We start from the raw sequence: 137548 nt of genomic DNA, 5'->3' as shown, positions 1-137548 counted from the left end.
TACTGCACCACCATGGCAGGGCAGTTCGTGTCAAAGTCAAATGTATTATCAAAGTACCTATATGTTACCATGTATGAGATTCATTTTCTTGCAGGTATTTACAGGAAAACAGAACCTGTGAAAACAACGTACACAAACCAACAAACAACCGAGGAACAAAAGAAGACAAATTGTGTAAATAAAACGAAGGACTGGTGTTGTAGGGTCTTTAAAGTGAGTCTGTAAGTCGTGGTATTCATCTTAGGTGGATGGTGTTCAGGGATCCTGTTGCAGGACTCAGCTTTGATCCCCCTTGTTGGTAGGGATAGCTCAGGGCAAAGGTTCGGGGTAATTTATTTCACATCTGTAGTGGTATGCCTAGCTCACAGTCACAGACAGGACATAACTTACAAACAAGGACCTCACAGGCTTTGTGCATCCGTAGGCTGGTCCTGCCCTTTGATTGCCCAGCCTCTGGTGCCTTCTGAGCCCAGAACCGTCTGTCAGTTCAACTCCATTGAGCACCTCTTCCAGATCCATGCGTACCCGGCAATGGATACCGCACAGTACTACCAACCTCAGAGAGCCTCCTAAAGTCAGCCTCCTCTGCTGATGCCATGGGTGCATTCCTTGGGCCAGTTGGAGACTTCGACAATTTAACCTGTGGGCCTCCCTGCCAGATGAAAGGATGGCTGGTTGGCCATCACAGCCCCAATAATGGAAAGGGTAACATCGACCATGTCAACATTGCCCAGGGATATCCAAAGACAAAGAAATAGCTTCATCTGGTAGATGCCCCTACTGGTTGTCACATAAAGAGTGGGTTGATGCAATTGATGTTGATAGTCTGGGGCTTATTGTCCTCCAAGTGACATGTGGACTCAAAGAGTGAAAAATCTCCTTCAATGCTGAAACATTTTGTGATTCTCTAATATGTCCAGCAGTCTGAGAGGAGCAAGATGTCTCTGACATATTTGCGAACCTGGAAGGAGAAACGATATTCCTGAAGACGATTTCATCCAGGTCCTGAGGAAGATCAGAGAGCACAGCAGAGAGAAGAAGATGTGGCTGGAGGGGAGAAATGGAGCTACAGTTTGTTGCTTGTTCTACTGAACATTATGGGAATGTTATGTTGACAACAGAATGTGTGGCGACACTTGTGGGCTGTCCCAGCACATTTTTGGGTGTATTGATTGTTAACACACATTTCCCCAAAGACCATAAGATCCAGGAGCAGAATTAGGCCATTTGGCCCATCGAGTCTGCTCCACCATTTCATCATGACTAACCCATTTTCCACAATCTCCAGCATCTCCCCATATCCCTTCATGCGGCCAATGACTCGATCTCCACAGCTGCCTGTGGCAAAGAATTCCACAGATTCACACTCTCTGGCTTAAGAAATTCTTCCTCATCATTCTAAAAGGACATCACTCTATTCTGAGGCTGTGTCCTCTGGCCTTAGACTCCCACACCATAGGGAGCATCCTCTCCGCATCCACTCTATCAATGCCTTTCACCATTCGATAGGTTTCAATGAGGTCACCCCTCATTCCAGCGAGTAGGTGCCCAGAGCCACCATGCAAACCTCGTATGACAAAGCTTTCAATCCCAGAATCATTTTCGTGAATCTCCTTTGAACCCTCTCCAATGTCAATACATCCAAGTCCCTTTGCACCTCAGATTTTTGAGTTTTCTCTCCATTCAGAAAATATTCTGCACTATTATTTCTTCTACCTGTGCATACCTGTACACTTCCCGACATTGTATTCCATCTGCCACTTGTCTGCCCATTCTGCCCTTCTGCAGCCACTCTGCTGCTGCAGCACTATCTTCATATCATCTGCAAACTTGGCCACAAAGCCATCAATTCCATTATTCAAATCCTTGAATATAAAGTAAACAGAATCGTCCCAACACAGATCCCTGTGCAACACCACTAGTCACCAATAGCCAACCAGAAAAAGCTTCAGTTATTTCCACTCTTTGCCTCATGCTGTTCAGCCAATGCTCTATCCATGCTAGAATCCTTTCTATAATTCCACGCGCTCTTAACTTGTTGAGCAGTTGTCCAGCAGAAGCCTTCTGAAAATCCAAGTACACAATATCTACTGATTCCCTTTTGTCTTTTCTGTTTGTTACTTTTCCAAAGATTTTCAACAGGTTTGTCAGGCAAGATTTTCTCTAAAGGTAACCATGTTGCCAAGAGCCTATTTTACCATAAGCTTCCAGGTACTGTATCCTTAAACCACATCCTTAACAATCAACTCCAACGTTTGCCCAACCACTGAGGACAGACTAACTGGCCTATAATTTCCTTTTTACTGCCTCTCTCCTTGCTTGAGGAGTGGAGTGACATTTGCAATTTTACAGTCCTCCAGAACCATGCCAGAATTGATTGATTCTTGAAAGATCATTACTAATGCCACCATAATTTCTTTGGCTGCTTCTTTCAGAGGCCTGAGGCATAGACCATCTGGTCCAAGTGACTTATCTACCTTCAGACTTTTCAGTTTCCCAAGAGTAATGGCAACTTCACACACTTCTGCCCCCTGACACTTGCAAACTTCCTACATACTGCTGGAGTTTTCCACAGTGAAGACCAGTGCAAACTACTTATTCAGTTCATCTGTCATTACTACCTCTCCAGCATCATTTTCCAACAGTTCAATATCTACTCTCGCCTCTCTTTTACACTTTATGTATCTGTAGAAACTTTGGGTATCCTCTTTAATATTATTGGCTAGCTTACCTTCATATTCCATCTTTTCCTTCTTTATGACTTCTGTTGGATTTTAAAAGCCTCCCAATCCTCTAATTTCCCACTAATTTTTGCTCTACTTCATGTCCTCTCTTTGGCTTTTATGTTGTCTTTGACTTCTCTTGTCAGCTACAGTTGTGTCAAACTGCCTTTAGAATACATCTTCTTCTTTGTGATGTATATATCATGTGCCTTCCAAATTGCTCCTAGAAATTCCAGCTGTTTCGAATCAATTTTGGCCAGTTCCTCTCTCATGCCACTGTAATTCCCTTTACTCCACTGTAATACTGATACATCTGACTTTAGCTTCTCCTTCTCAAACTGCAGTGTGAATTCAATCATGTTATGATCACTGGCTCCTGAGAGCTTCCTTATCTGAAGCTCTCAAATCAATTCCAATCCATTGCACATCACCCAATCCAGAATAGTCGATCTCCTACTGGACTCGGCCACGAGCTGCTCTAAAAAGCCTTCTTGGAGTTGTTCCAGAAATTCCCCTTCTTGGGATCCAGCACCAACCTGATTTTTCCACTTTACCTGCATATTGAAATCCCTCATGACTATCGTAACATCCCCCTTTTGACGAGCATTTTCTATCTCCTGTTGTAATTTAGAGACACATCTTTACTACTTTTGGGGGGCCATTTTACCTTTGCAGTTCCTTAGCTCTACCTACAAAGATTCATCACCTTCCGATCCTATTTCACCTGTTTCTGATGATTTCATTTCATTTTTACCAACAGAGCAACACCACCCTCGCTACCGACCTGCCTGTCTTTTTGATACAACGTGCATCCTTGGACCTTAAGCTCCCAGCTATCATCTTCTTTCAGCCACAATTCAGTGATGCCCATTATGTTATACATGCCAATCAGTAACTGTGCTACAAGCTGATCTGCCGTTTTCCACATACTGCATGCATTCAAACGTAACAACTTCAATCGTGCATTCACCCTTTTTTGATTTTGTCCCTCTTTTACATTGTAACTCATCTTGTTGACTGCAATTTTGCCCCATCATCAGCCTGTCCTCACTATCAGTCTCACTAGACAGTGCCTCTGTTTGTAAACCAACTGCTCCAATCTCAGTCCCATCACTCCGGTTCCCATCACCCTGCCAGATCAGTTTAAAGCCTCCCAAACAGCTCTAGCAAACCTGCCCACAACGATATTGGTCCCTGTCAGGTTCAGGTATAACCCCTCCCTTTTGTACAATAATAAACTTGACTCTTGACAGATTTGGATGTTGGAGTGTGTGTACATGGATAATAATATTGTGTATGTGAAACTGTATGGGTCAAAGTGGGGGCACCATGTCACATTGTCCCCTCATTGAGAATCCCACCAGCAACATGAACCAGGTCCTCACAGCTCAAGGTCCCACTTTCAACATATCAGCTTCTGATCTCTTTCATACCCACAAGGCAAGGGTCTGATGTTTAAAATGTTATCTCAAGACCAATGTCACCATGAAGTGGCAAAAGTGAACACAAGTTCAAAGGTTACACTGGAGATCCTTATTCAAAATGCTGAAATACTTTTGATTCATTGGACAATGGTACAGATTCAGAGACTGTGACACGCGGGGAGCTGTAGTTTAATATATACAGTAAAACCCCATTGTTTTACGGAGGCTCCCTTATAATTATAACCATCTGTGGATAAACTTCATCAAAGGCTCAAAGGTCCAATTAAATGTCAGAGCAATGTATACAATATACATCCTGAAATGCTTTTCCTTCGCAAACATCCACAAAAACAGAAGTGCCCCAAAGAATGAATGACAGTTAAACATGAGAACCCCGAAGTCCCCCCCAGCTCCCCCCACATCTAAGCATCAGTGAGCAATGATCCCCCCCACCAGCAGAAAAAAAAGCGCACCCACTATCGAGCACAAGCGTCAGCTAAGCGATAGCAAAGACACAGACCTTGCAGTTACCCCAAAGACTGTCGCAATTCATCCGGCATTCAACAACCCACAGGTTCTCTCCCTCCCGAATAAGGGAGAGCGAGATGTCCCCCATTTTCACAGCGAGCGGGAGACATGACAACAACCCACTGATTCACGATGTTAAAAAGTCAATTTTGTCGCTTTTTACGAGCTCTGGGTCCAAAGATTGCAAAGATCTCGGGTCTCCGGGCCCACAGCGTAAGATTTTTCAGCCTCCCTGATGACACACAAGTCTCCTGCCGTGACACCGACCCTCGATCTGCCCATCTACAGAGCCCCGACACCTTAGGCGTCCAAACACTAGGCCGACTCTCAGGCCGAACCCTTGGCGTGCCGAGCGACGGCTGGTCCTGAAACCCCGAGAGCGGGTCCCACTTCCGCAAAGAACCGAAGTCAGCGTGTAACTCCAGGTCAGGGTCCAAAGAAACCCTGAAAGGGAAAAATAAAGATATTAAAGGTGGAAATGGAGCTGTTTCCAAAGATGCAAAGCAAAGGAGTTGCCATTTTAACTCTGCCTCTAACTCCAACTTCATCAGGTCAAAGCTCAATGTTTAGTCATATCACTATGCCTCTCTGCATTTCAAAGACCCTAAATCACTGAGTTACTCAGCCTTCAGTATCATTGAGAGAGAGACAGAGAGATGTGGAATGTTGTCTCAGCTTTCTGAGTCAGATTATCCACTCACTCTCACTCTGTGCTGCTTTCAGGAAACCCTACCTAATCTCTGTCCCTTTCTTCGTTGCAAATTCACCATGCTTTTCCGCATGTGATTTACCTCACAAGTAACCGCGTTTACAGCATGGGGCATCCAGCCTGGCTCAGGCTGTACACCAGTTTCCCCGTATCCTGTCTCTGCTCCTGATATGCTATGGGTGGGCTTGATACCCAACCTGATTCTCTTAAAATAAATTAAGTTCATGGACTAGGGCACAGCATTCTCAAGAGGAAACTGTGGAATAACTTTTCTTAATTACACTTCCCTGTCCTCCCTTAGAATGCATTGTGTTTGCCAGATAATCATCCTGGAACATAGTTGTTTATTTGATTTTCCAGCCTCTATTTTAAAATGTCTATAAATACTTTACCAGGAGGGCAGGAAATTTTCACTATCCAATGCCATACCTTAATACTCATGTTTCAATAGGTATATTTAATGTCAGAGAAATGTATACAATATACATCCTGAGATTCTTTTTCTTCGCAAACATCCACGAAAACAGCGGAGTGCCCCAAAGAGCGAATGACCGTTAAATGTTAGAACCACAAAGACCCCCCCCCCCACATAATCAGCAGCAAAGCAATGACCCCCCCAGCAAAAAAAACATCAGCACACTCTGCTCCCCCACCCTCGCCACCGAGCACTCGAGTGTGCAGCAAACCATCATAAAGAGAGCAATAAACAGAGCCTGCTTCCTTAATCCGCTTCATGAATACCCCACCTGTATGCTCCCGTTCCATTTCCTTAGTCTCCTGCATCGAACACTTCCCATTCCAGGGGTGTCAGATTGTGGTCAGATCCCTTACAGCCCTCCAGTTTCACAATTGGACAGAACTATGTGCAAAAGGGTGAGTGTGGTTTGAATGTGTAAAAAGTGTGAATTCGGAACTGCGTGGATCCCAGTAGAAGGGCTGCCAACTGCCTACACACAGCTGCCCAGCATCAGAGAGGGTATCAACCCTGAAGCATAATCCCATCCTTCACACACAGATACACTCACACAGATACACTCACACACATGCATGCACATACTCACATGTATACACACACACACACTCTCTCTCTCTCACACACACACACACTCACTCTCTCTTTCTCACTCACACACACACACACTCCCTCTCTCACTCACACACACACTCACTCTCTCTCTCACTCACATACACACACACACTCACTCTCTCTCTCTCACTCACACACACACACTCACTCTCTCTCTCACTCAGACACACACACTCACTCACTCACTCTCTCTCTCACACACACGCTCTCTCTCTCTCACACACACACACTCTCTCTCTCTCACTCACACACACACTCACTCTCGCTCACTCACACACACACACTCACTCTTTCTCTCACTCACTCACACACACACACACACTCTCACTCTCTCACTCACACACACACATACTCACTCTCTCTCTCACACACACACACTCTCTCTCTCTCACACACACACACTCACTCTCTCTCTCACTCACACACACACTCTCTCTCACTCACACACACTCTCTCTCACTCACTCACATACACACACACACACTCACTCTCTCTCTCTCTCACTCACACACACACTCTCTCTCTCTCTCTCTCACTCACACACACACTCACTCTCTCTCACACACACACACACACACTCACTCTCTCACTCACACACACACACACTCACTCTCTCTCTCACTCACACACACACACACACAGAATGGAGACTAAGATGGTCACAGTTTTGCCGACAGGCTGAGGACAGCGGGCGAAGAGCTAGCGAACGGGGTTAGGCATGGATAGGATGGTCAGCGTAGGCACGGTGGGCTGTAGGGCCTGTTTCTCTGCTGTATGGCTCTGCTCATAGAGGTCAGAACTCCGTACATCACTTCCACTGACAGACTTGAACCTCCTTTGTTCCATAATGTATTATTAAATCAACAAAGATTCGACCCTTTATCTGACGTCCAGTTTGACCGAAGGATCTGCTCCAGGTCCCGCCCACAACCCATCTCTGGAGGGGGTGGTGTACTGAACAATGGAGCTGTGGGCACAGTACCAGAACAGTGTGAGTGCACATGTTGGGGGTGAAGTGCTATTGGGGATAAAAAGTTATTCAGGCAGCCCACAGGAAGACACTTGCGTCACTGCTGCCCCCAGTTACTCCAGCTTTCTCCATGATTCCTGCAGCCTTGCAAATCTTTTCACTAATGATTTTATCTCACTCCCATGGTAACCAAAATAGACACTAGAATAATATTTATAGAGCATGACTAGCCTGGGCAGGGAAGTGACTAGATTGAACAAACCTGGCCTGCCCTCATCTCTGAACAGACCATCGGTCATGGAATGGCTGGAATGCATGGGAATTCTGCACCATCCCAACCGCTGCCGAGACCAATGATCTTTAGCTGTCGTGTGATTCGGTTGCAAAGTCACGGCGCCGAGGAAAGAGGCTGATGCTGAGGTTAGACAAAAACTCAGCTGCAGAACTGAAGATGTGCTGGGCCAAGTCCACTGCTTAAATACAGATTGGCCAGAGGGAGTCTGAATGACGTACTGAGGTGCGAGCAGGCTCTGGATCTGTTTCAATGAGTAACGCTCGGTTCCAAGAAGTTAGCTTCATGTTAGATTTCAACTGGCTCAATTTCTGCTGCTGAGCACAATCCGCAAAAGCATTTCGTGATCTGCAGCCGCCTCCCCGCTAATCTTTCACAGCTTAGTCTGTAAAATTAAGCGTGATAATTTCAAACAATCTTTCGCTTTTCTCTTTTGTATATCTCTGCTTTTTAATCCTCTTCTGTCTCCAGTTTCTACGGTCTTCATTGCCTTGTAATCTTTGGTCCAGCCCCTCCCCCATCCCCAACCACAGACAATACAGTTCGCCCTCCTTATCCATGGGGGATTGGTTCCGGGACACCCTGCGGATACCAAAATTCACGGATGCTCAAGTCCTTTATTTAACATGTATCAGTACAGTGGTCTTTAGGACCCAGCGGAACCCCGGACTTTATTTAACATGGCTCAGTGCGGTGGACATTAGGACCCAGCGGCGCAGCTCTGAATCCACAGTGTTTCTGTTCACGAAAATAATCATGATCACGATTGAAAATAAGGTGGAAGTAATAAAGCAATTGGAAAGAGGTGAAACGCCATCGGTCCTTGGAAAAGCATTAGGCTACAGTTGGTCAACGATCAGAACAATTTTAATGGAGACTGTGAAAGGCCCTGCCCCGATGAAAGCTACAATTATTACTAAGCAATGCAGTGGTTAAATTATTGAAATATGTACGTTTCTTAAGTGTCTTATATGCATAGAAAGGTAAAATATGTACTATATACTAAGAAAAATGTTTGACTAACTGACACTAAATAATACCGGATGTACCTGTTCCGACCTCAAATCCAACTTAAAGACGGACTCAGGAACGGAACTCATTCATAACCCAGGGACTGCCTGTACTTTTAAGTCATTTGTAGATTACTTATAATACCTAATACAATGTAAATGCTATGTAAATAGTTGTTATGCTGTATTGTTTAGGGAATAATGACAAGAAAAAATAGTCTGTACATGCTCAAACAATGAGTGCTGGAGAGAGAACTTCCGGGTTTTCCCGATCCGCGGTTGGTTGAATCCGTGCATACGGAATCCACGGATAAGGAGGGCCGACTGTACTCTCAATCTCTTCATCCTGCTCACACCTCTGCGATTTAAACACTTATTGTCTCACTTCTCCGCAGGGCAGGGTTCTTGACCAGAGCTCTGATTCTCTCTCCGCTGACGCTGCCTGACCTGCTAAACGCTTTCAGCTTTCCCCTTTTGTTTTCCTTTAAATTTCTGCTTCTGCATTTTTCTTCTCAGAATCAGGTTTATTATGTGTCATGAAATTTGTTAACTTAGCAGCAGCAGTACAATACATGATATTATAGAAAGGAAAAAAGATAAATAAGTAAATCATCTACAGTAAGTATATACAGTTATATTAAATAGATTAAAAATAGTGCAAAAACAGAAACAATATGTAATTTTTAAAAAGTGAGGTTGTGTTCATGGGTTCAATGTCCATTTGGGAATCAGATGGCAGAGGGGAAGAATCTGTTGCTGAATCGCTGAGTGTGTGCCTTCAGGCTTCCATATTTCCTTCCTGATGGGAACAATCAGAAGGCAGCATGCCCTGGGTGATGGGGGTCCTTAGTAATGAACGCCACCTTTCCCACGTTCTTTAACATATCACCTTGGCAGCTCCCTCTCTCAGTTGTCCCCACTATTGCAGTTGACGTTCACCTCTGGATCAGAAAAACGAGCTCTTGTTCAGATTATTCTGGTATACTCCAGGGTGCAAAGAAACTCCTTGTCTGCATGAAGTTCACAGAGTGAACAGTATACACTGTAACACATAAGTAAGAACAATACTACAGAATTGTTCGAGCTGCTATAGCTCCATCTACAAGTCTGCAGATGATACCATGGTCGTGGGCTGCATCTCAATAACAATGTCAGAGTTCAGGAAGGAGATCGAGAGAGCTTAGTGACATGGTGTCATGACAACAACCTTTCCCTCAATGTCAGCAAAACAAAAGAGCTGGTCATTGACTTCAGGAAGAAAGGGAGGTGTTCTTGGTCCGGTGTTGGGGTTGAGAGGGTTAAATTCTTCAGATTCCTTGGTGTGAAAATCAACAATAGCAAGTCAAGGTAAGAATCTGATAGGAGAGGACAGTGGGCCATGGAAGAAAGGGAAGGAGGAGGGGCAACAGAGGGAGTTGATGGGCTGGTGAGGAGAAGGGAAAGGATGAGAGGGTATCCAGAACGGGGAATGGAAACAGGGAGAAGGGGAAAGGGGCAGGAGAAATTACCAGAAGTTAGAAAAATTGATGTTCATGATATCAGGTTGGAAGTTACCCAGACACAATATGAGGTGTTGCTCCTCCAACCTGAGTGTGGCCTCACCGTGGCAGGAGAGGAGACCATGGACGGAAACGTTGGAATGGGAATGGGAAGTCAAGTTGAAATGGACACCGCGATATCCCATCTTTTGTGGCGGACAAAGTAAAGGTACTTGACGAAGCGGTCCCCCATCTGCAGCCAATCCTGTCATTTGGAGGTAATTGTCAGCGCGATCTGAAGTTACAGCAGCATCTACTGCAATGAGTGTAAAAAGCTGTCGACCATCCTGGAGCTGAAAATAACACTGCATAAGTAACCCTTCCCACAGGCGCTGCCTGACGTGCCGAGTATTTTCAGTATTTTCTGTTTTTATTTCATCAGGAGCTTTTAACAGGAAGTAGAAGTGGGAGAACTCCGCCATGGGTGGTCCCAAACCTGGCTGTGAAAGGAGGAGGGTTGAGCATGGGACTGACAACCCCAACCCCAACAACATCCCAGAGCTACTGAAATGCCAACAGAAGCTCCGAAGACCTCATCCCTGGGTGAGGAAGGATCTTGTATGATGGTGAACGTGGAAGCCATAGGGCCGATCAACCTTCGGCCCAGGTCAGATGACTCTGGCGAGCTGCTGTTGGTGACGTATGCCCCAGTCGGGGTGATATCCTCAAGGAGAAGAGGAAGGACGAAGATCGGAAATCTAACAATAAGGAGAAATTGCGATGCAGAACTAATTTGTCTCTTTCTGGTTGTGGTCCTTTGCAGAGAAACACTGAGCCAGAACTAATGTGTTTCTTTGTGGTTCCAGAGCCGTTTGCAACTGATATGGCCGTGTGAGAGCCTCCAACTCTCCTCACCATACTGAATGATTCAGAAACACTGCTGGTTGTTCAACACAGTGCTGGCATTATTTTAATTTGAGATCATCAAAAACACATCAGGTTCCAATTACAGACAGACTTTGATAAGCTTGGATCCCATCTGCCAAAAAATAGCTTGGCTCAGAATTAAAATCCATCATGATTACTGTACAAAGTTGCAGGCACTTTTAAAATCCATCGTGATTACTGCGTGAAGTTAAAGCCGCTTTTACTGCATTCTTTCAAACCACAGAATGTTAAATCAAACGTTAAGTCAACACATCAGATATTGAGCAAACACGACGAAATCTGCAGATGCTGGAAATTCAAACAACAACACACACAAAACGCTGGTGGAACACAGCAGGCCAGGCAGCATCTATAGGGAGAAGCGCTGTCGACGTTTTGGGCCGAGACCCTTCATCAAGACATCAGACATCAGATATTGAACAGATTTCTTCACACAGAGGCTCTCACTAATCAGGTTCACTTTACAGACCATCAATGTTGAGCCTGACAAACATAGAATACAAAGCAGGTGGAGAACAGAGACACAGGTTGCTCCGCAGAGATTCACAATTAACTCATCAAGCTGTAAGCACAAGAGAATCTGCAGACACTGGAAATTCAGAGCAACACACACAAAATGCTGGAGGAACTCAGCAGGCCAGGCAGCATCCTCGGAGGGGAATAAGCAGTCGATGTTTTGCACCAAAACCCTCCATGAGGATAGGAAAGGAAGGGACAGGAAGGTTTGGGGAAGGGAAGGAGTACAAGCTGGCAGCTGCTAGGTGAGGCTAGGAGGGTGGACGAGGGGGGATGAAGTGTGAAGCTGGGAGTTACTTTGTGTACAGTACTTTCAATTGATTTTGTTGAAAGCTCAAGATCTAAGAGCAAGGACAGGGAAACGCTCCACTGTACAATGCCCGTGCTGCTGAATCAGTGCTCCTCCCTGTTGAACACTATCCAGTAGGAGCACTGAACAAGGGTAAAGAGTGTCCTCTGGGGAAGGGCAACAGTGCACTAGGGTGTTTGGTGTGGGGTAACAGCAAGAGGGATTGTCACAATGGCACATCCACGTCAGCCAATGCGCAATTCTTGTGAATACCAAGTTCTCCTTCACACTGAGGACGTCGTCAGCTACATTGTTCGAAATCAGGTCTATTATCACTGACATATGTCATGAACAAATTACAGGAGGGTATCAGCAGGTAAGGCTGTATCTATGCAGAGGGATAAACAGTCAACTTTTCAGGCAGAGACCTTTCATCAGGACATCATATTGAAACTGTGGTGAACTACATATACCTGTCTGGACACGCCCCCCCTGCTGACTGCTCCTGTGGCTCCTCCCACAGACCCCGGTATAAAGGCGATTGGAGACACAGCCCTGGCCTCAGTCTCCAGGATGTAGCATGGTGGTCAATTGCTGCTTGTTCTTTCTTCCAGCCAATAAAAGCCTATATCTCGTCTCACGTCTCCGAGAGTTATTGATGGTGCATCAGAAATGTATCTGATTCAGATTTAGTATCACGACATCTGTCATGAAACAGCAGTACATAAAATACACTCAAAGTTACAATAAGAAATATTTAAAGAGTGGTGCAAAAAGAGAGTAAAACAGTGAGTTTGTGTTCATAGGTTCATGGACCCTTCCAACATCTGATATGTGAGGGGAAGAAGCTGTTCCTGAAATGCTGAGTGTGTATCTTCATGGTTTCTGTACCTCTTATCCGATGGTAGCAATGGGAAGAGTGCAAGCCTTGAGTGGTGGGGGTCCTTAATGATGGATGCCGCCTTTTGGAGATGTCCTCTATGGTAGGGATGCTAGTGCCCATGATGGAGTTGGCTGAGTTTACAACCATCTTCAGCTTGTTCCAATTCTGTGCAGTAGCCCCTCCATACCAGACGGTGATGCAACCAGTTAGAACGCTCTCCACAGTAAATCTGTGGAAATTTGCTAGTCTTCTTCATGCCAAGTCTCCACAAGCTCCTAATGAAGTATTGCCACTGGCGTGCCGCCTTTGTAATTGTATCAATATGTTGGCCCCAGGATATGTCTTCAGAGATGTTGACACCCAGGAACTTGAAACTGCTCACCCTTTCCACTGTTGACCTCTTGATGAGGACTGGTGTGTGTTCCCTCGACTTCTCCTTCCTGAAGACCACAGTTGACTGCTGACATTGAGTGCAAAGTTGTCTCACTGCCACCCTCCTGAGGCAGTGGATCAGACAGATATAGCAGCTCAGAACTAGGCATCAATAAGACATTACAGGTTTCAGTATTCTTGCACACGTTTATAATCACAAAGCCGACATATTCCTCATTCTACTATTACGTACGAGGCAGGGAATTCACCTAGGGTCAATGAGTTCCAAAGTACTGGAATGGAGTCAAAAGACTGATAAGAATAAATAATTACCAAAAGTTGAAAGGGGAAGTAACTAGTTCTGCTGTTTTAGGAACCAGTATATGTACGTACAACATCAGATTTTTGAATTTGTAATAAGCATTTTATGGGAGTTCGTTCACATGTAGGGGTTCCCATAAACTGGGCGTTCATTACCTGGGGGTAACCTCTACTTTGTTACCATCTGTCTACCGAAACTTGCAAGATATTATTGTGTCTTCAAGTTCATTAGACAGAAGCCTGAGCTTTCACAGTTTGAAAAGGTGAAATGTCCACAAGGTAAAAGAGTCCAACGCCCCCTCAACAACACCCATGCTGGAAAAAATCAGCAGATCAAGCAGCGTCTGTGGGAGGAAAGGAGTCATCGATGTTTCAGGTTGAAACTCTGCCTCAGGACCAATTTCCTTCTGTGGGATTCTGACTAGGCAGGCTGGTCAGAAATGGTCAGTACCTACGGGATCCCTGGGAGAATGGCCGATCTCTGTAAGCAGGAAGCAGACAGCAATGATTGAGTTGCCTCAGGACAGGACGCCAGTTCTAAGTTTGGCTCAATTCATTGCTCCTTTGTTCTTTGTGTGTGCTTAATGATTTATAAATAAATGTAAGGGTCGTGTTAAAGAGGCCTCACTGAAACATACTTATTTTGTATAGACCTTCACAGGCTATCTGCGAATTCAGTGTTTCCCCTGGATGAGTCTGGAACCAGGGAGAGGCTCTTCAGGACAGTGTTGAGAGGAAAATTCTTGACCTAGAGAACAATAAATCTTTAGAATTTCTCTACCATAAGGTATGGGTCTCAACAAGTGAGAAGTATAACTAACATTTTAGATTATAAGAGAACTGAGGAATTATGGACATAGTGTCTAAGGTGAAGTGTCAGAAGTTTAATATGTGCTGGTGCAGCAGGTACAATGGACTATATGACCTCCTCCTTCCATTGCTCCTTGGGTCCTTACGAGGTCTGGGCAGAGTCAGTTCTACTAACTGCCCTGTCAGTTCTACTAGCCCAAGCCTCCAATCCCAGGGCTTTGATACTAAAACCACCCTCGGGTTTTGACTCACCTGCCAGTGCCCACGTTAGCTGTTGGTATACAAAGCAAGAACAGGGAAAGTGACTGGGGAGGGGTGGAGTGAGGGCGCAGAAGCAAAGCCATGCCAGAAATGTTCATCTAGTCAAATGCAGGAGGATGCTGCAGCAATGTGAGGCAGAGGCCGACGTTGGACACTACCACACAGACTCAGTGAACAGATGGGTTAAAGAAAGCGGTTCAGGTACAGGGGGAACGTTGTCCTCATTTCCTGGCAAAGCTGAAATCCACCTCCCATCACCAGGAGCTTGTAGATGGAGTGATTATAATCACCACATTCAACATCTGGATGTAATTGGCTTATTTTGAAATATAAATGTCCGCTCTGCTGAATTATCTGGAATCAAAAATGCACTCCAACTGAATCAGACTACTTGATACCTTGGCAGAACCAAGGACCACCAAAAAGCAGCACTGGCCAATACTAAGTACGGTAATCGCAAGTGAGCTGATGTGAAGGAATAATGTGATTGTCTGGGTTGAAAACAGGGAATTCAGGGGTATTTAGCATCTGTGAGGAGAGAAGCAGAGACTATGTTTCGGGTCAATAGCTCTTCATCTGTCATGGGGGGAGTGGTGGTATCGGCTGTCACCTGACGCAGAGGTTGAGGAGTAATTTCAGTCAGCTCAGGAAACAAGTTCGCATTCTTTCAAACCTGTTAGTGTAGGGAAAGCATGCACAGGGTTTTCATTTGAGCTTTCAGTGTCCTTGAGCTCGCATTAGGGAAGTAACAAGCATAAAGCTCCCAACAAAACATCCCTGATTAAAGGCAGCCAACACTCTACTAACAGCTCTGGCTGACACAACAGTGTATCAAAAGTTTTACCGCACTGAAGCTACAACCACACACAGTTGGTAAATTTACAACCACATTCAGTTAGTGAAGTTGCGACCACACATAGTTTGTGTGGAACGAGCTTCCAGTAGAAGTGGTAGAGGCAGGTTCAATTTTGTCATTTAAAAAAAATTGGATAGGTATATGGACAGGAAAGGAATGGAGGGTTATGGGCTGAGTGCAGGTTGGTGGGACTAGGTGAGAATAAGCGTTCGGCATGGACTAGAAGGGCCGAGATGGCCTGTTTCCGTGCTGTAACTATTATATGGCTATAGTTGGTAAAGTTACAACCACATTCAGTTAGTGAGGTTACAGCTACAAACAGCTGGTAAAGTTACAACTACACACAGTCAGTGAAGTTACAAACACACTCATAAATATGACAAGTAAGCCAGAAATAGCAAAAGTGAGCTTTTCATTGCATTTAGCCCACACCATATCAGCCATTGGTGGAAATGCAGAGGAAAATTTCATCTATATTTAAACCACACTGTGCTTATTCCCTCCAAAGGCACTGGATAGAGAAAACATTTTATTGCATCTACTCTGTGCCATAATGTTGATCTTACAGTAACTTGTATAGTTCCATGTAACTTCTCTAGGGATGTTTGAAAGGATTGTCTTGTACCTATGTTTTGCCCCCTTTCTACCCTGGGGGTGCTTGATTCAACAATACAGAGGAAACTTCAATCTGCATTTAATCACACTCTCTCCTCCCCAGCAAGTGATTGGAAGGCCTATTCTGTACCAGATCGATACTGTATTTACTCCTGAAGTATGTGATTGCACAGTGAAAAGGTGGGGTGGGGTTACCCTACTTTAAACAAGCTGACCTACATTGTGAGTTTTAAGACCTTAAGTCCCTAAGGCAAAGGAGAAAAATGAGGCCACTCAGCCCATCGAGTCTCTCCACCACTCCATCATGGCTGATTTATTATCCCTCTCAACCCCATTCTTCTGTCTTCTCCTTGTAACCTTTGACTAACTGAGAATCTATCAAACTCAGCTTTAAGTTTACACAATGACTTGACCTCTACAGCTGTCCATGGCAATAAATTGCACAGATTCACCACCCTCTGGCTAAAGAAATTCTTTTTCATCTCTGTTCTAAATGGACATCTCTCTATTCTGAACACAAAGTACACTGCAGATGCTGTGGTCAAATCAACACATACAAACAAGCTGGATGAACTCAGCAGGTCGGGCAGCATCCATTGAAACGAGCAGTCAACGGAGACGTTGACTGCTCATTTCAACGGACGCTGCCCGACCTGCTGAGTTCATCCAGCTTGTTTGTATGTCTCTATTCTGAGGCTGTGCCCACTCACCCACTGCAGGAAACATCCTCTCCACATTCTCTCTGCCTGGGCCTTTCAATATTCAAGACTTTCAGTGAGATCCCCCCCACCCTACCCCAGCTCTTTCTTCTAAACTCCAGTGAGTACAGGCCCAGAACCATCAAACATTCTTCATTCATTAACTCTTTCATTCCCAAAATCATTCTCATGGACCTCCTCAGGACCCTCTCCAATGGCAACACATCTTTTCTTAGATAAAGGGCCCTAAACTGCTCACAAAGCTCCAAGTGCAGTCTGATCAATGCCTTATAAAGCCTCAGCATCGCATCCTTGCTCTTATATTCTAGACAATAGACAATAGGTGCAGAAGTAGACCATTCGGCCCTTCGAGCCTGCACCGCCATTTTGAGATCATGGCTGATCAATTCCTATCAATACCCGGTTCCTGCCTTGTCCCCATATCCCTTGTTTCCCCTATCCATAAGATACCTATCTAGCTCCTTCTTGAAAGCATCCAGAGAATTGGCCTCCACTACCTTCCGAGGCAGTGCATTCCAGACCCCCATAACTCTCTGGGAGAAGAAGTTTTTCCTTAACTCTGTCCTAAATGACCTACCCCTTATTCTCAAACCATGCCCTCTGGTACTGGACTCTCCCAGCATCTGGAACATATTTCCTGCCTCTATCTTGTCCAATCCCTTAATAATCATATATGTTTCAATCAGATCCCCTCTCAATCTCCTTAATTCCAGCGTGTACAAGCCCAGTCTCTCTAACCTCTCTGCGTAAGACAGTCCAGACATCCCAGGAATTAACCTCGTGAACCTACGCTGCACTTCCTCTACAGCCAGGATGTCCTTCCTTAACCCTGGAGACCAAAACTGTACACAATACTCCAGGTGTGGTCTCACCAGGGCTCTGTACAAATGCAAGAGGATTTCCTTGCTCTTGTACTCAATTCCCTTTGTAATAAAGGCCAACATTCCATTAGCCTTCTTCACTGCCTGCTGCACTTGCTCATTCACCTTCAGTGACTGATGAACAAGGACTCCGAGATCTCTTTGTATTTCTCCCTTACCCAACTCTACACCGTTCAGATAATAATCTGCCTTCCTGTTCTTACTCCCAAAGTGGATAACCTCACACTTATTCACATTAAATGCCATCTGCCAAGTATCTGCCCACTCACCCAGCCTATCCAAGTCACCCTGAATTCTCCTAACATCCTCATCACATGTCACACTGCCACCCAGCTTAGTATCATCAGCAAATTTGCTGATGTTATTTTCTATGCCTTCATCCAAATCGTTAACGTAAATGGTAAACAGCTGTGGTCCCAATACCGAGCCCTGTGGCACCCCACTAGTCACCACCTGCCATTCCGAGAAACACCCATTCACCGCTACCCTTTGCTTTCTATCTGCCAACCAGTTTTCTATCCATGTCAATGCCTTCCCCCCCGATTCCCTGAGCTTTGATTATACCCACCAATCTTCTATGTGGGACCTTATCAAATGCCTTCTGAAAATCAAGGTAAACTACATCCACTGGATCTCCCCCGTCTAACTTCCTGGTTACATCCTCGAAAAACTCCAACAGATTAGTCAAGCATGATTTACCCTTGGTAAATCCATGCTGGCTCGGCCCAATCCTATCACTGCTATCTAGATTTGCCACTATTTCATCCTTAATAATGGACTCTAGCATCTTTCCCACCACCGATGTCAGGCTGACAGGTCGATAGTTCTCTGTTTTCTCCCTCCCTCCTTTCTTAAAAAGTGGGATAACATTAGCCATTCTCCAATCCTCAGGAACTGATCCTGAATCTAAAGAACATTGGAAAATGATTACCAATGCATCCGCAATTTCCAGGGCCATCTCCTTTAGTACCCCAGGGTGCAGACCATCTGGACCTGGGGATTTGTCAGCCTTCAGTCCCATCAGTCTTCTCATCACCATTTCCTTCCGAATGTCAATCTGTTTCATTTCCTCTGTTACCCTATGTCCTTGGCCCATCCATACATCTGGGAGATTGCTTGTGTCTTCCTTAGTGAAAACAGATCTAAAGTACTCATTAAATTCTTCTGCCATTTCTCTGTTTCCCATAACAATTTCACCCAATTCATTCTTCAAGGGCCCAACATTGTTCTTAACTATCTTCTTTCTCTTCACATACCTAAAAAAGCTTTTGCTATCTTCCTTTATATTCCTGGCTAGCTTGCGTTCGTACCTCATTTTTTCTCCCCGTATTGTCTTTTTAGTTAAGTTCTGTTGTTCCTTAAAAACTTCCCAATCATCTGTCCTCCCACTCACCTTAGCTCTGTCAAATTTGCTTTTTTTTAATGCTATGCAATCTCTGACTTCCTTTGTCAACCACTGTGGCCCCTTTCCCCCCTTTGAATCCTTCCTTCTCTAGAGGATGAACTGATTTTGCACCTTGTGCATTATTCCCAAGAATACCTGCCATTGCTGTTCCACTGTCTTTTCTGCTAGGCTATCCATCCAGTCAACTTTGGCCAGCTCCTCCCTCATGGCTCCATAGTCTCCCCTGTTCATCTGCAACACTGACACCTCCGATCTGCCCTTATCCTTCTCAAATTGCAGATAAAAGCTTATCATATTATGATCACTACCTCCTAATGGCTCCTTTACTGCAAGATCGCTTATCAAATCCTGTTCATTACATAACACTAGATCCAGAATAGTCTTGTCCCTGGTCGGCTCTTGTACAAGCTGTTCCAAGAATGCATCCCGTAGGCACTCTACAAACTCCCTATCCTGTGGTCCAGCACCAACCTGATTCTCCCAGTTCACCTGCATGTTGAAATCCCCCATAACGACTGCAACATTACCTTTGCCACATGCCAATGTTAACTCCCTATTCAACTTGCACCCAATATCCGTGCCACTGTTTGGTGGCCTGTAGACAACACCCATTTGGGTCCTTTTGCCCTTACTGTTCCTCAGTTCTATCCACACAGACTCTACTTCTCCTGGCCCTATGTCCCCCCTTGCAAAGGACTGAATCTCATTCCTCACCAACAGGGCCACCCCACCCCCTCTGCCCACATTTCTGTCCCTACGATAGCACATATACCCTTGTACATTCATTTTCCAGGTCTGATCTCCCTGCAGCCATGTCTCCGTTATCCCAACAACATCATAGTTACCCATTCGCACCTGGGCTTCAAGCTCATCCGCCTTATTTCTGACACTTCGTGCATTCAGATATAGAATTTTTAACCCATTTCTCCTCTCTCTGTTTGAATCGCTGCTGATTGTGCTTAACCCAGCTCCCCGAACTCCCATCGGGCTATACGCCCCTAGAATTTTGTTGTCCTTCCTAAATTTACTTATTCTTTCAACACATTTAACTCCATGTTCCGTCAGACCATCCCTCTGTACATGAGTCCTCCTTATCACTTGTTCCGCCCCACCTTCCTCTACTACACACTTAATATTCCTCTCGAAATGAATGTTAACCTTGCATTTGCCTTCCTTACCACCATCTCAACCTGCAAGTTGTCCTGCTTTGCACTTCTGATTTTTGAATTTCCTTCCCATTTAGAAAATAGTTTATGCTTTTATTCTGATGGGACATTGTAAAGGGTGTTTTATTTTAAACAGCAGAAAATAGAAACATTAAATACTAGCAAGTCAGGCTGCACCGTTGGGAAGTGAAACAACTTTATGTTCTACAAAATGATTAAAGTTCAAGTCCTTTTCTCAGAACTTCATCACTGAGAAGGACAGCTACTTTATTTCCAGCCTCATAGCTATCCAGGGAGAGTCTGACTGATCAATACAGTAAGAGATTTCCCCGCTATATAATCTGTGTTTTACATTTCCATTGGGATTGATATGTTCAGCTGGGTCTTTCCAGTCGATGACTTGAAGAAAGAATTGTTTTAGACTGTTTTGAGTTTGGAAGGCTCTGTTTGGCTGCAGTAGACCAGAAAAATGGAAAAAAATCTGTAGAAAATGACACATTACAGGCAAAGCCCTACCCAAAACTGAGCCCATTTACAAGGAGTGCTGCCAGAAGAAATCAGTGTTCATCATCAAGGACCCCACCTTCCAACCCATGCTCTCTTCTCATTGCTACCATCAGGCAGAAGGTACAGGAGCCTTCGGTCCCACACCACCAGATTCATGACAGTTATCACTACACAACCATCTGGCTCTTGCACTAGCATAGGTAACTTCACTCACTTCAACTCTGAACTGTTTGCACACCCCACAGGTTCACTTGCAAGGACTCTATTCATGTCATTGTCATTACTGAGGAGAAGGACCTTGGGAAGCTGGAAGGCCCGAAGGTAGATGGGTCATCTGGATGGATGGACCACATACCCCAGTTCTGAAAGTGGTAGCTAAAGAGATTGTGGAGGCACTAGTACTAGTACTTCAATAATTACTAGGTTCTGGAATGGGCCTGGATGGCTGGAAAATTGCAAATGTCACTCCGCTGTAAGAAGGGGGAAAGGCAGAAGGAAGACAATTATAGACCAGTTAGTCTGACTTTGGTGGTTGGAAAGTTGGTGGAGTCCATTATTAAGGACAGGGTATGAGGCACATGATTAAAGAGGCCAAAGAGAGTATGGTTTCCTTCAGGCAAATATTGCCTGACAAATCCATTGGAATTCCTTGAGGAAATAACAGGCAGGATAGACAAAGGAGAGTCAGTGGGTGTTGTTTATTGCATTTTCAGAAAGCCTTTGACAGGGTTCCACTCATGAGGCTGTTTAACAAGATAAGATAAGAGATAAGTATTACAGGAAAGATTCTAGCAAGGACAGAAGATTGACTGACTGGCAGGAGGTAAAGTACGGGAATAAAGGAGGCCCTTTATGGTTGACTGCAGGGGCCGGTGTTGGCACCACTTCTTTTCACATCGAATGTCAATGATTTGGATGATGGGATTGATAGCTTTGTGGCCAAGTTTACGCATGATATGAAGGTAGGTGGACGGGTAGGTAATGTTGAGGAAGTAGGACAGACAGATTGGGAGAATGGACAACCTAGGGAAGTGCACAGTCATACACTTTGATAGAATGAATAAAGGCATGGACTATTTTCTAAATGGGAAGAAAATTCAAAAATTAAAAGTGCAAAAGGACTTGGGATTCCATTTGCAGGATTCCCTAAAGATTAGCTTGCAGGCCTAGTTGGTGGCGAGGAAGGCAAATGTTATGTTAGCATTCATTTCTAGAGGACTAGAATTCAAAAGCACAGATGTAATGCTGAGGCTTTATAAGGCATTGGACAGACCACACTTGGAGTATTGTGAGCAGATTTGGGCCTCTTAACTAAGAAAAGATGTGCTGGCATTGAAGAGGTTCCAGAGGAGGTTCACAATAATGATCGCAAGAAAGAAAGAGTTAATGTATGAGGAGTGTTTGATGGCTATGTGCCTGTACTCACTGGAGTTTAAAAGAATGAGGGGAGATCTCAACGAGACATATCAAATATTGAAAGCCCTAGATAGAGGGGATGTGGAAAGGATGTTTCCTATTGAGGGTGAGTCTAGGACCAGAGGGCACAGCCTCAGAATAGAAGGAAATCCATTTAGTACAGAGATGAGGAGAAATTTCTTTAGCCAGAGCATGGTGAATCTGTGGAATCCATTGCCACAGATGGCTGTGCAGGCCAAGTCTTTGGATATACTAAGGAGGTTGATAGGTCCTTGATTAATCATGGTGTCAATGGTTATGGGGAGAAGGCAGGAGACTGGGGTTGAGAGCAGTAATAAATCAGCCATGATGGAATTGCAGAGCAGACTCGATGGGCTCAATGGCCTAATTCTTCTCCATGTCTCAAGTGGTTAGGGCTTTGGGTTGGTGACCTGAAGGTTGTTAGTTCGAGCCTCAGCTAAGGCAGTGTGTGTCCTTGAGCAAGGCACTTAACCTACACACTGCTCCTGCACATTTATAGCCCAGTGGGGGCAGTTGGTGTGGTATGGACAAAACAAGACAGTATTATTTTCTATTTCCACAATTTGCCTTCTTTTGCATTTTAATTGTTTGACCGTCTTTATTCAGGTAGAGTTTTTCATAAATTTTATTGTATATCTTTATTTTACTGTAAATACCTGCAAGGAAATGAATCACAAGGTGGTATATGGTGACATGCTTTGCTAATAAATTGACTTTGACTTTGGATCGTCAAGCTGAGGGAAAAGCCACCAACTGGTTGTGTGCCACATTGAAACAATCAGAGGCTGCTGTAAATTCAACTGTAGGAATTACAAACTCAGACTGGGCCAGCTCATATGCAGTCAACATGTAAGGAGTTTGTACGTTCTCCTCATGGTCACGTGGGTCTCCCTTGGGTGCTGCAGTTTTCTCCCACATTCCAAAGATATACAGGTTAGTAAGTTAATCGGTCACATGGGTGTAATTGAGAGTCGCTGGCGCATTGGGCTGGAAAGGGCGGTTACCATGTCATATCTCCATATTTTTTAAAAATTAACCTTCTGGCTTTTGAACTCTGAGAAGGATATACCAACCTCAGAAACAGAGCTGCAGAGATTTACTAAACTGACTGCAAAAATGGGAGGGTTGACCTTCTATTTGAGAGTAGGGTCTTCACTCATCAGAACTTAGGGTGCAACTCTTTGAATCTACATTCTGAGAGAGACTGATAGGACAGGTACTGAGCAATCAATTCCCTAGCAACAGTGGTGAGTTTTCACGTGTGAAATATTTAGAAACTGAATGAATTAGCAAAAGAGCAAAGTACATAACCACAAATAGCACTCCTGGCTGAGTGCTTAATGGATCTAATCGTCAGAGTCAAATTCCTGATACGCACTCCAGTCACCTGAATCTTCACACCTGGAGGCTGGTTCAGATCTGTAGCCCCAGATTTATTACACAGCAGTGAAACTGTTGGAAGCCAGTGTCAGGAGCACGACAGAATTGCCCGAAAGCTCTGATTGTTCATTGTCTGAAATGTGTGTGACAAGTGTGTGGGATAAGAAGCTGTTTAGTTGCAATCATTCAGTCTGCTCCTTCAACACTAATGGAGGTGAACAATACATTATTTGGATCACTTGGTCACATCTGTTTCTGTCAAGCAGTATGTATTCAGTCACAGTAGTAACCAAACCACAGTCCCACATGGCAACAAACAGCAGGTTGCTCTGAATCAGTGGTCTGATCGTTATTAGGTCAGCATTCATTCCTTCATATTTGTCATCTCCTTCTTCCCAATTAGTTGGGGGCGACTTACTACTGCTCTGGCTTTGTGGTTTCTGAGGAGACTGATGAGGGATCTCCAACAAAGAGAGCAGGAAGAATCTGATGGAGTGGTAGGATAACAAAGTTGTAGGGAGGACTGCTCCACATACGCACTTGAGGTTCTCAATACCATGCTGAATGCTCCTTCTACGCTCTCAGAGATTGTGCGACGCAGAATCCCAGCAATCAGTGGGGAGGATCAGAGGTGTGAATCAAGTGGAGAGTGGGTTGATGTCTTTTCTTTCAATGACCACCATGATATTTCTTTGTTTCGTGGCTATCTGGAGAAGACAAAACTCAGAGTTGTATTCTGCATACATACTTTGATAATAAAACGAACATTTCAACCTTTGAACCTCTGAAAAACGGCAGATGCTGGGAGCACTCAGAACTGGTCCTGATGAAGAGCCCCAGAGCTGCAGGTCTAAAACCTAAACTGGTTCTCTCCCCCCAGGCACTGCCTGACCTGCTGGATGTTCCCAGCACTGTCTAGCTTTACTTCGGATTTCCAGCACCGGCTGGGTTTTTTTAATCTGCTTAAAGGAAAATAGTTAACTTTTTAGGTCAGAGGCACTTCTTCAGCTGCATTCTTATTTGGTTAGATAAGCAATAAGAGGAAGGAGACGATGCTGAATCTGATGAGGTCATGGCTTGGGTCCAGCTAAGGCTGGAACATTGCATCTAACTCAGGCTGCTTTTTTTTGTTTGAGAGGCAGAAATGACATGGATTAAATTCTGAGGAGGCCGAAAGGAATAAATAAGAATGACCTATTTCCCTTAGCTGATGGGTTAAAAACAAACGGTTACATGGATTAGAGGCCCGGTAACCTATCAGTTGGTGCCAGCTTTAAGATCAAGGTTGAATCCCTGCCACTGTCTTTAAGGAGTTTGTACGTTCTCCCCAGGTGGGTTCCCTCTGTAATCTCTGGTGACACATTTCACTTCATGTTTCACTGCTTGGTACATTCAGCAAGTAAAGCTAATCTGAATAAGAGGGGAGATGAGGAAAAATCATCTCCACCCTGAGGTTAGCAAGGGTTGGGAACTCACTGCCTGAGAGGGTGAGAGAGCTGGAGAAACCTCTTCATATTTAAACAGTGCTGGAACGTTCACAGGAAAACTGTACGGGCCCCTGGCAGGCAGCGTTAGAATGGGTAATAATGGGCCAGGTATCACGGTGATACACTAGACTGTCCTCCATTTATGAAATATGAACAAGTACAAACCAGCCTCTAGTTATATACATAAAATTATGCACTCAGTTAACTATTTATAAAAATGCAATTGTACAATCGACTAATAATTTACAGAGTTCTACATAGAGTGCTATTAACATGAACTACAATTCTCTTATCTAACTAAAGTCTTTGCAGTGATCTATAGCTAACACCTCTGTTATCCAGTCCGACACAGACAGCTGAATGAATCAGATAACTTTACACATCACTGGTCTCACATCTTGTTTGCAAATGTGACCATAACCTAATTCTGTAAATGTCAATACTTAACTATGAATAGATTGTATCATAAAAGCAATTAATATAACACAGGCCAATAACTCTTATCAACTGATTAAACTGTATATGCTACTTGACTGGTTACCATGAGTTCAATTAAAACAAGTTTGGAAAACCAAACTGCTGGAAGAATTCAAAGGGTCAGACAGCAGCTGTCAATGGATGGTCAATGTTTCCAGCCGAGACTCTACATCTGGACTGAAAGGGTAGGGGAGAGCCAGCCGGTATAATGAACTAAAAGGGAAGGAGTGGGGCAAGAGCTGGCAGATGAATGGTGGATCCAGGTGAGGAAGGGTAATAGGTGGAATGGGGAGGGAAGAGGGGAAATAGTGACGGGGAGGGTTGCCGAGAGTGGATTTGTGGGGAGGGTGCAGGAGCGCCTGGGTAGATCAAGAGAGAGAAATTTCAGGTAATCAGCTGTCCTTCTGAGCCCCTCTCTCACCTTCTGATCTACCCTGTTCTTCCTACACCCACCCAAAGCCCTGTAGCTATGAAAGGTGCCTGATCCTTTGTCTCCACTGGCAACACAACATAAACTCAGAGGATGCTTCATGCACGGCTGCATAACAACCCTCTCAGTGAAAAATAAATCCTAAGACCATAAAACATAGGGGCAGATTTAGGCCATTTGGCCCATCGAGTCTGCTCCGCCATCCCATACCGGCTGATTTATTATCCCTCTCAACCCAATTCTCCTGCCTTCTCCCCACAAGCACTTATCAAGAACATACCAAACTCCATTTTAAACATACCCAATGACGACCTCCGCAGCCTCTTGTGGTAATGAATTCCACAAATTCACTGCTCTCTGGCTAAAGAAATTCCTTCTCATCTCTGTTCTAAAGGGACGTCCCTCTATTCTGAGGCTGTGCCCTCCATTTCCAGATACAGATGGGGTGCCTGTTGAACCATTTTAGATTCACTATGCGTACGTGGTTAGTGTGTATACGGGTGTTTGCTCACACGGTGAATCACTGGGCCTCCTGTGCTCGGGAGGCCCTCTCTCTTTTGAGTGCAGGTTTCCATCTCAATGGGCCCAGCCCATTGTGACTAACATAACTTCACTGTTCCCTCTAGACTGCGTGGGGACGTGGATACACAGAGCCTTTGTTGACATGTAGCTGGACTTTCCTTCTATATAATGTTAATACAATTTTGAAATTGTTGATATATTTCTCAAATTATGCTAATATAATTTTGAAATCTATGTTCATATAATTGTGAAACACCCTGTAATTATGTGTTAATGAATATAATTCATACATTTTCTAATAATAAATGTATCCCAAACTTTACTTTGAAACATTTTAAAGTTTCAATGTATTTACATCGTCAGTGTTTTAAATTACAGCACTGTTACAAATTGTAACACTAAACACAGGATGGAAGTCGGTAGCTCATTGTCAATAAACCACCAGCCCGCTGAACGCCGACATCATTTTCATTCTAAGTATTCATAGTACGCATATTACAGAAAAAAAAGAACATTTAAAGTGCCATCCAGTTTTCAGGCTGTGTAAATATTTCTTACTCAGAGTGATGGCTGATTCGTGCAGCCGTAAAACAAAATTAGAGGGAACCTTGCATGACTCAGTAAAAAAATTTCAATCCTGCTATTCCATTGTCAGTCTTGCTCTGCGCGCATACATGACACCTACCAAGAGAATGCTATATCCTGTGTGGTGGTGTGCTTTTTCAGTGATCAATGATTCAAAGTACTTATTCAGGATTACACACATAGCACCTGCTTTGTCCATTCGGGTCCCACCTCACCCTTTACCGCCCTGCACACCCACCACCTATTGGTGGAAGATATTTACCGCCCTGCACACCCACCACCTATTGGTGGAAGATATTTACCGCCCTGCACACCCACCACCTATTGATGGAAGGTATTTACAGCCCTGCACACCCACCACCTATTGGTGGAAGATATTTACCGCCCTGCACACCCACCACCTATTGGTGGAAGGTATTTACCGCCCTGCACACCCACCACCTATTGGTGGAAGATATTTACCGCCCTGCACACCCACCACCTATTGGTGGAAGGTATTTACAGCCCTGCACACCCACCACCTATTGGTGGAAGATATTTACCGCCCTGCACACCCACCACCTATTGGTGGAAGGTATTTACCGCCCTGCACACCCACCACCTATTGGTGGAAGGTATTTACCGCCCTGCACACCCACCACCTATTGGTGGAAGGTATTTACCGCCCTGCACACCCACCACCTATTGGTGGAAGGTATTTACCGCCCTGCACACCCACCACCTATTGGTGGAAGATATTTACCGCCCTGCACACCCACCACCTATTGATGGAAGATATTTACAGCCCTGCACACCCACCACCTATTGATGGAAGATATTTACCGCCCTGCACACCCACCACCTATTGGTGGAAGGTATTTACCGCCCTGCACACCCACCACCTATTGGTGGAAGATATTTACAGCCCTGCACACTCACCACCTATTGGTGGAAGATATTTACCGCCCTGCACACCCACCACCTATTGATGGAAGATATTTACCGCCCTGCACACCCACCACCTATTGGTGGAAGATATTTACAGCCCTGCACACTCACCACCTATTGGTGGAAGATATTTACCACCCTGCACACCCACCACCTATTGGTGGAAGATATTTACCGCCCTGCACACCCACCACCTATTGATGGAAGGTATTTACCACCCTGCACACCCACCACCTATTGGTGGAAGATATTTCAGTTCCTTTCCATGTTTGCTGCCAGTTTCTTCACCTTTCTCTCTCCAATAGCCTTATATTGTTCTTATTATTACCCCTTTCATCTTTATGCATGTACTTTGCCTGATTCTCCTTTCAAGAATTCACCTTGTATGAATCATATAGCACTTTTCTGTTTTCATCATATTCACTGTATTCCCCTTTTAGGTTCCTTCTGTCATGGTCCGGTCTGAAGTCCACATTCCGGTTCACGGTCCGGTCCGCGGACTCCGGACTCTGGGTCCTCCAGCTGTCCCTTGTTTCAGTGGGACTTAACCATAAGCACCTGATGCTCATCTTGGGGCTGGGAATATGTGGCCCTGGGATTGAGTGTGGTTGGGGGTTGGGGCTGGGAATATGTGGCCCTGGGATTGAGTGTGGTTTGTCGGGGGGGGGGGAGGGGGTTCATCTTGTCAAGATTTCCTGGGAGCAAACGGCTGATGGAAGGCTAGAACGGCCACTTGCCATCTTTAGGCCGCGTTGGAGAACCATGGCTTCTGGGAGCCTTGCTGTCAGTAGTCGGAGCTGTCATTGCAGTATGGATTTGGCCATTTCCCGGGCCAGCTGGGAGGCCATCAGCCACTCTGAGCTAGGTAGGGATCCGGTTGTTTCCGTAGCCGGCCGAGGTTTCTGGCTGTGACTGTGACTTGGAGCAAACCTGATGCAGAGATGGAACTGTCTGTTGTTCTTTGATGTTTGTCTCTTCTCGTCCTTGCCCCGTGGGGTAAGTCAGGCTGTTCTGCCATTGCCCCGTGGGGTAAGTCAGGCTGTTCTGCTGTTCTGCCGTTGCCCTGTGGGGGGAATCTGTCTTGTTTTGTCTTTGCCTCCATCGGGTAAGTCAGGCTGTTCTGCCGTTACCCGACGGACGGTCCTGCCCCACCTTGGTGTGGAGTGAAAGTTGAGTCCTGGCTTGTCGAAGGATAAGTCCCGGCTCTATGTCTATGTTCTGTCCAGTCTCATGTTAGTGTCTTGTTAAAGGTGAGTCCCGGCTTGTCGAAGGATAGGTCCCGGCTCTACGTTGATGTACAGTTCCTAGTCTGCCTCCAAGTTCCAGCCTCCGAGTTATGCGAGCCTCAAAGACCCCAGCCTCAAGCCTCAAAGACCCCAGCCTCAAGCTCCAAGAACCCAGGCCTCGTCACATCTTCGCCTGGTTTGGGGTCCGAGCTCGAGTCAAGACTCAGGTTCTGGGTCCTTGTCCAGTCTTGGGCTCGGAGTCCATGCCCAGGCTCCTGGTTCCCTGTCCCTCATCCTGGTCCTGTTTCTCCAGCCTAGTCTGTGACCTGTCCCGTCCTTTAGTTTTGTCCCGTCCTGTTCCTAGTACTTCAGTGTCTGTGTCCTGCATTTGGGTCCATTCCCAACGCCCCCCATATGACCCCCTCACCCTTTCTTAGTGCAGGAGAGTGCCTAGCCAGAACCTGAAACATCTCCCAGCACCACAGCTGCTAACATAATGCTTTCCAATGCTCGGGACTCGGATTCGATTTCACCACCGTCTCTGTAAGGAGTTTGCAAGTCTTCCCCGTGGCCACGTGGGTTTCTTCTGGGTATTATGATTTCCTCCCATGTTCTAACGGCATACAGGTTAGGGTTAGTGAGTTGCGAGCATGTTATATTGGCACTGGAAGAATGACAACACTTCCAGACTGCCCCTTGTTGATTGTTGATGCAAACCATGCATTTCACTGTACGTACGCGTGACAAATAAAGCTAATTTGTCTCTTTTTAAAAATACTATTTTTAAATAGGTGCAGACTCGATGGGCTGAATGGCCTAATTCTGCTACCATTTCTGATGCTCTTACGGTCTTGCTAGTCTATTGCTGGTTCCCCTGTTCTCACTGAAACCAGCCCTCTGAGAAGTTCCACCTTAGATTTTCCTTTTGTGATACATTTGTGGCTCTTCACCCACAAACAACTCTTGCCCCTCTTACTCCAACACCCGTTCTATCAATACCTCCTGTCTAGTTGAGCCAAAATGGTAGTAGTGAAGAAAATATGCCTGAACGTATTCAAGGATTTCTTCTTCCTTCTTTCTCTTGACCCTAACATTGGTTCAATCAATATCTGAGACATTAAAGTCACCAGGTATCACCGTTCAGAAGTCGATGCACCGTGGTTTTCTCTGATGTACTCCCCACTTTCTTTCTCATGTAGTTTGGAGGTCGACAGAATACCTTTACCCAGTGTCTACCCCAGAATACCTACATCAGGCTGTGTTTTTTTTATTACAACTCCATCATCTCCTCAGTGCTAATCAACAAGTTTCAAAGTCTGGGCCTCTGCAAGTGGATCCTTGACTTCCTCTTCGGGGGACCTCAGTCAGCGTGGATTAGAAATAATGTCTCCTCCTCACTGACAATCAACACCTCAAGGATGCGATCTCAGCCCACTGCTCTACTCACTCTACACTCTCGATTATGTGGCTAAGCGCAGCTCAGACGGCATCTATAAACTGGCTGATGGCACAACTGTTGGGAGAATCTCGGACGAGGATGAGGAGGCATACCGGAGTGAGGTAGATCAGCTGGTTGAGTGGTGTCACAACAACAACCTTGCACTCCGTTTCAGTAAGACCAAGGAATTGATTGTGAGCTTCAGGTAAGGGAAGTCAAGGGAACACACACCAGTCCTCATCGAGGGATCAGAAGTGGAAAGGGTGAGCAGTTTCAACTCCCGGTGTCAACATCTCTGAAGATCTATCCTGGGCCCAACATATGATGGGGATTTATTTCATTAAGAGTTTGAGGAGGTTTGGTATGTCATCAAAGACTCTAACAAATTTCTACAGTGGTACCATGGAGAGCATTGTAACTGGTTAGAATAATTTCTGTAGTGCTTAATTGGTAAACAATGAGCCCTAATGCCTTCCAGAATGCTTGCTTAGGTGAATGTGATCTGACATTCAATGAACGGAAGGAGCTGCATTTTGTGAATGCCAGTAAACCATTGAAAAATGCCCTGGAAATGTGAATTGTGTACTAAGTGCCAGTGTAACTTAACGGAAACTCCAGCTGGCTCTGTCATCAGGGTGAGTGTGTGCTTAGCCCACTGCTCTACTTTCTATATACACATAATTGTGTGGCTCGGCACAGCTCAAATACCATCTATAAATTTGCTGATGATACAACCATTGTTGGTAGAATCTCAGGTGGTGACGAGAGGGCGTACAGGAGTGAGATATGCCAACTAGTGGAGTGGTGCCGCAGCAACAACCTGGCACTCAACGTCAGTAAGACGAAAGAGCTGATTGTGGACTACAGGAAGGGTTAGACGAAGGAACACATACCAATCCTCATAAAGGGATAAGAAGTGGAGAGAGTGAGCAGCTTCAAGTTACTGGGCACCAAGATCTCTGAGGATCGAACCTGGTCCCAATATATCGATGCAGTTACAAAGAAGGCAAGGCAGCAACTATACTTTATTAGGAATTTTAAGAGATTTGGCATGTCAACAAATACATTCACTTCTATAATTGTACTGTGGAGAGCATTCTGACAGAGTGCATCACTGTCTGGTATGGAGGGGCTACTGCACAGGACTGAAAGAAGCTGCAGAAGGTTGTAAATCTAGTCAGCTCCATCTTGGGCACTAGCCTACAAAGTACCCAGGACATCTTTAGGGAGCGGTGTCTCAGAAAGGCAGTGTCCATTATTAAAGTCCTTCAGCACCCAGGGCATGCCCTTTTCTCACTGTTACCATCAGGGAGGAGGTACAGAAGCCTGAAGGCACACACTCAGCGATTCAGGAACAGCTTCTTCCCCTCTGCCTTCCAAGTCCTAAATGGACATTGAACCCTTGGACACCACCTCATTTTTTAAAATATACAGTATTTCTGTTTTATGCATTTTTAATCTATTCAATATACATATACAGTAATTGATTTATTAATATTATATTTATTTTTTCTCTTCTATATTATGTACTGCATTGAACTGCTGCTGCTAAATTAACAAATTTCAGGTCACAGGCCGGTGATAATAAACTCAATTCTGATTCTGAGTTCACCCATTTTGAGTGAAGCGGCAGAGATCTGACACATCCTACGTGTGACTTACACTGCTGACCCACTACCCCACTGTCCATCACCCTTTCACCCACTCACAGTGAGTGCAATGGCTCCGTCGCATTCACTCAGAAATATGACAGAAATAGATTCAGACCGTGGCTGTAACAATTACGGCAGTCAGCCAGTCAATGTCAGGGTCATCTCTCCCCAGCGTAGGAATGCTCCACTCCCTGGCCATCAGCTGTACCTCTCGGTCACTGACTAACGGGGCAGGTACAATGGGACCATTTCTTCGCTCGCTTTCATTTCCTCTGTTTCCCTGAATTTACTCACCAGTACCCAGCCTCTGAGTCCTGAAATAAATGAATCACTTGACTGAGTAATGTGGTCTGCACAAGTGTAAAGGAGTAAGGAGTCAGTATAATCCAGCAGACTGACTTCTGACCTTTCAGTAACCACAAACGGCTTTGTTTTCAGGCAGCTGCCAAGCGGGCATTATGTGAGCAATTTTCATTTCATACATTAGGTCACTGGCTGGTGAATCACAGTGACTGTGCTGGCTCAATCCACTCCCACTGCTGGTAATGATAACAGCACTGAAGGCTGCCAGATGTCACTGTTGGATGCTAGTTCCGGCGAGCGGAGCTGGAGGAGCTGCAGGTAACTCACGGCTGCTGGACAAACATTCTCACCGGATCCGTTATGAATGATGCTCAGCTCCCTTTGCCTCCCTGTAGCAAATGAAGCAGCCTGCCGGACCTGGATGACCTTGTCTCAGGCTTGGCTGATCGGCGGCGAGTACTATTCATGCCGAAAGCTCGTCAGGGGATGGCCATTCCGAACAGAAGCCGCAGGGTAGTGCGGTGGCTAGCGCAACGCTTTACAGTAGCAGCGACCCACGTTCATTGCCCTCTGTCTGTTCGGAGTTTGTACTTCCTCCCCATGACCGCGTGGGCATTCGAGCTGCTCCGGTTTCCTCCCACAGTCCAAAAAATGTACCGGTTTATAAGGTTAATTGTGCCGTGACTAGACTAGGGATTGCTGGTCAGTGTGACTCAACAGGCTGGAAGATCCTATTTCACACTGTATTTCAATAAATAAAAGGGACTCCAATCGCTTCCCTTTGACATTCAACAACACTACCACTGCCGTGTCCTCCACCGACTGCGTCTGAGGGTCACAGCTGGCCAGCTAGGCTAGCCACAAACGTGGGGCAGAGGTGGGGGCAGGCGTCCTTCGTTCTGTGCTAGGCCGGCAAGCTGACAGGTACAAGGATTCAAGTTCAGATCGATTTGTCACACGTGCATTGAAACATACAGTGAAACGTGATGTTTGTGTCAGCAACCAATGCACCCAAGGATGTGCTGGGGCAGCCCACAACAACTTACAGTCATAGAAAAGTACAGCGCAGGAGCAGGCCCTTCGGCCCTTCCAGTCTGTGCTGAGCCACTTAAACTCCCATAGCCCTCCATGCCCCTGCCATCCACGTAGCTATGCAGACTTCTCTTCAACGTTAAAATCAATCTCACATGCACCGCTCACTCCACACTCTGAGTGAGGAAGTTTCCCCCATGTTCCCCTTAAACTTTTCACCTTTCACCCAACCTCAGTGGGAAAAGCCTGCTTGCATTTACCCTATCTATACCCTCATAATTTTGTATACTGTACCTCTATTAAATCTCCCCTGCTATGTCCAAGGAATAAAGGGCTAACCTATTCAAACTTTCCTTATAACTCAGGTTTTCCAGTCCCAGCAAAATCCTTGTTAATTTGCTCTGTACTTTTTCAACCTTATTTACATTTTTCCTGTGGGTAGGTGACCAAAACTGCACACAATACTCCAAAGCAGGCCTCGATACAACTTCGACAACAATCTCCTGTACTCACTACTTTTATTTATGAAGCCCAATATGCCAAAGCTTTCTTTACAACCGTATCTACCTGTGACACCACTTTCAATGAATTATAGACCTGTATTTCCAGATCCCTTTGTTCCACCCCTTTGAACTACTCCTCAGAGCCCTATCCTTCACTGTGCAAAGCCTACCCTGTGCTCCTACAAAAGTGTAACACCTGCACTTGTCTGCATCAAATTCCATCAGCCATTTTTCAGCCCATTTTTCCAGCTGTTCCAGATCCCACTGCAAGCTATGAAAGTCTCCCTCGCTGTCCATTACCCCACCAATCTTGGTGTCATCTGCAAATTTGCTGATCCAGTTAACCACATATCGCTCAGATCATTGATGTAGATGACAAACAACGGACCCAGCACCAGTCCCTGTGGCACTCCCTAGTCACAGGCCTCTGGTCAGACAGCCAACCCTCAACTACCACTCTCTGCTGAGAGACTGAATCTTCTTGACCAACCTCCGGTGTGGGACCTTGACAAACACCTTGCTAAAGTCCATATAGATAACATCCATTATCTACCCTCAATTTTCCTGGTAACTTCCTGGAAAATCTCTGTCAGATTGGTTAGACATAACCTACCACGCATGAAGCCAAGCTGACTATCCTTAATCAGTTCCTGTCTCTCCAAATACTCATATATCCAGTCCCTCAGAATACCTTCCAGTAACCTTTCCACTACTGATATCAGGTTTGTCAATTTCCTGGTTTATTTTTGGAGCCTTTCTTAAACAGCGGAACAACATTGGCTATGCTCCAATACTCCAGTATGCCACCTGTTGCTGGGATGACTTAAATATCTCTGCTAGGGCCCTGACAATTTCTGCACTTGGCTCCTGCAGGGTCCAAAAGAACACCTTGTCAGGCCCGAGGGATTTATTCACCCTAGTTTGCCTCAGTACAGCAAACACCTTGTCCTCTGTAACTTCTAGTGAAGTTGATGCCATTTTGCCTTACTTCTATAGACTGTGTCCGTCTCTTGAGTAAGCACAGATGTATAATATGTTTTTAAGACCACCCCCGTGTCTTTTGGCTCAACACATGGATTGTCATTCTGATCTTCTGGAGGACTGATTTTGCCCCTTGCAATCCTTTTGCTTTTGATATATCCTTAGGATTCTCCTTCACCTTGTCTGCTAGAGCAACCTCATGCCTTCTTTTAGCCATTCTGGTTTCTCAGGTGTTCTCTTGCATTTCTTATACTTCATAAGCACTTCATTTGTTCCCACCGGCCCGGACCAGCTATGCACCTCTTTTTTTTCTTAAGCAGGGCCTCAATATCTCTTGAAACCCAAGGTTCACTAATTCTGTCATCTTTACCTTTTATTCTGGAAGACACATACAAGCTTTGTCCCCTCAAATTTTCACTTTTAAAGGTGTTTCACTTACCAATACACCTTTGCCAGAAAACGGGCCGCCCAATCCACACTCGCCAGATCCCTTCTGATACCATCAAAACTGGCCAACTTAGAGTCTCAAAATGAGGACCAGACCAATCTCCTTTCACAGTTCCTTTGAAGCTAATGACATTATGATCACTAGATCATGTTTCCCTACTCAATCTCCTGCACTTGCTGTGCCTCATTCCCTATCAAGTATCACACACCTTCTTGTTGGGACTTCTATGTATTGATTAAGGAAACTGACCTGAACACATTTGGGAAACTCTATTGCATCTAGTCCTTTTACAGTAAGGGAGTGCCAGTGAAAAGCTAAAAATCACCTACAAAACAACTTGTAACAGTCTGCAATCTCTTACAAATTTGTTCCTCTAAATCCCTCGGACTGTTGGGTGGTCTGTAATATAGTCTCATTAACGTGGTGATACCTTTCTTATTTCTCAGTTACACCCATAACGCCTCACTAGACGAGTTCTCCAGTCTGTCCTGACTGAGCACTGCCATGACATTTTACCTGGCTGGTAACACCATCTCTCCTCCTTTAATCCCTCCCACTCTGTCACATCTAAAACAACAGAAACCTGGAATACTGAGCTGCCAGTCTTACCCCTCCTACAACCAAGTCTCACTAATAGCTACAACATCATAATTCCACGTGTTGATCTATGCCCTGAGCTCATCTGCCTTTCCAATGATACTTTTTGCATTGAATTATATGCAGCTCAGGACATTAACTTCTGTTTCCTAACTTTGTCTGAGGTCGTAACAACATCAAACACCACAACCTCTCCACTATCTGTTCTGGCATTCCGATTCCCATCCACCTGTAACTCTAGTTTAAACCCCCAAATGCAGCACCAGCAAACATTCCTGCTAGCATATTCACCCCCTTCCAGTTTAGGCACAAACCACCCCTTCTGTATGGGTCACTTTCACTGGAAACAGCAAACTGATACAAAAATCTGATACCCTCCCTACTACATCAACTCCTTAGCCACGTATTAAACTGTATAATCTTCCTAGTTCTAGCCTCTCTAGCACATGGCATGGGTAGCAATCCTGAGATCACAACCCTGGAGCTCTTGCCCTTGAAATTATCATCTAATCCCTAAATTTACTTTGCAGAACCTTGTCACTCTTCCTACTGTTGTCATTGGTACTTTCATGGACACCCCTCGTGTAAGAATGCAGAGTACTCAATCCGAGATGAACTGGACCCTGGCACACAGGAAGCAACATACCACCTGGGAATCTTGTTCTCATCCATAGAACTTCCTTTCTGCTCCCCTAACTAACAAGTCCCATACCACCACAGCTCGCCTCTTCACCCGCTTCCCTTCTGAGACACACAGCAACCCAGTGCCAGAGGCCTGATCGCTGTGACATTTATCTGCTAGTCATTCCCCCACAACACTATCCAAAGTGTTGAGGGGGATGGCCACAGGGGTGCTCTGTATTAAAACTTTATCCTCTTTCCCCTTTGACACTCCAACGTCCATGAGAGGCAACTAAAATCCAAGGAAGAACAAAGAAGGAACATCCCAACGCCAAAAGAAACATCCTCTCATCTTTCAGAGAAATAGCCAAAATCCATAACTCACTAGGAACTATTTCACCTACAGAGAAACAGCACTGAAAAGAAGACATTGAAGGAACAGATCAGCCCTCAGCATCAAGACAATCCGAGCTGCAAACAACTGGACACATCAGTAGTCTCCATACGGATCTTCCGACAGTGTGACACTCTCTCCGTACCGAACCTCCCACAGTGTGACACTCTCTCCGTACCGACCCTCCGACAGAGTGACACTCTCTCTGTACCGACCCTCCGACAGTGTGACACTCTCTCCGTACCGAACCTCCCACAGTGTGACACTCTCCCCGTACCGACCCTCCGACAGTGTGACACTCTCTCCGTACCGACCCCCCCACAGTGTGACACTCTCTCCGTACCGACACTCCCACAGTGTGACACTCTCTCCGTACCGACCCTCCCACAGTGTGACACTCTCTCCGTACCGACACTCCGACAGTGTGACACTCTCTCCGTACCGACCCTCCCACAGTGTGACACTCTCTCCGTACCGACCCTCCGACAGTGTGACACTCTCTCCGTACCGACACTCCGACAGTGTGACACTCTCTCCGTACCGACCCTCCCACAGTGTGACACTCTCTCCGTACCGACCCTCCGACAGTTTGACACTCTCTCCGTACCGACCCTCCGACAGTGTGACACTCTCTCCGTACCGACTCTCTGACCGTGTGACACTCTCTCCGTACCGACCCTCTGACAGTGTGACACTCTCTCCATACCGACCCTCCGACAGTGTGACACTCTCTCCGTACCGACCTTCCGACAGTGTGACACTCTCTCCGTACCGACCCTCCGACAGTTTGACACTCTCTCCGTACCGACCTTCCGACAGTGTGACACTCTCTCCGTACCGACCCTCCGACAGTGTGACACTCTCCCCGTACCGACCTTCCGACAGTGTGACACTCTCTCCGTACCGACCCTCCCACAGTGTGACACTCTCCCCGTACCGACCTTCCGACAGTGTGACACTCTCTCCGTACCGACCCTCCCACAGTGTGACACTCTCTCCGTACTGACCCTCCGACAGTGTGACACTCTCCCCGTACCGACCCCCCCACAGTGTGACACTCTCTCCGTACCGACCCCCCCACAGTGTGACACTCTCTCGGTACCGACCCTCCGTCAGTGTGACACTCTCTCTGTACCGACCCCCCCACAGTGTGACACTCTCTCCGTACCGATCCTCCCACAGTGTGACACTCTCCCCGTACCGACCCTTCGACAGTGTGACACTCTCTCCGTACTTTCTTTTTATTGATTTTCAAACAATACTTGGTACTCCCCAATGCCATTAGGCTTTACAATTCAACCGCCAGGACTTAAGAACTTTTTAAAAGCTATTATTAATGCTTTTTGAGATAGTGATTTAGATGCATATCATATTTTTTACTGAGTTAAGTATTGTATGTAATTAGTTTTGCTACAACAAGTGTATGGGACATTGGAAAAAAGTTGAATTTCCCCATGGGGATGAATAAAGTATCTATCTATCTATCTATCTATCAATAGAATTACAGAGAGATTGGGAATACAGAGTTGCTAAAGCAGTATATACAAGTTTAAACTATTGATAACACAGATGTACTAAGCCTCCCAAACTCATCCTGTATTTGCATAGTAGAAAGAAAAACCCCCAATTTAAAAAATATATAAAAAGAACTAGCTAACTGCAAACTAAACTAACCAAGGCTGGGCTATTATATTATAATGGATATAAAACGTAGTGTCAATAACTCCATTCCTCTATCCAAATATTAAAGGGTAATAAAAAAGATTTGGGAAAGGTCGATTTAGCTCATATGAAAATGTTGAATAAATGGTCTCCAGGTTTCTTCAAATTTAATCAAAGGGTCAAAAATAACACTTCTGTTTTTTTCTAAATTTAAACAAGATAGAGTTTGGGAAAACCATTGGCATGTAGTTGGAGGATTAATCTCTTTCCAGTTCAATAGACTGGATCTTCTAGCCATTAATGTAGCAAATGCTATCATCCGATGAGCTGAAGGGGATAAATAACTATTTTCCACCATTGGTAAGCCAAAAATTGCAGTAATAGGGTGAGGTTGTAAATTAATGCGCAAAACTGCTGAAATAATATCAAAAATATCTTTCCAATATTTCTCCAAAAAAGGACAAGACCAGAACATATGAGTCAAAGAGGCTACTTTGGAATGGCATCTATCACAGATTGGATTAATGTGGGAGTAAAAACGAGCAAGTTTTTAGACATATGCACCACCTTAAATTGTATCAAGTGTGTTTAGCACTTATAGAGGAGGAGTTAACTAAATGTAAAATTTTCTCCCATTTCTCTGTAGGTAAGGAAAGTTGAAGTTCTTTTTCCCATTCATTCTTAATTTTATCTGATATACCTGGCTGTATTTTCATGATCATATCATAAATAGTTGCTATTAAACCCTCTGATAAGGGTTTAAACCTAAATTTTTTTCCATGATATCAGTTGGTTATGAATTCGGAAAAATCTGTAACATATTATTCAAAAAATTTCTAATTTGTAAGTATCTAAAAAAATGGGATCTGGGTAAATTATGTTTATTAGACAACTGTTAAAAAGACATGGAACAGTTATCGAAGAATAAGTCGCGAAAACATGTTATACCCTTTGTTTACCAGATCAAAAAGGCTTGGTCCACAACAGAGGGTTGGAAAAAGAAGTTAGGTATAATAGGGCTTGATAAGATAAACTTATTCAAACCAAAAAATTTACAAAATTGAAACCATATTCATAATGTCTATTTAATTACTTGATTAACCATTTGTTTATTCAATTTAGAAAGAACAAAGGGAAGCGAGGTCCCTAAAATAGAAACCAGTGAGAAGCCTTGTACAGATTTACATTCAAGAATTACCCATTGTGGACTTTGAATTACATCCAAGTCCTGTGTCCAAAATATTAAATATCGAATATTAATTGCCCAATAGTAAAATCTTAAATTCGGCAATGCCAAAGCACCTTCCTTTTTAGACTTCTGTAAATATCTTTTACTTAATCTAGGATATTTTTCTGCCATATATATGAAGAAATTTTAGAGACAACAATGTCAAAAAAAGAATTAGAAATAAAACTTGGTAATGCTTGAAATAACTATAAAAATTTAGGTAGAATAATCATCTTAATAGCATTGACTCGACCAATCAATGATAAAGACAATGGGGACCATTTAGTAAACAGTTGTTTAACCTGATCAATTAAAGGTAAAACATTAACCTTAAATAAGCCCTTATGTCTCTCAGTAATTTTAACACCCAAATAGGTAAAGTTGTCTGTGACCAATTTATATAACCATATAACCATATAACAATCACAGCACGGAAACAGGCCATTCCGGCCCTCCTAGTCCGTGCCGAACTCTTAATCTCACCTAGTCCCACCTACCCGCACTCAGCCCATAACCCTCCACTCCTTTCCTATCCATATACCTATCCAATTTTACCTTAAATGACACAACTGAACTGGCCTCTACTACTTCTACAGGAAGCTCATTCCACACAGCTATCACTCTCTGAGTAAAGAAATACCCCCTCGTGTTTCCCTTAAACTTTTGCCCCCTAACTCTCAAATCATGTCCTCTCGTTTGAATCTCCCCTACTCTCAATGGAAACAGCCTATTCACGTCAACTCTATCTATCCCTCTCAACATTTTAAATACCTCGATCAAATCCCCCCTCAACCTTCTACGCTCCAATGAATAGAGACCTAACTTGTTCAACCTTTCTCTGTAACTTAAGTGCTGAAACCCAGGTAACATCCTAGTAAATCGTCTCTGCACTCTCTCTAATTTATTGATATCTTTCCTATAATTCGGTGACCAGAACTGTACACAATATTCCAAATTTGGCCTTACCAATGCCTTGTACAATTTTAACATTACATCCCAACTTCTGTACTCAATGCTCTGATTTATAAAGGCCAGCGTTCCAAAAGCCTTCTTTACCACCCTATCTACATGAGACTCCACCTTCAGGGAACTATGCACTGTTATTCCTAGATCTCTCTGTTCCACTGCATTCCTCAATGCCCTACCATTTACCCTGTATGTTCTATTTGGATTATTCCTGCCAAAATGTAGAACCTCACACTTCTCAGCATTAAACTCCATCTGCCAACGTTCAGCCCATTCTTCTGACCGGCATAAATCTCCCTGCAAGCTTTGAAAACCCACCTCATTATCCACAACACCTCCTACCTTAGTATCATCAGCATACTTACTAATCCAATTTACCACCCCATCATCCAGATCATTTATGTATATTACAAACAACATTGGGCCCAAAACAGATCCCTGAGGCACCCCGATAGTCACCGGCCTCCATCCCGATAAACAATTATCCACCACATTTAAATAGTAAATGTTTGTAAATTGGAACTTGAATATTTAATGGGAATAGTTCACTCTTATTAAGATTCAGTTTATAGCCAGAAAAGCTACTAAACTGAGCAAGCAAAGATAAAACTGCAGGAATGCATCTCTCTGGATTGGAAATACATAGTAACAAATCATCTGCATATAATGATAGCTTATATGTCCCTTTTCCACGGGTAATACCAGAAATGTTAGATGAATCACGAATTGCAAAAGCTAAAGGTTCCAAAGCGATGTCAAACAGTAAAGGACTAAGAGGGCAGCCTTGCCTAGTACCATGAAACAATTGAGAAAAGGGAAATCTTGATTAATGGTAAATACAAAAACCAAAGAATTATGATATATTAATTTAATCCATGATATAAATTTTGGACTAAAATTAAAATTCTCAAGCGTACTAAATAAATATGGCCATTCAACTCTATCAAACGCTTTCTCAGTGTCTAGAGAGATAACACATTCCAGAGTTCTAGGTGAGGGAGTGTAAGCTATATTAATTAATTTCCTAATATTAAAAGATGAATAATGATTTTAATAAATCCAGTCTGGTCCTCAGAGATAATTTAAGGTAGTATGTTCTCCAATCTAGTGGCCAAAATTTTGGAAAAAATCTTAGAGTCCACATTCAGCAGAGATATAGGCCTATATGATGCACATTCAATAGGATCATGGTCTTTTTTAAGAATTAGGGAAATGGAGGCTTCGTAAAAAGATTACTATGGTTAATGCATCCTTAAAAATTTTACATAACCAAGGAGAAAGTATAGTGGAAGAAGATTTGAAAAATTCCACTGTGTATCTGGCTGGACCAGGAGCTTTACCTGAATTCATCGCAAAAATAGCATTTATTTCATTGATTTCATCTTCCGTAATAGGGGCATCTAATGTTAAACATTCATTAGCTGATAACTTTGTGATATTCAGTTTCCTTAAAAATTCATGCATTATGGTGGAGACATCAGGAAATTCTGATTCTTATAACGAATTGTAAAATTCTTCAAAAAACTTTGTTTATCTCATCATGATCAACTCTCTCCGTACCAACCCTCCGACAGTGTGACAATCTCTCCGTACTGACACTCCGACAGTGTGACACTCTCTCCATACCGACCCCCCCACAGTGTGACACTCTCTCCGTCCCGACCCTCCCACAGTGTGACACTCTCTCGGTACCGACCCTCTGACAGTGTGACACTCTCTCGGTACCGACCCTCCCACAGTGTGACACTCTCCCCGTACCGACACTCCGACAATGTGACACTCTCTCCGAACCGACCCTCCGACAGTGTGACACTCTCTCCGTACCGACCCTCCCACACTGTGACACTCTCTCCGTACCGACCCTCCGACAGAGTGACACTCTCTCCGTACCGACCCTCCCACACTGTGACACTCTCTCGGTACCGACCCTCCGACAGTGTGACACTCTCTCTGTACCGACCCTCCGACAGTGTGACACTCTCCCCGTACCGACCCTCCCACAGTGTGAAACTCTCTCCGTACCGACCCTCCCACAGTGTGAAACTCTCTCCGTACTGACCCTCCGACAGTGTGACACTCTCTCCGTACCGACCCTCCCACACTGTGACACTCTCTCCGTACCGACCCTCCGACAGTGTGACACTCTCTCCGTACCGACCCTCCGACAGTGTGACACTCTCCCCGTACCGACCCTCCCACAGTGTGAAACTCTCTCCGTACCGACCCTCCGACAGTGTGACACTCTCTCCGTACCGACCCTCCCACAGTGTGAAACTCTCTCCGTACCGACCCTCCGACAGTGTGACACTCTCTCCGTACCGACCCTCCCACAGTGTGACACTCTCTCCGTACCGACCCTCCGACAGTGTGACACTCTCCCCGTACCGACCCCCCCACAGTGTGACACTCTCTCCGTACCGACCCTCCGACAGTGTGACACTCTCTCCGTACCGACCCTCCCACAGTGTGACACTCTCTCGGTACCGACCCTCCCACAGTGTGACACTCTCTCCGTACCGACCCTCCGACAGTGTGACACTCTCTCGGTACCGACCCTCCCACAGTGTGACACTCTCTCGGTACCGACCCTCCGACAGAGTGACACTCTCTCCGTACCGACCCTCTCACAGTGTGACACTCTCTCCGTACCGACCCTCCGACAGTGTGACACTCTCTCCGTACCGACCCTCCCACAGTGTGACACTCTCTCCGTACCGACCCTCCGACAGTGTGACACTCTCTCCGTACCGACCCTCTCACAGTGTGACACTCTCTCCGTACCGACCCTCCGACAGAGTGACACTCTCTCCGTACCGACCCTCCCACAGTGTGACACTCTCTCCGTACCGACCCCCCCACAGTGTGACACTCTCTCCGTACCGACCCTCCCACAGTGTGACACTCTCTCCGTACCGACACTCCGACAGTGTGACACTCTCTCCGTACCGACCCTCCCACAGTGTGACACTCTCTCCGTACCGACCCTCCGACAGTGTGACACTCTCTCCGTACCGACCCTCCGACAGTGTGACACTCTCTCCGTACCGACACGCCGACAGTGTGACACTCTCTCCGTACCGACCCTCCCACAGTGTGACACTCTCTCCGTACCGACCCTCCGACAGTGTGACACTCTCTCCGTACCGACCCTCTCACAGTGTGACACTCTCTCCGTACCGACCCTCCGACAGTGTGACACTCTCTCCGTACCGACACGCCGACAGTGTGACACTCTCTCCGTACCGACCCTCCCACAGTGTGACACTCTCTCCGTACCGACCCTCTCACAGTGTGACACTCTCTCCGTACCGACCCTCCCACAGTGTGACACTCTCTCCGTACCGACACGCCGACAGTGTGACACTCTCCCCGTACCGACCCTCCCACAGTGTGACACTCTCTCCGTACCGACCCTCCGACAGTGTGACACTCTCCCCGTACCGACCCCCCCACAGTGTGACACTCTCCCCGTACCGACCCTCCCACAGTGTGACACTCTCCCCGTACCGACCCTCCCACAGTGTGACACTCTCTCCGTACCGAACCTCCCACAGTGTGACACTCTCTCCGTACCGACCCTCCGACAGTGTGACACTCTCTCCGTACCGACCCTCCCACAGTGTGACACTCTCTCGGTACCGACCCTCCCACAGTGTGACACTCTCTCCGTACCGACCCTCCGACAGTGTGACACTCTCTCGGTACCGACCCTCCCACAGTGTGACACTCTCTCGGTACCGACCCTCTCACAGTGTGACACTCTCTCCGTACCGACCCTCCCACAGTGTGACACTCTCTCGGTACCGACCCTCTCACAGTGTGACACTCTCTCCGTACCGACCCTCCGACAGTGTGACACTCTCTCGGTACCGACCCTCCGACAGTGTGACACTCTCTCCGTACCAACCCTCCGACAGTGTGACACTCTCTCGGTACCGACCCTCTCACAGTGTGACACTCTCTCCGTACCGACCCTCCCACAGTGTGACACTCTCTCCGTACCGAACCTCCGACAGTGTGACACTCTCTCCGTACCGACCCTCCGACAGTGTGACACTCTCTCGGTACCGACCCTCTCACAGTGTGACACTCTCTCCGTACCGACCCTCCCACAGTGTGACACTCTCTCCGTACCGACCCTCCCACAGTGTGACACTTTCTCCGTACCGACCCTCTCACAGTGTGACACTCTCTCCGTACCGACCCCCCCACAGTGTGACACTCTCTCCGTACCGACTGTCCGACAGTGTGACACTCTCTCCGTACCGACCCTCCGACAGTGTGACACTCTCTCCGTACCGACCCTCTCACAATGTGACACTCTCTCCATACCGACCCTCCCACAGTGTGACACTCTCTCCGTACCGACCCTCTGACAGTGTGACACTCTCCCCGTACCGACCCTCCGACAGTGTGACACTCTCTCCGTACCGACCCTCTCACAGTGTGACACTCTCTCCGTACCGACCCTCCCACAGTGTGACACTTTCTCCGTACCGACCCTCTCACAGTGTGACACTCTCTCCGTACCGACCCTCCCACAGTGTGACACTCTCTCCGTACCGACCGTCCGACAGTGTGACACTCTCTCCGTACCGACCCTCCGACAGTGTGACACTCTCCCCGTACCGACCCCCCCACAGTGTGACACTCTCTCCGTACTGACCCCCCCACAGTGTGACACTCTCTCCGTCCCGACCCTCCCACACTGTGACACTCTCTCCGTACCGACCCTCTCACAATGTGACACTCTCTCCATACCGACCCTCCGACAGTGTGACACTCTCTCCGTACCGACCCTCCGACAGTGTGACACTCTCTCCGTACCAACCCCCCCACAGTGTGACACTCTCTCCGTCCCGACCCTCCCACACTGTGACACTCTCTCCGTACCGACCCTCTCACAATGTGACACTCTCTCCATACCGACCCTCCGACAGTGTGACACTCTCTCCGTACCGACCCTCCGACAGTGTGACACTCTCTCCGTACCGACCCTCCCACACTGTGACACTCTCTCCGTACCGACCCTCCGACAGTGTGACACTCTCTCCGTACCGACACTCCGACAGTGTGACACTCTCCCCGTACCGACCCTCCAACAGTGTGACACTCTCTCCGTACCGACCCTCCGACAGTGTGAAACTCTCCCCGTACCGACCCTCTGACAGTGTGACACTCTCTCTGTACCGACCCTCCCACACTGTGACACTCTCTCCGTACCGACCCTCTCACAATGTGACACTCTCTCCATACCGACCCTCCGACAGTGTGACACTCTCTCCGTACCGACCCTCCGACAGTGTGACACTCTCCCCGTACCGACCCTCCGACAGTGTGAAACTCTCCCCGTACCGACCCTCCGACAGTGTGACACTCTCTCTGTACCGACCCTCCGACAGTGTGACACTCTCTCTGTACCGACCCTCTCACAATGTGACACTCTCTCCGTACCGACCCTCCGACAGTGTGACACTCTCTCCGTACCGACCCTCCGACAGTGTGACACTCTCTCTGTACCGACCCTCCCACAGTGTGACACTCTCTCCGTACCGACCCTCCGACAGTGTGAAACTCTCCCCGTACCGACCCTCCGACAGTGTGACACTCTCTCTGTACCGACCCTCCAACAGTGTGACACTCTCTCCGTACCGACCCTCCGACAGTGTGACACTCTCCCCGTACCGACCCTCCGACAGTGTGACACTCTCTCTGTACCGACCCTCCCACAGTGTGACACTCTCTCTGTACTCTTCCTCTCACAGTTCAGCCTCCATCAGCACTGTATCCACATGTAGACATAACCTGCAGTGAGTCTTACACCATCTGACACAAGATTGTGACTTGAAGCATCAGCAAGTTCTTTAAATTCCATCTATAAATCTGAGTCTATAAATTTGATGAGAATGTAAATATTGTTTGCAGAATTTGAGACCGTGGCGAAAGGCGCACTGGAGTAAGGTAGATCAGCTGGTGAGTGGTGCTGCTTTAACAACCTTGCACTCAACATCATTCTGACCAGGGAAATGCTTGTGGACTGCAGAAAGGAAAAGCCAAGGCAACACACAGTAATCCTCATGGAGGGACCAGCACTGAAACGGGTGAGCAGTTTCAGGTTCCTGGTAGTCAACATCTCTGAAGATCTCTCCCGGGCCCAACATATTGATGAAATTACAAAGAAGGCAAGACAGTGGCTATACTTCATTAGGAGTGTTACAACAATTGGTATGTCACCAATTATTTGAGATGCTCTCAAATTTTTACAAATGTACCATGTAGAGCTTTTTAACCAGTTGCATTAATGTCTGGTATGAAGGGACCACTGCACAAGGTCAGTAAAAGCTACAGAAATTTGTAAATTTAGCCAGCTCCATCATTGGCACTAGCATTCACAGCATCCCAAACACCTTCAAAAAGTGATGCCACAAGAAGGTCTCTTCAATCAGTCCCCCCCATCACCCAGGACATGTCCTGTTCTCTTTGCTACCATCAAGGAGGAGGTACAGGTGTGTTGCTCTAGATTTCCAGCATCTGCAGATTTTCTCCTGTTTATGATTTGCTGCTCCTCTGCAAGGTCTCTTTGAGTGATGTCTTTCCTGAAGATGTTTAAATCTTCTCTTCAACGGAGGTTCAGTGAGGCCCTCTCTCACTGCTCGCTTCTGTGACCTCTGCTGCCCTCCGATTCTTCAACCATGTACTTACCCTGACTCACTTCATCTATCACCTTCTTGCTATCCTTCTTCTCCTCTCCCCCACCCCACCACCTTATTATTCTGGCTTCGTTCCCCTTCCTTTCTGATCCTGAAGAAGGGTCTCGATATCCATTTCCATGGATGCTGCCTGACCTGCTGAGATCCTCCAGGATTTTTTCTATGTTACTTTGGAATGCCAGCGTGTGCAGAATTCCTTGTGTTTAGGAGCTACACGATACTGAAGACACATGTTCAACTTTTCAGGAACAGCTTCTTCCCCTCCGCCATCAGACTTCTGAATGGACAATGAACCCATGAACACTTTGTCAGTTTTTGCACTATTATTTGCACTACTTTGTGTTTCTATTTTACTGCATTCTATGTTTCTATTTTACTGTTCTGTGTTTCTATTTTACTGCGCCCTGTGTTTCTATTTTACTGTGGTCTGTGTTTCTATTTTACTGTTCTGTGTTTCTATTTTACTGTTCTGTGTTTCTATTTTACAGTTCTGTGTTTCTATTTTACTGCGCTCTGTGTTTCTATTTTACTGTGGTCTGTGTTTCTATTTTACTGTGGTCTGTGTTTCTATTTTACTGTTCTGTGTTTCTATTTTACTGTTCTGTGTTTCTATTTTACAGTTCTGTGTTTCTATTTTACTGCGCTCTGTGTTTCTATTTTACTGTGGTCTGTGTTTCTATTTTACTGTTCTGTGTTTCTATTTTACTGTTCTGTGTTTCTATTTTACTGTGGTCTGTGTTTCTATTTTACTGCGCTCTGTGTTTCTATTTTACTGTGTTCTGTGCTGTTCTGCTGAGCATTGTGGGCATGCTAAGTTGGTGCTGGGAAGTGTGGCAACTCTTGCAGGCTGCCACCAGCACATCCACAGGTTATGTTGCTTGTTGATGCAAATGTCATTGTTTTAGTGAAAAAGTACACTCTGAATCTAGCAGAAATGCAAGGCAGCAGGGAGGGGATGAATGGGTCAAATGACGTCTTGCCATGCAGGAGGAATTTGAAGAAATAAACGGTAATGCCAGAACTTTGCCCCGCAGTGTCCCGGAGTTCTGTGAAGGGAACATGGTAATGCATCTCTGCCTGGCTGGAATCCACAGATGACAATGAGATGACGGTGCTAATGCTGAGAGAGGTACACACACAAAATGCCGGAGGAACCTGGATGATAGAAAGATCGAGAGCTGAATTAGACTGAGCAGGTTAAAAGGTTAGCACAACATTGTGGGCCAAAGGGTCTGTACGGTGCTGTAATGTTCTGTGTTCTGTGTTTTTTTTTTGCACTAGATATTTAAATTATTTTAAATATTCTTCTTATTGGAATGTATTGACTTTATTACTGTGTACTACAATGTACAGCTGCCCAAAACAACAAATTTCACGACATATGCAGGTGATATTAATTCTGATTTTGATTCTAGTTCTGAAGATTGCTACAGATTCCAGATAACCCAAAATGACAGCTATCTGTTCCCCTCTACAGATGCTGCCTGGCCCACTGAGTTCCTCCAGCAGTGTGTTGTTTTTTTGGCAACTTAGACATCACATTCTGCTTTACCAGCACTTGACAACAAATTCCAGCATCACTTTTCTCAGGAGCGTTGAAGGCTGAGGAGAGACCCGATAGAAGCTTATAACATTGTAACTGCAATAGATAGTTAACACACACACACACAATGCTGGAGGAACTCAACAGGTCAGGAGCATCTACGGAGGGGGATAAACGGCTGACACTTTGGTCTGAGACCCTTCATCAGGATTGGAAAGGAAAGGTGAAGAAGCCAGAAGGCGGTGAGGGAAGGGAAGGAGTATAAGCTGTCAAGTGTATAGGGTAGACAATCACAGTCTGAAAATGAATACACCAAGTGATTAAAGCTATATGATATGCTTTCATTAGTTGGAGTGCTCAGTAGGGAAATCACACTTAGCTTTATAAAACTTTAGTCAGACTACACTTGGGGAGTTGTGTGCCGTTCCTGTCAACCCATTACAAAAAGGATGAGGTGACTGAAAAGGCTGCAGAAGAGGTTTGGACCTTAAGATATAGGAGTAGAATTAGGCTACTTGGCCCATCCATCGAGTCTGATCCATCTCCCTTTGAGACCCAACGTCCTGCCTTCGCCCTGTAACTCTTCTAGACTAATCAAGAATCAATCAACCTCTGTCTTAAATATACCCAATGTACTCCACAGCTGCCTCTAGCAATGAGTTCTACAGATTCTAACTGGACATCCCACCGTTCTGATGTTGTGTCCTCTGGTCCTAGACTCCCACACCATAGGAACCATCCCCTCCACATCCAGTTATCGAGGCATTTCAACATTTGATAGGTTTCAATAAGATCCCCCCTTATTTTTCTGAATTCCATTGAGTACAGCCTCAGACCTATCAAACGCTTCTCACATGGTAAGCCTTTCAATCCTGGAATCACTTTAGTGAACGTTCTTTGGACCCTCTCCAGTGTCAGAACATCCCTTCTTACATAGGGTGCCCACAACTGCTCACAACACTCCAAGTGAAAGCTCATCAGTGCTTAAAACCCTCAACCTATGACTGCGTACGTGTACATGGTTCTAACTCCATAATCAAGTTCGCAGACGACACCACGGTGGTTGGCCTGATCAGATGGCATGACGAGACGGCCTACAGGGACGAGGTCCAGCACCTGGCCGCGTGGTGTGCTGACAACAATCTTGCCCTTAACACCCAGAAGACCAAGGAGATCATTGTGGACTTCAGGCATGCTAGGAGCCACACTCAGGTTCCCATCTACATCAACGGCGCTGTAGTGGAGCGTGTATCAAGCTTCAGATTCCTTGGTGTCCACATTTCCGAGGATCTCACCTGGTCCCTGAACTCCTCCATCCTGATCAAAAAGGCGCAACAGCGCCTTTATTTCCTGCGGAGCATCAAGAAAGCTCACCTCTGTCCCAGGATACTGACGGACTTTTACCACTGTACCATTGAGAGCATACTCACCAACTGCATCTCAGTGTGGTATGGCAATTGTCTCGTATCGGACTGCAAAGCTGGGTGGTGAAAACTGCCCAGCGGATTATCAGCACCCAATTGCCCACCATTGAGAACATCTACCATAAACGCTGCCTGGACAGGGTGAAAAGCATTATCAAGGATGCATCTCACCCTAACCATGGACTTTTTATTCTCCTCCCATCTGGTAGGCACTACAGGAGCCTCCGCTCCCGCACCAGCAGGCACAGGAAGAGCTTCTTCCCTGAGGCTGTGACCCTGCTGAACCTCACATCACAGCGCTAAGCAGTATTGCCCCCATATTGTACTGTCTCAGTACTTTTATATTTGTGTGCTGTAGCACTTACTTTTTATTCGCAGTTATTTTGTAAATAACACTATTCTTTGCATTTCTGGTTAGATGCTAACTGCACTTCATTTGGCTTGGTATCTGTGCTCAGCACAATGACAATAAAGTTGAATCTAATCTAATCTAATCTAATTACGTTCTTGCTTTTATATTCTAGTTCTCTTGGAATAAATCCCAATATTGCATTTATCTTCCTCACCACAGACTCAATCTGCAAATTAACCTTCAGAGAATCCTACACAAGGACTACCAAGTCCCTTTGCACCTTAGATTTTTGAATTTTCTCTCCCTTTAGAAAATAGTCTACGCTTTTATTTCTTCTACCAAAGTGCATGACCATACACTTCCCAACACTGTATTCCACCTGCCACTTTTTTGTCCATTCTCCTATCTGTCTAAGTCCTTCTGCTGCCTCCCTGCTGCTACAACACTACCTGCCCCTCCACCTATCTTCATATCATCCACAACCTTGGCCACAATGCCACCAATTCTGTTATCCAATCAAATGTGAAACAAAATGGTCCCAGAACTGTGGAACACCACTAGTTACCATCCACCAACCAGAAAAGACAGTTTATTCCCACTCTTTGCCTCCAGTCAGTCTGCCAATGCTCTATCTATGCAAATATCTTTCCTGTAATACTACGGGCTCTTAACTTGTTAAGCAGCCTCATGTGTGGCACCTTGTCAAAGGCCTTCTGAAAACTCTAGTACACAACATCCACCGATTCTCTCTTGTCTAGCCTGCTTGTTCTTTCTTCAAAGAATTCCAACAGATTTGTCAGGCAAGATTTTCCCTTGCTGAAACCATGCTGACTTCAGCCTATTTTATCATATGCCTCCAAGTACCCTGAAACCACATTCTTAACAACTGACTCCAACATCTTTCCAACACTGAGCTCAAGCTAACTAGCTTATAATTTCCTTTTTTCTGCCTCCCTTCCTTCTTGAAGAGTGGTGTGTCATTTACAATTTTCCAGTCCTCCAGAACCATGTTAGAATCCATTGATTCTTGAAAGGTCATTACTAACGCCTCCACAATCCCTTCAACCTCCTTCTTCAAGATCCCTGGGGTGCACACCATCGGGTTCATGTGACCCATCTACCTACAGGTCTTTCAGTTTCCCAAGAACCATCTCCCTTGAAATGGCAACTTCCCTTCTGCCCCTGACAGTTCAAACGACCAGCACACTGCTGGTGTCTCTCACAGTGAAGACTGATGCATAATACTTATTCAATTTATCCACTATTTCCTTATCCCCCATTATCCCTCTCCAGCATCATTCTCCTGTGGTCCAATATCTACTCTCATCTCTCATTTACTGAAGAAACTTTTGGTATCCTCTACAATATTGTTTGCTAGCTTGCCTTTGTATTCAATCCTTTTTCCCTCTTTATAACTTTTTGGTTGTCTTCTTTCGGTTTTTAAAGGCCTCTCAATCCTCTAATTTCACATTCAATTTTGTTCCATTATATCCCCACTCTTTTGCTTTTATGTTGGCTTTGAGTTCCCTTACAGCCGTGGTTGCATCATCCTGCTTTTAGAATATATATTCTTCTTTGGGATGTAGCCATCCCACGCCTTCCAATTTGCTCCCAGAAACTCCAGGCATTGCTGCTTTGCCATCATCCCTGCTGGTCTCCTCTTCCAATCAACTTTGGCCTGCTTCCCTCTTATGCATCTGTAATTCCCTTTACTCCACTGTAATACTGATACATCTGATTTTAGCTTCTCCCTCTAAAATTGTAGGGTGAATTCTATCATATTACTAATTACTAGGGGTTCCTCTACCTCTCTAATCAATTCTGGTTCATTGCACCTCACCCAATCCAGAATACCTGATCCCCGAATGGGCTCAACCACGAGCCGTTCTATAAAACCATCTTCTACAAATTCCCCCTCTTGGGATCCAGCACCAACCTGATTTTCCCAGTCTATCTGCATATTGAAATGCCTTGTGACTAGTGTAACATTTCCCTTATGACATACATCTTCTATCTCCTGTTGTAATTTGTAGTCCACATCTTTGCTACAGTTCAGAGGTTTGTATATAATCCCTATCAGGGTCTTTTTACTCTTGCAGTTTCTTAAAGTTCAAATGTTCAAAGTAAATGTTATTATCAAGGTACATATCTATCAACATGTACGTTCCTGAGATTCATTTTCTTGTGGGCATACTCAACAAATCTATATAACTATAACCGAATCAATGAAAGATCGCTCAACGAGGGCCTTCAACCAGAATGCAGACTGGGCAAGGACAAAAAGAAGAAACAATAATAATTTAAAAATCTCTTAGCTCTACCCAACTTCTGATCCTATGTCTCCTCTTTCTAAGGATCGGATTTTTTATTGCCACAGGACCACCCCACCTCCTCTGCCTGTCCTTTCAATAAACGGCATTATTGAATGTTGAGCTCCCAGTTATAATCTTCTTTCATTCATGTTTCAGTTATACCTAACAGTGTCAAACATGGCAATCTGTGACTGTGCTACAAGTTCATCTACCTTGTTCCATAAACTGTGTGCTCAAATGTCACACCTTTAACCCTGTTCCATCTTGTCCTACCATTTACATCACAACTCATCCCCTACCATCAGCTTGCAGAATCACTGCACATTGCCTCTGTTTGTAAACCAACTACCCCAAGCATGGTGGGTTGAATGTCCTGCCCGGGGCTTTTGTTCTATCTGTGTTCCACATAATCTTTGCTCACTGGGTGGAAATGTCAGACATGGGGGAGAGAGGAAATGTTTAAATGAGAAAACATGGAACTAGGCTGATGATTGGATGTTTGATTAATCCACTTGTTGAACTAATGGAGAAGGTGGTCCCTACTCGGGCTGTACCTTCATACAGGAATGTCCTTACTACCCTGAGCAGTTAATTCTCATTCGGCTCCTAGCTGATCGGATCCCTCTCCCTCTCATTCAGCCTCTCCCAGTTGCGGTCTTCCATCAGCCCCTCATTCCCCTCCCCCGCCCCCCGTACATCTCCGCAGAGACTGTTATCAAGCCGTACGCTGCCTCATTGCCTCGTGGGCGGGCCGCCCTGTAAATAAGCAGGCGTGGCGCCGTGGCCGGACACTCGTTGCGGATGTGGGTCTGCCAAGGTGTGCAGCAGCGGAGCACAATCTCAGGCAGACAACCGGGTTAGACTTTGAACTTGGTGCTGCGGAAAGAACCGTCTGTGTGCAGACTTTACACTGAAACTCGGCAACAGGTTGGTGAGACCCGGGGGGGGGGGGGGGGGGTTCAAGTGATCTCCTGCGGGGCAGGAGAGGTGTTGTACTCCTCCCAAAACGACAAGGGGCTGGGAGCACGGGGTGCGGTTGGACTAGTCATTCTGTCGGGATGGGGGGTCCCGCGGGCCAGGTGATTTAAACACTCCGGGCACACATCGGGGACGGGCCGGGGTTGAGTGAGTTCGGGGAGCTAGAGTGAGAGTAGGAGAGGGGAGGGGTGAACTCGGGCAGGTGTGAGGAGAAGCGAGGTATGAGTTTGGATAGGCAGGTGTAGAGCTGGGGTTTCTCCGGGGCGCTGGCCACTCACACCCCTCCGCTTGCTGTGTTGCAGTGCCCGGGACTGGAAGCCGACCGCCGGCGATGACCCGAGCCGTTTGGTTGCTGGTGCTGCCGTGCCTACTGGGGGCAGGTCTGGGGGCAGCTGGCCGCCGCAGCCGCCGGGATCTGAGCCCCGGGCTGCACCGCGCCGGACTCCGGGATCCTCATGGGATGTACTGCCGGCGCCTGGGCTCCTGCTGCCCCGGCAGGGACGATGCCTGCACCGTGCCTTACATCGACACCATCTGCTATTGCGACTTGTTCTGTAACAGAACCGTGTCGGATTGCTGCCCCGACTTCTGGGCGTTCTGCCTCGGCACCCGGCCTCCTTTCCACAGCAGAGACGGTAAGCACTCATGAGGGAGAGGGTTGGGCCGGGGCCGGGGCCGGGGCTGATTTCACAGCTCATGTGGGATGTGCGGGGACGGTGGGTTAACGGCCCCTGGCGTGTGGGTGAGCGGTAACGCAGGCAACGGCAGGGGCATGGGGGTCAGAATCGACTGTTCGGGCTGAATGATCTCCCGCTACTGGGTGAAGCGTGGTTTTGTACAGGTTCTGCGGAGATTCGCTTCGGACGAACGGGGCGGGGACGCGCATGAGGGAACGTGGGATGGACTGGCCCAGGCGGTAGGTGCAGGTGAGGTCGGGGCGTAATATTCCTGCAATCCGACAGCCCGGTAACGGTGACTCCGTGTCCTGTAGATCGTCCAATAACACAGAATGAGGCCATTCGGGCCAGCTCCCGGGAGGACAGCCCCATCCCTCCTATTATCTTATCTCTTCGAAACCTTTCAACACACTCCCTCCACACTCTCATCAATTCCCCCCCCCCCCCCGGATTCCTGCAATCATCCAACACTGGTGACGGATTAACCCACAAACCCCACGAGAGTCTGGGATGTGGAGGAAACGGGAGCGCTCGGAGGAAACCCACGCAGTCACAGGGAGCAGGTGCAAACTCCACACCCCGCGGAGGCGAGGCTCGAAGCCGGGTCTCTGGCGCTGTTAGAAAAGCAGCTCCGCCGACTGGCACACCCTATACCCCGGCACGGCTAATTTCTGGACATGCGGTGTTAAGGACCGAAGTGGACCGTGGCCGGGTCCTCCTCAACCCTCCCCCATCCCCAAGTACCGGGCGTCCGGAGAGCAAGGTTCGGGTTTTGGTGTACTCCCCGGGCAGAGCAGCGTTTGGATTCTGAAGAATCCTCACTGTTCTGGAAAACTAGTGAAAGTACTTCATACAATCCTCACTACACTGGGAAAATCAGTGGACAGTATTTCTGACCCCATAGACAACAATTTCCGGAGATCCATGGTTGGGTAGGGAAACTCTCAGCAAGGCGCTGCGTGTTCCTAAGACCAGAGAGGGCGGTGTTCAGGGCCTGTGGTGGATAGAGTCCAGTGACCCAGGTTTTCAGGGATCTTCAACAGTGTTTGGGATCCTCCCGTGCTGTCACTACATCCTGGCAGGCGGATTTCATAGAACCATAGAACATTACAGCACAGAAACAGGCCCTTTGGCCCTTCTTGGCGGTGCTGAACCATTTTTCTGCCCAGTCCCACTGACCTGCACCTGGGCCATATCCCTCCATACACCTCTCATCCATGTACCTGTCCAAGTTTTTCTTAAATGCTAAAAGTGAGCCCACATTTACCACTTCATCTGGCAGCTCATTCCACACTCCCACCACTCTCTGTGTGAAGAAGCCCCCTCTTAATGTTACCTTTAAACTTTTCCCCCTTCACCTTCAGCCCATGTCCTCTGGTTTTTTTTCTCCCCTAACCTCAGTGGAAAAAGCCTTGTGTATAGTTGGAGCAACCCCTTACGGGTGTCCGGAGAGGCATCGTCTTTAGAGGATCGCAAGGGCCCCTGTCCTGGACAGAATCCTCTATTCAGCGACATTGATCAGAGTATTGGACAGAGTCCTTCTCTCGGCCATTGGCACTCGCCATCTACCCCATTCCTGCCCTTTCCTTTCCCGGTCTCATGCCGAGCAGTGAACTCCTCGGTCACGCTGTGTGTGGGCACGGTGTCCTCCCACCTCCGCCAAGCAGTGACCAAATCTTCACAAAGCGATTGATCCGTGACAGAACCAGGCCACCCCGGTCTGTGGGGTTGTACGCAGTGTGGATTTGCCGCCCTCCTGTTCTGAGACTGAGCCAGACTGTAAACTTCAGGCCACTGTCTAATAAACTGCCACCATCGGTGTAGACCCTTCCCAGTCAGTGATTGATGGCTGTGTCAATGAGACCTACACTTATTTGGCATATCAATTAGACCCCCTCACCACACAGTAACATCACCAGGTGTAACGATCGGCTGATGGCACTGGTCTCTGCGGTAGGTGACTTTGATCTGGTGACCATAGGCTGAACCACCTCAACAGTCTGTCACGTTGGACACTGCTACTGGAGACCACCTCGCCTAGTCTCCAGCTTTAATCCAATTTTAGATGGAGGCACGTGTTTGCCCTAATCCTACAATTTACTTTCTGATGGAGTTTGCTCTCCGGTCTCTGACGTCAATCCAGAGACCCTTCCCCCCTTACCATGTTCTATCAATCAGTTATCGGATCCTCCATGGTTCTGCCGATCTGTCTATTGATTGAACCCTCAGGCTCAAAGACCAGCTCTATCCTATAAGACCATTGAATGGTCTCCCGGTACGGTAAGATGATCTCCTGACCTCGCAGTCTACCTCCTTGTGACCCTGCACCTACTGTCTGCACTGTGCTATCTCTATAACTGTGATACTTTATACTGTACTGTTACTAGTTCTACCTTCTGCTAACTCAACGCACCGTTGTAATGAATCGTTCTGTATGGACAGAATCAGGTTTACTATCACTGGTGTAGGCAGTACAATGCAATGCAGAAGCATTCCGTTAAGTTATAATATAACCAGCGCAAAAGACCAATGATGAGGTAGCGTTCATTTAAAAGTGAGTTGGCAGAGGGGAAGTAGCTGTTCCAGTTATTGAGTGTGGGTCTTCAGGCCAGTGTACTTCATTCCCAGTGGCAAAGAGGGAAGGTCCCAGATGGAGAAGGTCTTTAATGATGGCCATCACCTCCTTGAGGTACTGCTTCTGGAAGATGCCCTCAGTGATGGGGTAGGTTTCCACCATGATGAAGCTGGCTGGGTGTACAAATCTCTGCAATCCTGGACACCATACCAGGCAGCGATGCGGTGAGTCAGAACGCTCTCCATCTGTACATCTACAGATTTGTCTCCAAAGGCTATCTCCTCGGACTCCCAGTGAAGAATAGGTGCACCAGTGGATCCAGGATAGATCCTCAAAGATGTTGAAGCCCAGAAACTTGAAGCTGCTTACCCCTCCTACCACAGACCCCTCAATGAGGACTGATGTGGGTTTTATTAACTACCTCTTCCTGCTGATGTGGGCTTTGTTGACTATCCCTTCCTGAAGTCCACAATGAATTCCTTGGTCTTATTAACGTTGAGTGCAATGTTGTTGTTGTGACACCACTCAGCCAGTCGATCTATCTCTCCTGTGCACTCCATTGTTGCCCCTCCCCCATCCCTGTTGCTAGTTTGATGTTTTTCTTTAAACTGGTTCGATGGTTTTCTGTTTCATGGCTGTCTGTGGGAAGACGAATCTCACAGTTGTATACTGGAGATATACTTCAAAAGTAAATGTACTTTGAATCTTCTCTTTGTTCCTCCAGAGTGTTTGAGGAATGGACTGCTTTATCCTGCTGGAGCGACCTACAGGGAGAACTGCAATCTGTGGTAAGGGTTTTTTGCTGCAAACTCTGCTTCAGACTATCCTGCAATCTTTCATTTAGTGAAAGTACTTACTGCCAGTTGTAGACATCTGATCCAAGGACGTCACTGGGGTCTAGAAGCATACACAGTCATTTTTTCCTCAGGGAATCACCAACTCAAAGCTGATATGAGAAGGATTCGAAAGGGACACGAGGGGCAACTTCTTCACACTGAGGGTGGGTGTGTGGAGTGAGCAGACGGGGGAAGCGGTAGAGCAGTGAGAGGGATAGGTTATCCTTGGAAGTGAGTAATCACCACTTCTAAATAGGCAGCTGTCCAGCCGCGGGTATCGAACATCGTTGGCCCGGTACTGCTGCTCTGCGCTGATGAACTGACGACACTTCGTTTCTGGCTCGGCTCTTGGTGCTACAGGAATGCAGTCGCTTCTCGACTGCGAACTGAGTCCATGCGTACAGAACACTGGAGGGGCTTAGCAGGTCAGGGAGCATCAACTCAGGAAAATGAACAGCTGAGACCCTTCATCAGCCCTTCCATGGATATTGCCTCTCCTACTGAGGTCCTCCAGTATTTTGTGTGCTTTTCTCCAGATCTGTCCCTTGTATCACAGGTTGTGAGGATCGTTTGAGGTACAAAGACCTCAGCTGTCAGCTTCACCGAGGGCGTTGTCTGATTTCACATGCAAAGCTGTACCTATATTCCTTTCTGATGTTCTCACAGCTGCCAGACCCTATAAGGCAGATGCAATCATTGCAGGTAGCTGGTTAAGGAACACGATAAGCTGTCTATCGTAGAAAATATGTCATTAAGCTGGAAAGATATAAAGAAGACTGCCGTAATTTCTCAAGGGCCTGAGTGATGGGGAGAGATTGGGCAGGGTAGGGTTTTACTCCCGGGGGTGGTAGACTACGAAATGTATTTATTGAGGTGAATCATGAATGGCATAGATGGGGTGAAATGTGAGGGACAAATTCTTCACACAGCATGGTTGATATCTGGAATGAGCTGCCAGAGGAAGTGGCTGAGGCAGGTATAATAAAATTATTTAAAGATACGCAGAGTGGCCATTTTATTAGGTACCTAATAAAGTGGCACTGAGTGTACAGTATGTTCATGGTCTTCTGCTGCTCGAGCCCATCCCCTTCAGGGTTCAATGTGCTGTGCATTAGAGATGCAGGTCTGTACACCACTGTCGTAACACATGGTTATTTGAGTTATCGTTGCCTTCCTGTTAGCTTGAACCAGTCTGGCCGTTCTTATTAATAAGGCATTTTCGGCCGCAGAACTGTTACTCACTGGACAATTTTTTTGTTTTTTCATACCATTCTCTGTAAACTCTAGAGACTACTGTGTGTGAAAATGCCACGGTCAGAGACACTTGGAACACTTCTTCCCCGCTGTGATGTTTGGTCTGAACACCGTCTGAGCATCTTGACCACGCCAGCATGCGTGGAGTTGCTGCTAGGTGATTGGCTGATTAGATATCTGCATTAATGAGTAGGTGTACCGAAAACAGAGAAGTTGTCAGCTAAGTGTATTTGAACAGATAGACGGATAGGAAAGGTTCGGACGATATGGGCCAAGCAGAGGCAAATTGGATTAGGTCACACGGGCAGATTAGTCAACATGGACAAGTTAGGCTGAGGGTCTGGCTACTGCGATTCTGCAACACGTTGCAATGGTAACAGCTCTCTTCTGGCACAGGGTACGTTGCTCAATCATTACTGTGGCAGTGAAGGAGGGAACTCTGCTTCCCGGGGTTAGCGGAATCTGAAGATCTGCCCAAGAGAAGCGGGTCCTCGGGGCGAAGGGGTCACAGAGACCCTCCAGAAGTTTGCAGTGATGTGTCTGGAAGGACAGCAGTTCTTTTATGAATGCCTGCGCCTTGCGGGCTCCCACCTTGCCTGCAGGTGGGGTCTTCCTCGACCACTGAGTTTCAGTGACCTCCCCTCCTGCAGCGGTGAGATGTGTCCGAGGTCGGAGATCGGCAGCACCCTGCAATGGTCCTGAGGCTGGGGAGCTAAGAGTAACAATGATGCCCGGCTCCACAGGGAAAGCAGTCAGAGCTTGTGTGTTAGGCTGAATTTGAAACCACAGGAGATGAGAGGGCTGAGTGAGGCTGAAGAAGGTAGTCTGAGTGATGGCCCTTTAAACAACTTGGCTTCAGAACAGTCGGGAAGGATTAAGTTGTTCTTGGAATGAATGAGAACACGTTTGCAAGAAATACAGACTGCTCGAGGACCTCAGTGGGCCAAGCAGCACTTGTGGTCAAAGGGTAATTGTTGACCTTTGGGATCGAAGCCCTGCAATAGGATAATTTTTCTTGGACAGCTGAAATTGTAAATCTTTCTGCAGATGAAGTTTAGGTGTTGTATTATATTGATGTGTGCTGGGGAAAGGAAAGATAGTACGGAGAAATGAGGAGGAAAAGCCTGAACTCTGTTAGACAGAGAAGCAGGGTAAGGCCATTTGCCTGCTTCGCCATTCCATCATGACTGATTCATCATCTCACTCAATCCCATCCTTCTGCCTTCTCCCCGTAACCTTTGACGTCGTTGCTAATCAAAAACCTATCAACGTGCGCCTTAAATATACCCAATGACTTGGCCTTCTCTGCCGTCTGTGGCAAAAGTTCCACAGATTCACCACCCTCTGGCTAAATAAATTCCTCCTCATCTCTGTTCTAAGTGGACATCCTTGTATTCTGAGGCTGTGCCATCTAGACCTAGACGCCCCACCATTGGAAACATCCTCTCCACATTCACTCTATTTAGGCCTTTCAATATTTGATAAGTTTCAGTGAGTTCTCCCCACTCATTCTCTAAACTCCAGGGAGTACAGGCCCAGACCCATTAACTCTTTCATTCCTGGGATCATTCTCATGACACTCCTCTGGACCCTCTCCAATGACAGCACATCCTTAGATAAGGGGCCCAAAAATGCTCACAATGAGCTCAGACATCAGAACCATTTGTTTCTCAGATTGTTGAATTTGTAAATCTCACCACAGACGAAATTTCGGTGTTGCTCTTTCTGTAAATGACCCTGGTGCTCTCTGAGACTGTGGTGTGGGCCGATCCCAGTAGTGGGGAAGACTCTGTGCAGTGGGGGTACCCAGGCTGACCACCGTGTTTCCCACCGGATGCCCGTTCTAGACCACAGCTCGGTCTTCATTCTCGTCAGCCGTCTGAGCTGGCATTCCAAGCTGAGGCCTCCTGACACACAGGCAGCGGACTGCCCACGTGTTCTCGCCTTGTTCACAAGTCTTCATCTTGTCACTCAATCGTTCTCCCTCGCTGAGTTTGATTGGACAGTGGCAGTCACGTGATTCCTGCTGCCAGTTACAGTTTGCTGTCACCCTGCAGTTTTGAGTTCATGTTGTCCAGTTCAAACCATCTTCAGTGTCGGGTAGCCAATGGTTTTGATTTCACTTTGTGCCTGGGATCTGGGTGTTTATTGCCCCTTTGTTAAGTCATCGAAGACGCATTCCACCGTATGTTTTGGTCTACGTGTGGCATCGTAATGATAACTGTAAGTACCCTGGCCGTGGCAGAGGGCAGCGAACAGTGCTACCTGGTGGCTCTGGAGTCAAATGCACCGGCGAATGCTGGTAAAGTTCTTCCCTGAAGGGAAGCAGAGCCCCAGATACATTTTTTCACAATGAACCGGGAGCAGCAGCATCACCACCCTGTCCCGAATTTCCGTGGCTGTATTGTTTCAGTCTGGAAGATCAGGAGCAGGGGTGGATGCCTGAGCGATGTGTGACTGAGCATGGTGCTCAGGGCAGTGCGTCTCCCAGCCCGGAGTGTGTGCAGCCTGCGTGGTGGTGGTAATGTAGGGCAAAGGTTGATAGTTCACACTGCACAGTACTTGCCCTGTCAGCTCATCGCATCGCCGGGGAATTGCTGAGGTTGCAGGATGTGAATCACACTTGTGCGATGTGATGCATCAGTCAATTAATAATGTTGTTGGTGCTGCTCCCAATGCAATCACCTCTCCGACCTGGGACAGACTGGAGTTTGAACTCTGTCCTGTGCCAGTGTCTGAGACTTCCTGAAACCGATGTACAGTATTTTCTCTGTGCAGCCTTCCCTACTCCTCCCTAAAGCCAAGTGTGCTTTTTCCTTAAAGTGATAAGTGAAATATGCTGTAGCCTCTGCTGAGAAACACCATTTAAGATGAGGTGAGAGATTGGCTTTGATTGTCACACGTGTGTACATCGAAACCTGCAGTGAAATGCATCAAATCAGCAAGAACTGTCCAGGGGGGCAGCCCACAAGTGTTGCCACACTTCTAGCACCAACATAGCATGCCCACAGTTTGCTAAGATCTTTGGACTGTGGGAGGAAACCAGAGCACCCGGAGGAAACCCACACAGAGACAGAGAATGTACAAACTCTTTACAAACAGCGGCAGGAATCAAAACACAGTCTAACAGCCAGTACTGTAAAGCATTGTGCTAACTGCTATGCTAATGTGCTACCATTTGCCGCTATTGTAAGACTATAACATACTGCATAGGAGCAGGATAGGGCTGTTCAAACCATTGAGACTGCTCCACCATTCAACCGGGCTGATACATTGTTCAATCCCATTCACCCTTAATCAAAAACATACCAATTTCCCAATGTCTGCTCCTGCACAGCCCTGAGGGAACTGTCATTAGTTTCAGATAGTTTTTGAGGTAGAGCAGAGGAGTGGGAGTGTTGTGTGTTGTCACTCTGTTCTTGATAAGCTGAATAGATTAGAGCTTGGTGCCTGTGGTTGGTTAGCCTGTAGGACCATCTCCAATGAAGTTGGTGCTGTGTGAAGAGGGGAGGCATGCCATCTCACTGAAGAAGCAGTCTAATCAGTCCCACTTCCCTGCCCTTCCCAAAGCCCAGCAAGTTCTTCTCTTCTGCCTTTGCCTAGTATCCTAGGTCAACTTGCCAATGAACCTGTGCTGCCAACTCGGGGTTCTTCCGAAATCATAACACCTCCATGTGAAGGAGTTCTGAGTTTTCTGTGGGGTTTCATTGGCAAATGTCTGCACTGGCTGCTCATCTGCCTGCCTTTGGAACTGCTGTTCCCAGTTACTATTTCAAAGCTACAAAATCTCCTTTTGGCTTTCCTACTCAAGAGGAGGACCCCAGCTTCTCCAGTTGAAACTCCTCGTGCACGTATCACCTTGTTAAACTCCTTCATGTTGCTAAATAGCCCTTTCACTGGTGTGTCTGCCTCTGTTAGAACGAGGCCAGGTGCAGGGCTTGTATCTCCCAGAGTTAACAATGAGAGGGACGCTTGGAGAAGGCTGACTCAAGTGGAAAGAATGTTGCTACACTTTGATTGAGTTGTGAAGCATTTTCCAACGTTGCTCTGCTTCCAAAGTCCAGTCACCTTGTGACCCACTCCTGAGCAATGCGAATGGGCAGCAGACAATGTCACATCAGGCTTCCTTTGGAATATCCCAGTTCTACATGTGCTGAACCCTGGAATCCCGGGAAGCGTGACAATGTGGAATGTTCTCTACCCTAAAGTGTTACTCAGGGGAAGGCGGAAATTCTGTGCAATTTTGTACACAGGTTGTTTACGCACATGTGGGTGGTTGATGAATTTTAGCCATGGAACTTCAATGACCTCTTCCTGGAGACAATTTTCTGTTCCAGGAACAGAATAAAAGAATTTGTTCACATCTTTGTGAAGTCCAGTGTCTAGAGTAGTTCAGTTATTTATATAATTTTAAGTTATGCCTTGACTGTTTAAAATAATGCATTAACCAGTTGTTGGAATGGTGATGGTTAATGCTGTAAGTAGTTGCCTTGAGGGTGATAGTGATGAGTGCTGTGTGCAGACAGTGGTGCTAGGCGGTGTCAGGTAACACAGTGGCTAGAGCTGAACCCCCACAACACCGGACACCCAGCTCTGTCTGCGTGGAGTTTGCACGTTCTCCATGTGACCGTGCAGATTTTCGCTGGATGCTCTCGGTCCCTCCCACGGCCATGAGGACTGATAGGATAATTAGTGGCCATGATGTGCCCCTGGTGTGTAGGTGACCTCGGGGTGGTGGGGGGGGGGGGGGAAGAATAAGATGTGTTATTGTAGGATTAGTATAATGGATGATTGTCGGTAAGCACAGACTCAGTGGGCTGAAGGCCCTGTACCTTTAACTCTGAGATGTGGCCTACCTACCGAAGCAGTAATGGTGAATCAGCCAGCAAGGTATTCTGTGCTGTTTTGGGGACAGTGGAGGGAGTGGAGAGCTGATTTGATGGACCTGTCTCCAGAGCCTAATACCTGGAATGAGACCCAGTGGTGACAGTGGGAAGGCTGTAACTCTGTGCAGCGTTTGCAACATCTCTCTTCCTCATCTCTTTCTGGTCTGGCTGGTACAGCTCAACAACCTGTTGGTTTTGTATGAACACTGCTTTGATTGGTTGGACAGGTGAAGTGCCAAGGTTAGCCAAACCCCCTGGTATGTTCTGCACTGCTGGAATCCATCTGCTGTGCTCATTTCCACCTTCCCCTTACATTGACCAATTCTGCAGTTGGCTTGCAATGATCTCGACACGCGACAGCTTTGCTCTGAATCCGGGCCGCTGAGGTGCAACAGGACCTGGAAATGTCCCTCCGTACTTCTCACTTTGGGTGAAGCAGGGCACTAATCCAATCTCGGACAAGTGTGGATGGGTTTCTGTAGCAGATGAGTCCCAGCAGGGACAGGTGCTCCCGATGATGGGGGATCGGGATGCAGATGGTTACTGTTCTCTGGCCGTTTTCAGCAACGTTGACTCTGTACCAGACAGTTTTCCCAATCCCCATCATTCCTCCTCGGACTCTGCTACTCACTTACACACTTAGATCAATTTACTGGGAGTTTCTTTATGACATGGCAGGAAACCCACACAGCCATAAGTGTGGCATGCAAACTCTCCCATTGATTCTCCTGTAAACGAGAACTCAACCTGCCCGTTTCTCTCTGCCAATTGTCCAGTGAGGGTCCCGTTCCTCTGCACACATTTCTTGACCTTTTGAGGGTGTTGACTCTGCTGAGTTTGACAAGTGAAGTAACAGCTATTACCAAAATGGCACTACACTCCCTACATCACCTCTTCTCCTTCGTGAGCTAACCTGTCCCCACCTCCTGCCAACATGCACGCGCGCTCACACACACAACAGTCAACGTGCGCGCGCTCACACACACAACAGTCAACGTGCGCGCGCTCACACACACAACAGTCAACGTGCGCGCGCTCTCTCACACACAACAGTCAACGTGCGCGCGCTCACACACAACAGTCAACGTGCGCGCGCTCACACACAACAGTCAACGTGCGCGCGCTCGCACACACAACAGTCAACGTGCGCGCGCGCTCGCACACACAACAGTCAACGTGCGCGCGCGCTCGCACACACAACAGTCAACGTGCGCGCGCTCGCACACACAACAGTCAACGTGCGCGCGCTCTCGCACACACAACAGCCAACGTGCGCGCGCTCTCGCACACACAACAGCCAACGTGCGCGCGCTCTCGCACACACAACAGCCAACGTGCGCGCGCTCTCGCACACACAACAGCCAACGTGCGCGCGCGCTCGCACACACAACAGCCAACGTGCGCGCGCGCTCGCACACACAACAGCCAACGTGCGCGCGCGCTCGCACACACAACAGCCAACGTGCGCGCGCGCTCGCACACACAACAGCCAACGTGCGCGCGCGCTCGCACACACAACAGTCAACGTGCGCGCGCGCTCGCACACACAACAGCCAACGTGCGCGCGCTCACACACACAACAGCCAACGTGCGCGCGCTCTCACACACAACAGCCAACGTGCGCGCGCTCTCGCACACACAACAGCCAACGTGCGCGCGCGCTCGCACACACAACAGCCAACGTGCGCCGCGCGCTCGCACACACAGCAGCCAACGTGCGCGCGCGCTCGCACACACAACAGCCAACGTGCGCGCGCGCTCGCACACACAACAGTCAACGTGCGCGCGCGCTCGCACACACAACAGCCAACGTGCGCGCGCTCACACACACAACAGCCAACGTGCGCGCGCTCTCACACACAACAGCCAACGTGCGCGCGCTCTCACACACACAACAGCCAACGTGCGCGCGCTCTCACACACAACAGCCAACGTGCGCGCGCTCTCACACACACAACAGTCAACGTGCGCACACACTCACACACACAACAGTCGATGTTTCGGGCCGAGACCCTTCAGCAGGACTATCTTTGCCACCTTCGCCCTTTACTAGCGTCTAATCTAGTCTAAAGTTTACACTGGCTGAGAACTTTGATTGCTCTATGTCAAAAGTCCTTTGAAGTTTTGTAATACAACATTTCAACAAGGTTTATCATTCTCTGCTTGAATGGTCACTTCCTCAGGGAAGTCATGGAAGTCCGTCAGGCAAGTTATTTTGGTTGCAAAACATAAGAGCGCAAAAAAAAAATAGAGGCAGGAACAGCTCATTTCCCTTAGTCTTTTACGAGCATGTAAATAGCAAATGGGTAATAAAAAAGAGCGACCCTTACCTGGATATAGATCTCAAATATGGAGATGACTGAGGAGGTCAGGCTGCACTTGGCGCATTGTGAACAATACTCCAATATTGTGAACAATTTTGGGCCCCTTAGCGACGGCTCTGGACGGGGTTCCAACACGATTCATAAGAATGATCCCAGAGTTGGAAAACTTAACATATGAGAAGCTGTTGGTGTCTTCAGGCCTGTACGTGGTAGAGTTCAGAAGGACAAGGGGATGATCTCGTTCAAACATCTGGGATAGGAGGAGGCCTGGATTTGGAGAGAATGCTTACATTAGTAGGAGAAACCAAGGTCTGAGGACTCAACCTCAGAATAAAGGGCTGTCCCTTCAGGAATGCAAAAAGGATACATTTCTTCAGCTAGGAGGCTAGCAAATCTATAGAATTTGTCGGTAGAGAGGACTGTGTAATCTAAATCATTAGGTGTATTTAAGGCAGAGACTGATTGGTAAGATGTTAAAGGCTACAAAGAGAAGGTGGGAGAATGAAGCTGGAAAAGAGTCAGCCATGATTAAATAGTGGAGGCTTGATAAGTAAGTGGGCTAATTCTGCTGCTAGATCCTGTGGTATTAGGGTACAGGACAAAAGCATATAGGGCAAAGATCCCTGAGTGCTTTGTTTCAGTGTTTACAAAAGTGATGTGAGACAAAACGTTTTTACGTAGGAAGTGATGTAGTCTGGAATGAGGAGATGGGACTGAAGGAAGATCAGCTGGATTAGTCCTACATGGGGTTGATACAGAGTCAATGAGCCAAATAATCCCCTTCCGTGCTCTAGCTACTCTCTGATTCTGCGAGCAAGAAGCAGCAGTCTTAATATCAGTGGAAGATGGGACTGTAGAGTCAGTGGAAGGGGTGGAAATGATAGAGGGTGAACCGAGTGCTGCATTACATAGAGTGGATTAGTCATCTGGTACATTGTCATCAAGTCAAACAACACGGAAACAGGCCCTGAAGCCCATGCCCACTTTGTCCATGCAATCAAGGTGCCCACCTAAGTTAGTCCCATTTGATTCATATACCTCTGAACCAGGGGTTCCCAGCCTTTTCTATGCCATGGACCAATACCATTAAGCAGAGGATCCATGGACTCCAGGTTAGGAGGTCTGCTCCAAGCTTTTTCTATCCATCTACTTTCTCAAGTGTCTTTTGAATGTTATTGTAGCTGCTTCAATTATTCCCCCAGCAGTTCGTTCCGATACGCACCACCCTCTCTGTGAAGAAGTTGCCCCTTGGTCCCTTATAAACCTTTCCCCTCTCTCCTCTAGTGTTGGATTGCTCTTCCTTGGAGGGGGGGAAGACTATGTGCATTCACCCCATCATGCCTCTCATGATTTTTGTACACCTCTGTGTGATCACCCCTCAGTCTCCTATGCCAAGGAATAAAGTCCTAAACTACTTCGCCTCTCCCTATAACTCGGGCCCTCGAGTCCTGACAACATTCTCGTAAATCTTCTTTGCACTCTTTCCAGCTTAGTGACATCTTTCCTATAAAAGGGTAACCAAAACGGTACACAATATTCCCGGGGTGGCCTCACCAGCATCTTGTACAATAGCAACGTAACGTCCTAATTCCTGTACTCGGTGCCCTGACTGATGAATGCCACTGTTCCAGATGCCTTCTTCACCAGCCCATCTGCCCATGATGCCTCTTTCAGGGAACAGATAGATTGCTAAAGGAAACAGTGGTGGAGACAGTACAAGGGCTTGATGTAATCTTCCAACCCTCCCTAGATTGGGGTTGGTGTCAGAGGATTGGAATCTGGATTGAAAAATTGCAACCTTTTTCAAGTCATAAGTGAAGACCAGTGAGTTTAACGTAAGTAGTGGATAAAGTTTTAGAAAAATCAGTTAGGAAAAATGAGCAATGTATTTCTTGGGAATATTTAATTTAATATGATAGTATGAATTTTAAAGGGAAGATCTTATTGAACTAATCAAGTAAGATTTTTGACAAATTACCAGAAAAGGTTGATGAATAGAATCTGGTCAATGTTCTTTGTGTTAGTTTTCACAAAGTGTTTGACCAAGTAACATAAAAGCCTTGTGGGAAAAAATTGAAATTTATGGAACGGTGATGTCATTGCTGGTTTTGTAATTAAAGGACAGAAGCTATTGTTGTGGTAAGTGGCAGTTTTCCAGGCTGGTGGGTGGGACACCGCAGTGTTCTCGGGAGTCAAAGTTCAGACCACCGCAATCTTCAATATTACTTGACTCTGAGTGCAGCGTAAAAGTTTCAACATTTTCTGGTAATGAGGTTGTGGTCAGCGGTGAGAGTAAAATTGTTGGGTCTGGAGATGCTGCCCAGAAGGCTCTGCAGAAAGAGGTGTGAGACAGCCATTTTATGAGCTGTTCATCATGGTATGAATCAGTTCCAGCAAGGCAAGTAAAGAGGAAAGTACAGAAAACTAGAGTTTGGAAACTGTGGTCCCTCTTTATTCTGTAGGTGGGGGCTTTGTCTGATAAGAACAGCTTGTGAGAGAGCAAGGACAGTTTTGATTGATGCTGCCATGACTTCTCAGGCTTTGACAAGGAAAGTACAGAGGTCGTACTACAAGTTACTGAAAACCTGATTTTAAAAATTTACAAACAAACTTAAGCAAGCATAGATAAAGTTAAACTGCAAGAAAACAGCAATTGAAAGCCAATCCAACAAAACCAAAGGATAATCACCAGGCAGTTTAGGACAGTTTGGTTAAAGGGAAAGAAAAAGGTAACCTGTTCCAAAGTGTGCAGGAACACCTCGGGGGGAGTCTGGTCGTGTGGAGAAATTACAGGCTTCGCAAATTAGGGTCTTGGGTTTTGATAATATGGTATGGAGCTCTGTCAGTCAGGGTTGTCTGTGAATGTTATGTCCTAGCTGTCTAGATACGTAAGCCAGGGCAGCACAATATGGAGAGCAAGCTGTTGCCTGTGTAGCAAGCTCCTTCTCTCCACACATCTGATGAAGCCAAAGATTGGCAGAGACCAATACAGTTTGGCTCCAGCAGCATCGCAGGAGTTGCCAGTCCGTGTAGGACTGCCTTAGGGACTCCAGCTCCAGACTTTCCCTCAGGGTTTACTCCCAAAGCCTTCCCCAAGAGAGGTGCAAGGCAGTGGAAGTTGAGGTCAGAGATTTCCTTCTCGATGAGCTGCCATCCACAGCTGGCAAGCCCCATCTGCCCAGAGCAACAGTAAGCCCCCTTTCCCTGCCAGTTAGCAGCTAAGCCAGGAGCTGGACTTGGTTGTCAGAGGCTATTTGAGACGCACACCATTCAGCAGGTGAGTAACAGAGGCAGAAAAGTGCAGCTAAAGCTTTAATGGTGGTCCAGCCGGACCTTTGAGATCACCAGCTTGGAGAAGGTGCTGCGGAGGGTGGAAGGTTGGTTAACTTCAGCTGCAGGGTCGGGGTGAAGAAGCTGAGGTTGTTCTTTGCGCAAAGGATGCCAAGGAGAGAGCTGACAAAGGTGTACGAGATTATGACAGGTTTTAACGATGTAAATGAAAACCTTTGGGGCACGACTTCAAAGGGGATACAAGAAGGATGTGAGGAACAGCTGTTCTTCTGCAGAAAGTGATACTAAGCAGGGACTCACTGCCCGTAAGGCTGGTAAAAGTGGGAGCTGTCAATAATCTCGGGAAGAAATTGGATCAGTGCTCGAGATGATAGAATTGAGGAAAGGGATCGTTCTACATAGTCGGTACAGACAATAGGCTGAATAGCGTTCTGCTGATTTGTAGTGACTGGTGACTTTATGCAATGCTTTGATATGCACTGAGACTATGAATAGAACCACAAATGATTTCGTAATTGAATTAAAAACTTGTGATTTTTAAGTGAGTCAGGGACCAGGCTTATTTGTTTTAGTCATTATTCTTTCTTGATGTTTCTCCAAGGTTGGGTGTTGTGAATGAATGGATCTGGAAAAAGTACCGACCTCCTGAATAGGGAGGGGCAACGGGTTTGAATCGGAATTAATTAAAACAGGTTGTACTTTCACGAAGCTCATTAGAGAGTGAGGGAGAATCAGGAATCATTAACTTTCAGGATTTATTTTGAAAAGCTTCAGTACTTATTAACTGGCCACGTTTCTGCAAACTACATGAAATGAGTCTGTGGGGAGTAGCCGAGGAGGAATGAGGAGGCCAGTAATGCCCCATTAACAAATGTAACCTTGCATGTCTGCTGGTCATAACAAGGAGCAAAACTTCAGCCAAAACACGATAACTATGAATGCAGAGCACCAGCTGGAATTCCAAACTAACTTTTCCTTAAAAGGATTACCTTCATACTTCTTCCACAGAATAAGAGAGGTCAGTAAAAATAGAAATTCAACACTGCGATGAAGTTAACCATTGAACAGATGGATAAGATACAGCAAACGATATAACATGCTGTTGTAAGACCACTTCTTTAAGGTAACTAGTCATCCCGAGAGCCTTCTCCCCACAGCCCTGTTGACTGGACCTCCATTATAACTCCAAAACTAATGACTGTACTTGGAGTTGGAGGAACTTTGGGTCAAGTGGCACCTTTGGGGAAGAAAAGGAAACATTGATGTTTCAAGTCTTGGACCCTACAACAGGGAACAGAGTACAGAGGCAAGATAGCCAGTATAAAGAGGAGAGGGGTGAGATACTGGCTTGTAGGGGCTGAGAAGGGATGAAGAACAATGGACGGATGATGCATTGCTCACCCCTCACCACCATCCAGGGACCTAAACAGCCCTTCCAAATGAGGCAAGCATTTGTATGCTCTTCCTCCAACCTTGTCTACTGTATTCAGTGTTCCTGTGCCCGGTCCGCAACGGATATCCTGAGTTCTTGGGATGCAAGCCAAAGGGCTTCCCTTGGTCTAGAACTGAGGCACACAAGACTCAGCAGGTGCTGGAAATCCAGAGCAACTTACGGAAAATGCTGGAGGAACTCGGCAGGTAAGCCAGCGTCTGTGGAGGGGAATAAACGGTCAACATTTCAGCCTCAGTCCTTTCTTCAGGAATGGAAGGGGGGGGAGGTGTACAAACGGGTAGGTGATAGGTGAGGAGGGGGTTGGGGGAAGAGATGAAGAATTTCAGCCTGAAACATTGACTGTTTACTCCCTTCCACAGACTTTCTGCTGAGTTCCTCTAGCAATTTGTTTATGTGTCGATAGCTACCAAAATTCGGGCTCTAATGGGGTTTGAACTTTCAACCTACAGAGTCTAGAGGCAGCAATGTCGCACCCTGCTCGGGGCCTCTTGGACAGAAGCCAGCAGTGCTTGGGCTGCCCATTTCCTGTCAGAACTTTCAGATGATCCAACACACTGAGAGCTCCTGCAGACATTTCCACCTAACCTGTCCAAATGCAACAAACCAACCAACCCCATCCTCTGGGTGAAAACATTCTCTTCAGCTCTCTTAACCTTCCACTGGCCCACCTCCTTCTAGTTATCAACTACCAAGGGAAAATAGAATCTTTCAATTCTCACCGTCAACGCCTCTCATGACTTTATAAATCCTAATTGAATGTCCACTACATCATCTCAACACAGAAACAAAAGGCCAACGTCTAATCTTATTGTTGTAGCTAAAGTTTCTTCAGATCTGTTGATATTCTTGTAAACTCTTTCCAAAGCAGTCACTTCCTTCCTGTTCTGTGGGGACCTAAGCCCTTTGCAGGAACTTCACTCTGATATACTAGTGTCTTATGCAGCTCCAGTATAACTTCACTGATTTAGCTCTTCGGCCATTAAAAGCAGATGTCCTGTAACTGCCTTGTTGATATTGAGAGAACCCTGGGCATGCTCTCCAAGGACCCTGTGTTGCTGGGGACGCTGCTGATGCTGGAATCTGCAGCAAATTCAGCATGTCAGGCAGAATCTGCAGAGTGAAATGGACTTGATATCCTGGACGGAGACCATTCATCCGGAGCTAACGTTCAAAACCGGCCTTTGCTTAAAAGTATTGAGAGTTTCAAACATTGTTTTTGTTTCAGATCTTCAGGATCTGCATTTTTTTTTGTATTTGAGGTAGACAGATGATGTTTTAGTGATGGGATTGCAGAGACTGGTAAGAATGCAGTGCATGTTACAGGGTTTTCCAACAAAGTGTAACAGCCCGGTAAGACGAGAGCAGAGCCATTCCCTGTGAATGCCAGAAACGGGGCTTCAGGGATGATCACCAGCACAGGCTCCTTGTCACACATCCCTGCCCTGGTCTTGTTCTTTGACCAAGGAACAATGGGAGCAGGCCTGTGCTCAGCCGTGTTCCCCCACGTTGCTGGCTTTAAGGGCAGCATTGCTCAGCTCTCTCTGGCTCTGATTCACGTTGTGTAATGATGTCTTTCGCGTGTCTTTCCTCAGCACCTGCAGCAGTGGTCACTGGGACTGTGAGCAACATGCTTGTCTCATCAATGAGGAAATGATCCGTAGCATCAACCATGGAGACTATGGGTAGGTGTCACTCTTCCAGACTGCACACGTCACTCGGGCGCGAGCTATTAGAACGTACAGCACAGGAACAGTCCATTCAGCCCACAGCGTTATGTTGAAACAGCTAAAAAGCAAATCAAAACCACCCAAACCTTAATCCCTCCAACCTACACCATGTCCATATCCCTCGATCTCCCTTACGTCCATGTGCCTATCCAAATGTCTCTTAAAAGCCCACTCTATCTGGTCAAAGGCCCAGTAGGTTCTTCTCTTGCCTCCTTCACTAACCTGGGGTAAATCCCATCAGGCCCTGGGGACTTATCCACCAAAATACACATCAGGAGCTCCTCCTCCTTGACCTCTAAACGCCCTAATGTATTTATACACTCAGCACTGATCTCCTGGTCCTCCACATCCTTTTCCTTGGTAAATACTGAAGCCAAGTGCTCATTAAGTACCTCACTCACATTCTCTGCATCCAAGCAAATGTTCCCCTCTTTATCCTTCGGTGGTCCCAGCCTCTTCCTAGTTATCCTCTTACTTTTGATCTACGTATAGAATGCCTTGGAATTCAGCTTAATCTACTTGCCAAGGACTTCTCATGGCCCGTCCTGGTTTTCCTAATTTCTTTTCTGGCTTCTTCATTCTCAAAGTGATTCATTCCATCCTAACTTCAAAGGCTTTACATACACTTCCTTTTTCTTCTTGACTAAACTCATCACCTCTCTGGTCATCCAAGGATCTCTTATCTTTCCATTCCTGCCCTTCCTTCTAACAGGACCATACCTTTCCTGTACTCTGTGCAATTGATCTTTAAACACCCTCCACGTGTCTGATGTGGACTTGTCTGAGAAAAGGTTTTCCCAATTAACGCTGTGATATTGTCCCTGATCAGTAGTGCAACACGACCCTCCCTCCACCCCTTTTAGCTTCCCCTCTATTTTTTCTAAATCTTTGAAAATCTCTCATTCCCATCCCTCTCTCAACCAAGTTTTCAGTAATGGCTACAACATCTTAGCTCCATGTACAGATCCACGCTCTAAGTTTATTACTCTTGCCTATAATACTCCTAGCATTAAAATGTAGACATTGAAAAACTATCCAACCCATCAATTTTGATTATTTTGGTTTTGCCTTTCAATACTTTCCCTGACATCTATCTTCTGGTCTGACACCTCCCTTACTCCCCTAGGGCTCTGGTTCCCAGCCCCCTGCAAATCCAGCTTAATCCCTTCCTAGTAGCATCAGCGAAACTATTGATATTGGTTTCCCTCCAGTTCAGGTGAAACCTGTCCCTCTTGTCAGGTCACCCCTTCTCCAGAAAAGGTTCCAATGATCCAATAACTTGAAACCACGTCCCCTGCAGCCACTCATTTGTCTGTGTGATCACCCCATTCCTACCTGCACTAGCCCCGGGCACAGGGAGTAATCCAGAGATTACAACCTAAGAGGTCTTTCTCTTCAGTCTCTCTGCTAACTCACTGTGTAGGACCTCTTCCCCCTTTCTGCCCATCTCATTGCAATATGCACCATGACTTCTAGCTGTTCCCCCTCCCCCTTGAGAATATCCTGCAGTCGCTCTGATACATCATGGACCCTTGTACCCGGGAGGCAACACACCATCCCTGGTGTCTCTTTTGCAGCCACAGAATCTCCTCTCTGTCCCCTGAACTATCGCGTCACCTGTAACTACCGCACAGCCTGACTTTACCCTTCCCTATTGTGCCTCAGAGCCGGCCACAGTGCCTCCAGCCTGGCTGCTGCCATGATCCAATATGGGTCATTCCCCCCCAACCCCCAGCAGCAGTATCCAGAGGGGTATACTTGTTGCTGAGGAGAATGAACTCTTCATCCCCTTACCTCTCCTGGTAGTCAGCCATCCACTCTCTGAAGCCTGTACTCTGGGTGTGACCACCTCTTCAAAAGTTACGGCTATGTTATCTTCAGCCTCCTGAATGATCCTCTGTACATCCGACTTCTTGGCCCGGTCAGTCAGGCACTGAAGATGGGTGCACTTCCCGCAGATGTAGTCATCAGGGAGGCCGTCAGGTGTCCCGAACTCCCACGTCTGACAGGAGGAGCATTCCACCCTGACTACACTGTGTTAAAAGGGCTCGCCTGTTCTTAACTATGCCTTTGCCTGTTCACACCGAAGCCTGTTAAGCCAAAGCCTTCACGCTCTGTCACTGGCTGCTCCACTCGAGCCTGCGCTCCTTTTATTTGTGGCCGAGTTTGTGTCTCTGACACCGACACTCGCACTCCCCGTGCCTCAGCCGCCGAAGAAAGGCCGGCTTTGCCCGAGTCTGCTCTCTCTAACACTCGCACTCCCCGTGCCTCAGCCGCCGAAGGAAGGCCGGCTTTGCCCGAGTCTGCTCTCTCTAACACTCGCACTCCCCGTGCCTCAGCCGCCGAAGGAAGGCCGGCTTTGCCCGAGTCTGCTCTCTCTAACACTCGCACTCCTCGTGCCTCAGCCGCCGAAGGAAGGCCGGCTTTGCCCGAGTCTGCTCTCTCTAACACTCGCACTCCCCGTGCCTCAGCCGCCGAAGGAAGGCCGGCTTTGCCCGAGTCTGCTCTCTCTAACACTCGCACTCCCCGTGCCTCAGCCGCCGAAGGAAGGCCGGCTTTGCCCGAGTCTGCTCTCTCTAACACTCGCACTCCCCGTGCCTCAGCCGCCGAAGGAAGGCCGGTTTTGCCCGAGTCTGCTCTCTCTAACACTCGCACTCCAATCTTAGAGACTGTTACTTGTGTGTAGGGCGGGTGTGAATTAGCTTTTGGAAACGGTAGCGCAGTGGTCAGAGCAACGCTATTACAACACCAGCAACCCAAGTTCAGTTCCTACTGCTGATCGTACGGAGTTTGTATGTTCTCCCTGTGACCGCATGGGTGTCCTGGTGTCCTCCCACAGTCCAAAGACCTGCGGGTTATGGCCAGTGAGTTGTGGACTTGCTGTGTTGGTGTCCAAAAACGTGACGACTCTTGTGGTCTGCTCAGCACTGTCCTCCCTGATTCGATTTGATGTAACCAACACATCTCACGTTGTTTCGGTGTTCATGTGACAAATAAAGCTTATCAAATCAAAGGCCATCCTTTCCTTTAAAAAAATATAGCTGCTGACCACAGCCCAGAGAATAAAGGGATAAAATGTGTGTTCATTCCCACAGTCACCCCGATTGTCAGTTTCTCCACATCTCTGCTGCCCGCTCCATAGGAGTCTGGCCTGGATGGGTGGCTAATGCCCTCGGTAGTTTGACGCTGGTTGTTGTGTACTTCAGTGTGGATCTGGCTCCGAGCCACGTCCCTCAGGCACCGCAGCTGCTGGCTTTGGCCTTTTAACCTGAGGTTCTCAGAGGGGAAGAGTGCTCCACACTGACGCTGTCATTTCTTTCTGAGCAGATGGAAAGCTTCGATTTACAGCCAGTTCTGGGGAATGACTCTGGACGAAGGAATCCGGTACCGGCTGGGTACCAGACGGCCCTCCAGCACCGTGCTGAATATGAACAAGCTGAACGTACGGACGCTTCCCGGGGCAAGCCCGACGCGGCAGTTTGGATGGGCAGGATGGCAGGGTTCTGACCTGAAAGAGTATTCTAACAGGGAGATGAGGCAACCGGGAAGGGAAGTCAAAGTCAGCATAGAAGCAAAAGAGAGGGCATGCGATATGACAAAAAAAAGTAACATGAAGTTGGATTAAAAACCAACAGAATACAACTAAAAAAGCAATAATCAGAGAAAAGATGGAATGTGAAGGAAACCTAGCCAATGCTATAAGAGGTTACCAAAAGTTTTTTCTCTGACATACAGTGTTTCCAAGTTATTTCCGAAGAGTGAAAGGGGGGGGGGGGGTGGTGAACATTGGGCTGTTTAAAATTATGCTGGAGCAACAGTAATGAGAGACAAGGAAATGTGCTGGTGGACACACTGAATAGGTATTTTGCATCAGTCTTCCGTGTGGAAGACACCAGCTGTATGCCAGAAATTCAGAAGTGCCTGAGGGAGGATGTACTCTAAGAAGGTAGTGCTTGGTGAGCTGAATGGTCATAAGGTAGGTGGGCCACATGGACCAGGTGCTGGCTGAAGAGAATGTGGAGGCATTAATTATTGGTGATCTTTCAATGATCACTAGATTCCGGAATGGTTCCCGAGGACGGGAAAATCGCAAGTGTCCTTCCGCTCTTTAAGAAGGGAGGATGGGAAGATGTTGCAGGCCATTATCAAGGATGAAGCGTCAGGGTATTTGGAGGCACATGGTAAAACAGGCCAACGTCTCCATGGTTTCCCTAAAAGGAAATCTTGCCTGACAAATCTTTTGGTGTTCTTTGAGGAAATGGCAGGCAACACAGACAAAGGAGAATGAGTGGATGTTATTCACGTGGGTTTTCAGCCTTTGACAAGGTGCCACACGTGAGGCTGCTAGTCAAGATAATAGCCCCTGGCACAGGGAGGATAGAGGCATGGACAGATGGTTGGCTGACTGGCAAAAGGATGGGAATGAGAGGGGCCTTGTTGCACAGGATCAGTACAGGCCTGCTACTGTGCACGTTGTGTTGATGATCTGAATTGATGGCTTTGTGACCAAGTTTGTGGGTAGGCAAAGGGGCAGGTAGTGCTGAGCAAGAAGAGAGTCTGCAGAAAGACCTGGACAGATCACGAGAATGGGCAAAGTGGCAGATGGAATACAGTGCAGGGAAGTGTCAGGTCATGATCTTTAGTGGAAGGAATAAATGCATACGGTATTTTCTAAATAGGGAGCAAATTCAGAAATCAGAGGGGCAAAGGGATTTGGGAGCCCTAGTGGACAATTCACTGAAGGTTAACTTTCAGGTTGAGTGAGGTGAGGAAGGCAAATGCAGTGTCAGCAAGAGGACTAGAATATAAAAGCAAGGCTGTAATCCGAAGCTTTATAAGATATTGGTTAGACTGTTCTTGTATTGTAGCAATTTTGGGCCCCTTATTGAAAAAAGGATGTGCTGGCATTGGAGACGGTCCAGAGGAGGTTCATGGGAATGGTCCGAAGAACAAAAGGGATAACGTATGAGAAGTGTTTGATGGTTCTGAGCCCGTACTCACTGGAATTTAGAAGAATGAGGGGGGATCTCACTGAAATCTATCAAATACTGAAAGAACAATATAGAAAGGGCATGGAGGGGATGCTTCCGATAGTGGGGGAGTTTAGGACCAGAGGACACAGATAGAGTGGACGTGGAGAGGATGCTTCTGATAGTGGGGGAGTCTAGGACCAGAGGACACAGAAAGAGTGGACGTGGAGAGGATGCTCACGATAGTGGGGGAGTCTAGGACCAGAGGACACAGATAGAGTGGACGTGGAGAGGATGCTTCCGATAGTGGGGGAGTCTAGGACCAGAGGACACAGATAGAGTGGATGTGGAGAGGATGCTTCCGATAGTGGGGGAGTCTAGGACCAGAGGACACAGATAGAGTGGATGTGGAGAGGATGCTTCCGATAGTGGGGGAGTCTAGGACCAGAGGACACAGATAGAGTGGATGTGGAGAGGATGCTTCCGATAGTGGGGGAGTCTAGGACCAGAGGACACAGATAGAGTGGATGTGGAGAGGATGCTTCCGATAGTGGGGGAGTCTAGGACCAGAGGACACAGATAGAGTGGATGTGGAGAGGATGCTTCCGATAGTGGGGGAGTCTAGGACCAGAGGACACAGATAGAGTGGAAGTGGAGAGGATGCTTCCGATAGTGGGGGAGTCTAGGACCAGAGGACACAGATAGAGTGGATGTGGAGAGGATGCTTCCGATAGTGGGGGAGTCTAGGACCAGAGGACACAGATAGAGTGGATGTGGAGAGGATGCTTCCGATAGTGGGGGAGTCTAGGACCAGAGGACACAGATAGAGTGGATGTGGAGAGGATGCTTCCGATAGTGGGGGAGTCTAGGACCAGAGGACACAGATAGAGTGGATGTGGAGAGGATGCTTCCGATAGTGGGGGAGTCTAGGACCAGAGGACACAGATAGAGTGGATGTGGAGAGGATGCTTCCGATAGTGGGGGAGTCTAGGACCAGAGGACACAGATAGAGTGGATGTGGAGAGGATGCTTCCGATAGTGGGGGAGTCTAGGACCAGAGGACACAGATAGCGTGGATGTGGAGTCTAGGACCAGAGGACACAGATAGCGTGGACGTGGAGGGGATGCTTCCGATAGTGGGGGAGTCTAGGACCAGAGGACACAGATAGCGTGGATGTGGAGTCTAGGACCAGAGGACACAGATAGCGTGGACGTGGAGGGGATGCTTCCGATAGTGGGGGAGTCTAGGACCAGAGGACACAGATAGCGTGGACGTGGAGGGGATGCTTCCGATAGTGGGGGAGTCTAGGACCAGAGGACACAGATAGAGTGGATGTGGAGAGGATGCTTCCGATAGTGGGGGAGTCTAGGACCAGAGGACACAGATAGAGTGGATGTGGAGAGGATGCTTCCGATAGTGGGGGAGTCTAGGACCAGAGGACACAGATAGAGTGGATGTGGAGAGGATGCTTCCGATAGTGGGGGAGTCTAGGACAAGAGGACACAGATAGAGTGGATGTGGAGAGGATGCTTCCGATAGTGGGGGAGTCTAGGACCAGAGGACACAGATAGAGTGGATGTGGAGAGGATGCTTCCGATAGTGGGGGAGTCTAGGACCAGAGGACACAGATAGCGTGGATGTGGAGTCTAGGACCAGAGGACACAGATAGCGTGGACGTGGAGGGGATGCTTCCGATAGTGGGGGAGTCTAGGACCAGAGGACACAGATAGCGTGGACGTGGAGGGGATGCTTCCGATAGTGGGGGAGTCTAGGACCAGAGGACACAGATAGAGTGGATGTGGAGAGGATGCTTCCGATAGTGGGGGAGTCTAGGACCAGAGGACACAGATAGAGTGGATGTGGAGAGGATGCTTCCGATAGTGGGGGAGTCTAGGACCAGAGGACACAGATAGAGTGGATGTGGAGAGGATGCTTCCGGTAGTGGGGGAGTCTAGGACCAGAGGACACAGATAGAGTGGACGTGGAGAGGATGCTTCCGATAGTGGGGGAGTCTAGGACCAGAGGACACAGATAGCGTGGACGTGGAGAGGATGTTTCCGATAGTGGGGGAGTCTAGGACCAGAGGACACAGATAGAGTGGATGTGGAGAGGATGCTTCCGATAGTGGGGGAGTCTAGGACCAGAGGACACAGATAGAGTGGATGTGGAGAGGATGCTTCCGATAGTGGGGGAGTCTAGGACCAGAGGACACAGATAGAGTGGATGTGGAGAGGATGCTTCCGATAGTGGGGGAGTCTAGGACCAGAGGACACAGATAGAGTGGATGTGGAGAGGATGCTTCCGATAGTGGGGGAGTCTAGGACCAGAGGACACAGATAGAGTGGATGTGGAGAGGATGCTTCCGATAGTGGGGGAGTCTAGGACCAGAGGACACAGATAGAGTGGATGTGGAGAGGATGCTTCCGATAGTGGGGGAGTCTAGGACCAGAGGACACAGATAGAGTGGATGTGGAGAGGATGCTTCCGATAGTGGGGGAGTCTAGGACCAGAGGACACAGATAGAGTGGATGTGGAGAGGATGCTTCCGATAGTGGGGGAGTCTAGGACCAGAGGACACAGATAGAGTGGATGTGGAGAGGATGCTTCCGATAGTGGGGGAGTCTAGGACCAGAGGACACAGATAGAGTGGATGTGGAGAGGATGCTTCCGATAGTGGGGGAGTCTAGGACCAGAGGACACAGATAGCGTGGATGTGGAGTCTAGGACCAGAGGACACAGATAGCGTGGACGTGGAGGGGATGCTTCCGATAGTGGGGGAGTCTAGGACCAGAGGACACAGATAGCGTGGATGTGGAGTCTAGGACCAGAGGACACAGATAGCGTGGACGTGGAGGGGATGCTTCCGATAGTGGGGGAGTCTAGGACCAGAGGACACAGATAGCGTGGACGTGGAGAGGATGCTTCCGATAGTGGGGGAGTCTAGGACCAGAGGACACAGATAGAGTGGATGTGGAGAGGATGCTTCCGATAGTGGGGGAGTCTAGGACCAGAGGACACAGATAGAGTGGATGTGGAGAGGATGCTTCCGATAGTGGGGGAGTCTAGGACCAGAGGACACAGATAGAGTGGATGTGGAGAGGATGCTTCCGATAGTGGGGGAGTCTAGGACCAGAGGACACAGATAGAGTGGATGTGGAGAGGATGCTTCCGATAGTGGGGGAGTCTAGGACCAGAGGACACAGATAGAGTGGATGTGGAGAGGATGCTTCCGATAGTGGGGGAGTCTAGGACCAGAGGACACAGATAGAGTGGATGTGGAGAGGATGCTTCCGATAGTGGGGGAGTCTAGGACCAGAGGACACAGATAGAGTGGATGTGGAGAGGATGCTTCCGATAGTGGGGGAGTCTAGGACCAGAGGACACAGATAGAGTGGATGTGGAGAGGATGCTTCCGATAGTGGGGGAGTCTAGGACCAGAGGACACAGATAGAGTGGATGTGGAGAGGATGCTTCCGATAGTGGGGGAGTCTAGGACCAGAGGACACAGATAGAGTGGATGTGGAGAGGATGCTTCCGATAGTGGGGGAGTCTCGGACCAGAGGACACAGATAGAGTGGATGTGGAGAGGATGCTTCCGATAGTGGGGGAGTCTAGGACCAGAGGACACAGATAGAGTGGATGTGGAGAGGATGCTTCCGATAGTGGGGGAGTCTAGGACCAGAGGACACAGATAGCGTGGATGTGGAGTCTAGGACCAGAGGACACAGATAGCGTGGACGTGGAGGGGATGCTTCCGATAGTGGGGGAGTCTAGGACCAGAGGACACAGATAGCGTGGACGTGGAGGGGATGCTTCCGATAGTGGGGGAGTCTAGGACCAGAGGACACAGATAGCGTGGATGTGGAGTCTAGGACCAGAGGACACAGTTAGCGTGGACGTGGAGGGGATGCTTCCGATAGTGGGGGAGTCTAGGACCAGAGGACACAGATAGCGTGGACGTGGAGGGGATGCTTCCGATAGTGGGGGAGTCTAGGACCAGAGGACACAGATAGAGTGGATGTGGAGAGGATGCTTCCGATAGTGGGGGAGTCTAGGACCAGAGGACACAGATAGAGTGGATGTGGAGAGGATGCTTCCGATAGTGGGGGAGTCTAGGACCAGAGGACACAGATAGAGTGGATGTGGAGAGGATGCTTCCGATAGTGGGGGAGTCTAGGACCAGAGGACACAGATAGAGTGGATGTGGAGAGGATGCTTCCGATAGTGGGGGAGTCTAGGACCAGAGGACACAGATAGAGTGGATGTGGAGAGGATGCTTCCGATAGTGGGGGAGTCTAGGACCAGAGGACACAGATAGCGTGGATGTGGAGTCTAGGACCAGAGGACACAGATAGCGTGGACGTGGAGGGGATGCTTCCGATAGTGGGGGAGTCTAGGACCAGAGGACACAGATAGCGTGGACGTGGAGGGGATGCTTCCGATAGTGGGGGAGTCTAGGACCAGAGGACACAGATAGAGTGGATGTGGAGAGGATGCTTCCGATAGTGGGGGAGTCTAGGACCAGAGGACACAGATAGAGTGGATGTGGAGAGGATGCTTCCGATAGTGGGGGAGTCTAGGACCAGAGGACACAGATAGAGTGGATGTGGAGAGGATGCTTCCGATAGTGGGGGAGTCTAGGACCAGAGGACACAGATAGAGTGGATGTGGAGAGGATGCTTCCGATAGTGGGGGAGTCTAGGACCAGAGGACACAGATAGCGTGGACGTGGAGAGGATGCTTCCGATAGTGGGGGAGTCTAGGACCAGAGGACACAGATAGAGTGGATGTGGAGAGGATGCTTCCGATAGTGGGGGAGTCTAGGACCAGAGGACACAGATAGAGTGGATGTGGAGAGGATGCTTCCGATAGTGGAGGAGTCTAGGACCAGAGGACACAGATAGAGTGGATGTGGAGAGGATGCTTCCGATAGTGGGGGAGTCTAGGACCAGAGGACACAGATAGAGTGGATGTGGAGAGGATGCTTCCGATAGTGGGGGAGTCTAGGACCAGAGGACACAGATAGAGTGGATGTGGAGAGGATGCTTCCGATAGTGGGGGAGTCTAGGACCAGAGGACACAGATAGAGTGGATGTGGAGAGGATGCTTCCGATAGTGGGGGAGTCTAGGACCAGAGGACACAGATAGAGTGGATGTGGAGAGGATGCTTCCGATAGTGGGGGAGTCTAGGACCAGAGGACACAGATAGAGTGGATGTGGAGAGGATGCTTCCGATAGTGGGGGGAGTCTAGGACCAGAGGACACAGATAGAGTGGATGTGGAGAGGATGCTTCCGATAGTGGGGGAGTCTCGGACCAGAGGACACAGATAGAGTGGATGTGGAGAGGATGCTTCCGATAGTGGGGGAGTCTAGGACCAGAGGACACAGATAGAGTGGATGTGGAGAGGATGCTTCCGATAGTGGGGGAGTCTAGGACCAGAGGACACAGATAGCGTGGATGTGGAGTCTAGGACCAGAGGACACAGATAGCGTGGACGTGGAGGGGATGCTTCCGATAGTGGGGGAGTCTAGGACCAGAGGACACAGATAGCGTGGATGTGGAGTCTAGGACCAGAGGACACAGTTAGCGTGGACGTGGAGGGGATGCTTCCGATAGTGGGGGAGTCTAGGACCAGAGGACACAGATAGCGTGGACGTGGAGGGGATGCTTCCGATAGTGGGGGAGTCTAGGACCAGAGGACACAGATAGAGTGGATGTGGAGAGGATGCTTCCGATAGTGGGGGAGTCTAGGACCAGAGGACACAGATAGAGTGGATGTGGAGAGGATGCTTCCGATAGTGGGGGAGTCTAGGACCAGAGGACACAGATAGAGTGGATGTGGAGAGGATGCTTCCGATAGTGGGGGAGTCTAGGACCAGAGGACACAGATAGAGTGGATGTGGAGAGGATGCTTCCGATAGTGGGGGAGTCTAGGACCAGAGGACACAGATAGAGTGGATGTGGAGAGGATGCTTCCGATAGTGGGGGAGTCTAGGACCAGAGGACACAGATAGCGTGGATGTGGAGTCTAGGACCAGAGGACACAGATAGCGTGGACGTGGAGGGGATGCTTCCGATAGTGGGGGAGTCTAGGACCAGAGGACACAGATAGCGTGGACGTGGAGGGGATGCTTCCGATAGTGGGGGAGTCTAGGACCAGAGGACACAGATAGAGTGGATGTGGAGAGGATGCTTCCGATAGTGGGGGAGTCTAGGACCAGAGGACACAGATAGAGTGGATGTGGAGAGGATGCTTCCGATAGTGGGGGAGTCTAGGACCAGAGGACACAGATAGAGTGGATGTGGAGAGGATGCTTCCGATAGTGGGGGAGTCTAGGACCAGAGGACACAGATAGCGTGGATGTGGAGTCTAGGACCAGAGGACACAGATAGCGTGGACGTGGAGGGGATGCTTCCGATAGTGGGGGAGTCTAGGACCAGAGGACACAGATCGCGTGGACGTGGAGGGGATGCTTCCGATAGTGGGGGAGTCTAGGACCAGAGGACACAGATAGAGTGGATGTGGAGAGGATGCTTCCGATAGTGGGGGAGTCTAGGACCAGAGGACACAGATAGAGTGGATGTGGAGAGGATGCTTCCGATAGTGGGGGAGTCTAGGACCAGAGGACACAGATAGAGTGGATGTGGAGAGGATGCTTCCGATAGTGGGGGAGTCTAGGACCAGAGGACACAGATAGAGTGGATGTGGAGAGGATGCTTCCGATAGTGGGGGAGTCTAGGACCAGAGGACACAGATAGCGTGGACGTGGAGAGGATGCTTCCGATAGTGGGGGAGTCTAGGACCAGAGGACACAGATAGAGTGGATGTGGAGAGGATGCTTCCGATAGTGGGGGAGTCTAGGACCAGAGGACACAGATAGAGTGGATGTGGAGAGGATGCTTCCGATAGTGGGGGAGTCTAGGACCAGAGGACACAGATAGAGTGGATGTGGAGAGGATGCTTCCGATAGTGGGGGAGTCTAGGACCAGAGGACACAGATAGCGTGGATGTGGAGTCTAGGACCAGAGGACACAGATAGCGTGGACGTGGAGGGGATGCTTCCGATAGTGGGGGAGTCTAGGACCAGAGGACACAGATAGCGTGGACGTGGAGGGGATGCTTCCGATAGTGGGGGAGTCTAGGACCAGAGGACACAGATAGAGTGGACGTGGAGAGGATGCTTCCGATAGTGGGGGAGTCTAGGACCAGAGGACACAGATAGCGTGGATGTGGAGTCTAGGACCAGAGGACACAGATAGCGTGGATGTGGAGTCTAGGACCAGAGGACACAGATAGCGTGGACGTGGAGGGGATGCTTCGGATAGTGGGGGAGTCTAGGACCAGAGGACACAGATAGCGTGGATGTGGAGTCTAGGACCAGAGGACACAGATAGCGTGGACGTGGAGGGGATGCTTCCGATAGTGGGGGAGTCTAAGACCAGAGGACACAGATAGCGAGGACGTGGAGGGGATGCTTCCGATAGTGGGGGAGTCTAGGACCAGAGGACACAGATAGAGTGGATGTGGAGAGGATGCTTCCAATAGTGGGGGAGTCTAGGACCAGAGGACACAGATAGAGTGGATGTGGAGAGGATGCTTCCGATAGTGGGGGAGTCTAGGACCAGAGGACACAGATAGAGTGGATGTGGAGAGGATGCTTCCGATAGTGGGGGAGTCTAGGACCAGAGGACACAGATAGAGTGGATGTGGAGAGGATGCTTCCGATAGTGGGGGAGTCTAGGACCAGAGGACACAGATAGAGTGGATGTGGAGAGGATGCTTCCGATAGTGGGGGAGTCTAGGACCAGAGGACACAGATAGAGTGGATGTGGAGAGGATGCTTCCGATAGTGGGGGAGTCTAGGACCAGAGGACACAGATAGCGTGGATGTGGAGTCTAGGACCAGAGGACACAGATAGCGTGGACGTGGAGGGGATGCTTCCGATAGTGGGGGAGTCTAGGACCAGAGGACACAGATAGCGTGGACGTGGAGGGGATGCTTCCGATAGTGGGGGAGTCTAGGACCAGAGGACACAGATAGAGTGGATGTGGAGAGGATGCTTCCGATAGTGGGGGAGTCTAGGACCAGAGGACACAGATAGAGTGGATGTGGAGAGGATGCTTCCGATAGTGGGGGAGTCTAGGACCAGAGGACACAGATAGAGTGGATGTGGAGAGGATGCTTCCGATAGTGGGGGAGTCTAGGACCAGAGGACACAGATAGAGTGGATGTGGAGAGGATGCTTCCGATAGTGGGGGAGTCTAGGACCAGAGGACACAGATAGAGTGGATGTGGAGAGGATGCTTCCGATAGTGGGGGAGTCTAGGACCAGAGGACACAGATAGCGTGGATGTGGAGTCTAGGACCAGAGGACACAGATAGCGTGGACGTGGAGGGGATGCTTCCGATAGTGGGGGAGTCTAGGACCAGAGGACACAGATAGCGTGGATGTGGAGTCTAGGACCAGAGGACACAGTTAGCGTGGACGTGGAGGGGATGCTTCCGATAGTGGGGGAGTCTAGGACCAGAGGACACAGATAGCGTGGACGTGGAGGGGATGCTTCCGATAGTGGGGGAGTCTAGGACCAGAGGACACAGATAGAGTGGATGTGGAGAGGATGCTTCCGATAGTGGGGGAGTCTAGGACCAGAGGACACAGATAGAGTGGATGTGGAGAGGATGCTTCCGATAGTGGGGGAGTCTAGGACCAGAGGACACAGATAGAGTGGATGTGGAGAGGATGCTTCCGATAGTGGGGGAGTCTAGGACCAGAGGACACAGATAGAGTGGATGTGGAGAGGATGCTTCCGATAGTGGGGGAGTCTAGGACCAGAGGACACAGATAGAGTGGATGTGGAGAGGATGCTTCCGATAGTGGGGGAGTCTAGGACCAGAGGACACAGATAGCGTGGATGTGGAGTCTAGGACCAGAGGACACAGATAGCGTGGACGTGGAGGGGATGCTTCCGATAGTGGGGGAGTCTAGGACCAGAGGACACAGATAGCGTGGACGTGGAGGGGATGCTTCCGATAGTGGGGGAGTCTAGGACCAGAGGACACAGATAGAGTGGATGTGGAGAGGATGCTTCCGATAGTGGGGGAGTCTAGGACCAGAGGACACAGATAGAGTGGATGTGGAGAGGATGCTTCCGATAGTGGGGGAGTCTAGGACCAGAGGACACAGATAGAGTGGATGTGGAGAGGATGCTTCCGATAGTGGGGGAGTCTAGGACCAGAGGACACAGATAGAGTGGATGTGGAGAGGATGCTTCCGATAGTGGGGGAGTCTAGGACCAGAGGACACAGATAGCGTGGACGTGGAGAGGATGCTTCCGATAGTGGGGGAGTCTAGGACCAGAGGACACAGATAGAGTGGATGTGGAGAGGATGCTTCCGATAGTGGGGGAGTCTAGGACCAGAGGACACAGATAGAGTGGATGTGGAGAGGATGCTTCCGATAGTGGAGGAGTCTAGGACCAGAGGACACAGATAGAGTGGATGTGGAGAGGATGCTTCCGATAGTGGGGGAGTCTAGGACCAGAGGACACAGATAGAGTGGATGTGGAGAGGATGCTTCCGATAGTGGGGGAGTCTAGGACCAGAGGACACAGATAGCGTGGATGTGGAGTCTAGGACCAGAGGACACAGATAGCGTGGACGTGGAGGGGATGCTTCCGATAGTGGGGGAGTCTAGGACCAGAGGACACAGATAGAGTGGATGTGGAGAGGATGCTTCCGATAGTGGGGGAGTCTAGGACCAGAGGACACAGATAGAGTGGATGTGGAGAGGATGCTTCCGATAGTGGGAGAGTCTAGGACCAGAGGACACAGATAGCGTGGATGTGGAGTCTAGGACCAGAGGACACAGATAGCGTGGACGTGGAGGGGATGCTTCCGATAGTGGGGGAGTCTAGGACCAGAGGACACAGATAGCGTGGACGTGGAGGGGATGCTTCCGATAGTGGGGGAGTCTAGGACCAGAGGACACAGATAGAGTGGACGTGGAGAGGATGCTTCCGATAGTGGGGGAGTCTAGGACCAGAGGACACAGATAGAGTGGATGTGGAGAGGATGCTTCCGATAGTGGGGGAGTCTAGGACCAGAGGACACAGATAGCGTGGATGTGGAGTCTAGGACCAGAGGACACAGATAGCGTGGACGTGGAGGGGATGCTTCCGATAGTGGGGGAGTCTAGGACCAGAGGACACAGATAGCGTGGACGTGGAGGGGATGCTTCCGATAGTGGGGGAGTCTAGGACCAGAGGACACAGATAGAGTGGACGTGGAGAGGATGCTTCCGATAGTGGGGGAGTCTAGGACCAGAGGACACAGATAGCGTGGATGTGGAGTCTAGGACCAGAGGACACAGATAGCGTGGACGTGGAGGGGATGCTTCCGATAGTGGGGGAGTCTAGGACCAGAGGACACAGATAGCGTGGATGTGGAGTCTAGGACCAGAGGACACAGATAGCGTGGACGTGGAGGGGATGCTTCCGATAGTGGGGGAGTCTAGGACCAGAGGACACAGATAGCGAGGACGTGGAGGGGATGCTTCCGATAGTGGGGGAGTCTAGGACCAGAGGACACAGATAGAGTGGATGTGGAGAGGATGCTTCCGATAGTGGGGGAGTCTAGGACCAGAGGACACAGATAGAGTGGATGTGGAGAGGATGCTTCCGATAGTGGGGGAGTCTAGGACCAGAGGACACAGATAGAGTGGATGTGGAGAGGATGCTTCCGATAGTGGGGGAGTCTAGGACCAGAGGACACAGATAGAGTGGATGTGGAGAGGATGCTTCCGATAGTGGGGGAGTCTAGGACCAGAGGACACAGATAGCGTGGATGTGGAGTCTAGGACCAGAGGACACAGATAGCGTGGACGTGGAGGGGATGCTTCCGATAGTGGGGGAGTCTAGGACCAGAGGACACAGATAGCGTGGACGTGGAGGGGATGCTTCCGATAGTGGGGGAGTCTAGGACCAGAGGACACAGATAGAGTGGATGTGGAGAGGATGCTTCCGATAGTGGGGGAGTCTAGGACCAGAGGACACAGATAGAGTGGATGTGGAGAGGATGCTTCCGATAGTGGGGGAGTCTAGGACCAGAGGACACAGATAGCGTGGACGTGGAGGGGATGCTTCCGATAGTGGGGGAGTCTAGGACCAGAGGACACAGATAGAGTGGATGTGGAGAGGATGCTTCCGATAGTGGGGGAGTCTAGGACCAGAGGACACAGATAGAGTGGATGTGGAGAGGATGCTTCCGATAGTGGAGGAGTCTAGGACCAGAGGACACAGATAGAGTGGATGTGGAGAGGATGCTTCCGATAGTGGGGGAGTCTAGGACCAGAGGACACAGATAGAGTGGATGTGGAGAGGATGCTTCCGATAGTGGGGGAGTCTAGGACCAGAGGACACAGATAGCGTGGATGTGGAGTCTAGGACCAGAGGACACAGATAGCGTGGACGTGGAGGGGATGCATCCGATAGTGGGGGAGTCTAGGACCAGAGCACACAGATAGAGTGGATGTGGAGAGGATGCTTCCGATAGTGGGGGAGTCTAGGACCAGAGCACACAGATAGAGTGGATGTGGAGAGGATGCTTCCGATAGTGGGGGAGTCTAGGACCAGAGGACACAGATAGAGTGGATGTGGAGAGGATGCTTCCGATAGTGGGGGAGTCTAGGACCAGAGGACACAGATAGAGTGGATGTGGAGAGGATGCTTCCGATAGTGGGGGAGTCTAGGACCAGAGGACACAGATAGAGTGGATGTGGAGAGGATGCTTCCGATAGTGGGGGAGTCTAGGACCAGAGGTCACAGATAGAGTGGATGTGGAGAGGATGCTTCCGATAGTGGGGGAGTCTAGGACCAGAGGACACAGATAGCGTGGATGTGGAGTCTAGGACCAGAGGACACAGATAGCGTGGACGTGGAGGGGATGCTTCCGATAGTGGGGGAGTCTAGGACCAGAGGACACAGATAGCGTGGATGTGGAGTCTAGGACCAGAGGACACAGATAGCGTGGACGTGGAGGGGATGCTTCCGATAGTGGGGGAGTCTAGGACCAGAGGACACAGATAGCGTGGACGTGGAGGGGATGCTTCCGATAGTGGGGGAGTCTAGGACCAGAGGACACAGATAGAGTGGACGTGGAGAGGATGCTTCCGATAGTGGGGGAGTCTAGGACCAGAGGACACAGATAGAGTGGATGTGGAGAGGATGCTTCCGATAGTGGGGGAGTCTAGGACCAGAGGACACAGATAGCGTGGATGTGGAGTCTAGGACCAGAGGACACAGATAGCGTGGACGTGGAGGGGATGCTTCCGATAGTGGGGGAGTCTAGGACCAGAGGACACAGATAGCGTGGACGTGGAGGGGATGCTTCCGATAGTGGGGGAGTCTAGGACCAGAGGACACAGATAGAGTGGACGTGGAGAGGATGCTTCCGATAGTGGGGGAGTCTAGGACCAGAGGACACAGATAGCGTGGATGTGGAGTCTAGGACCAGAGGACACAGATAGCGTGGACGTGGAGGGGATGCTTCCGATAGTGGGGGAGTCTAGGACCAGAGGACACAGATAGCGTGGATGTGGAGAGGATGCTTCCGATAGTGGAGGAGTCTAGGACCAGAGGACACAGATAGAGTGGATGTGGAGAGGATGCTTCCGATAGTGGGGGAGTCTAGGACCAGAGGACACAGATAGAGTGGATGTGGAGAGGATGCTTCCGATAGTGGGGGAGTCTAGGACCAGAGGACACAGATAGCGTGGATGTGGAGTCTAGGACCAGAGGACACAGATAGCGTGGACGTGGAGGGGATGCTTCCGATAGTGGGGGAGTCTAGGACCAGAGGACACAGATAGAGTGGATGTGGAGAGGATGCTTCCGATAGTGGGGGAGTCTAGGACCAGAGGACACAGATAGAGTGGATGTGGAGAGGATGCTTCCGATAGTGGGAGAGTCTAGGACCAGAGGACACAGATAGCGTGGATGTGGAGTCTAGGACCAGAGGACACAGATAGCGTGGACGTGGAGGGGATGCTTCCGATAGTGGGGGAGTCTAGGACCAGAGGACACAGATAGCGTGGACGTGGAGGGGATGCTTCCGATAGTGGGGGAGTCTAGGACCAGAGGACACAGATAGAGTGGACGTGGAGAGGATGCTTCCGATAGTGGGGGAGTCTAGGACCAGAGGACACAGATAGAGTGGATGTGGAGAGGATGCTTCCGATAGTGGGGGAGTCTAGGACCAGAGGACACAGATAGCGTGGATGTGGAGTCTAGGACCAGAGGACACAGATAGCGTGGACGTGGAGGGGATGCTTCCGATAGTGGGGGAGTCTAGGACCAGAGGACACAGATAGCGTGGACGTGGAGGGGATGCTTCCGATAGTGGGGGAGTCTAGGACCAGAGGACACAGATAGAGTGGACGTGGAGAGGATGCTTCCGATAGTGGGGGAGTCTAGGACCAGAGGACACAGATAGCGTGGATGTGGAGTCTAGGACCAGAGGACACAGATAGCGTGGACGTGGAGGGGATGCTTCCGATAGTGGGGGAGTCTAGGACCAGAGGACACAGATAGCGTGGATGTGGAGTCTAGGACCAGAGGACACAGATAGCGTGGACGTGGAGGGGATGCTTCCGATAGTGGGGGAGTCTAGGACCAGAGGACACAGATAGCGAGGACGTGGAGGGGATGCTTCCGATAGTGGGGGAGTCTAGGACCAGAGGACACAGATAGAGTGGATGTGGAGAGGATGCTTCCGATAGTGGGGGAGTCTAGGACCAGAGGACACAGATAGAGTGGATGTGGAGAGGATGCTTCCGATAGTGGGGGAGTCTAGGACCAGAGGACACAGATAGAGTGGATGTGGAGAGGATGCTTCCGATAGTGGGGGAGTCTAGGACCAGAGGACACAGATAGAGTGGATGTGGAGAGGATGCTTCCGATAGTGGGGGAGTCTAGGACCAGAGGACACAGATAGCGTGGATGTGGAGTCTAGGACCAGAGGACACAGATAGCGTGGACGTGGAGGGGATGCTTCCGATAGTGGGGGAGTCTAGGACCAGAGGACACAGATAGCGTGGACGTGGAGGGGATGCTTCCGATAGTGGGGGAGTCTAGGACCAGAGGACACAGATAGAGTGGATGTGGAGAGGATGCTTCCGATAGTGGGGGAGTCTAGGACCAGAGGACACAGATAGAGTGGATGTGGAGAGGATGCTTCCGATAGTGGGGGAGTCTAGGACCAGAGGACACAGATAGCGTGGACGTGGAGGGGATGCTTCCGATAGTGGGGGAGTCTAGGACCAGAGGACACAGATAGAGTGGATGTGGAGAGGATGCTTCCGATAGTGGGGGAGTCTAGGACCAGAGGACACAGATAGAGTGGATGTGGAGAGGATGCTTCCGATAGTGGAGGAGTCTAGGACCAGAGGACACAGATAGAGTGGATGTGGAGAGGATGCTTCCGATAGTGGGGGAGTCTAGGACCAGAGGACACAGATAGAGTGGATGTGGAGAGGATGCTTCCGATAGTGGGGGAGTCTAGGACCAGAGGACACAGATAGCGTGGATGTGGAGTCTAGGACCAGAGGACACAGATAGCGTGGACGTGGAGGGGATGCATCCGATAGTGGGGGAGTCTAGGACCAGAGCACACAGATAGAGTGGATGTGGAGAGGATGCTTCCGATAGTGGGGGAGTCTAGGACCAGAGCACACAGATAGAGTGGATGTGGAGAGGATGCTTCCGATAGTGGGGGAGTCTAGGACCAGAGGACACAGATAGAGTGGATGTGGAGAGGATGCTTCCGATAGTGGGGGAGTCTAGGACCAGAGGACACAGATAGAGTGGATGTGGAGAGGATGCTTCCGATAGTGGGGGAGTCTAGGACCAGAGGACACAGATAGAGTGGATGTGGAGAGGATGCTTCCGATAGTGGGGGAGTCTAGGACCAGAGGTCACAGATAGAGTGGATGTGGAGAGGATGCTTCCGATAGTGGGGGAGTCTAGGACCAGAGGACACAGATAGCGTGGATGTGGAGTCTAGGACCAGAGGACACAGATAGCGTGGACGTGGAGGGGATGCTTCCGATAGTGGGGGAGTCTAGGACCAGAGGACACAGATAGCGTGGATGTGGAGTCTAGGACCAGAGGACACAGATAGCGTGGACGTGGAGGGGATGCTTCCGATAGTGGGGGAGTCTAGGACCAGAGGACACAGATAGCGTGGACGTGGAGGGGATGCTTCCGATAGTGGGGGAGTCTAGGACCAGAGGACACAGATAGAGTGGACGTGGAGAGGATGCTTCCGATAGTGGGGGAGTCTAGGACCAGAGGACACAGATAGAGTGGATGTGGAGAGGATGCTTCCGATAGTGGGGGAGTCTAGGACCAGAGGACACAGATAGCGTGGATGTGGAGTCTAGGACCAGAGGACACAGATAGCGTGGACGTGGAGGGGATGCTTCCGATAGTGGGGGAGTCTAGGACCAGAGGACACAGATAGCGTGGACGTGGAGGGGATGCTTCCGATAGTGGGGGAGTCTAGGACCAGAGGACACAGATAGAGTGGACGTGGAGAGGATGCTTCCGATAGTGGGGGAGTCTAGGACCAGAGGACACAGATAGCGTGGATGTGGAGTCTAGGACCAGAGGACACAGATAGCGTGGACGTGGAGGGGATGCTTCCGATAGTGGGGGAGTCTAGGACCAGAGGACACAGATAGCGTGGATGTGGAGTCTAGGACCAGAGGACACAGATAGCGTGGACGTGGAGGGGATGCTTCCGATAGTGGGGGAGTCTCGGACCAGAGGACACAGATAGCGAGGACGTGGAGGGGATGCTTCCGATAGTGGGGGAGTCTAGGACCAGAGGACACAGATAGAGTGGATGTGGAGAGGATGCTTCCGATAGTGGGGGAGTCTAGGACCAGAGGACACAGATAGAGTGGATGTGGAGAGGATGCTTCCGATAGTGGGGGAGTCTAGGACCAGAGGACACAGATAGCGTGGACGTGGAGAGGATGTTTCCGATAGTGGGGGAGTCTAGGACCAGAGGACACAGATAGAGTGGATGTGGAGAGGATGCTTCCGATAGTGGGGGAGTCTAGGACCAGAGGACACAGATAGATTGGATGTGGAGAGGATACTTCCGATAGTGGGGGAGTCTAGGACCAGAGGACACAGATAGCGTGGACGTGGAGGGGATGCTTCCGATAGTGGGGGAGTCTAGGACCAGAGGACACAGATAGCGTGGACGTGGAGGGGATGCTTCCGATAGTGGGGGAGTCTAGGACCAGAGGACACAGATAGAGTGGACGTGGAGAGGATGCTTCCGATAGTGGGGGAGTCTAGGACCAGAGGACACAGATAGAGTGGACGTGGAGAGGATGCTTCCGATAGTGGGGGAGTCTAGGACCAGAGGGCACAGATAGAGTGGACGTGGAGAGGATGCTTCCGATAGTGGGGGAGTCTAGGACCAGAGGGCACAGATAGAGTGGATGTGGAGAGGATGTTTCCTATAATCGGGGGAGTCTAGGACCAGAGGACACAGATAGAGGGGACGTGGAGAGGATGCTTCCGATAGTGGGGGAGTCTAGGACCAGAGGGCACAGATAGAGTGGATGTGGAGAGGATGCTTCCGATAGTGGGCGAGTCTAGGACCAGAGGACACAGATAGAGTGGATGTGGAGAGGATGCTTCCGATAGTGGGGGAGTCTAGGACCAGAGGACACAGATAGAGTGGACGTGGAGAGGATGCTTCCGATAGTGGGGGAGTCTAGGACCAGAGGACACAGCTAGATTGGATGTGGAGAGGATACTTCCGATAGTGGGGGAGTCTAGGACCAGAGGACACAGATAGCGTGGATGTGGAGTCTAGGACCAGAGGACACAGATAGCGTGGACGTGGAGGGGATGCTTCCGATAGTGGGGGAGTCTAGGACCAGAGGACACAGATAGCGTGGACGTGGAGGGGATGCTTCCGATAGTGGGGGAGTCTAGGACCAGAGGACACAGATAGAGTGGACGTGGAGAGGATGCTTCCGATAGTGGGGGAGTCTAGGACCAGAGGACACAGATAGAGTGGACGTGGAGAGGATGCTTCCGATAGTGGGGGAGTCTAGGACCAGAGGACACAGAGTGGACGTGGAGAGGATGCTTCCGATAGTGGGGGAGTCTAGGACCAGAGGGCACAGATAGAGTGGATGTGGAGAGGATGCTTCCGATAGTGGGGGAGTCTAGGACCAGAGGGCACAGATAGAGTGGATGTGGAGAGGATGTTTCCTATAATGGGGGGAGTCTAGGACCAGAGGACACAGATAAAGTGGATGTGGAGAGGATGCTTCCGATAGTGGGGGAGTCTAGGACCAGAGGACACAGATAGAGTGGATGTGGAGAGGATGCTTCCGATAGTGGGGGAGTCTAGGACCAGAGGACACAGATAGAGTGGACGTGGAGAGGATGCTTCCGATAGTGGGGGAGTCTAGGACCAGAGGACACAGATAGCGTGGACGTGGAGAGGATGTTTCCGATAGTGGGGGAGTCTAGGACCAGAGGACACAGATAGAGTGGATGTGGAGAGGATGCTTCCGATAGTGGGGGAGTCTAGGACCAGAGGACACAGATAGCGTGGATGTGGAGTCTAGGACCAGAGGACACAGATAGCGTGGACGTGGAGGGGATGCTTCCGATAGTGGGGGAGTCTAGGACCAGAGGACACAGATAGAGTGGACGTGGAGAGGATGCTTCCGATAGTGGGAGAGTCTAGGACCGGAGGGCACAGATAGAGTGGATGTGGAGAGGATGTTTCCTATAATGGGGGGAGTCTAGGACCAGAGGACACAGATAGAGTGGACGTGGAGAGGATGCTTCCGATAGTGGGAGAGTCTAGGACCGGAGGGCACAGATAGAGTGGATGTGGAGAGGATGCTTCCGATAGTGGGAGAGTCTAGGACCAGAGGACACAGATATAGTGGATGTGGAGAGGATGTTTCCTATAATGGGGGGAGTCTAGGACCAGAGGACACAGATAGAGTGGACGTGGAGAGGATGCTTCCGATAGTCGGGGAGTCTAGGACCAGAGGACACAGATAGAGTGGATGTGGAGAGGATGCTTCCGATAGTCGGGGAGTCTAGGACCAGAGGGCACAGATAGAGTGGACGTGGAGGGGATGTTTCCAATAGTCGGGGAGTCTAGGACCAGAAGCAACAGCCTCAGAATGCAAGGACGTCCCTTTGGAACAGAGGAGAGGAGGAATGTCTTTAGCCAAAGGATGGTGAATCTGTGGAATTCGTTGCCTCAGTTGTCTTGGAGGCCTAGGCATTATTCATTCATTCATTGTTTGCCATGTCACTGAGTATATTTAAAGTGGATGTTAGTGATTAATAAGGCCATTAAATGTTATAGGGAAACAGCAGGAGAATGGGGATGGGAGGAAAAATAAATAAGCCATGATTGAATGGCGAAGGACACTCGATGAGCTGAATGGCCTAATCCTATGTCTTAAGGTCTTATGAAAACGCCAACAATTCCTTTCCTCCCATTTATGCTGCTCGACTGCAGATTGTTAGTTGCTCCAGATTCCAGCATCTTAGTCTCTGCGTCTCCGGTGTGTTTCGGGGCTGGTATCACGGAGTCAGGAGGGGCCTGACACACCGTCACATTCAGACTCGCTGCAGAGCAGTTGAGAAGCTCCGCGTCTCACAATGTGAGCAGCTGGTCGGCAAGGAGGGAATTGGTAGTCACTCGCCTCTGGAGTGGGCAGAGCTGGAAGTGAATGCAGAATTGTTTGTGGGGACATGGAAATTTCTTGCGTAAAGGAGGCAATTGAAGAGGCAGTGAGGAGGATGGGGCAGGGGGCTGGTGCAGTGAACTGCACCAGGATACACGGAATCCAGTGGATTAGCATACAAAGACAAATCCTGTATTGTGAACTGGTCAAAGTATTCGACCTTGCTGGTAGATGTAGATTCTACTGGACCCACAGCATCCAAACCCTGAATGTTTTGTTGAAGTGTTTCAACCCTGGTCCCTTAATATCACCTCCCTGAACAAGAAGACACAGCAGCACCTCCACTTCCTAAGAAGATTGAGGGAAGGAAGGCTTCCCATCCACCCCATCTTAACTGTGTTTTACAGGAGCACCATTGAGAGCATCCTGATAAGTTGCATCTCCAGCTGGTATGGGAGTAGTGGAGCATCGGACCAGAAATCCCTACAAAGACTCTAAGAACAGCTGAGAGAATCATAAGGGTCTCCCCACCATCCATCAGGGACGTTTATCAGGAGCACTGTGGATGCAGGGCCCTAAGTATTATTAAGGATCCCACATCCAGCCAGCATTCCTCTTTGACTTTCTACCAACAGGCAGGAGGCTCCCATACATAAAGGCAAGAACGGTCAGGATGAGAAACCGTTTCTTCCTCCAGGGCATTAGGCTTTTAAACTCCCTGCCACATCGTATTCAAAGGCTACGTCCACACTAGACCGGATAATTTTGAAAACGCCAGTTTCACATAAAAACGATAGGCGTCCACACTAGGCATTTCTAGCCACTGATTAATCTGTTCCATACCTTACGGTATTTAATATTAATGCACTTTAGTTTGTTATTTGTGTGTGATTCATCTGTAGATTTTATCCTTGCCTTCATAAGTTATTATGTGTAATGTACTACTGTGCTTTACACCCTGGCTCGGGGAAACATTGTCTAAATTCTATACGTATAATATACGTATATGTAGATAAATGACAATGAACTACACTTGACTTGACACTAATGACCCTCACCATCTGGGACATGCCCTCTTATTTCTACCATCAGGGATCGAGGTACAGGAGCCCAAAGACACGTGTTTAGGGATAGATTCATCCCCCACCATCAGATTTCAGAATGGTTCAAAGCAAGGATCAACAGATTGATTTGGAGCAGGACAGTGGTACAGGGCGATCTATCGATGACAAAGTGCCTACTCAGGGCGGTCTCCCATTTTTGTTTCAGATGGACATGGACAGCAATGACGTCCTGCCCAAGCATTTCAATGCTGCTGATAAATGGCCGGGAATGATCCACCAGCCCATGGATCAAGGCAACTGTGCAGCATCGTGGGCCTTTTCCACGGCAGGTAAACCATCACTGGGAGACGTGGTGCACGTCGGGGTGTGAGGTGGCTCTGTCACTGACCTCTATAGTACATGTATCCGTGATGTACATGGATCGTATCAGTCTCACGGTAGAAGTTGTGGGTTCTACCGACATTATGGAGGAAGATGCTGGCTGCATCATTTGGCTGTAATAGATTTGGTGTAGCTTTCCGCTATGGTGTGCTGTGTCACTGTGTCACAGTAGAAGGTGTGGGATATCACAGTGAGCACTGAGGGTTTCACAGTGTATATGTAGTGGCACGCAGTTGGGTCATCATGGAGAGGGTGGTATATCAAACAGCCCGACTGGTAAAGCTGGGTCAGCATGGAGAGGGTGGTATATCAAACAGCCCGACTGGTAAAGCTGGGTCAGCATGGAGAGGGTGGTATATCAAACAGCCCGACTGGTAAAGCTGGGTCAGCATGGAGAGGGTGGTATATCAATCAGCCTGACTGGAAAAGCTGGGTCAGCATGGAGAGGGTGGTATATCAAACAGCCCGACTGGTAAAGCTGGGTCAGCATGGAGAGGGTGGTATATCAAACAGTCTGATTGGTAAAGCTGGGTCAGCATGGAGAGGGTGGTATATCAAACAGTCTGATTGGTAAAGCTGGGTCAGCATGGAGAGGGTGGTATATCAAACAGCCTGATGGGTAAAGCTGGGTCAGCATGGAGAGGGTGGTATATCAAACAGTCTGATTGGTAAAGCTGGGTCAGCATGGAGAGGGTGGTATATCAAACAGCCTGATGGGTAAAGCTGGGTCAGCATGGAGAGGGTGGTATATCAAACAGTCTGATTGGTAAAGCTGGGTCAGCATGGAGAGGGTGGTATATCAAACAGCCTGATGGGTAAAGCTGGGTCAGCATGGAGAGGGTGGTATATCAAACAGTCTGATGGGTAAAGCTGGGTCAGCATGGAGAGGGTGGTATATCAAACAGTCTGATGGGTAAAGCTGGGTCAGCATGGAGAGGGTGGTATATCAAACAGTCTGATTTGTAAAGCTGGGTCAGCATGGAGAGGGTGGTATATCAAACAGTCTGATTTGTAAAGCTGGGTCAGCATGGAGAGGGTGGTATATCAAACAGCCTGATGGGTAAAGCTGGGTCAGCATGGAGAGGGTGGTATATCAAACAGTCTGATGGGTAAAGCTGGGTCAGCATGGAGAGGGTGGTATATCAAACAGTCTGATGGGTAAAGCTGGGTCAGCATGGAGAGGGTGGTATATCAAACAGTCTGATTTGTAAAGCTGGGTCAGCATGGAGAGGGTGGTATATCAAACAGTCTGATTTGTAAAGCTGGGTCAGCATGGAGAGGGTGGTATATCAAACAGTCTGATGGGTAAAGCTGGGTCAGCATGGAGAGGGTGGTATATCAAACAGTCTGATTTGTAAAGCTGGGTCAGCATGGAGAGGGTGGTATATCAATCAGTCTGATTTGTAAAGCTGGGTCAGCATGGAGAGGGTGGTATATCAAACAGTCTGATGGGTAAAGCTGGGTCAGCATGGAGAGGGTGGTATATCAAACAGCCTGACGGGTTAAGCTGGGTCAGCATGGAGAGGGTTGTATATCAAACAGTCTGATTGGTAAAGCTGGGTCAGCATGGAGAGGGTGGTATATCAAACAGCATGATGGGTAAAGCTGGGTCAGCATGGAGAGGGTGGTATATCAAACAGTCTGATGGGTAAAGCTGGGTCAGCATGGAGAGGGTGGTATATCAAACAGCCTGATGGGTAAAGCTGGGTCAGCATGGAGAGGGTGGTATATCAAACAGTCTGATGGGTAAAGCTGGGTCAGCATGGAGAGGGTGGTATATCAAACAGCCTGACGGGTAAAGCTGGGTCAGCATGGAGAGGCTGGTATATCAAACAGTCTGATTGGTAAAGCTGGGTCAGCATGGAGAGGGTGGTATATCAAACAGTCTGATGGGTAAAGCTGGGTCAGCATGCAGAGGGTTGTATATCAAACAGTCTGATTGGTAAAGCTGGGTCAGCATGGAGAGGGTGGTATATCAAACAGTCTGACGGGTTAAGCTGGGTCAGCATGGAGAGGGTGGTATATCAAACAGCCTGATGGGTAAAGCTGGGTCAGCATGGAGAGGGTGGTATATCAAACTGCCTGATGGGTAAAGCTGGGTCAGCATGGAGAGGGTGGTATATCAAACAGTCTGATGGGTAAAGCTGGGTCAGCATGGTGAGGGTGGTATATCAAACAGCCTGATGGGTAACGCTGGGTCAGCATGGAGAGGGTGGTATATCAAACAGCCTGACGGGTAAAGCTGGGTCAGCATGGAGAGGGTGGTATATCAAACAGTCTGACTGGTAAAGCTGGGTCAGCATGGAGAGGGTGGTATATCAAACAGTCTGATGGGTAAAGCTGGGTCAGCATGGAGAGGGTGGTATATCAAACAGTCTGACTGGTAAAGCTGGGTCAGCATGGAGAGGGTGGTATATCAAACAGCCTGATGGGTAAAGCTGGGTCAGCATGGAGAGGGTGGTATATCAAACAGTCTGACTGGTAAAGCTGGGTCAGCATGGAGAGGGTGGTATATCAAACAGTCTGATTGGTAAAGCTGGGTCAGCATGGAGAGGGTGGTATATCAAACAGTCTGATGGGTAAAGCTGGGTCAGCATGGAGAGGGTGGTATATCAAACAGCCTGATGGGTAAAGCTGGGTCAGCATGGAGAGGGTGGTATATCAAACAGTCTGACTGGTAAAGCTGGGTCAGCATGGAGAGGGTGGTATATCAAACAGTCTGATGGGTAAAGCTGGGTCAGCATGGAGAGGGTGGTATATCAAACAGCCTGATGGGTAAAGCTGGGTCAGCATGGAGAGGGTGGTATATCAAACAGTCTGATGGGTAAAGCTGGGTCAGCATGGAGAGGGTGGTATATCAAACAGTCTGATGGGTAAAGCTGGGTCAGCATGGAGAGGGTGGTATATCAAACAGTCTGATGGGTAAAGCTGGGTCAGCATGGAGAGGGTGGTATATCAAACAGCCCGACTGGTAAAGCTGGGTCAGCATGGAGAGGGTGGTATATCAAACAGTCTGACTGGTAAAGCTGGGTCAGCATGGAGAGGGTGGTATATCAAACAGCCTGATGGGTAAAGCTGGGTCAGCATGGAGAGGGTGGTATATCAAACAGTCTGATGGGTAAAGCTGGGTCAGCATGGAGAGGGTGGTATATCAAACAGTCTGATGGGTAAAGCTGGGTCAGCATGGAGAGGGTGGTATATCAAACAGTCTGATGGGTAAAGCTGGGTCAGCATGGAGAGGGTGGTATATCAAACAGCCTGATGGGTAAAGCTGGGTCAGCATGGAGAGGGTGGTATATCAAACAGTCTGATTGGTAAAGCTGGGTCAGCATGGAGAGGGTGGTATATCAAACAGCCTGATGGGTAAAGCTGGGTCAGCATGGAGAGGGTGGTATATCAAACAGTCTGATTGGTAAAGCTGGGTCAGCATGGAGAGGGTGGTATATCAAACAGTCTGATGGGTAAAGCTGGGTCAGCATGGAGAGGGTGGTATATCAAACAGTCTGATGGGTAAAGCTGGGTCAGCATGGAGAGGGTGGTATATCAAACAGCCTGATGGGTAAAGCTGGGTCAGCATGGAGAGGGTGGTATATCAAACAGTCTGATTGGTAAAGCTGGGTCAGCATGGAGAGGGTGGTATATCAAACAGTCTGATGGGTAAAGCTGGGTCAGCATGGAGAGGGTGGTATATCAAACAGTCTGATGGGTAAAGCTGGGTCAGCATGGAGAGGGTGGTATATCAAACAGTCTGATGGGTAAAGCTGGGTCAGCATGGAGAGGGTGGTATATCAAACAGCCTGATGGGTAAAGCTGGGTCAGCATGGAGAGGGTTGTATATCAAACAGCCTGATGGGTAAAGCTGGGTCAGCATGGAGAGGGTGGTATATCAAACAGTCTGATTGGTAAAGCTGGGTCATCATGGAGAGGGTGGTATATCAAACAGCCTGATTGGTAAAGCTGGGTCAGCATGGAGAGGGTGGTATATCAAACAGCCTGATGGGTAAAGCTGGGTCAGCATGGAGAGGGTGGTATATCAAACAGTCTGACTGGTAAAGCTGGGTCAGCATGGAGAGGGTGGTATATCAAACACTCTGATGGGTAAAGCTGGGTCAGCATGGAGAGGGTGGTATATCAAACAGTCTGATTGGTAAAGCTGGGTCAGCATGGAGAGGGTGGTATATCAAACAGTCTGATGGGTAAAGCTGGGTCAGCATGGAGAGGGTGGTATATCAAACAGTCTGATGGGTAAAGCTGGATCAGCATGGAGAGGGTGGTATATCAAACAGTCTGATGCGTAAAGCTGGGTCAGCATGGAGAGGGTGGTATATCAAACAGTCTGATGGGTAAAGCTGGGTCAGCATGGAGAGGGTGGTATATCAAACAGTCTGATGGGTAAAGCTGGGTCAGCATGGAGAGGGTGGTATATCAAACAGTCTGATTGGTAAAGCTGGGTCAGCATGGAGAGGGTGGTATATCAAACAGCCTGATGGGTAAATCTGGGTCAGAATGGAGAGGGTGGTATATCAAACAGCCTGATTGGTAAAGCTGGGTCAGCATGGAGAGGGTGGTATATCAAACAGCCTGATGGGTAAAGCTGGGTCAGCATGGAGAGGGTGGTATATCAAACAGTCTGATGGGTAAAGCTGGGTCAGCATGGAGAGGGTGGTATATCAAACAGTCTGATGGGTAAAGCTGGGTCAGCATGGAGAGGGTGGTATATCAAACAGTCTGATGGGTAAAGCTGGGTCAGCATGGAGAGGGTGGTATATCAAACAGTCTGATGGGTAAAGCTGGGTCAGCATGGAGAGGGTGGTATATCAAACAGCCTGACGGGTAAAGCTGGGTCAGCATGGAGAGGGTGGTATATCAAACAGCCTGACGGGTAAAGCTGGGTCAGCATGGATAGGGTGGTTTATCAAACAGTCTGATGGGTAAAGCTGGGTCAGCATGGAGAGGGTGGTATATCAAACAGTCTGACCGGTAAAGCTGGGTCAGCATGGAGAGGGTGGTATATCAAACTGCCTGATGGGTAAAGCTGGGTCAGCATGGAGAGGGTGGTATATCAAACAGCCTGACGGGTAAAGCTGGGTCAGCATGGATAGGGTGGTTTATCAAACAGTCTGATGGGTAAAGCTGGGTCAGCATGGAGAGGGTGGTATATCAAACTGCCTGATGGGTAAAGCTGGGTCAGCATGGAGAGGGTGGTATATCAAACAGTCTGATGGGTAAAGCTGGGTTAGCATGGAGAGGGTGGTATATCAAACAGCCTGATGGGTAAAGCTGGGTCAGCATGGAGAGGGTGGTATATCAAACAGTCTGATTGGTAAAGCTGGGTCAGCATGGAGAGGGTGGTATATCAAACAGTCTGATGGGTAAAGCTGGGTCAGCATGGTGAGGGTGGTATATCAAACAGCCGTATGGGTAAAGCTGGGTCAGCATGGAGAGGGTGGTATATCAAACAGTCTGATGGGTAAAGCTGGGTCAGCATGGAGAGGGTGTTATATCAAACAGTCTGACTGGTAAAGCTGGGTCAGCATGGAGAGGGTGGTATATCAAACAGTCTGATGGGTAAAGCTTGGTCAGCATGGAGAGGGTGGTATATCAAACAGTCTGATTGGTAAAGCTGGCTCAGCATGGAGAGGGTGGTATATCAAACAGTCTGATTGGTAAAGCTGGGTCAGCATGGAGAGGGTGGTATATCAAACAGTCTGATGGGTAAAGCTGGGTCAGCATGGAGAGGGTGGTATATCAAACAGTCTGATGGGTAAAGCTGGGTCAGCAATGAGAGGGTGGTATATCAAACAGTCTGACTGGTAAAGCTGGGTCAGCATGGAGAGGGTGGTATATCAAACAGTCTGATTGGTAAAGCTGGGTCAGCATGGAGTGGGTGGTATATCAAACAACCTGATTGGTAAAGCTGGGTCAGCATGGAGAGGGTGGTATATCAAACAGTCTGACTGGTAAAGCTGGGTCAGCATGGAGAGGGTGGTATATCAAACAGCCTGATTGGTAAAGCTGGGTCAGCATGGAGAGGGTGGTATATCAAACAGTCTGATGGGTAAAGCTGGGTCAGCATGGAGAGGGTGGTATATCAATCAGTCTGATTTGTAAAGCTGGGTCAGCATGGAGAGGGTGGTATATCAAACAGTCTGATGGGTAAAGCTGGGTCAGCATGGAGAGGGTGGTATATCAAACAGCCTGACGGGTTAAGCTGGGTCAGCATGGAGAGGGTTGTATATCAAACAGTCTGATTGGTAAAGCTGGGTCAGCATGGAGAGGGTGGTATATCAAACAGCCTGATGGGTAAAGCTGGGTCAGCATGGAGAAGGTGGTATATCAAACAGTCTGATTGGTAAAGCTGGGTCAGCATGGAGAGGGTGGTATATCAAACAGTCTGATGGGTAAAGCTGGGTCAGCATGGAGAGGGTGGTATATCAAACAGTCTGATTTGTAAAGCTGGGTCAGCATGGAGAGGGTGGTATATCAATCAGTCTGATTTGTAAAGCTGGGTCAGCATGGAGAGGGTGGTATATCAAACAGTCTGATGGGTAAAGCTGGGTCAGCATGGAGAGGGTGGTATATCAAACAGCCTGACGGGTTAAGCTGGGTCAGCATGGAGAGGGTTGTATATCAAACAGTCTGATTGGTAAAGCTGGGTCAGCATGGAGAGGGTGGTATATCAAACAGCCTGATGGGTAAAGCTGGGTCAGCATGGAGAGGGTGGTATATCAAACAGTCTGATTGGTAAAGCTGGGTCAGCATGGAGAGGGTGGTATATCAAACAGTCTGACGGGTTAAGCTGGGTCAGCATGGAGAGGGTGGTATATCAAACAGCCTGATGGGTAAAGCTGGGTCAGCATGGAGAGGGTGGTATATCAAACTGCCTGATGGGTAAAGCTGGGTCAGCATGGAGAGGGTGGTATATCAAACAGTCTGATGGGTAAAGCTGGGTCAGCATGGTGAGGGTGGTATATCAAACAGCCTGATGGGTAACGCTGGGTCAGCATGGAGAGGGTGGTATATCAAACAGCCTGACGGGTAAAGCTGGGTCAGCATGGAGAGGGTGGTATATCAAACAGTCTGACTGGTAAAGCTGGGTCAGCATGGAGAGGGTGGTATATCAAACAGTCTGATGGGTAAAGCTGGGTCAGCATGGAGAGGGTGGTATATCAAACAGTCTGATGGGTAAAGCTGGGTCAGCAATGAGAGGGTGGTATATCAAACAGTCTGATGGGTAAAGCTGGGTCAGCATGGAGAGGGTGGTATATCAAACAGTCTGATGGGTAAAGCTGGGTCAGCATGGAGAGGGTGGTATATCAAACAGTCTGACTGGTAAAGCTGGGTCAGCATGGAGAGGGTGGTATATCAAACAGTCTGATGGGTAAAGCTGGGTCAGCATGGAGAGGGTGGTATATCAAACAGTCTGACTGGTAAAGCTGGGTCAGCATGGAGAGGGTGGTATATCAAACAGTCTGATTGGTAAAGCTGGGTCAGCATGGAGAGGGTGGTATATCAAACAGCCTGATTGGTAAAGCTGGGTCAGCATGGAGAGGGTGGTATATCAAACAGTCTGACTGGTAAAGCTGGGTCAGCATGGAGAGGGTGGTATATCAAACAGTCTGATGGGTAAAGCTGGGTCAGCATGGAGAGGGTGGTATATCAAACAGTCTGATGGGTAAAGCTGGGTCAGCATGGAGAGGGTGGTATATCAAACAGCCTGACTGGTAAAGCTGGGTCAGCATGGAGAGGGTGGTATATCAAACAGCCTGATGGGTAAAGCTGGGTCAGCATGGAGAGGGTGGTATATCAAACAGTCTGATTGGTAAAGCTGGGTCAGCATGGAGAGGGTGGTATATCAAACAGTCTGATGGGTAAAGCTGGGTCAGCATGGAGAGGGTGGTATATCAAACAGTCTGATGGGTAAAGCTGGGTCAGCATGGAGAGGGTGGTATATCAAACAGCCTGATGGGTAAAGCTGGGTCAGCATGGAGAGGGTGGTATATCAAACAGTCTGATTGGTAAAGCTGGGTCAGCATGGAGAGGGTGGTATATCAAACAGCCTGATGGGTAAAGCTGGGTCAGCATGGAGAGGGTGGTATATCAAACAGTCTGATTGGTAAAGCTGGGTCAGCATGGAGAGGGTGGTATATCAAACAGTCTGATGGGTAAAGCTGGGTCAGCATGGAGAGGGTGGTATATCAAACAGTCTGATGGGTAAAGCTGGGTCAGCATGGAGAGGGTGGTATATCAAACAGCCTGATGGGTAAAGCTGGGTCAGCATGGAGAGGGTGGTATATCAAACAGCCTGATGGGTAAAGCTGGGTCAGCATGGAGAGGGTGGTATATCAAACAGCCTGATGGGTAAAGCTGGGTCAGCATGGAGAGGGTGGTATATCAAACAGTCTGATGGGTAAAGCTGGGTCAGCATGGAGAGGGTGGTATATCAAACAGTCTGATGGGTAAAGCTGGGTCAGCATGGAGAGGGTGGTATATCAAACAGTCTGATGGGTAAAGCTGGGTCAGCATGGAGAGGGTGGTATATCAAACAGTCTGATGGGTAAAGCTGGGTCAGCATGGAGAGGGTGGTATATCAAACAGCCTGACGGGTAAAGCTGGGTCAGCATGGAGAGGGTGGTATATCAAACAGTCTGACGGGTAAAGCTGGGTCAGCATGGATAGGGTGGTTTATCAAACAGTCTGACGGGTAAAGCTGGGTCAGCATGGATAGGGTGGTTTATCAAACAGTCTGACGGGTAAAGCTGGGTCAGCATGGAGAGGGTGGTATATCAAACAGTCTGACCGGTAAAGCTGGGTCAGCATGGAGAGGGTGGTATATCAAACTGCCTGATGGGTAAAGCTGGGTCAGCATGGAGAGGGTGGTATATCAAACAGTCTGACCGGTAAAGCTGGGTCAGCATGGAGAGGGTGGTATATCAAACTGCCTGATGGGTAAAGCTGGGTCAGCATGGAGAGGGTGGTATATCAAACAGTCTGATGGGTAAAGCTGGGTTAGCATGGAGAGGGTGGTATATCAAACAGCCTGATGGGTAAAGCTGGGTCAGCATGGAGAGGGTGGTATATCAAACTGCCTGATGGGTAAAGCTGGGTCAGCATGGAGAGGGTGGTATATCAAACAGTCTGATGGGTAAAGCTGGGTCAGCATGGTGAGGGTGGTATATCAAACAGCCTGATGGGTAACGCTGGGTCAGCATGGAGAGGGTGGTATATCAAACAGCCTGACGGGTAAAGCTGGGTCAGCATGGAGAGGGTGGTATATCAAACAGCCCGACTGGTAAAGCTGGGTCAGCATGGAGAGGGTGGTATATCAAACAGTCTGATTGGTAAAGCTGGGTCAGCATGGAGAGGGTGGTATATCAAACAGTCTGATGGGTAAAGCTGGGTCAGCATGGAGAGGGTGGTATATCAAACAGTCTGATGGGTAAAGCTGGGTCAGCATGGAGAGGGTGGTATATCAAACAGTCTGACGGGTAAAGCTGGGTCAGCATGGAGAGGGTGGTATATCAAACAGTCTGACTGGTAAAGCTGGGTCAGCATGGAGAGGGTGGTATATCAAACAGCCTGATGGGTAAAGCTGGGTCAGCATGGAGAGGGTGGTATATCAAACAGTCTAATGGGTAAAGCTGGGTCAGCATGGAGAGGGTGGTATATCAAACAGTCTGATGGGTAAAGCTGGGTCAGCATGGAGAGGGTGGTATATCAAACAGCCTGATGGGTAAAGCTGGGTCAGCATGGAGAGGGTGGTATATCAAACAGCCTGACCGGTAAAGCTGGGTCAGCATGGAGAGGGTGGTATATCAAACAGTCTGACGGGTAAAGCTGGGTCAGCATGGAGAGGGTGGTATATCAAACAGTCTGATGGGTAAAGCTGGGTCAGCATGGAGAGGGTGGTATATCAAACAGTCTGATGGGTAAAGCTGGGTCAGCATGGAGAGGGTGGTATATCAAACAGCCTGATGGGTAAAGCTGGGTCAGCATGGAGAGGGTGGTATATCAAACAGTCTGATGGGTAAAGCTGGGTCAGCATGGAGAGGGTGGTATATCAAACAGCCTGATGGGTAAAGCTGGGTCAGCATGGAGAGGGTGGTATATCAAACAGCCTGATGGGTAAAGCTGGGTCAGCATGGAGAGGGTGGTATATCAAACAGCCTGATGGGTAAAGCTGGGTCAGCATGGAGAGGGTGGTATATCAAACAGTCTGATGGGTAAAGCTGGGTCAGCATGGAGAGGGTGGTATATCAAACAGCCTGATGGGTAAAGCTGGGTCAGCATGGAGAGGGTGGTATATCAAACAGCCTGATGGGTAAAGCTGGGTCAGCATGGAGAGGGTGGTATATCAAACAGCCTGACTGGTAAAGCTGGGTCAGCATGGAGAGGGTGGTATATCAAACAGCCTGATGGGTAAAGCTGGGTCAGCATGGAGAGGGTGGTATATCAAACAGCCTGATGGGTAAAGCTGGGTCAGCATGGAGAGGGTGGTATATCAAACAGCCTGATGGGTAAAGCTGGGTCAGCATGGAGAGGGTGGTATATCAAACAGTCTGATGGGTAAAGCTGGGTCAGCATGGAGAGGGTGGTATATCAAACAGTCTGATGGGTAAAGCTGGGTCAGCATGGAGAGGGTGGTATATCAAACAGCCTGATTGGTAAAGCTGGGTCAGCATGGAGAGGGTGGTATATCAAACAGCCTGATGGGTAAAGCTGGGTCAGCATGGAGAGGGTGGTATATCAAACAGCCTGATTGGTAAAGCTGGGTCAGCATGGAGAGGGTGGTATATCAAACAGCCTGACTGGTAAAGCTGGGTCAGCATGGAGAGGGTGGTATATCAAACAGCCTGATGGGTAAAGCTGGGTCAGCATGGAGAGGGTGGTATATCAAACAGTCTGATGGGTAAAGCTGGGTCAGCATGGAGAGGGTGGTATATCAAACAGTCTGATGGGTAAAGCTGGGTCAGCATGGAGAGGGTGGTATATCAAACAGCCTGATTGGTAAAGCTGGGTCAGCATGGAGAGGGTGGTATATCAAACAGTCTGACGGGTAAAGCTGGGTCAGCATGGAGAGGGTGGTATATCAAACAGTCTGATGGGTAAAGCTGGGTCAGCAAGGAGAGGGTGGTATATCAAACAGTCTGATGGGTAAAGCTGGGTCAGCATGGAGAGGGTGGTATATCAAACAGTCTGACTGGTAAAGCTGGGTCAGCATGGAGAGGGTGGTATATCAAACAGTCTGATGGGTAAAGCTGGGTCAGCATGGAGAGGGTGGTGTATCAAACAGTCTGATGGGTAAAGCTGGGTCAGCATGGAGAGGGTGGTATATCAAACAGTCTGACGGGTAAAGCTGGGTCAGCAAGGAGAGGGTGGTATATCAAACAGTCTGATGGGTAAAGCTGGGTCAGCAAGGAGAGGGTGGTATATCAAACAGTCTGATGGGTAAAGCTGGGTCAGCATGGAGAGGGTGGTATATCAAACAGTCTGATTGGTAAAGCTGGGTCAGCATGGAGAGGGTGGTATATCAAACAGTCTGATGGGTAAAGCTGGGTCAGCATGGAGAGGGTGGTATATCAAACAGCCTGACTGGTGAAGCTGGGTCAGCATTGAGAGGGTGGTATATCAAACAGTCTGATGGGTAAAGCTGGGTCAGCATGGAGAGGGTGGTATATCAAACAGTCTGACCGGTAAAGCTGGGTCAGCATGGAGAGGGTGGTATATCAAACAGCCTGATTGGTAAAGCTGGGTCAGCATGGAGAGGGTGGTATATCAAACAGCCTGATGTTAAAGCTGGGTCAGCATGGAGAGGGTGGTATATCAAACAGTCTGATGGGTAAAGCTGGGTCAGCATGGAGAGGGTGGTATATCAAACAGTCTGACGGGTAAAGCTGGGTCAGCATGGAGAGGGTGGTATATCAAACAGTCTGATGGGTAAAGCTGGGTCAGCATGGAGAGGGTGGTATATCAAACAGTCTGATTGGTAAAGCTGGGTCAGCATGGAGAGGGTGGTATATCAAACCGTCTGATTGGTAAAGCTGTGTCAGCATGGAGAGGGTGGTATATCAAACAGTCTGATGGGTAAAGCTGGGTCAGCATGGAGAGGGTGGTATATCAAACAGTCTGATGGGTAAAGCTGGGTCAGCATCGAGAGGGTGGTATATCAAACCGTCTGATTGGTAAAGCTGTGTCAGCATGGAGAGGGTGGTATATCAAACAGTCTGATTGGTAAAGCTGGGTCAGCATGGAGAGGGTGGTATATCAAACAGTCTGATGGGTAAAGCTGGGTCAGCATCGAGAGGGTGGTATATCAAACAGTCTGATGGGTAAAGCTGGGTCAGCATGGAGAGGGTGGTATATCAAACAGCCTGATGGGTAAAGCTGGGTCAGCATGGAGAGGGTGGTATATCAAACCGTCTGATTGGTAAAGCTGTGTCAGCATGGAGAGGGTGGTATATCAAACAGTCTGATTGGTAAAGCTGGGTCAGCATGGAGAGGGTGGTATATCAAACAGTCTGATGGGTAAAGCTGGGTCAGCATCGAGAGGGTGGTATATCAAACAGTCTGATGGGTAAAGCTGGGTCAGCATGGAGAGGGTGGTATATCAAACAGCCTGATGGGTAAAGCTGGGTCAGCATGGAGAGAGTGGTATATCAAACAGCCTGATGGGTAAAGCTGGGTCAGCATGGAGAGGGTGGTATATCAAACAGCCTGACGGGTAAAGCTGGGTCAGATTGACATTGCGATGTACTGGATATTTCAGTGTTACATTGAGTATGCCACGATGCTAGAGTGAGAGGGCATCACCTATTGGGCCCTAGAGCAGTGTAACAGTGAAGGGTGTGATATAAGTTAACGTCACCATGGGGACTGTCTTGGAGTTGCTTCCATGCTAAGGTGTGACGTTGAGTCAGGGGAGGCCGGGTACCAGGAGGTGTCTGTGTCAGGCTGTTAACATGATGACTCTGGGGTCGATCGGAATGTTACAGAGATTGGTATTTCAGCAAAATGGAGTCCGAGGCCTGTCTTACAATGAGCTTGTTAGCTTTCCCTGTGTTCCAGCGAAAGGGTGAGAGCGGGTGTGCAGGGAGTATTACAGAGGTAAGCTAGGGGTCAGTGAGGATGTCCCTGGTGTCTATGTGGTGTTCATTTGTGGTGGGGGGTTGAGAATAATCTGCAAGGGTTGTTGGAGTGAAGACAGTGGGTCTATAGGTCATGTTACAGTTTTCATGGGCTGCCACAGTGAGGACCTTTCTGCATGGGTTGTCATGGTGAGCGGGTCTGTGTGTATGGCGTGGTTCGGTGAGGGGGGTGTGCATACGGTTTGGTGAGGGGGGTGTGCGTGTTCGATGAGGGGCGTGTGCGTACGGTTCGGTGAGGGGGTGTGTGTACAGTTCGGTGAGGGGGATGGGTGTACAGTTCGGTGAGGGGGGTGTGTGTACAGTTCGGTGAGGGGGGTGTGCGTACAGTTCGGTGAGGGGGATGGGTGTACAGTTCGGTGAGGGGGGTGTGTGTACAGTTCGGTGAGGGGGGTGTGTGTACAGTTCAGTGAGGGGGATGGGTGTACAGTTCGGTGAGGGAGGGGTGTGTATCGTTTGGTGAGGTGAGGCGGGGTGTGCGTACGGTTCGGTGAGGGGGGGGTGTGTATCGTTTGGTGAGGTGAGGCGGGGTGTGTGTACAGTTCGGTGAGGGAGGGGTGTGTATCGTTTGGTGAGGTGAGGCGGGGTGTGTGTACAGTTCGGTGAGGGGGATGGGTGTACAGTTCGGTGAGGGGGGTGTGTGTACAGTTCGGTGAGGGGGATGGGTGTACAGTTCGGTGAGGGGGGGGTGTGTACAGTTCGGTGAGGGGGGTGGGTGTACAGTTCGGTGAGGGGGGTGTGTGTACAGTTCGGTGAGGGGGGTGTGTGTACAGTTCGGTGAGGGGGTGTGTGTACAGTTCGGTGAGGGGGGTGTGTGTACAGTTCGGTGAGGGGGGTGGGTGTACAGTTCGGTGAGGGGGGGTGTGTGTACAGTTCGGTGAGGGGGGGTGTGTACAGTTCGGTGAGGGGGGTGGGTGTACAGTTCGGTGAGGGGGGTGTGTGTACAGTTCGGTGAGGGGGTGTGTGTACAGTTCGGTGAGGGGGGTGTGTGTACAGTTCGGTGAGGGGGTGTGTGTACAGTTCGGTGAGGGGGGTGTGTGTACAGTTCGGTGAGGGGGATGGGTGTACAGTTCGGTGAGGGGGATGGGTGTACAGTTCGGTGAGGGGGATGGGTGTACAGTTCGGTGAGGGGGGTGTGTGTACAGTTCGGTGAGGGGGATGGGTGTACAGTTCGGTGAGGGGGGTGTGTGTACAGTTCGGTGAGGGGGCACGCATCGTTCGGTGAGGGAGGGGTGTGCGTACGGTTCGGTGAGGGGGGTGTGTGTACAGTTCGGTGAGGGGGATGGGTGTACAGTTCGGTGAGGGAGGGGTGTGTATCGTTTGGTGAGGTGAGGCGGGGTGTGCGTACGGTTCGGTGAGGGGGCACGCATCGTTTGGTGAGGTGAGGGTGCAGTGCTTGGTTCACTGAGGCTCTGGAGGAATAGCTTTGAGTGAGCTGTCACAGCGAGGGCTGCCCAGGTCCAGCACCCAGCTGAGGTCTCTGTCCTTGCTCCCCAGCCGTGGCCTCTGACAGAATCAGCATCCAGTCCATGGGCCACGTGACAGCGACCCTGTCTCCGCAGAACCTGATCTCCTGTAACCGGCGGAAGCAGCGGGGCTGCCAGGGCGGGCGGATCGACGGTGCCTGGTGGTACCTGAGGCGACGCGGGTAGGTACCCTGGGCACGGGGCGATCAGGACCGTGCGATACTCTGTGTGGTGGATTAGCTCTGAGCTGAAACACGGCCGACATGTTCTTCACTGGACCAATCCTTCCATGCCAAGTGGCTCCTTTGCAGACTGGTGCAAAGAATAACTGTGTGCGAGTGTGTGGAAGTTATTGGCCAAGGGTGCCTTCACACAGCACCGAGCTCTCACATCCACACAAGCCTATAACCCTCTTTAACATCCACACATTCCCCGTTTCTTTGGGGTATTTGGAACTAACCGGAGGGCGAGCCACACTGAACACAGACTGTCAGCATTCACTTTAAGCACTGGATCTACCCGCTACTCGTGCAGAGTCATGTCCCTGGGCTGTTGAGAAAGAAAGGGGGCTAGTCATGACCCCAGAGCTACTTCTCTTTGCTTCAAAACTCGTGTCATCATTGCGAAATGCAGCTGCGAGCTTACACAAAGCAAATTCTCATAAATAGCAACGCAATAGCGATTCGTAATCGATGCTGGCCAAGTTGGTTCAATGATAAATATTGAACTTCTCTGGCCTTTTGCCAACAGCATCAAGGACTCTTTAACATTTGCCTGAGAGTGTTCATCAACCTGAACCAAAGGGGCTGCCATGCTGCTGTCCTTGAGGAATTAGTGTTGGGGTGGGTTCCCTGAGCTGACCTCAACCTCCGTCTCTTAAATCCACAGCAAGTAGCGTGGGTAAGCCCCACCCTCTGGTGGGTATTGAGAATGCCCTCACAAGACAGCTGAGGTCATCTGAAATTTCCGGCGATGCTCTCCCCGACGTGAAAAGGAACTTTTCTCACTCGTGATTTTCCAGTTGTGCGGGGGATGACGGCTGTTGGGAAAGGGCCGTGCTGCCTCAGCGCTGTCTGTGCATTTTCAGTCGCAGTCCCCGCTGAATCGGGAGGAAACATCTCTCCACTTTCCCCCTCCCCCAACCCAGCACACAGCAGCTGACGAGCGTTCAAGTTGAGAGCCATGCCCCCAGCTCCATAGCCAGCAGCTGCTCACAGGAAACTCAGTAAGCCCCAGCACCAGAAAGTCCTTTCCGGCCTCAGCACCTACATTTCCATCAACATGTTTTCCCTCTTCCTCTGTTGATGTGTGTGTTTTCGGTTAACTGCCTGACTTATTTCATCGGCCTGTCACTGTAAGGGCTTCACTGATGCTGTAAATAGGAAGTGTTTACTACACCAGGTTAAGATATTCTGAATCTCACTTGCACAGCTCCACAGAATAGTATCAATTTCCTCAACCTTTCCATAAACGTCTCGATCCTTGGCTGACACCCAGAAGTTTAAACCTTGAACTAAACTGATCAAAGACCCCACCTACCCCGGACATTCTCACTTCTCGCCCTCCCATCAGGCAAAAGATACAAGAGCCTGTAAGTCCATTCCACCAAACTTGAGTCCAGCTCCCATCCCACTGTGTCTTCCGCAGGGGTCAGTGCTGGGTCCACTGGTGTTTGTCATCTTTCTCAATGATCTGGTTGATAATGTGCTGAAGTGGGTCATCGAATTTGCAGACAGCACCAAGGCTGGGGGCATTGTGGACAATAAGGAAGGGTATCGGTGCTACCCACAAGATCTGGACCAGGTGGAACAGTTGGCTGAAAATAGTAGATGGAATTTAGTGCAGAGAAGTGTGAGGTGTTGCACTTTGGGAGGACAAACCAGGGTAGGACTTTACATGGCGAGTGGTCGGGCACTGGTGAGCACAGTGCAACAGAGGGATTGGGAATACAGACCCCTTATTCCTTGAAAGCGGCATCACAGGTCAATAGGGTTGTAAGGAGAGCTTTTGGCACATTGGCCTTTATAAATCAAATCACCTATCATCTCCCAGCTTCTCAATCCATCCTCCCTCCCCAAATGCCCACCTTCCCCCTCACCTGGTCTCACCTAACACCAGTCAACTGGCACTCCTCCCCCACCCCCACCAAATCAGTCTGACTTCTGCCTCCTCCCTTTCCAGTCATGATGAAGGGTCTCGGCCCGAAACCTCGATTGTTTGTTCCTCTCCATAGCCGCTGCCTGACCGGCTGGGTTCCTCCAGCGTTTTCTTGGTTTCCAGCATCTGCGGAATCTCTTGTGTTTACAGGTTCACCATCAGTGGCAGTGCAGTTCCAAGCGTAAAAATTACTAGAGTGAGAGTATATAAATATTGAAAAACTGTGGGGGAGAAGAGGGCAAATAGTGAGGTAGTGTCCATGGACCATTCAGAAGTTTAACAGGGCAGGGGCAGAAGCTGTTCCTAAACCATTGAGTGTAATGCTTGTCTCTTACCCTTTGCCCTCGCTCCAGCTGCCCACCGCCCACTCATTCCCTCCCCGGGGTCCCCTCCGGTTCAGCTGCGGTCTTGTTGAACTGGGGAGTAGCCGACAGCTCCCGCCAACATTCTCTGTTCCTCCACGTTAAGGGAATCCAGACTCACGTCTCTCCTTTGTGCCTCGCAGGGTGGTGTCGGACAGCTGCTACCCTTTCTCCAGCTCGGACAGCCTTCACCTCGGCTCCCAGTGCATGATGTCCACCCGGTCTGCTGGACGGGGCAAGAGGCAGGCCACAATGCCCTGCCCCAACCCTGACAGCCACACCAACCAGATCTATCAGACTACTCCACCCTACCGCCTCTCCAGCAACGTGAGTATCTCCGCCTAATCCCGCAGCCCCAGGGTCCACACTCAGCGACGAGTGACCTGTCTCACCCTACTAGGTTCTGCTTTCACACTGCTCACCTTGAGTACCGGCCTGCTGGCTCAAGTGGCTGAAACGCCCCTGGCTCCCTCACCCATCAGGTTCGTCAATTTAACGTCCAATTCGAGGAGAAGGACAACGTGTCGTCCAGCTCAGGCCCACCCACCCCAATGGGGCCTGGTCAATCTGTGGCCCCTTGCACTATGATTGGGTCAGTTGTAGCTTTTTTCCCCGGGCAGTCAAAGGCCACTCTGACTGGGAGTCAGTCAGCTGGTAACGCTCACACTGCAGAAGACCGGGGCAAGCTTGTTCACTGATCCCTCTCTTGGGAGGTGGGGATATGTGCCTGTATGTGGGGATGTGGGAGGGGATTGGTGTATGAGTGATGAATCTGTGGAATTTGTTGCCACAGGCGGCTGTGGAGGCCAAGTCTTAATGTATATTTACGGCAGAAATTCTCGATTGATCAAGGGATGAAGGTAGGAGATCGGGGCTGAGAGGTAAAATGGATCAGCCATGATGAAACGGTGGAGAAGACTCGATGGGCCAAATGGCCTAATTCTGCTCCTATATCTTGTGGTCTTATGGGATTGGTGTTCGGTAACCACCTCTCATCCGTAGCTCAGCTGGCAAGGTTTTAACCTTCCTGTGTCACCTGTCTGCAGACAGGGGCCCCAAGGACTAAAGTATCCCCCCTGTCCTGCTGTCTCTGAGACCCATCTGCTGCCTATCAGGGACTTGTATCAGTCTGTGTGTCAGACTGCAGGGACCTTGCGTCAACAAGCATTGAGTTCATAGAGTTAGAAAACACTACCCCTCTTCGGCCCATCTGGTCCATGCTAAACTGTTGTTCTGCCCATTCCCATCAACCCACACCTGGACCATAGCCCTCCATATGCCTCCCATCCGTGTACTTGGGCAAACTGCTCCTAAATGTTGAAACTGAACCTACTTCCACAGGCAGCTCATCCCACTCTCTCACCAGCCTCCGAGTGACAAAGTTCCCCTTAAGTATTTCACCCATTTTGTTCGGTTCTGCTTGGCCTAGTTGTCACTGAATCTTCCACTTTGATCAACAGGAGAAGGAAGTGATGAAGGAACTGATGGAGAACGGGCCTGTCCAAGGTAGGAGACAAACTGTGTTAGAGTCATGGTGAAGCTTAGTCGCAGCTGTGGTCTGGGGCATCAAAGGCCTCAAAGCAAGATTTCTTCTCTCAGGAGGCTGCGAATCGATGGAATTCCCTTCCCCAGTGTGCCCAGATGTTCACTACATTTGGGGGTCCTGCAGGGTCAGTTGATTATTGGGCATGTCAGGGACCATGGGGACTGGGAGGGGAGGGTTGATGAGGACCTGCAGTAAAATTACTAACTACTGGATAATGATATAGGCCCAAACATATCCTACCCATCCCTCACTACTCCTGTGTTTATTGTCTACACACAAGTACATCTATATACAGGTGCAATGAAAAACTCACTCACAGCAGCATCACAGCCACATAGTTGCATTAATCCAACTTTTAATACTCCCCATCTTCACAAGAAAAATGCAAATTAGATATCAATTACGCACAGTTTTTGCAAGAGAGCATTTAATTAGTGCAAAATAAAACATGTTAGTGCAAAGGGGTCATAGTGTTGCTGAACTGTAGTGTTCAAGAATCGAATGGTTGAATGGAAGTGACCGCTCTTGAATCTGATGGTAGAGAACGTCGGGTGTCAGTTCTTCTGGCCTGATCATGGCTGTGAGAAGATTTCATGGCCCGAATGGCGGGGATCATTAACGATGGATGTTGCAACACCTCTTGTAAATGCTGCCGACGGTGTGAGGGATGTGCCTGTGACGCAATGAGCAGAGACCACCACTCTCTCCAGCTCCTTGCATCCCTGTGCATTTGAATTGCCATACCAGACCGTGACGCAACCAGCCAAGGTATTTTCAACAGTTTATCTATGGAAATTTGTTAGAGTTTTGGTGGCGAGCCTAAATCTCGGAAGAAGGTGAAGACAGTGGCACACTTTCTTTTTGATTACATGCTGGGCCTAGGACAGATCATCCAATATCTTGTGTCTCGGAATTTGAAGCTGTTGACTCCCTCCAACGTTGATCCCCCAATGTAGATTGGCACATCTTGTTCCTTCCCCTTCCTGAAGCCAACAGTTGCCTCTTTAGTTTTACTGACGTAGTGATTGATGAGATGCTTGTTGTGGCGTCCTGTACGCTGACTCATCACCACCTGTGATTCACCCAATAACAGGGGTGTCATCAGCAAATTGGGATAAAGTAGTGGAGCTGGGCTTAGCCACGCAGCCATGTGTGTAGGGAGTAAAGCAGAGGAGCAGGAATGCAGCCTGCAGGTGCACATGTGTAGATGATCCGTAAGGAAGAGATCCTCACCGACTGAACTATAATGTTTTACACTCCTGAGGTCTTTAATAAATTGACTATGGAAAGAAATATCAACTGCAGGGGATCTGGATAACCCTGATGCATCTGCCAAAATGGCAACTCTGACACCCCTCACAACTGCTTACTGGTGAATCGGTTTAGTACAGTCAGATGTACTGAGCTCCAGTGGAAAACTTTGCCAGCCTTCCATACGGATCATTTCACAGCGTCAGCGTGTTGACGTGGTACAAGGGAAAGCAACAGCAGAATGAGGAAAGAACACTATTAATAATTCTTAGAGTCACAGAATTTACATCTGACAGAGTAGAGCGATTGTAAAAGTAAGAAATAGACGTGTGTAGAGCAGCTTACAGCACACCTCCGTGCTCTGGCTCCATCTTGAATTAACACTGATCTACCCTGTAGCCCTACACAGCAACCCTGAGGATCTCCCAATTGTTCTTCACTGTCACACGTGGAGACAGGCCCATCACCCCACTAAATCCCCGCTGGCCATTATCCACCACTTAAACTAATTCTACATTAATTCCACATTCTATTCTCCCCACACTCCTGTTATTTCCCCACCCCCAGGTTCCACCACTTGCCTACGCACCAGGGGAAACTTGCTGTGTCCAAGTAAGCTACCAACCCAGCTGCCTTTGGACAATGGATGAAGGAAACCCTTGTGGCTGCAGGGAGAACATGGAAACTCCACTGGAGGTCAGCGTTGAACCGGGGACTCTGGTGTCGTGAAGCAGCAGCTCTGCTGGTTGCACCAGTCCCTCCCCGCCCCACCAGTCACTCTTGAATTACAGCAGAGGGCACTGCCAGTTGATAGGGGATGGGGGGGGGGGGGGGGGGCATGTAAGTTCCAAAGGCTGAACTCCAAGATCAAAATCCATAACTTTGGCAGGATTCCTCTGCTGTTGTGAGGCAGTGTCAAAACCATGAGTTATAGGAGCAGAATTAGGCCATTGAGTCCTCTTCCCCTACTGCCTCTCAGCCTTTCCCCATAACCCTTCATGCCCCAACTAATTAAGAATCTGTTGCCCTCTTCCTTAAATATACACAATGACTTGACCTCCACCACCCTAGCTAAAGAAATTCCTCCTCATCTCCATTCTAAATGGACATCCCTCTACTCTGAGGCTGTGCCAGCTGGTCCTAGATTCCCCCACCATAGGAAACGTCCTCTCCACATACACTGTATCAAGGCCTTTCATCATTCGATAGGTGTGACTGAGATTCCCCCTCATTCATCTGAATTCCAGTGAGTACAGGCCTAGAGCCATCAATCGGTCCTCATAGGGTCCCTTTCATTCCCGGAATCATTCTCGTGGGAGGACGGGGTGTTTCAACTGTTGGAGGTTAAAGCCTCCCGTACCATCTGGTAAATGTAGTTGATCCCAAGAAATCAAAGAATTTACCCACTAGTGACTTGGTTAATCCCCCATTCGGTTACCAAATGGGTCCAGGCAAGTTGTTCTGTCAGAGCCAGCTGGACAAATGAGAATTAGGAGAGGATTTCCTTGAGGTAAGCTTTAACACGTGCTGTATGGTTGCCACGTAACCTCTGAGTGCAGTGTTCACTCTTCGATACATCAGTTGAGTCTGACCCTCAATTAATCCGTCCACCCAAACTGAGAGGCATCTTGTTGTGATGATAATCTTCACCTGGAGGTTAAGAAGCAGTGCTGCCCTCGTGCATTACTGCACAAACTACCACTTCATTACACAGTCACTTCACCCAATTGAGATGTCCATGTACAGATCAGGGTATGAGACGATCATTGAACAGTCTGCTGGAATAACTCAGCAGCCTGAGAGCTGATTCAGGGTTTTGACTGAAAACATCAGTGATTCCTTTCCTCTCCTCGACCCACTGAGTTCCTCCGGCAGATTGCTTGTTGCTCCCAATTCCAACATCTGCAGTCTCTTGTATCTCAGATTCAGTTTATTGTCATTTAGAAACCACAAATGCAATGCAGTTAAAAAATGAGACGACGTTCTCCGGAATTATATCACAAAAAAAGCACACGACAAAACAGACCACACAAGAACAACCACATAACGTTTGGTAATCCCCAATCCAGAGTCTGGAGAGGCTGCTGCGTATCAATATCGCGCTACCATCTTAGCACGTTCCCTGGAAAGGAGCTCCAATCCCATCAAACAAAACAAGTCTACCCAGACACACCAAGTCAAGAGACCAACACTACCACCCAACAAACCAAAAACCTACACAAAACCACATAGTTATAGTTGACATTTAGTTGCAACAGTGCAGATAATATCATAATTGATAAAAGACTAACTGACAAAAACCACATAATTATAACACATAGTTCCAACAGAGCAAAGCAATACCGTAATTGATAAAGAGCAGACCACGGCACAGTAAAAAGTCTCAAAGTCCCGACAGCCCATCATCTCACACAGACGGTAGAAGGAAGAAAAACTCTTCCTGCCATGAACCTCCAGCGCCGCAACCTTGCCGATACAGCCTCTGGAAGCATCCGACCACAGCCAACTCTGAGTCCGTCCAAAAACTTCGAGCCTCCGACCAGCCCTCCAACACCGAGCACCATCTCTGCCGAGCACTTCAACCCCAGCCCAGGCCGCCGAGCAACCGGCAAAGCCGAGTATTCGGGGCCTTACTCCCGGAGATTTTTTCGATCGCACAGCGGCAGCGAAACAGGCATTTCAGAAGTTTCACCAGATGTTCCTCCGTGCTTCACCCATCCGTCTCCATCAAATCAGGATTGTACACGGCATCCTACTTGACAGATCACAGATATTCATTCCGAAGTAATGGCAGTCCAGTGGACCGTGTTCTGCTGTCTGGTGCTCGTGGTTGGGGGCAATGTTGGAATTGAATGGATAATTAGGCAATATCTTTGGTTGTCCTTGTGTTGGAGAGGGCGGGTTTGAATGACCGGATGCAATTACGGAATTCCTAGTCAGGAATTATGGCAGAATTTGTGAATTAACACACAAGGCTCCAATTGCTCCATCGTTCCAAACTTCCAGTTGTAAATGGGAAAACTGGGAACACAGTGGAAGTCCTGATAAAAATTCCCAAATGTACAGGTGCTGGGAACATGCAGATGTTCCACACGGTAGGCTTATTCAGAAAGTCAGAAGGCATGGGATCCAGGGAGGTTTGGCCAGCTGGATTCAGAATTGGCTTGCCTGCAGAAAGCAGAGGGTCGTGGTGGAGGGAGTACATTCAGATTGGAGGGTTGTGACTAGTGGTGTCCCACAATGATCGGTTCTGGGACCCCTACTTTTCATGATTTTTATTAACAACCTGGATGTGGGGATAGAAGGTTGGGTTGGCAAGTTTGCAGATGACACAAAGGTTGGTGGTGGTGTGGATAGTGTAGAGGATTGTTGAAGATTGCAGAGACATTGATAGGATGCAGAAGTGGGCTGAGAAGTGGCAGATGGAGTTCAACTCCAATAAATATGAGGTGCTACACTTTGGAAGGACAAACTCCAAGGCAGAGTACAAAGTAAATGGCAGGATACTTGGTAGTGTGGAGGAGCAGAGGGATCTGGGAGTACATGTCCACAGATCCCTGAAAGTTGCCTCACAGGTAGATAGGGTAGTTAAGAAAGCTTATGGGGTGTTAGCTTTCATAAGCTGAGGGATAGAGTTTAAGAGACACGGGGTAATGATGCAGCTCTATAAAACTCTGGTTAGGCCACACTTGGAGTACTGTGTCCAGTTCTGGTCGCCTCAGTATAGGAAGGATGTGGAAGCATTGGAGAGGGTACAGAGGAGATTTACCAGGATGCTGCCTGGTTTAGAGAGTATGCATAATGATCAGAGATTAAGGGAGCTAGGGCTTTGCTCTCTGGAGAGGAGGAGGATGAGAGGAGACATGATAGAGGTATACGAGATATTAAGAGCAATAGACAGAGTGGACAGCCAGCGCCTCTTCCCCAGGGCAGCACTGCTCAATACAAGAGGACGTGGCTTTAAGGTAAGGGGAGGGAAGTTCAAGGGGGATATTAGAGGAAGGTTTTTCACTCAGAGTGATTGGTGTGTGGAATGCACTGCCTGGGTCAGTGGTGGAGGCAGATACACTAGTGAAATTTAAGAGACTACTAGACAGGTATATGGAGGAATTTTAGGTGAGGGGTTATATGGGAGGCAGGGTTTAAGGGTCGGCACAACATTGTGGGCCAAATGGCCTGTACTGTATTGTACTATTCTATGTTCTATGTTAACCTGGCTTTGTGTTTAGGCTGTTTCTGTGGTGGGAATACCGTGAGTTTGTACTGAGATTATGACAGGACAATGGTCAGGCTGAAGTGGGATCACAGTAAACTGGAGAAATGCTGACACGTACGTCTCTTTCCTTTCCCAGCCTTGATGGAGGTACATGAGGACTTTTTTGTGTACAGAAGCGGCGTTTACAGGCACACCCAAGTGATGGCCGAGAAACCGGAGAAGTTTCGTAGGCATGGGACGCACTCTGTTAAGATTACAGGGTAAGAACCTGGGGCGGGCATGGCAACACAACAGTGGGTGAATTGCTTTAGGCTCCAGCAATCCCTGATCGGGGTTCTGTTCCTGTCGCTGTCTGCAAGGAGTTTGTATGTTCTGCCCGTGACTGTGTGTGTTTCCTCCGGGTGCTCCGGTTTCTTCCCACATTCCAAAGATGTACGGTTGGAATTAGTAAGTTGTGTTCGTGCTACATTGGAGCCTGTACACAATCCTCGCTGATTTGACTTGACACAAACAACGCATTTCACTGTTTCAATGTAACAAATAAAAGCTAATCTTATCCTGAGGAATGATTGATTGAAGTGAGCCATAGGAATGGAAAGCGATCAAAACAACATAATCTGAGTCTTTACGAGTGCTTCGTGGGACCTGGGGCTAATGCCACTTCTGGTCAGATATCCCTAAGTATCCGAGCATGAAGAGTGATGTAGTGGGGTGACCCACATCAGTATGAGCCTCTCGTAGGAGGGCTGCCTTAGTGTTTAAGTCGGAAAGTCAAGCCAGGCGGGCCAATTGAATTTAAGAGTGCAGGTGATTTGCCGAGGGAGGAGGGATGAAGAGATGTGTGGTTCAGTGGTGGAGTGGTTGGCCCTCGTGAGTTTTTGCATCACAGGGTAGGCCTGAGGATTGTTGCGGGGTGTGTTATTGACTGTGGAGATCTCAGGCTGCTGCCGACTGATCCCAGGGCTCGTGCTCAAGAAAGGCAGAAGTTTTAAAGTTTGCAAGGGATAGCATTGAATTGGCGTCAGCCAATGGGCATGAAGAGTGATGGGAGGACTGACCTTTCCACTTTCCTTTGAGCCATGTACAACTCCAACCATCTGACAGTTCCCCCTTCATGCCATTAACTTTAGTTTTCCCAGGCTCCCTGACGCCACACTTTGTTAAACACCAAGGGACTCTCCACTGGTCTCTGGCATTCCAATCTTCGGTCTGTCCGTGTTCTGTTCAGGCACTCAGTGATCCTGCCTCTTTACACACAGATATGCAGCCTCTATCTTTCCAAGTACTTATCCAATTCCCACCACGGCGAGCCTCAGGCTGAGGTGCGTGAGGTGCCAGCTACAGACTGACTCGCTGCCATTTCCCGCTGGTACCAGCAGTCGGAGAGCAGACTTCCATTCCAGAAGCCGCCCAGAACCCCAGCTCACCACTTCTGGTGGAGCAAGATCTGCTCAGCTCCAGAAACAGATCGTTGAGCCCCCAGGGTCCCCTCTCCTTCCGCTGAGCTTGGTCTGTGGCCTGCACCCGAGCCCATCCTCTAGAACTGAGTGAACCACCCCGCCCAACTCTGAAACCAAGGCTCGCGCACAGAATTGTGGTAAAGTCATGGTGCACACACTGACTACCTTTTGGTTACAGGAAAGACCGAGAGAAAGGGCAGGGGACTAAGATTTGGCACATGAAGGCAAAGGGAAAGTGCAGGACATGAGTAGCAAGGAAGGGGGGGGGGGTGTGTGTGTGTCACTCTCACGCCACTGTTACCTCAGTTATGTGCACTTTATATTCGACTGGGACAAAGCCAAAGGACACAAGAATGGCCCTGGTGTTAAAATGATCCAAACTGTATCCTGGGATTGGCTGAGAACTCTCTGGAGTGTCTGTCATCACTCAGGGAAGGCAGCTCCTGAGTCTTAGTGGATGGTGTGGCTGAACCCCTTCCACAGGATTGGCAAGGAATCTCAGAATGCCGCATTCTGCTGCGAGTAGCGAGGCTGTCCGCCACGGCTACCAGCAGGGACCCTGCCCGCCTATTCGGGGAAGATAGGCCACTGGCTTCCCCCTGCGAGCTGGCATTGAGGTTCCAGGCCCGGGCAGCGGGCAGTTGTGGCTGGAATGGGAAAGGTTTCCCAGGACTGGGGCTGTACACAAGCAGAGTCTGAGATGGGGCCCCAGTAAATGTGCCTCTTTCTGTCTCCATTACTCCAGGGACTACACACCACAGTATATGCTCCTGGGCAGAGTGGATGATTTTCCAGCATGTTCTATTTTCATGAGGGTGTCCCATCCTGGAGCTCAGTGTTTTACAAAGGGAAATGACAAGAATAGAAAGGCCTTTCCGTACTAATGTGGAACTTGATAAATATTTGGGCATTCTCCGCACAACGGGAAGTCTCTGTTCCAGTCGGGTGAGCCATTGTTTGGCTGTCCTCTCACATCTGATCTAATCAGCATTCGAATGGATTGCTGTCCTTTCTGGACAGGATGTACTCTTCATTCAGCTGGAGCCCATATTTGGAATCCTGGATGGAGGCTGCACTGCAACTTTGGCTGGATATCGCCCTTTTCCTCTTGTTTCTCGCTGGAAACTGGGGAACGGAGGAAGACCAGCCCAGCCGCCCACTTTATTTGTAAAAAGCCCGAGGCTTTAGTGATTGTTGGGAGCTGGGCAAAAGAGTCTGCCTCTGACTTTTACCAACACCAGTGTGTCTCTATTCAACTGCGCTGGTGTGTTCTTCAATCATTCAGGGACCCCTTGCAGAAAGGATCTGTGTGTAGGATTCCTTTCCACCCAGTTCCCGGTCTTCCCGAAATATCTCTGGGCCAAGAAAGTGCACATCTGCCCCAGGTTTAACCCTGACCTGCAGCGCTGCCCGCGTGAGGTTGTATGCTCTACCTGAGACCTGCTGGGTTTCTTCCCGGTGTTCTGGTCTCCCCCCCCCAGGTTTGAAAAGCATAGGTTGGCAGGTTAGCTGGCTGGTGTAAATGTGAGTGTAGGAAGTGATGAAATCTGGGCAGAGCTGACAGGATCTGTGGTGGAATCTGGGGGGAGTTGACGAGAACTGGGGTGAGAACAAAATGGCAGATTAATCTAGGATCAGTGATTGCGTGGTTGGTGGTCAGCATTGACTTAGTGGGCTGAAGGGCATGGTTTCCGTGTTGTATCTCTCAGATTCAGATTTAGTTACCATGTGTACGTCGAAACATGCCGTGTAATTCGTTGTTTGCAATAGCAACCAAGGTTGTGATGGGGGCCGGCTCACGGGTATCTCCACACATTCCCAGAGCCAACGTAGCACAACCACGTTGCCCGGCAGAATAATCAAAACAACAACAGGAAAATGAGCCCCTTTCCCCAGCACAAGATGCTAAAAATCCAGAGTCACACGTACAAAGTGCTGGAAGAACTCAGCAGGTCACGCAGCATCGATGGAAAGGAATAAACAGTCGATGTTTCTGGACAAGACCCTTCATTAGAACCTTTCCTCCCCTCCCCCACACACATACAGATAGTACAAGCAGGCCTGTAGGCTTCAACCACCAGAAACTCTGACTCTACAACCCCAAGTGTCAGCCCAGCCCCGTCCCCACTGGGAAATGGCCCTTCCATCTCCACACATCAGCACAGATCCCACCTGGAGGTTGGGGTTCGACATCCACCCTTCCCCTGATGCGTGACAGCCTCCTGAAATGAGATACAGATTGACGTCCATTACAAATGGGGCTGTGGAGACAACGTGAAGTCATACAGCAGGTATGCACAACCACTGAGTCTGTCGACTGTCAATCCTACACTTCGTTCTTTCCCTTCAGCACCCTCTGCCCAGATTCTACCATCCAACTATGCACCTGGGGTCCGTTAACATACCAACTGGGGCGCCTGAGGAAACTTCACTTGATCACGGGGAGAGCACGTAAGCTTCACATGTACATTACCAGAGGTCAGGGTCAAACCTGCACCCATGGAGTTTGAGGCAGCAGTTCTACCCACCAGGCCCGTGTGTAGATACTGTTCACCTCTCGCACGTCTCCCATCTGATCCTGAGCAATGATTGTGTGACAGTGAGCTTCTGAACGTTCATTGGATGTTCTAATCAGAGGTTTCTTTGTCTTTGGTGCTTTGTAGATGGGGTGAAGAGCATGGACCCAATGGACAGATCCGCCAGTACTGGGTATGTTGATGCTACATGGCATGGCACATGGCACAGTACACGGCCAACACACGTGGCATGCAAACGGCTTGTTGGAGAATGGTGGGGTGCTACACCACAGGAAATGAGCCATAAGTGCAGTCGGCAATCTCGGCAGTTCGATAAGATCCTCTACTGCGTGCACCAGCCCATCCTGTCAATCCTGCTTGCAAGAGCTCCCTAACCTAATTACAGCCGGCACAGGGCCTGTGCTCTGCAGGTCACCGTTTCAGTGTGCAGATCGTTCCTGCCCCTTCCCAATTGCGAGTCCCAGACCTGCCACCCTCCGCAGAAAGAAAGATTTCAGCTCCTTCGTTGATACTCAAGTTGATAGGGTGGTTAAGAAGGCTTTCATTGTCTAGTGTTCAGAAGTTACAAGGTAATGTTGCAGATCTATAAAACCCTGCTTAGACCAAACTTGGAGCTTTGAATTCAACTCTAGTCACCTCATCATAGGATTAGAAGCTTTAGGGAGAGTGCAGGGGAGATCTGCCAGGATGTGCCTTAGACAAGAGAGAATGCCTTATGAGGATAGGTTGTGAACTAGGGCTTCTCTCTCGGAAGCAAAGGAGTATGAGAGATAACTTGATACAACTGTACTAGATTATAAGAGGCACAAATCGAGGGGATAACCAGAGACTTTTCTCCAGGACAAAAATAGCTAATACAAGGAGACAGAATTTTAAGGTGATTGGATGGAAGTATAGGGACGATGTCAGACTGTACGGGTGCGTAGAGGCAAATTCTTTAGGGGCATGTATGAAACACCTGAATACTGTAATAGGGAAAATGGAGAGTTATGTAGGAGGCGGTTAGATTGATCTTGGAGTAGGTTAAAGGGTCAGCACAATATCATAGGCTGTAATGTTCAAAGCAGTGTTGGGTCAAAAGATACAGGGAGGGAGTCACCTGTACAGAAGGGACGGTTCGCACCTGAACTGGAGGGGGACTAATATTCTACCAGGGAAGGTTTGCTAGTGCTGCACGGGGAAGTGGGGTGGGTGGTGGCTTTGAACTAGAGTTGGAGGGGAATGAGAACCAGAGTGCCAGAACAGATAGTGGAGAGGTTGTTGATAAAGATGGTGTTAATCCTACATACAAAGTTGAGGATCAAAAGGTCGAGCTTGGTGGGACTAATGTTCTGAGCTGCATAAATTTTAATGTAAGGAATATCGTAGAAAAGACTGAGCTTAGGCCTCATATCAGCATTTGGAATTCTGGGATTGTAGCCAGTAGCGAGACTTGATTGCAGGAGGGGCAGGACTGGCAGCTCAGTGTTCCAGGGTCCTATTGTTTTAGACATGATAGAGTGGGAGGGGTGATTTTACTAGTCAGGGAAATGACACAGCAGTGCTCAGTCAGAGACTGGAGAGCTCATTTATTAAGGCTTTATGGGTAGAACTGAGGTATAAGGTATGACCACATTAACGGGATTATGTTATAGACCTCCCAACAGGATTTAAAGGAGCAAATTTGTAGAGTGATCACAGACTGTTGCAAGAAGCATAAGTTTGTGATAGAAGGTGATTCTTAACTTTCCACATACTGACTGGCACTCAATATTATAAAAGGGCTGGATGGAAAAGTTTGTCAGGAAAGTTTCCTTAATCAGTACATAGAAGTCCTAAGTAGAGGGAGTGCAATACTAGATTTCCTGTTAGGGAGTGAGACGGCAGGTGGCAGAAGTTTGTGTAGGGGAACTCTTTGCATCTAGTGATCATAACGCCATTAATTTCAAGATAATTAGGGAAAAGGATAGGTCTGGTCCTTGGGTTCAGATTCGAAATTGAGAAAGGTTGATTTTTTATGGTATCAGAAAGGATCAGGTTAGTGTGTAATAGGACAGGTAGTTTTCTAGCAAATGTGTATTTGGTAAGTGGAAAGCCTTCAAAAGCGAAATTTTGAGACTGGAGTTTTTATGTTCCTGACAGAATAAAAGGCAAGGATAACAGGTTTCGGGAACCTTGGTTTACAAGAGATATTGAGGCCTTAGTTAAGAAGGGGTGCATGTCAGGTGTAGGCAGGTAGGAACAAATGAGGTACTTGAGGAGAACAGAAATGCGAGAGAACACGAGAATGAAATCAGGAGGGCTAAAAGAAGGCGCAAGGTTGCTCTAGCAGACAAGGTGAAGGAGAATCCTAAGGGCTTCTATTAAGAGCAAAGGGGTAGCAAGGGACAAAATTCGTCCTCTCGAAGATCAGAATGGAGCCAAAAGAGATGGAGCAGATCTTAAGTGGTTTTTTTTGTATCTGCATTTATTAGGGAGATGAACACAGAGTCTATAGATGTGAGGCAATGTAGCAGAGAGATCAAACCCTACAGAGGAGGAGGTATTTGCTGTCTTGAGGCAAATCACGGTGGATAAATTACCAGGGCCTAACAGTATGTTCCCCTGGATGCTGTGGGAGACAAGTGCAGAAACTGCAGGGGTGCTAACAGAGATATTTAAAACATCCTTAGCCATGGTTGTGTTGCTGGAGGATAGCTAATGTTGTTCTGTTGTTTTAAAAAGCTCCGAAAATAAGCTAGGAAATTATAGACCAGTGAACCTGACATCAGTAGTGGGAAAGTTATTGAAAGGCATTTTAAGGGACCACATGTATAACTATTTGGATAGACATGGACTGATTAGAGAAGGTCAACATGGTTTTGTGAATGGTAGGTCATGTCTAACCAATCTTAAAAGAGTTTTTTGAGGAAGTTACCAGGAAAGCTAATGAAGGCAATGCAGTCGATGTTATCTTCATGGACTTTAGCACAGCCATTGAAAAGGTCCTGTATGGGAGGCTGGTCAAGAAGATTCATTCACTTGGCATTCAAAATGAGATAGTAAATTGGATTAAACATTGGCTTGACAGAAGAAGCCAGAGGGGTTGTAGCTGGTTGCCTCTTTGACTGAAGGCGTGTGACTAGGAGAGTGCCAGAGGGATCGGTGGTGGGTCCGTTGTTATTTGTCATCCCTATCAATGATCTGGATGATAATGTGGTAAACTGGATCAACAAACTTTGGGATGTACCAAGATTGTAGATGTAGTGGACAGTGAGGAAAGCTATCAATGCTTGCAGTGGGATCTGGAGCATCTGGAAAATTAGGCTGAAAATGGCAGATGGATTTTAATGGAGATAAGTGTGAGGGCCAACGAAGGGTAGGTCTTGCATGGTGAATGGTAGGGCACCGAGGAGCACTGCAGAACAGAGGGTTCTGGGAATACAGATCCAAAATTCCTTGAAAGTGGAGTCACGGGTAGATAGGGTTGTGAAGAAAGCTTTTCCAACTTTGGCTTTCATAAGTGAAAGTATTGAGTACAGGAGCTGATATGTCATATTGAAAATTATATAAGACATTGGTGAGGCCTAATTTGGAGTATTGTGTGCAATTCTGGTCACCTATCTACAGGAAAGATGTAAATAAGATTGAAAAAGTGCAGAGAAAATTTAAAAGGACTGGGACTTGAGGATGTAAGTTCTAGAGAAAGTTTGAATAGGTTAGGATATTATTACCTAGAACATAGAAGTTTGAGAGGAGATTGCTGGTACATACTGTAAGTCCTGGTTATGCGACCACTGACACCAAGCAGACAATCTCTGAAGAGTATTGATAATGGCTGGGGACACCCGTCTTGTAAAGACAACGCCCTGAAAAAGGCAATGCCAAGCCACTTCTTTGGAAAATTTGCCAAGAAACATCATGGTCATAGACAATGATCACCCACATCATATGACAGGGCACATTGTGATGATGATACAAAGTTATGAGAGGTATCAATGGGATAATTGCAAGCAGGCATTTTCCTCTGTGGTTGGGTGAGACTACAACTAGAGGTCATGGGTAAAGGGTGAAAGGTGAAATGTTGCAGGGGAACATGAGGGAGAACTTCAATCAGGGTAGTGTGTGGAATGAACTGCAGCACAAGTGGGGTCAGTTTCAACACTTGAGGGATTTGGATAGGTACATGGATGGGAGGGATATGGAGGACTGGTCTGAGTGCAAGTCAATGCGACAAGTTGGATTAATGGTTCAGCACAGACTAGAGGGGCTGAAGGACCTGTTTCTGTGCTGTAGTGTTCTATGATGCTGACTCTAGGTTGGACTTCATTCATTACAGCACAAGGCAATGAGACAATCATTGTCCTAATACTAGAGGTGTTGTGTAAAACATGAGGAGCAGTTGTTCCTCCCTGGGCTGGGAAATCTAGAATTCAAGGGTATTGGTTTAAAGTGAGAGGGGAGAGATTTAATACAAACCCAAAGAGCAAATTCTTGTGCACAGAATGTGGTCAGTATGTGGAATGAACTGCCAGAGGAAATGGCTAAGGTTGGTAGATTAACAACGTCTGACTGACACTTGGATGAGTACGTGGATGAGAAAGGTTCAGGTGGGTATGGGCAAATGGAATGATCTTAGATGGACACCTCGCTCAGCATGGAGCAGTTAAGCCAAGGGGCCAGTTTCTGGGCTGCACTTGCTGGGTTAAGCTGGGTACAGTATGTGTAAGAGAATGGTTCTTTCCTTCACCGCTCACCTTGTCCTCTTTCTTGCCCCTGTCAGATTGCTGCCAACTCCTGGGGGATGAACTGGGGAGAGAACGGATACTTCAAGATTGCCCGGGGTGAGAACGAGTGCGACATTGAGACCTTCATCCTCAGTAGCTGGGGACGAGTGACCCTGGAGGACGTGCATCACAAGTGAGAACCAAGCCACCCTGTCTGTGGCCCGAGGACACTGAACGCTCTCCAGTTTGGAAAAGACCCCCCTTCACCAAGCTAACCCCTTTTCCTCAATCTGCAATCTTTGGTATCCAACTACAGTGACAAATGGACCATAATCAGCAAGTCATGTACATCAGTACATGTCAGGACAGAGCTCATGAATTTCCCAGAAAGAGACACGTGTGTGAACCTATTCTTTCCAGCAATAATGAGCCATGAGATGTTGTGCTGCACTTAAATGGTGTGAGTGACAGTGCTGTGGGAGAGCATCACTATTCATCCAGGTGAACAGAGTGGAAATGCCTTCAGCCATTAGAGCCCCAGTCTCCATAGCGACTGGAAGTGTCACATATTCAGACCCTCCTGCCTCCCTGGTATAGCCTACGGTTGAACTTGTGAACAATGGGAGACTCTCCCTGATGGTTTGGCGATGTGACGCAGTGCTGTGGGAGTTGTGACGGGAAGTGTCCTGGAGGGTGGAGATAGGGATTAGGTAGCTAGCTGTGTCTCGTGTGCAGTGAAACGCACAATGACGTGTCATTTGCATCAATGACTAACAGAATCCAAGGCTGTGTGGGGGCAGGGGGCAGCCCGCAACTGTTGCCATTTTTCCAGCGCCAACACAGCATGCCCACTGCTTACTAACCCTTATTAACTAAGTGTATCTTTGGGATGTGGGAGGAAATCGGAGCAGCCAGAGGGAAACCACACAGATCCCAGGGCGAACGTACAAAGTCCTTACAGACAGCGGGAGAATTGCTGGTGTTGTAGCAGGGTCATTTACGCTAACCACCACACTACCATGCTGCAGACTCCCTCAAACAGGAGTCTCACAACTACTGGTGGTGATTCTGATTCAAATCCGGAATTTGCACTTGTGAATAATTGCGATTTTTATGCACTCCATGAAGCCTAAACCCTGCAGCAGCTTAGACATCTGTAAACACAATGAATTGCAAACTCAGGACAGGCTGTGATTTATAAATCAGGGCTAAACAATTTGACAGGAGAGCAGGATGGCAAGGAATGTGGAGCAATGTCAGGAGCAGAGGTTTGAAGTGTAAATCAGGAATGATCTAATGAAAAGGGAGAATGATCTTCAGGATGTGGTGCCCCTGATGATTCCAGGGGCTTCTGCGCAGCCTGGCTGATAACAGCCGGGGTGACAGCAGCTGCCAACAGAGGAGACTTAGAAAGTCACCAAAGAGAAGGAACTTTATATGTACTCTGTGCAGGGATGGTATGGGGAGGTGTTGATGAAATTGTCTGGCACTGGGAAGGTTTTCTAATGTCTGGGTCCTGGATTAAAATAAATGGCAACGCAGAGTGATGGTGGAAAACTTGCAAATAGTAAGTAAAAGCACTGCCTGGGAGAAAATTCAACAAAACTTTCAAAAGGAAATTTAGATAAACACTCCAAAAAGGAAACACTTGCAGGGGATTTGGGCTAAAAGGATGGCACTTTCAAAGACACATGGGTTCAGCCTGCACCCTCCTGCTCTGCAAGGTGTCATGGCAGGCCAATGTGATTTGGGACAGAGTATGATGCCGGATGGAGTAATATCTAATTCTGACTATTCCCAAACTATGCCCAGTGGATCTTGTCCACTCTTGCTTGGTTTCTAGACAATCAGGTTTGCATATTTATGGCACTTTCCATAAGTTTTGTGCTTTGCTGAATGCAAATATCTTTTATAAATGTCAAAATAAAAATATAGTTGAAAAGTCACCCATTGTCAATATGTTTGTGTGATCTCTTGTTTATCTGATTAAACTGAATGAAGTGCAGAAAAGATTTACAAGGATGTCACCAGGATTTGAGGGAGAGTGACAGGAAGATATTGACCAGGCTAAGACTGTATTTTGTGCAGTGCAGGAGAATCGGAGGTGATCTTGAGGTGAATAAAATCATGGGAGCACACACGGTCTTTCCCAGGGCTGCGAAGTCAAGAACAAGAGGCTTAGGTTTTAATGGGAACTTAGGGGCATTTTTATTTACACAAAGGGTGGTGTAGATGATGTGTGGCATAAGCTATTAGGCAGGTGAGATACCATTTTAAAAGGTGGTGTGTGTACATGGATTGGAAAGGTTTAGATGGCTATTGGGCAAACCCCAGCAACTGGGACAGGCTTGGATAAGGCTTCTAGGTCAGGGTGGACCAGTTCCACTGACAGACCTGTTTCTGCGACACTACAACAGCATCACACAAGGATAGGGAAAATCATTCACAGAGCCAATGTAATGGAGGCAGATGTTATATTAAAGTTGGACAGAATAAAATCAGAAACTGGAAAATGATTAAGACCCACAATAAGTCCAATGAATAGAAGCTGTTAAGACTAACATTTCTGCATTTGCAGATATAAAAATCACAATCATGCTGTAATTCTGTGAGTATGGTTTCATTCACTGTATCTTCACATTGAGCACTGACCAGAGAGAATGACTACTTGGCCAAGGCTATTTTCTTGGATCCGGAGATGATGCGGCAAAAGAGGTTCTTCAGAAGTCAAGAGGGAGGTGAAAATCTTCTTGTTAGAACCATTTGAAAAGATGCTCATCACAGTACAGGTCAGATAGGGTCAGTCCTACACCAACATGGAACAGGTCAGACAGGGTCAGTCCCTCTCCAACATGGAACAGGTCAGACAGGGTCAGTCCTACACCAACATGGAACAGGACAGACAGGGTCAGTCCTTCTCCAACATGGAACAGGACAGACAGGGTCAGTCCTTCTCCAACATGGAACAGGTCAGACAGGGTCAGTCCTACACCAACATGGAACAGGACAGACAGGGTCAGTCCTTCTCCAACATGGAACAGGTCAGACAGGGTCAGTCCTACACCAACATGGAACAGGACAGACAGGGTCAGTCCTACACCAACATGGAACAGGTCAGACAGGGTCAGTCCCTCTCCAACATGGAACAGGTCAGACAGGGTCAGTCCTACACCAACATGGAACAGGACAGACAGGGTCAGTCCTACACCAACATGGAACAGGACAGACAGGGTCAGTCCTTCTCCAACATGGAACAGGTCATACAGGGTCAGTCCCTCTCCAACATGGAACAGGTCAGACAGGGTCAGTCCTACACCAACATGGAACAGGTCGGACAGGGTCAGTCCCTCTCCAACATGGAACAGGTCAGACAGGGTCAGTCCTACACCAACATGGAACAGGACAGACAGGGTCAGTCCCTCTCCAACATGGAACAGGACAGACAGGGTCAGTCCCTCTCGAACATGGAACAGGTCAGACAGGGTCAGTCCCTCTCCAACATGGAACAGGTCAGACAGGGTCAATCCCTCTCCAACATGGAACAGGTCAGACAGGGTCAGTCCTACACCAACATGGAACAGGTCAGACAGGGTCAGTCCTACACCAACATGGAACAGGACAGACAGGGTCAGTCCTACACCAACATGGAACAGGACAGACAGGGTCAGTCCCTCTCCAACATGGAACAGGTCAGACAGGGTCAGTCCTACACCAACATGGAACAGGACAGACAGGGTCAGTCCTACACCAACATGGAACAGGACAGACAGGGTCAGTCCCTCTCCAACATGGAACAGGTCAGACAGGGTCAGTCCCTCTCCAACATGGAACAGGACAGACAGGGTCAGTCCTACACCAACATGGAACAGGACAGACAGGGTCAGTCCTACACCAACATGGAACAGGACAGACAGGGTCAGTCCCTCTCCAACATGGAACAGGTCAGACAGGGTCAGTCCTACACCAACATTCAAGGCATAGAAGTAACTAAGGAATTATAACTGTAATAATCAGAGAACGAACATCAATGCAGTGGGGATCATTTTGTCAAGCATCTTTGCTCTGCCCATTACAAAAGGCTGGATTTCCCAGTGGTTACCCATTGTAACTTGTCTTCCCATTCCTGTTCAGATATGCCTTCTCTACTGCTGTGGTGAGGTCAAAGTCAGACCAAAGGAGCAATGTCTCATATTCTCCCTGGGTAGCCAACAACCTGAGTAGCATGAACATCGATTTCTCTAACTTCCAGTAATTTCTCCCTTCTCTCTCCACTCTTTTTGCCGTTCCCTATTCTGGTTACTTGGCAATGACCTCCCTCTAGTGTCCCTCCTCTTCCCTTTCTCCCATAGTCCACTCTCCTCTCCTATTCAGTTCCTCCTTCAGCCCTTTATCTCTTCTTCCTATCGAGTGGCTTCTCAGCTTCTCTGCCACCAACCCACCCTCCCCTTCACCTGGCTTCACCTATCACCCGTCAGCTTACACTCTCTCCCCTCCCACACCTTCTTATTCTGACTTCCACCCCTTTCTTTCCGGTCCTGATGAAGGGTTTCAAAGCTACATTAAATTCAGAGAAATGTATACAATATACATCCTTAAAGGCTTTTTCTTCACAACCATCCATGAAAACAGAGAAGTGCCCCAAAGAATGGACAACAGTTAAATGTTAGAACCCCAAAATCCACCCCCCCCCCCGCCAGCTTCCTTACCTCCCGCATGGAAGCGGTGGCGAGCAACAATCCCCCCTCCCTCAGCGGCAAAAAAAAAGCATCGGCACCCGCCAACGAGCACTCAAACGTCAACAAGACAACAACAGAGACACAGAGTTGCAGTTACTCCAAAGACTACGCTGTTCACCCGGCATTCGACATACCACAGGCTCTCTCTCTCCCTAATAATTTCACATTCACATTTCACAGCGAGAGGGGAGACATTACCAACAACTCTCTGGTTTACAATGTTACTTTGCTTTTTCCAAGCTCTGTGCCCAAAGATCTCAGGTCTCTGAACACAAAGTCAGATATCTTCCGTCTCCAAGGACACACTGATCTCCTGCAGAGGCACTGACCGCCAATCCCCACCCCCCACCCCCGTGATCTCAGCCCTCTGAAGACGAGCGGAACTCTTAGGCTGAACCCTTGGGGTGCCAAACAACGGCCGGTCATGAAACCCCGAGAGCGGGCCCCATTCCCACAAAGAACCGTAGTCAGCGTGTAACTCCAGGTCAGGGTCTTCAAGAGAACCCTGAAAGGGTAAAATAGAGACATTAAAGATGCAAATAGAGCTGTTCCCAAAAACGCAAGCAAAGGAGTCACCATTAACCCTCCAAGACTCCGCCATCAGCCCAAGATGACAACTGTTTATTCTTCTCCAGAGATGCAACATGACTTTCTTAGTTCGTCCAGCATTTTGTGTGTGTCGTTCAGTATTTCCAGCATTTTGTGTGTGTCGTTCAGTATTTCCAGCATTTTGTGTGTGTCATTCAGTATTTCCAGCATTTTGTGTGTGTCGTTCAGTATTTCCAGGATTTGCAGGATCCCTTCCTTTAATTGCCTGGAACTGTACCTGGCTGTAAGTGATGCTGAGCCATCAGAGATCTTCTGCAGATGATACGACTCAGCGTTGTATCTAAAGTCCGAGGTATACAGGTAAACAGGAAAGGAGCCAATACAGTCTCCTGCTTACAGCCATGTCTGACACACAGCTCTGAAGCTGCACAAACTGTGGTCTGCCAGTCAGGTTGTCCATTATCCAGGATACAATGGATGTGCCAACCTGCACTGAACGGAGCTTTTCCCCCCAGCAATGAGGAATATATTCCTAAAGTCCACTATTCCATCCCCTCCTGGCTGAACTCCCGTAAACTCTGGCATGCTGCCTTACTCTATCAGCCTGTCCCACAGTCACCCACCCCCAAAATCACTGCTCTACATGGCCACCCCTTGCAGTGACACCAAACGTTTAAAGGAACAAGAAGCAGGAGGAAATCAGCGTCTGTGGAGGGAAATGGACGGTTTCATAGAACATTATAGCACATTACAGGCCCTTCAGCCCACTATGTTATGCCAACCTTTTAATCTACTCTAAGACCAATCTAAACCTTCTCTCACACATAGCTGTCCAATTTTCTAACATCCATGTGCCTATCTACGAGTATCT

General features: G+C 48.5%; 1 protein-coding gene across 1 annotated transcript; it reads left to right on the top strand.

The window, feature by feature from the left end:
• Nucleotides 1-54132: 54132 nt before the first annotated feature.
• Nucleotides 54133-133338, top strand: tinagl1 (tubulointerstitial nephritis antigen-like 1). The gene is made up of 12 exons (XM_073034390.1): nt 54133-54334; nt 54688-55020; nt 58362-58425; nt 73274-73363; nt 76736-76850; nt 98395-98518; nt 113210-113360; nt 115841-116024; nt 117158-117203; nt 122847-122970; nt 126834-126879; nt 131449-133338. Exons 2-12 carry the CDS (start codon nt 54717-54719, stop codon nt 131587-131589), a joined length of 1389 nt encoding a protein of 462 aa, XP_072890491.1. The 5' UTR covers nt 54133-54334; nt 54688-54716; the 3' UTR covers nt 131590-133338.
• Nucleotides 133339-137548: the final 4210 nt, after the last annotated feature.

Source organism: Hemitrygon akajei, chromosome 32 (assembly GCF_048418815.1).
Source record: "Hemitrygon akajei chromosome 32, sHemAka1.3, whole genome shotgun sequence".
In the NCBI taxonomy this organism is placed as follows: Eukaryota; Metazoa; Chordata; class Chondrichthyes; order Myliobatiformes; family Dasyatidae; genus Hemitrygon; species Hemitrygon akajei.
This window is presented reverse-complemented; position numbering and strand designations above follow the sequence as displayed.

Excerpts from the sequence above, each read along its gene's own strand:
- tinagl1 (XM_073034390.1), top strand. The coding sequence starts at position 54,717 with ATGACCCGAGCCGTTTGGTTGCTGGTGCTGCCGTGCCTACTGGGGGCA. Across the intron at positions 55,021-58,361 it reads TCCTTTCCACAGCAGAGACG|AGTGTTTGAGGAATGGACTG; the intron begins GTAAGCACTCAT and ends TTGTTCCTCCAG. Across the intron at positions 73,364-76,735 it reads ATCAACCATGGAGACTATGG|ATGGAAAGCTTCGATTTACA; the intron begins GTAGGTGTCACT and ends CTTTCTGAGCAG.